This window comes from Bufo bufo, chromosome 9 (genome assembly GCF_905171765.1).
Source record: "Bufo bufo chromosome 9, aBufBuf1.1, whole genome shotgun sequence".
In the NCBI taxonomy this organism is placed as follows: Eukaryota; Metazoa; Chordata; class Amphibia; order Anura; family Bufonidae; genus Bufo; species Bufo bufo.
The window spans coordinates 1,478,666-1,622,844 of record NC_053397.1 but is presented as its reverse complement, the minus strand read 5'-3'; the positions used below and the strand labels follow the sequence as shown (position 1 = coordinate 1,622,844).

The 144,179-nt window shown below is 48.8% G+C and overlaps 2 protein-coding genes across 7 annotated transcripts; one reads left to right on the top strand and one right to left on the bottom strand.

Moving 5' to 3' along the window:
- Positions 1-52,775: 52,775 nt before the first annotated feature.
- Positions 52,776-58,036, top strand: LOC120978552. Of its 3 annotated transcripts, XR_005774116.1 has the most exons (4): positions 52,776-56,125; positions 56,266-56,433; positions 56,710-57,465; positions 57,606-58,036. XR_005774116.1 is itself a non-coding variant. In XM_040406759.1 (3 exons), the coding sequence occupies exons 1-3, from the start codon at positions 55,604-55,606 to the stop codon at positions 57,400-57,402; spliced, it is 1,383 nt and encodes a 460-aa protein (XP_040262693.1). In that variant the 5' UTR covers positions 52,776-55,603; the 3' UTR covers positions 57,403-58,036. The 3 variants fall into 3 exon arrangements, 2 of the variants coding, with proteins under 2 accessions (XP_040262693.1, XP_040262694.1); XM_040406759.1 differs by having other exon boundaries at positions 56,710-58,036; XM_040406760.1 differs by having other exon boundaries at positions 52,776-56,433; positions 56,710-58,036.
- On the bottom strand, positions 58,005-129,217 carry EMC3 (ER membrane protein complex subunit 3). 4 transcript variants are annotated; one of them, XM_040406762.1, is made up of 9 exons: positions 129,093-129,217; positions 126,371-126,551; positions 124,928-124,985; positions 124,730-124,823; positions 105,807-105,911; positions 64,357-64,438; positions 64,162-64,241; positions 58,243-58,325; positions 58,005-58,165 (listed from the first exon to the last, which is right to left on the bottom strand). In XM_040406762.1, the coding sequence occupies exons 2-9, from the start codon at positions 126,523-126,525 to the stop codon at positions 58,037-58,039; spliced, it is 786 nt and encodes a 261-aa protein (XP_040262696.1). In that variant the 5' UTR covers positions 126,526-126,551; positions 129,093-129,217; the 3' UTR covers positions 58,005-58,036. The 4 variants fall into 4 exon arrangements, with proteins under 4 accessions (XP_040262696.1, XP_040262697.1, XP_040262695.1 ...); XM_040406763.1 differs by having other exon boundaries at positions 129,106-129,216; XM_040406761.1 differs by having other exon boundaries at positions 129,112-129,173.
- Positions 129,218-144,179: the final 14,962 nt, after the last annotated feature.

The following is a 144,179-nucleotide window of genomic DNA, read 5'->3' as shown; positions in this document are numbered from 1 at the left end:
CGTACCTTGTACTCTGTATCGGGTTATAGATCTTCCCCACTCGTACCTTATACTCTGTATCGGGTTATAGATCTTCCCCGCTCGCACCTTATACTCTGTATCGGGTTATAGATCTTTCCTGCTCGTACCTTATACTCTGTATCGGGTAATAGATCTTCCCTGCTCGCACCTTATACTCTGTATCGGGTTATAGATCTTCCCCGCTCGCACCTTATACTCTGTATCGGGTAATAGATCTTCCCTGCTCGTACCTTATACTCTGTATCGGGTAATAGATTTTCTCCGCTCGTACCTTATACTCTGTATCGGATAATAGATCTTCCCCGCTCGCACCTTATACTCTGTATCGGGTAATAGATCTTCCCTGCTCGTACCTTATACTCTGTATCGGGTAATAGATTTTCTCCGCTCGCACCTTATACTCTGTATCGGGTTATAGATCTTCCCTGCTCGTACCTTATACTCTGTATCGGGTTATAGATCTTTCCTGCTCGCACCTTATACTCTGTATCGGGTTATAGATCTTCCCCGCTCGCACCTTATACTCTGTATCGGGTTATAGATCTTCCCTGCTCGTACCTTATACTCTGTATCGGGTTATAGATCTTCCCCGCTCGCAACTTATACTCTGTATCGGGTTATAGATTTTCTCCGCTCGCACCTTATACTCTGTATCGGGTTATAGATCTTCTCCGCTCGTACCTTATACTCTGTATCGGGTTATAGATCTTCCCCGCTCGTACCTTATACTCTGTATCGGGTTATAGATCTTCCCTGCTCGTACCTTATACTCTGTATCGGGTTATAGATCTTCCCCGCTCATACCTTATACTCTGTATCGGGTTATAGATCTTCCCCGCTCGTACCTTATACTCTGTATCGGGTTATAGATCTTCCCCGCTCGTACCTTATACTCTGTATCGGGTTATAGATCTTCCCCGCTCGTACCTTATACTCTGTATCGGGTTATAGATCTTCTCCGCTCGTACCTTATACTTTGTATCGGGTTATAGATCTTCTCCGCTCGTACCTTATACTCTGTATCGGGTTATAGATCTTCTCCGCTCGTACCTTATACTCTGTATCGGGTTATAGATCTTCTTCGCTCGTACCTTATACTTTGTATCGGGTTATAGATCTTCCTCGCTCGTACCTTATACTTTGCATCGAGTTATAGATCTTACCCGCTCACACCCTATACTCTGTATCGGCTTATACTTTGCATCGGTTTATAAAACTTCCCCGCTCGTAACTTATGTAATGTCCCAGAGTGCCATTACCACTCTTGCACCTTGCTACCATCTTCTATAAGCTAACTTATGTCATCAAAATGCATTTCATGTCATCTCAGAATAATGTGCATATTCTTTCCTATGTAACTGTTATATCTCATGCAATTGCCTGATCCACCAAGAGGTGGCAGCAACACTTGGCAGTGCTAGTTGCAGGGAATGGACTGGATTGTCCATTCTCTCTCTCCCTCTAGAAGGAGAAGGAGAGGAGTTTAGTGTTAGTGGGTCAGTGTCTAGTCTACCCTCCTAGGGGAGAGGTTGTGCTGGCCAGCAAAGCACTGTCTGCTCTGCTGGGCCTGCAGGCCCTGCCTGCAAAGAAGTTCTCCATGGTTGCTTGTCCCCTCCTGGGCTTGCATTGCCTTAAACTCCAAGCCAAGTAAGCTTGAAGCCAGGAAGAAGATCCTAGGATTAAAGTAAGAGACAGATTACTGAAAACTAAGTTCCAGCAGAAGAGGAGAAGTTCCTATTTAATATTGCTGACATAGCAGAGCTAAGGTTGTTCCAGAAGTGTTTGCCTGCCAAAGTTAAGCCAATACCTGCTGATGACCAAGATAAAGTCTGGAAACTGTATGGATTACCGTTTACTACAAATAAAGCAACTGTTCAAACGTTTACCAAGTCTGGACTCAACTTTTTTCTACCCCATCCAAGTTATCAACTCCTTTTGCACTGCTTCAGACGACCACGTCTGGGATCCAACCGTATTCAGGTAGGAGCACTCTGACAAAGTGCTACACAACATCTCCAGGGATATTGTGGGCTATTTACCACCACTGTGGCCTTCCTACATTTGGATACCATAATATCACTACAAAAGGGAGCCTTGTGTTTCCGCTGCTTCACGGCAGCTGGCATCACGTACACTTACTCTAACAGAGGGACATATAATTGTAGATACCTCTTGGAGGGGTAATGGATCCCCCAGACACTGGGATTGGGGCGCTGCTATCAAGTCGCATCATGATCGCGGACGTTGCACTTATACTTTGCATTGGGTATCGGGTTATAGATCTTCCCTGCTCGCACCTTATACTCTGTATCGGGTTATAGATCTTCCCTGCTCGCACCTTATACTCTGTATCGGGTTATAGATCTTCCCTGCTCGCACCTTATATTCTGTATCAGGTTATAGATCTTCCCTGCTCGCACCTTATACTCTGTATCGGGTTATAGATCTTCCCCGCTCGTACCTTATACTCTGTATCGGGTAATAGATCTTCCCCACTCGCTCCTTATACTTTGTATCGGGTTATAGATCTTCCTCGCTCGCACCTTATATTCTGTATCGGGTTATAGATCTTCCCTGCTCGCACCTTATACTCTGTATCGGGTTATAGATCTTCCCTGCTCGCACCTTATACTCTGTATCGGGTTATAGATCTTCCCTGCTCGCACCTTATACTCTGTATCGGGTTATAGATCTTCCCCGCTCATACCTTATACTTTGTATCGGGTTATAGATCTTCCTCGCTCGCACCTTATACTCTGTATCGGGTTATAGATCTTCCTCGCTCGCACCTTATACTCTGTATCGGGTTATAGATCTTCCCTGCTCGCACCTTATACTCTTTATCGGGTTATAGATCTTCCCCGCTCGTACCTTATACTCTGTATCGGGTTATAGATCTTCCCTGCTCGCACCTTATACTCTGTATCGGGTTATAGATCTTCCCTGCTCGCACCTTATACTCTGTATCGGGTTATAGATCTTCCCTGCTCGCACCTTATACTCTGTATTGGGTTATAGATCTTCCCCGCTCATACCTTATACTCTGTATCGGGTTATAGATCTTCCTCGCTCGCACCTTATACTCTGTATCGGGTTATAGATCTTCCTCGCTTGTATCTTATACTCTGTATCGGGTTATAGATCTTCCCCGCTCGTACCTTATACTCTGTATCGGGTTATAGATCTTCCCTGCTCGCACCTTATACTCTGTATCGGGTTATAGATCTTCCCTGCTCGCACCTTATACTCTGTATCGGGTTATAGATCTTTCCTGCTCGTACCTTATACTCTGTATCGGGTTATAGATCTTCCCTGCTCGCACCTTATATTCTGTATCGGGTTATAGATTTTCTCCGCTCGCACCTTATATTCTGTATCGGGTTATAGATCTTCCCTGCTCGCACCTTATATTCTGTATCGGGTTATAGATTTTCTCCGCTCGCACCTTATACTCTGTATCGGGGTATAGATCTTCCCCGCTCCTACCTTATATTCTGTATCGGGTTATAGATTTTCTCCGCTCGCACCTTATACTCTGTATCGGGTTATAGATCTTCCCCGCTCGCACCTTATACTCTGTATCGGGTTATAGATTTTCTCCGCTCGCACATTATACTCTGTATCGGGTTATAGATCTTCCCCGCTCCTACCTTATATTCTGTATCGGGTTATAGATCTTCCCCGCTCGAACCTTGTACTCTGTATCGGGTTATAGATCTTCCCCACTCGTACCTTATACTCTGTATCGGGTTATAGATCTTCCCCGCTCGCACCTTATACTCTGTATCGGGTTATAGATCTTTCCTGCTCGTACCTTATACTCTGTATCGGGTAATAGATCTTCCCTGCTCGCACCTTATACTCTGTATCGGGTTATAGATCTTCCCCGCTCGCACCTTATACTCTGTATCGGGTAATAGATCTTCCCTGCTCGTACCTTATACTCTGTATCGGGTAATAGATTTTCTCCGCTCGTACCTTATACTCTGTATCGGATAATAGATCTTCCCTGCTCGTACCTTATACTCTGTATCGGGTTATAGATCTTTCCTGCTCGTACCTTATACTCTGTATCGGGTAATAGATTTTCACCGCTCGTACCTTATACTCTGTATCGGGTTATAGATCTTCCCTGCTCGTACCTTATACTCTGTATCGGGTTATAGATCTTCCCTGCTCGCACCTTATACTCTGTATCGGGTTATAGATCTTCCCCGCTCGCACCTTATACTCTGTATCGGGTTATAGATCTTCCCTGCTCGTACCTTATACTCTGTATCGGGTTATAGATCTTCCCCGCTCGCAACTTATACTCTGTATCGGGTTATAGATTTTCTCCGCTCGCACCTTATACTCTGTATCGGGTTATAGATCTTCTCCGCTCGTACCTTATACTCTGTATCGGGTTATAGATCTTCCCCGCTCGTACCTTATACTCTGTATCGGGTTATAGATCTTCCCTGCTCGTACCTTATACTCTGTAACGGGTTATAGATCTTCCCCGCTCATACCTTATACTCTGTATCGGGTTATAGATCTTCCCCGCTCGTACCTTATACTCTGTATCGGGTTATAGATCTTCCCCGCTCGTACCTTATACTCTGTATCGGGTTATAGATCTTCCCCGCTCGTACCTTATACTCTGTATCGGGTTATAGATCTTCTCCGCTCGTACCTTATACTCTGTATCGGGTTATAGATCTTCTCCGCTCGTACCTTATACTCTGTATCGGGTTATAGATCTTCTCCGCTCGTACCTTATACTCTGTATCGGGTTATAGATCTTCTCCGCTCGTACCTTATACTTTGTATCGGGTTATAGATCTTCCTCGCTCGTACCTTATACTTTGCATCGAGTTATAGATCTTACCCGCTCACACCCTATACTCTGTATCGGCTTATACTTTGCATCGGTTTATAAAACTTCCCCGCTCGTAACTTATGTAATGTCCCAGAGTGCCATTACCACTCTTGCACCTTGCTACCATCTTCTATAAGCTAACTTATGTCATCAAAATGCATTTCATGTCATCTCAGAATAATGTGCATATTCTTTCCTATGTAACTGTTATATCTCATGCAATTGCCTGATCCACCAAGAGGTGGCAGCAACACTTGGCAGTGCTAGTCGCAGGGAATGGACTGGATTGTCCATTCTCTCTCTCCCTCTAGAAGGAGAAGGAGAGGAGTTTAGTGTTAGTGGGTCAGTGTCTAGTCTACCCTCCTAGGGGAGAGGTTGTGCTGGCCAGCAAAGCACTGTCTGCTCTGCTGGGCCTGCAGGCCCTGCCTGCAAAGAAGTTCTCCATGGTTGCTTGTCCCCTCCTGGGCTTGCATTGCCTTAAACTCCAAGCCAAGTAAGCTTGAAGCCAGGAAGAAGATCCTAGGATTAAAGTAAGAGACAGATTACTGAAAACTAAGTTCCAGCAGAAGAGGAGAAGTTCCTATTTAATATTGCTGACATAGCAGAGCTAAGGTTGTTGCAGAAGTGTTTGCCTGCCAAAGTTAAGCCAATACCTGCTGATGACCAAGATAAAGTCTGGAAACTGTATGGATTACCGTTTACTACAAATAAAGCAACTGTTCAAACGTTTACCAAGTCTGGACTCAACTTTTTTCTACCCCATCCAAGTTATCAACTCCTTTTGCACTGCTTCAGACGACCACGTCTGGGATCCAACCGTATTCAGGTAGGAGCACTCTGACAAAGTGCTACACAACATCTCCAGGGATATTGTGGGCTATTTACCACCACTGTGGCCTTCCTACATTTGGATACCATAATATCACTACAAAAGGGAGCCTTGTGTTTCCGCTGCTTCACGGCAGCTGGCATCACGTACACTTACTCTAACAGAGGGACATATAATTGTAGATACCTCTTGGAGGGGTAATGGATCCCCCAGACACTGGGATTGGGGCGCTGCTATCAAGTCGCATCATGATCGCGGACGTTGCACTTATACTTTGCATTGGGTATCGGGTTATAGATCTTCCCTGCTCGCACCTTATACTCTGTATCGGGTTATAGATCTTCCCTGCTCGCACCTTATACTCTGTATCGGGTTATAGATCTTCCCTGCTCGCACCTTATATTCTGTATCAGGTTATAGATCTTCCCCGCTCGCACCTTATACTCTGTATCGGGTTATAGATCTTCCCCGCTCGTACCTTATACTCTGTATCGGGTAATAGATCTTCCCCACTCGCTCCTTATACTTTGTATCGGGTTATAGATCTTCCTCGCTCGCACCTTATATTCTGTATCGGGTTATAGATCTTCCCTGCTCGCACCTTATACTCTGTATCGGGTTATAGATCTTCCCTGCTCGCACCTTATACTCTGTATCGGGTTATAGATCTTCCCCGCTCATACCTTATACTTTGTATCGGGTTATAGATCTTCCTCGCTCGCACCTTATACTCTGTATCGGGTTATAGATCTTCCTCGCTCGCACCTTATACTCTGTATCGGGTTATAGATCTTCCCTGCTCGCACGTTATACTCTGTATCGGGTTATAGATCTTCCCCGCTCGTACCTTATACTCTGTATCGGGTTATAGATCTTCCCTGCTCGCACCTTATACTCTGTATCGGGTTATAGATCTTCCCTGCTCGCACCTTATACTCTGTATCGGGTTATAGATCTTCCCTGCTCGCACCTTATACTCTGTATCGGGTTATAGATCTTCCCCGCTCATACCTTATACTCTGTATCGGGTTATAGATCTTCCTCGCTCGCACCTTATACTCTGTATCGGGTTATAGATCTTCCTCGCTCGTATCTTATACTCTGTATCGGGTTATAGATCTTCCCCGCTCGTACCTTATACTCTGTATCGGGTTATAGATCTTCCCTGCTCGCACCTTATACTCTGTATCGGGTTATAGATCTTCCCTGCTCGCACCTTATACTCTGTATCGGGTTATAGATCTTCCCTGCTCGCACCTTATACTCTGTATCGGGTTATAGATCTTTCCTGCTCGTACCTTATACTCTGTATCGGGTTATAGATCTTCCCTGCTCGCACCTTATATTCTGTATCGGGTTATAGATTTTCTCCGCTCGCACCTTATATTCTGTATCGGGTTATAGATCTTCCCTGCTCGCACCTTATATTCTGTATCGGGTTATAGATTTTCTCCGCTCGCACCTTATACTCTGTATCGGGTTATAGATCTTCCCCGCTCCTACCTTATATTCTGTATCGGGTTATAGATTTTCTCCGCTCGCACCTTATACTCTGTATCGGGTTATAGATCTTCCCCGCTCGCACCTTATACTCTGTATCGGGTTATAGATTTTCTCCGCTCGCACATTATACTCTGTATCGGGTTATAGATCTTCCCCGCTCCTACCTTATATTCTGTATCGGGTTATAGATCTTCCCCGCTCGTACCTTGTACTCTGTATCGGGTTATAGATCTTCCCCACTCGTACCTTATACTCTGTATCGGGTTATAGATCTTCCCCGCTCGCACCTTATACTCTGTATCGGGTTATAGATCTTCCCTGCTCGCACCTTATACTCTGTATCGGGTTATAGATCTTCCCTGCTCGCACCTTATACTCTGTATCGGGTTATAGATCTTCCCTGCTCGCACCTTATACTCTGTATCGGGTTATAGATCTTCCCCGCTCATACCTTATACTCTGTATCGGGTTATAGATCTTCCTCGCTCGCACCTTATACTCTGTATCGGGTTATAGATCTTCCTCGCTCGTATCTTATACTCTGTATCGGGTTATAGATCTTCCCCGCTCGTACCTTATACTCTGTATCGGGTTATAGATCTTCCCTGCTCGCACCTTATACTCTGTATCGGGTTATAGATCTTCCCTGCTCGCACCTTATACTCTGTATCGGGTTATAGATCTTCCCTGCTCGCACCTTATACTCTGTATCGGGTTATAGATCTTTCCTGCTCGTACCTTATACTCTGTATCGGGTTATAGATCTTCCCTGCTCGCACCTTATATTCTGTATCGGGTTATAGATTTTCTCCGCTCGCACCTTATATTCTGTATCGGGTTATAGATCTTCCCTGCTCGCACCTTATATTCTGTATCGGGTTATAGATTTTCTCCGCTCGCACCTTATACTCTGTATCGGGTTATAGATCTTCCCCGCTCCTACCTTATATTCTGTATCGGGTTATAGATTTTCTCCGCTCGCACCTTATACTCTGTATCGGGTTATAGATCTTCCCCGCTCGCACCTTATACTCTGTATCGGGTTATAGATTTTCTCCGCTCGCACATTATACTCTGTATCGGGTTATAGATCTTCCCCGCTCCTACCTTATATTCTGTATCGGGTTATAGATCTTCCCCGCTCGTACCTTGTACTCTGTATCGGGTTATAGATCTTCCCCGCTCGCACCTTATACTCTGTATCGGGTTATATATCTTTCCTGCTCGTACCTTATACTCTGTATCGGGTAATAGATCTTCCCTGCTCGCACCTTATACTCTGTATCGGGTTATAGATCTTCCCCGCTCGCACCTTATACTCTGTATCGGGTAATAGATCTTCCCTGCTCGTACCTTATACTCTGTATCGGGTAATAGATTTTCTCCGCTCGTACCTTATACTCTGTATCGGATAATAGATCTTCCCTGCTCGTACCTTATACTCTGTATCGGGTTATAGATCTTTCCTGCTCGCACCTTATACTCTGTATCGGGTTATAGATCTTCCCCGTTCGCACCTTATACTCTGTATCGGGTTATAGATCTTCCCTGCTCGTACCTTATACTCTGTATCGGGTTATAGATCTTCCCCGCTCGCAACTTATACTCTGTATCGGGTTATAGATTTTCTCCGCTCGCACCTTATACTCTGTATCGGGTTATAGATCTTCTCCGCTCGTACCTTATACTTTGTATCGGGTTATAGATCTTCCTCGCTCGTACCTTATACTCTGTATCGGGTTATATATCTTTCCTGCTCGTACCTTATACTCTGTATCGGGTAATAGATCTTCCCTGCTCGCACCTTATACTCTGTATCGGGTTATAGATCTTCCCCGCTCGCACCTTATACTCTGTATCGGGTAATAGATCTTCCCTGCTCGTACCTTATACTCTGTATCGGGTAATAGATTTTCTCCGCTCGTACCTTATACTCTGTATCGGATAATAGATCTTCCCTGCTCGTACCTTATACTCTGTATCGGGTTATAGATCTTTCCTGCTCGCACCTTATACTCTGTATCGGGTTATAGATCTTCCCCGTTCGCACCTTATACTCTGTATCGGGTTATAGATCTTCCCTGCTCGTACCTTATACTCTGTATCGGGTTATAGATCTTCCCCGCTCGCAACTTATACTCTGTATCGGGTTATAGATTTTCTCCGCTCGCACCTTATACTCTGTATCGGGTTATAGATCTTCTCCGCTCGTACCTTATTCTCTGTATCGGGTTATAGATCTTCCCCGCTCGTACCTTATACTCTGTATCGGGTTATAGATCTTCCCTGCTCGTACCTTATACTCTGTATCGGGTTATAGATCTTCCCCGCTCATACCTTATACTCTGTATCGGGTTATAGATCTTCCCCGCTCGTACCTTATACTCTGTATCGGGTTATAGATCTTCCCCGCTCGTACCTTATACTCTGTATCCGGTTATAGATCTTCCCCGCTCGTACCTTATACTCTGTATCGGGTTATAGATCTTCTCCGCTCGTACCTTATACTTTGTATCGGGTTATAGATCTTCTCCGCTCGTACCTTATACTCTGTATCGGGTTATAGATCTTCTCCGCTCGTACCTTATACTCTGTATCGGGTTATAGATCTTCTCCGCTCGTACCTTATACTTTGTATCGGGTTATAGATCTTCCTCGCTCGTACCTTATACTTTGCATCGAGTTATAGATCTTACCCGCTCACACCCTATACTCTGTATCGGCTTATACTTTGCATCGGTTTATAAAACTTCCCCGCTCGTAACTTATGTAATGTCCCAGAGTGCCATTACCACTCTTGCACCTTGCTACCATCTTCTATAAGCTAACTTATGTCATCAAAATGCATTTCATGTCATCTCAGAATAATGTGCATATTCTTTCCTATGTAACTGTTATATCTCATGCAATTGCCTGATCCACCAAGAGGTGGCAGCAACACTTGGCAGTGCTAGTTGCAGGGAATGGACTGGATTGTCCATTCTTTCTCTCCCTCTAGAAGGAGAAGGAGAGGAGTTTAGTGTTAGTGGGTCAGTGTCTAGTCTACCCTCCTAGGGGAGAGGTTGTGCTGGCCAGCAAAGCACTGTCTGCTCTGCTGGGCCTGCAGGCCCTGCCTGCAAAGAAGTTCTCCATGGTTGCTTGTCCCCTCCTGGGCTTGCATTGCCTTAAACTCCAAGCCAAGTAAGCTTGAAGCCAGGAAGAAGATCCTAGGATTAAAGTAAGAGACAGACTACTGAAAACTAAGTTCCAGCAGAAGAGGAGAAGTTCCTATTTAATATTGCTGACATAGCAGAGCTAAGGTTGTTGCAGAAGTGTTTGCCTGCCAAAGTTAAGCCAATACCTGCTGATGACCAAGATAAAGTCTGGAAACTGTATGGATTACCGTTTACTACAAATAAAGCAACTGTTCAAACGTTTACCAAGTCTGGACTCAACTTTTTTCTACCCCATCCAAGTTATCAACTCCTTTTGCACTGCTTCAGACGACCACGTCTGGGATCCAACCGTATTCAGGTAGGAGCACTCTGACAAAGTGCTACACAACATCTCCAGGGATATTGTGGGCTATTTACCACCACTGTGGCCTTCCTACATTTGGATACCATAACATCACTACAAAAGGGAGCCTTGTGTTTCCGCTGCTTCATGGCAGCTGGCATCACGTACACTTACTCTAACAGAGGGACATATAATTGTAGATACCTCTTGGAGGGGTAATGGATCCCCCAGACACTGGGATTGGGGCGCTGCTATCAAGTCGCATCATGATCGCGGACGTTGCACTTATACTTTGCATTGGGTATCGGGTTATAGATCTTCCCTGCTCGCACCTTATACTCTGTATCGGGTTATAGATCTTCCCCGCTCGTACCTTATACTCTGTATCGGGTTATAGATCTTCCCTGCTCGCACCTTATACTCTGTATCGGGTTATAGATCTTCCCCGCTCGTACCTTATACTCTGTATCGGGTTATAGATCTTCCCCGCTCGTACCTTATACTCTGTATCGGGTTATAGATCTTCCCCGCGCGTACCTTATACTTTGTATCGGGTTATAGATCTTCTCCGCTCGTACCTTATACTCTGTATCGGGTTATAGATCTTCCTCGCTCGTATCTTATACTCTGTATCGGGTTATAGATCTTCCCTGCTCGCACCTTATATTCTGTATCGGGTTATAGATCTTCCCTGCTCGTACCTTATACTTTGTATTGGGTTAGAGATCTTCCCCGCTCGCAACTTATACTCTGTATCGGGTTATAGATCTTTCCTGCTCGCTCCTTATACTCTGTATCGGGTTATAGATCTTCCCTGCTCGCACCTTATACTCTGTATCGGGTTATAGATCTTCCTCGCTCGTACCTTATACTCTTTATCGGGTTATAGATCTTTCCTGCTCGCTCCTTATACTCTGTATCGGGTTATAGATCTTCCCTGCTCGTACCTTATACTCTGTATCGGGTTATAGATCTTCCCTGCTCGTACCTTGTACTCTGTATCGGGTTATAAGTCTTCCCCGCGCGTACCTTATACTTTGTATTGGGTTATAGATCTTCCCCGCTCATACCTTATACTCTGTATCGGGTTATAGATCTTCTCCGCTCGTACCTTATACTCTGTATCGGGTTATAGATCTTCCCTGCTCGTACCTTATACTTTGTATTGGGTTATAGATCTTCCCCGCTCGTAACTTATACTTTGTATCGGGTTATAGATCTTCTCCGCTCGTAACTTATACTTTGTATCAGATTATAGATCTTCCCTGCTCATAGCTTATACTTTGTTTTGGGTTATGGATCTTCTCCGCTCGTAACTTAGTGTGCGCATCCCTAAAATATTGTGACATACAATGTAATTTTTCTGTAGACGGTGTCCTCTTCTGACAGTGACATTACCAGGGACACATCTGCAGTGTAACGTGTGCGCTTCAAAAATGTATCTGTGACATACAATGTAATTTTTACGTAGACGGTGCCCGCTTCTGACATTGACCTTACCAGGGCCACATCTGCAGTGTAACGTGTGCGATTCAAAAACGTATCTGTGACATACAGTGTACTTTGTCAGCTTTCAAACCATACTCCCCCGGGAACCCAAAGACTTTGGTTTCCCGGAAGCAACCATTGCAAATTCAGACAGAATAGTGGTGGCACTACAAATCCCAGAATTCCTGGATCTGAGACACAAATGTATTCGGGTGATCAATGAGAAACAGCAACAAGTGGTGCTCGGCCACGTAGGTAAAGATGCAAATATCCAGTGAATAAAGATGAATGGCGGCACTCACCTTACGTTGCAAAATGTCCTTTTTATTTCAGCAGAGGGGAGGGATACAAAACAGGATACAATCGCAGGTTACATGGCGATGACCGTTTCACGTTGTCCACGTTTCATCTGGCAACGTTTGACTGACTCTCAAGAGACCGAATAGATAAATTTATCTTCTAAATGTGCAAGGTATGAATTTGCGAAGGTACACGCGACGGGAGTACTCATTGCGGTACCGAAGCATTGTCTGAACCACGCATTCCCATACAAGAAGGCATTCTTGCTCAGTATCAGTCTTAGGCCATCTACAATGAAATCTCTGAAGACCTGGCTTTTGTCTGTATTTAAGAGAATTTCTGATATGGCCTGGATACCCTTTTCTTGGGGGATGCGCGTATACAGACTCTCTACATCCAGGGACACCAGGTGATACTCCTCCCGCCACTGGATAAAAGCCAGTGACTGGAGGAGATCAGTGGTGTCCCTGAGATGTGAGGGGACCTTCTGCACTAGTGGTCGGAGTAACCAATCAATGTATCGTGACAAAGGTTCAGTCGCTGACCCGACCCCCGAGACAATAGGTCTCCCAGTGGGGTGGGTCAGCGACTTGTGAACCTTGGGGAGAAAATACCATGTCGGTTTCCTAGGGTGTATTGGAAAAAGTTTCTCTACCTTACTTCTAGAGAGCATGTCTCTGATGACGTAAGTATGCAGGAAACTCCTTAACAATTTCTGGATTTTGAATGTAGGATCTCGCTGTAACTTCTCATAAGTGGAGGTATCATTTAGTTGCCTAAGTGCCTCGGAGTAATAATACTTTTTACTTAGCAAAACAATGTTTCCCCCTTATCCGCCGGCTTCACTATGATATATTTTTGGGATTGAAGCCAAACCAATGCTTTTTCTTCCTGTGGTGTAATATTTTTGCTCACCCTGGGGTAAATTAAAGCCCTGACCCCTCTAATACTTTATGTTGGAAGACATCTAGTTGACTGCCGGCGGGAAAGGAAGGGGGGGGGGGGGCAAAAGGTTGAACGGACGCCACCTGTAAACTCCTGAGGTGTAACAGTATCGCCTGTCTTCTGTATATTCATGTCAGTCAATAACTCCAAACAAGATATCTCAGAATCACTGAAGTTGGCATGGGTACTAAACCCCAACGGTCCAATGGAAGCGGGACGTTCACCCTCTTTAGTCGGGTTGTAGGCACCACTATCATGTAGATTACGGTGTATCCGCTTTAGATTTAATTTTCTAACGGCTTTGAACAAATCGATCTCAAAGTCGGTAATACTAAAGCCCTCAACCAGACTAAAGCCCAGACCACGCTGTAATAATCGTTCGCATTCAGGTGATAATTCATGGCCCGACAGATTAATGATTAAATTGTCACTATCGACATTACAGGGCTCCTCGGCTATCGCCGCCAGGACACCTGTTTGCGTTTGTATCTCTGCTTGGAATTTGTTCCTAAAGTGTTTTTTTCCCCGCCACCTCCTGGTCCTCCTGCTAAAGGGGTTGATTGACGCTATTGTCTTTCAATTCGTATAAATTGCAGGCACTCGAGCCATCTTTGGTTTCCCGGAAGCAGCTCGGCGGGTCATGGGAATAACGCCGCCGGATCGTCGGTCATAGAACAAAACATACAATGCAACAGCTCTCTGCAAACCAAATAAAGTACAAAAATGTATTATATTGCTAATGCTATGCTTATAAATTTGAGATGCTTGGCAAATACATTTTGTTCAAATCATCTGAGCCGGATCGCCGGTCGTCATCATTTATGGTCGGAACTACGACGGTATCTGAAAGTCTTCGAACCTCCGACTTTTGTTTTTGATTAATGAAAACATTCTTGGCAAATGCTTTAGCTTTGGTTCGTCTCTCGCCGGTCCAAGAATTTCACCTCTAGCGGCGCAATACGGATGTCCCCGGATGCCCCTCTTAATCACGGCCCCAGTTCCGAAAACCAACAAAAAAGAACCGGAGTTCTATTCCATTATTCCTAGCTGAAGTATTCAGGCGACCCGGCCTGCTTTGAACACTGTAAATTTTTTCAATGGTCAGCTAAGCAGCAGGCACTCTCTCATCATTTTTTAAATAGTCAGCTCAGCAGCAGGCCCTCAACCATAATGTTTTAGAGGGTCAGTTCAGCAGCAGGTCCTCAACCATAATGTTTTAGAGGGTCAGTTCAGCAGCAGGTCCTCAACCATAATGTTTTAGAGGGTGAGCTCAGCAGCAGGTCCTCAACCATAATGTTTTAGAGGGTCAGCTCAGCAGCAGGTCCTCAACCATAATGTTTTAGAGGGTGAGCTCAGCAGCAGGTCCTCAACCATAATGTTTTAGAGGGTGAGCTCAGCAGCAGGTCCTCAACCATAATGTTTTAGAGGGTGAGCTCAGCAGCAGGTCCTCAACCATAATGTTTTAGAGGGTCAGTTCAGCAGCAGACCCTCAACCATAATGTTTTAGAGGGTGAGCTCAGCAGCAGGCCCTCAACCATAATGTTTTAGAGGGTCAGTTCAGCAGCAGGCCCTCATCCATAATGTTTTAGAGAGTGAGCTCAGCAGCAGGCCCTCAACCATAATGTTTTAGAGGGTGAGCTCAGCAGCAGGTCCTCAACCATAATGTTTTAGAGGGTCAGCTCAGCAGCAGGCCCTCGCATACAATCTTTTAGAGGGTCAGCTCACCTACAGGCCCTCAGCTAATTATACCTAATAGGTAATTTGCGCGCATGCTGCCTTGCTTGGATGTGGTAGCCGTTTCTCAGGGTCCCTCTCCGGAATCGAACACTGATTCCCCCTTACCCGTGGTTGGCGCTAAAAATAACATCGAAAGTTGATAGGGTAGACATCCGAATGGATCATCGCCGTCACGGGGACGTGCTATCATCCACAGGTTATCGTCCCCGCTTGCACCTCATACTTTGCATTGGGTTATAGATCTTCTCCGCTCGTAACTTATACTTTGCATCGGGTTATAGATCTTCTCAGTTCGTACCTTATACTTTGCATCGGGTTATAGATCTTCTCAGTTCGTACCTTATACTTTGCATCGGGTTATAGATCTTCTCCGCTCGTACCTTATACTTTGCATCGGGATATAGATCTTCTCTGCTCATACCTTATACTTTGCATCGGGATATAGATCTTCTCTGCTCATACCTTATACTTTGCATCGGGTTATAGATCTTCTCCGCTCGTACCTTATACTCTGTATCGGGTTATAGATCTTCCCCGCTCGTACCTTATACTTTGCATCGGGTTATAGATCTTCTCCGCTTGTACCTCATACTTTGCATCGGGTTATAGATCTTCTCCGCTCGTAACTTATACTTTGCATCGGGTTATAGATCTTCTCAGTTCGTACCTTATACTTTGCATCGGGTTATAGATCTTCTCCGCTCGTACCTTATACTTTGCATCGGGATATAGATCTTCTCTGCTCATACCTTATACTTTGCATCGGGTTATAGATCTTCTCCGCTCGCACCTTATACTTTGCATCGGGTTATAGATCTTCTCCGCTCGTACCTTATACTCTGTATCGGGTTATAGATCTTCTCCGCTCGTACCTTATACTCTGTATCGGGTTATAGATCTTCCCCGCTCGTACCTTATACTTTGCATCGGGTTATAGATCTTCTCCGCTTGTACCTCATACTTTGCATTGGGTTATAGATCTTCTCCGCTCGTAACTTATACTTTGCATCGGGTTATAGATCTTCTCAGTTCGTACCTTATACTTTGCATCGGGTTATAGATCTTCTCTGCTCATACCTTATACTTTGCATCGGGTTATAGATCTTCTCTGCTCATACCTCATACTTTGCATCGGGTTATAGATCTTTCCCGCTCGTACCTTATACTTTGTATCGGGTTATAGATCTTCTCCGCTCGTACCTTATACTTTGCATCGGATTATAGATATTCTCCGCTCGTACCTCATACTTTGTATCGGGTTATGGATCTTCTCCGCTCGTACCTTATACTTTGCATCGCGTTATAGATCTTTCCCGCTCGTACCTTATACTTTGCATTGGATTATAGATCTTCTCCGCTCGTACCTTATACTTTGCATCGGATTATACAGGGAGTGCAGAATTATTAGGCAAATGAGTATTTTGACCACATCATCCTCTTTATGCATGTTGTCTTACTCCAAGCTGTATAGGCTCGAAAGCCTACTACCAATTAAGCATATTAGGTGATGTGCATCTCTGTAATGAGAAGGGGTGTGGTCTAATGACATCAACACCCTATATTAGGTGTGCATAATTATTAGGCAACTTCCTTTCCTTTGGCAAAATGGGTCAAAAGAAGGACTTGACAGGCTCAGAAAAGTCAAAAATAGTGAGATATCTTGCAGAGGGATGCAGCACTCTTAAAATTGCAAAGCTTCTGAAGCGTGATCATCGAACAATCAAGCGTTTCATTCAAAATAGTCAACAGGGTCGCAAGAAGCGTGTGGAAAAACCAAGGCGCAAAATAACTGCCCATGAACTGAGAAAAGTCAAGCGTGCAGCTGCCAAGATGCCACTTGCCACCAGTTTGGCCATATTTCAGAGCTGCAACATCACTGGAGTGCCCAAAAGCACAAGGTGTGCAATACTCACAGACATGGCCAAGGTAAGAAAGGCTGAAAGACGACCACCACTGAACAAGACACACAAGCTGAAACGTCAAGTCTGGGCCAAGAAATATCTCAAGACTGATTTTTCTAAGGTTTTATGGACTGATGAAATGAGAGTGAGTCTTGATGGGCCAGATGGATGGGCCCGTGGCTGGATTGGTAAAGGGCAGAGAGCTCCAGTCCGACTCAGACGCCAGCAAGGTGGAGGTGGAGGTGGAGTACTGGTTTGGGCTGGTATCATCAAAGATGAGCTTGTGGGGCCTTTTCGGGTTGAGGATGGAGTCAAGCTCAACTTCCAGTCCTACTGCCAGTTTCTGGAAGACACCTTCTTCAAGCAGTGGTACAGGAAGAAGTCTGCATCCTTCAAGAAAAACATGATTTTCATGCAGGACAATGCTCCATCACACGCGTCCAAGTACTCCACAGCGTGGCTGGCAAGAAAGGGTATAAAAGAAGAAAATCTAATGACATGGCCTCCTTGTTCACCTGATCTGAACCCCATTGAGAACCTGTGGTCCATCATCAAATGTGAGATTTACAAGGAGGGAAAACAGTACACCTCTCTGAACAGTGTCTGGGAGGCTGTGGTTGCTGCTGCATGCAATGTTGATGGTGAACAGATCAAAACACTGACAGAATCCATGGATGGCAGGCTTTTGAGTGTCCTTGCAAATAAAGGTGGCTATATTGGTCACTGATTTGTTTTTGTTTTGTTTTTGAATGTCAGAAATGTATATTTGTGAAGGTTGAGATGTTATATTGGTTTCACTGGTAAAAATAAATAATTGAAATGGGTATATATTTGTTTTTTGTTAAGTTGCCTAATAATTATGCACAGTAATAGTCACCTGCACACACAGATATCCCCCTAAAAAAGCTAAAACTAAAAACAAACTAAAAACTACTTCCAAAAATATTCAGCTTTGATATTAATGAGTTTTTTGGGTTCATTGAGAACATGGTTGTTGTTCAATAATAAAATTAATCCTCAAAAATACAACTTGCCTAATAATTCTGCACTCCCTGTATGTCCTGGTGGGGGAGTCGGTTCCTTTTGCTGTATCGAATCCCTTTTTTGACAGCATAAGATAGTATGGCCGCTACATCGAGGACTTGTTGTTTATATGGTCGGGCGATGTGGTGGCCGTACCGCTATTTGGAGAGTTTCTGATCTGCAACTCGTGTTCTCTAAGATTTACCCTCCCCCACGAGCGGCTTTCTATTCCACACTTGGAGCTATGACTGCAGGGTAGCCGGTTCACAGATCCGACTTCAGGTAACGCCACTCTCCTCGCCACTTCCTGCCATCCCTCTCATGTAGGCAGACCTGGTCGGGGCCAGACGTGACTGCCGATCTGAGGGGTTCCAGGCTTCAGCTACACTCGGTTCGGAAAGCCAGGGGTGCAATCAGTGGATAGACCCCGGGTGGTGTTTCCTAATCGGTGGAGATTTAATAAAAGGAAAAATGCTAATCCAGCATCTGAAACGATCCCCTTCACTACTGACCACAGCCGAGTATGGAGTATAGTCCGGACGCAGCCGCCAGTTCTGTACTATGAGGAGGAATGGAGCGACATAGCAGATGTTCTGCACCGAGCGCTCCAACCTTACAGCAAAAAGTTACTCCAAGCCTTTTTAGTGACAGCACAGGGGCATAACTACCATAGAGGCAGACCAGGCGACTGCTATGGGGCCCGGGGCAGGAGGGGCCCAGTCCTAGTTGGGATTACTTCCTCTTCTACTGGAGGTGAAAACTTGGTCAGGACTCTACGCTCTAAAGGGACAACTTTTAGCAAATGAAGCAGAGGAAAAATGGCCCAAGGGTCAATAATAAGGGTTTAGGCAGAAACCCTTCTATCCTCTGTGGGGGCCCGGTTTGATCCTTGCTATGGGGCCCTTACTTCTCTATGTACGCTGCTGTGACCGCACTGCCTCCGAGGCTGCACATGCACTGCGTGGGTTAAACAGCTGAGGAAATAAAGGTCATCGTTTTATTGGAATCTGGATTTATCTTTTTTTTTTTCAAATAAATAAGAGTGATGTATAGGTATGTGTGATGTATAGATATGTGTGATGTATAGATGTGTGTGATGTATAGATGTGTGTGATGTATGTAGTGATGTGTGTGATGTATGTAGTGATGTGTGTGATGTATAGATATGTGTGATGTATGTAGTGATGTGTGTGATGTATAGATATGTGTGATGTATAGATGTGTGTGATGTATGTAGTGATGTTTGTGATGTATAGATATGTGTGATGTATAGATGTGTGTGATGTATAGATGTGTGTGATGTATGTAGTGATATGTGTGATGTATAGATGTGTGTGATGTATGTAGTGATATGTGTGATGTATAGATATGTGTGATGTATAGGTATGTGTGATGTATAGATGTGTGTGATGTATGTAGTGATATGTGTGATGTATAGATGTGTGTGATGTATAGGTATGTGTGATGTATAGATGTGTGTGATGTATGTAGTGATGTTTGTGATGTATAGATATGTGTGATGTATAGATGTGTGTGATGTATAGATGTGTGTGATGTATGTAGTGATATGTGTGATGTATAGATGTGTGTGATGTATAGGTATGTGTGATGTATAGATGTGTGTGATGTATGTAGTGATGTTTGTGATGTATAGATATGTGTGATGTATAGATATGTGTGATGTATAGATGTGTGTGATGTATGTAGTGATATGTGTGATGTATAGATGTGTATGATGTATAGATATGTGTGATGTATGTAGTGATGTGTGTGATGTATAGATATGTGTGATGTATAGATGTGTGTGATGTATGTAGTGCAGTGTGTGATGTATAGATGTGTGTGATGTATAGATGTGTGTGATGTATGTAGTGATGTGTGTGATGTATAGATGTGTGTGATGTATGTAGTGATGTGTGTGATGTATAGATGTGTGTGATGTATGTAGTGATGTGTGTGATGTATAGATGTGTGTGATGTATGTAGTGATGTGTGTGATGTATAGATGTGTGTGATGTATGTAGTGATGTGTGTGATGTATAGATGTGTGTGATGTATAGATGTGTGTGATGTATGTAGTGATGTGTGTGATGTATAGATGTGTGTGATGTATGTAGTGATGTGTGTGATGTATAGATGTGTGTGATGTATAGATGTGTGTGATGTATGTAGTGATATGTGTGATGTGTAGATGTGTGTGATGTATGTAGTGATGTATGTGATGTATGTAGTGATGTGTGTGATGTATAGATATGTGTGATGTGTAGATGTGTGTGATGTATGTAGTGATGTGTGTGATGTATAGATATGTGTGATGTGTGTAGTGATATGTGTGATGTATAGATATGTGTTATGTATGTAGTGATGTGTGTGATGTATAGATATGTGTGATGTATGTAGTGATGTGTGTGATGTATAGATGTGTGTGATGTATGTAGTGATATGTGTGATGTATAGATGTGTGTGATGTATGTAGTGCAGTGTGTGATGTATAGATATGTGTTATGTATGTAGTGATGTGTGTGATGTATGTAGTGCAGTGTGTGATGTATGTAGTGATGTGTGTGATGTATGTAGTGCAGTGTGTGATGTATGTAGTGCAGTGTGTGATGTATGTAGTGATGTGTAACGGACCGTTTCAGCAGACCAGGGGTTAAAATCCGTTTAGGCAATAAGCCCCTTTCTGAGAGACAGGCTCAGCTACTGCAGGACACCAAACTCCCGAACTGGATACAAAGTAGCACTCCAAACTGGAACCTCACGAATAGCTGCTAGCAGACGAACAGGGATCAGCTTACACTTCTGGCAATCGGTCTTCTAACAGCATACAGAGGATCCCCCCAATAACGAGACAAGGCTCCGTGTTGAGGGTCAAGCAGTGGTCTGACTGTACTTCACGTACAGCCTCTTTTATTCATAAACCACAAACATAGTACTGCCCACAGGGGTTTGAAATACAACCAATCAGTAATTTACAACACATACAATGATACAACAGCAACCAATCGTTCACGCCCCCAGAGGACCAGAATGAAGACTGTGACATAGGACCAATACAACATATCCCCACAATGCATCATGGTCTCCTCCTCTCTGTCCCGGAGACAACCTGAGGAGCAATCCAATTATCTCTGAGGACAAAGGGAGATCGCCAATACACATGTGAGGACAACAGGACAGACATCACCATTTAAACACACAATGGGACAATGGCACAATAGAAACACACCCAGCATATTCCTCCCAAGCTGACAAGTTACACTTATTATAAATTGTTACAACTTTGTGAGTTTACATTGGCCATACATATAACTAACATCAATTTAAACAGTATAACTTGGGGACAAACCTATCCAAAATTCACTTGAATCGGTTCAGGGGTTTAAAAGTTAGTATATGGCCCATAATCCTGAGGCAAGAGGCCAGCAGCCAGTCCTCTCCAAAACCCAGTGGCGAGGTCGGTTTCGCCACATGATGTGTGTGATGTATAGATATGTGTGATGTATGTAGTGATGTGTGTGATGTATTGATATGTGTGATGTATGTAGTGATGTGTGTGATGTATAGATATGTGTGATGTATAGATGTGTGTGATGTATAGATGTGTGTGATGTATGTAGTGATGTGTGTGATGTATAGATGTGTGTGATGTATAGATGTGTGTGATGTATGTAGTGCAGTGTGTGATGTATGTAGTGCAGTGTGTGATGTATAGATGTGTGATGTATGTAGTGATGTGTGTGATGTATAGATGTGTGTGATGTATAGATGTGTGTGATGTATGTAGTGCAGTGTGTGATGTATGTAGTGCAGTGTGTGATGTATAGATGTGTGATGTATGTAGTGATGTGTGTGATGTATAGATATGTGTGATGTATAGATGTGTGTGATGTGTAGATGTGTGTGATGTATGTAGTGATGTGTGTGATGTATAGATATGTGTGATGTATAGATGTGTGTGATGTATAGATGTGTGTGATGTATGTAGTGATGTATGTGATGTATAGATGTGTGTGATGTATGTAGTGATGTGTGTGATGTATAGATATGTGTGATGTATAGATGTGTGTGATGTATGTAGTGCAGTGTGTGATGTATAGATGTGTGTGATGTATGTAATGCAGTGTGTGATGTATAGATATGTGTGATGTATGTAGTGATGTGTGTGATGTATAGATATGTGTGATGTATCTAGTGATGTGTGTGATGTATAGATATGTGTGATGTATAGATGTGTGTGATGTATAGATGTGTGTGATGTATGTAGTGATGTGTGTGATGTATAGATATGTGTGATGTAAAGATGTGTGTGATGTATAGATGTGTGTGATGTATAGATGTGTGTGATGTATGTAGTGATGTGTGTGATGTATAGATATGTGTGATGTATGTAGATATGTGTGATGTATAGATGTGTGTGATGTGTAGATGTGTGTGATGTATGTAGTGATGTGTGTGATGTATGTAGTGCAGTGTGTGATGTATAGATGTGTGATGTATGTAGTGATGTGTGTGATGTATAGATATGTGTGATGTGTAGATGTATGTGATGTATGTAGTGATGTGTGTGATGTATAGATGTGTGTGATGTATAGATATGTGTGATGTATAGATGTGTGTGATGTATGTAGTGCAGTGTGTGATGTATGTAGTTCAGTGTGTGTTGTATAGATATGTGTGATGTATGTAGTGATGTGTGTGATGTATGTAGTGCAGTGTGTGATGTATAGATATGTGTGATATATGTAGTGCAGTGTGTGATGTGTGTAGTGTATGTAGTGCAGTGTGTGATGTGTGTAGTGTATGTAGTGCAGTGTGTGATGTGTGTAGTGTATGTAGTGCAGTGTGTGATGTGTGTAGTGTATGTAGTGCAGTGTGTGATGTGTGTAGTGTATGTAGTGCAGTGTGTGTAGTGTATGTAGTGCAGTGTGTAGTGTATGTAGTGCAGTGTGTGATGTGTGTAGTGTATGTAGTGCAGTGTGTGATGTGTGTAGTGTATGTAGTGCAGTGTGTGTAGTGTATGTAGTGCAGTGTGTGATGTGTGTAGTGTATGTAGTGCAGTGTGTGTAGTGTATGTAGTGCAGTGTGTGATGTGTGTAGTGTATGTAGTGCAGTGTGTGATGTGTGTAGTGTATGTAGTGCAGTGTGTGATGTGTGTAGTGTATGTAGCGCAGTGTGTGATGTGTGTAGTGTATGTAGTGAAGTGTGTGATGTGTGTAGTGTATGTAGTGCAGTGTGTGATGTGTGTAGTGCAGTGTGTGATGTGTGTAGTGCAGTGTGTAGTGTGTGTAGTGCAGTGTGTGATGTATGTAGTGCAGTGTGTGATGTATGTAGTGCAGTGTGTGATGTGTGTAGTGTATGTAGTGCAGTGTGTGATGTGTGTAGTGTATGTAGTGCAGTGTGTGATGTGTGTAGTGTATGTAGTGCAGTGTGTGATGTGTGTAGTGTATGTAGTGTATGTAGTGCAGTGTGTAGTGTATGTAGTGCAGTGTGTGATGTGTGTAGTGTATGTAGTGCAGTGTGTGATGTGTGTAGTGTATGTAGTGCAGTGTGTGATGTGTGTAGTGCAGTGTGTGATGTGTGTAGTGTATGTAGTGCAGTGTGTGATGTATGTAGTGCAGTGTGTGATGTATGTAGTGCAGTGTGTGATGTGTGTAGTGTATGTAGTGCAGTGTGTGATGTGTGTAGTGTATGTAGTGCAGTGTGTGATGTGTGTAGTGTATGTAGTGCACTGTGTGATGTGTGTAGTGTATGTAGTGTGTAGTGCAGTGTGTGATGTGTGTAGTGTATGTAGTGCAGTGTGTGATGTGTGTAGTGTATGTAGTGTATGTAGTGCAGTGTGTGATGTATGTAGTGCAGTGTGTGATGTGTGTAGTGTATGTAGTGCAGTGTGTGATGTGTGTAGTGCAGTGTGTGATGTATGTAGTGCAGTGTGTGATGTGTGTAGTGTATGTAGTGCAGTGTGTGATGTGTGTAGTGTATGTAGTGCAGTGTGTGATGTGTGTATTGTATGTAGTGCAGTGTGTAATGTGTGTAGTGCAGTGTGTGATGTATGTAGTGATGTGTGTGATGTATGTAGTGATGTGTGTGATGTATAGATGTGTGTGATGTATGTAGTGATGTGTGTGATGTATGTAGTGATGTGTGTGATGTATAGATGTGTGTGATGTATGTAGTGCAGTGTGTGATGTATGTAGTGAAGTGTGTGATGTATGTAGTGCAGTGTGTGATGTGTGTAGTGTATGTAGTGCAGTGTGTGATGTGTGTAGTGTATGTAGTGCAGTGTGTGATGTGTGTAGTGTATGTAGTGCAGTGTGTGATGTGTGTAGTGTATGTAGTGCAGTGTGTGATGTGTGTAGTGTATGTAGTGCAGTGTGTGATGTGTGTAGTGTATGTAGTGCAGTGTGTGTAGTGTATGTAGTGCAGTGTGTAGTGTATGTAGTGCAGTGTGTGATGTGTGTAGTGTATGTAGTGCAGTGTGTGATGTGTGTAGTGTATGTAGTGCAGTGTGTGTAGTGTATGTAGTGCAGTGTGCGATGTGTGTAGTGTATGTAGTGCAGTGTGTAATGTGTGTAGTGTATGTAGTGCAGTATGTGATGTGTGTAGTGTATGTAGTGCAGTGTGTGTAGTGTATGTAGTGCAGTGTGTGTAGTGTATGTAGTGCAGTGTGTGATGTGTGTAGTGTATGTAGTGCAGTGTGTGATGTGTGTAGTGTATGTAGTGCAGTGTGTGATGTGTGTAGTGTATGTAGCGCAGTGTGTGATGTGTGTAGTGTATGTAGTGAAGTGTGTGATGTGTGTAGTGTATGTAGTGCAGTGTGTGATGTGTGTAGTGCAGTGTGTGATGTGTGTAGTGCAGTGTGTGATGTGTGTAGTGTGTGTAGTGCAGTGTGTGATGTATGTAGTGCAGTGTGTGATGTATGTAGTGCAGTGTGTGATGTGTGTAGTGTATGTAGTGCAGTGTGTGATGTGTGTAGTGTATGTAGTGCAGTGTGTGATGTGTGTAGTGTATGTAGTGCAGTGTGTGATGTGTGTAGTGTATGTAGTGTATGTAGTGCAGTGTGTAGTGTATGTAGTGCAGTGTGTGATGTGTGTAGTGTATGTAGTGCAGTGTGTGATGTGTGTAGTGTATGTAGTGCAGTGTGTGTAGTGCAGTGTGTGATGTGTGTAGTGCAGTGTGTGATGTGTGTAGTGTATGTAGTGCAGTGTGTGATGTATGTAGTGCAGTGTGTGATGTATGTAGTGCAGTGTGTGATGTGTGTAGTGTATGTAGTGCAGTGTGTGATGTGTGTAGTGTATGTAGTGCAGTGTGTGATGTGTGTAGTGTATGTAGTGCAGTGTGTGATGTGTGTAGTGTATGTAGTGTGTAGTGCAGTGTGTGATGTGTGTAGTGTATGTAGTGCAGTGTGTGATGTGTGTAGTGTATGTAGTGTATGTAGTGCAGTGTGTGATGTATGTAGTGCAGTGTGTGATGTGTGTAGTGTATGTAGTGCAGTGTGTGATGTTTGTAGTGCAGTGTGTGATGTATGTAGTGCAGTGTGTGATGTGTGTAGTGTATGTAGTGCAGTGTGTGATGTGTGTAGTGTATGTAGTGCAGTGTGTGATGTGTGTATTGTATGTAGTGCAGTGTGTAATGTGTGTAGTGCAGTGTGTGATGTATTTAGTGATGTGTGTGATGTATGTAGTGATGTGTGTGATGTATAGATGTGTGTGATGTATGTAGTGATGTGTGTGATGTATGTAGTGATGTGTGTGATGTATAGATGTGTGTGATGTATGTAGTGCAGTGTGTGATGTATGTAGTGAAGTGTGTGATGTATGTAGTGATGTGTAACGGACCGTTTCAGCAGACCAGGGGTTAAAATCCGTTTAGGCAATAAGCCCCTTTCTGAGAGACAGGCTCAGCTACTGCAGGACACCCAACTCCCGAACTGGATACAAAATAGCACTCCAAACTGGAACCTCACGAATAGCTGCTAGCAGACGAACAGGGATCAGCTTACACTTCTGGCAATCGGTCCTCTAACAGCATACAGAGGATCCCCCCAATAACGAGACAAGGCTCCGTGTTGAGGGTCAAGCAGTGGTCTGACTGTACTTCACGTACAGCCTCTTTTATTCATAAACCACAAACATAGTACTGCCCACAGGGGTTTGAAATACAACCAATCAGTAATTTACAACACATACAATGATACAACAGCAACCAATCGTTCACGCCCCCAGAGGACCAGAATGAAGACTGTGACATAGGACAGATACAACATATCCCCACAATGCATCATGGTTCCCTCCTCTCTATCCCGGAGACAACCTGAGGAGCAATCCAATTATCTCTGAGGACAAAGGGAGATCGCCAATACACATGTGAGGACAACAGGACAGACATCACCATTTAAACACACAATGGGACAATGGCACAATAGAAACACACCCAGCATATTCCTCCCAAGCTGACAAGTTACACTTATTATAAATTGTTACAACTTTGTGAGTTTACATTGGCCATACATATAACTTACATCAATTTAAACAGTATAACTTGGGGACGAACCTATCCAAAATTCACTTGAATCGGTTCAGGGGTTTAAAAGTTAGTATATGGCCCATAATCCTGAGGCAAGAGGCCAGCAGCCAGTCCTCTCCAAAACCCAGTGGCGAGGTCGGTTTCGCCACATGATGTGTGTGATGTATAGATATGTGTGATGTATGTAGTGATGTGTGTGATGTATAGATATGTGTGATGTATGTAGTGATGTGTGTGATGTATAGATATGTGTGATGTATAGATGTGTGTGATGTATGTAGTGATGTGTGTGATGTATAGATGTGTGTGATGTATAGATGTGTGTGATGTATGTAGTGATGTGTGTGATGTATAGATGTGTGTGATGTATAGATGTGTGTGATGTATGTAGTGATGTGTGTGATGTATAGATGTGTGTGATGTATAGATGTGTGTGATGTATAGATGTGTGTGATGTATGTAGTGCAGTGTGTGATGTATGTAGTGCAGTGTGTGATGTATGTAGTGCAGTGTGTGATGTATGTAGTGATGTGTAACGGACCGTTTCAGCAGACCAGGGGTTAAAATCCGTTTAGGCAATAAGCCCCTTTCTGAGAGACAGGCTCAGCTACTGCAGGACACCAAACTCCAGAACTGGATACAAAGTAGCACTCCAAACTGGAACCTCACGAATAGCTGCTAGCAGACGAACAGGGATCAGCTTACACTTCTGGCAATCGGTCTTCTAACAGCATACAGTGAATCCCCCCAATAACGAGACAAGGCTCCGTGTTGAGGGTCAAGCAGTGGTCTGACTGTACTTCACGTACAGCCTCTTTTATTCATAAACCACAAACATAGTACTGCCCACAGGGGTTTGAAATACAACCAATCAGTAATTTACAACACATACAATGATACAACAGCAACCAATCGTTCACGCCCCCAGAGGACCAGAATGAAGACTGTGACATAGGACCAATACAACATATCCCCACAATGCATCATGGTCTCCTCCTCTCTGTCCCGGAGACAACCTGAGGAGCAATCCAATTATCTCTGAGGACAAAGGGAGATCGCCAATATACATGTGAGGACAACAGGACAGACATCACCATTTAAACACACAATGGGACAATGGCACAATAGAAACACACCCAGCATTTCCTCCCAAGCTGACAAGTTACACTTATTATAAATTGTTACAACTTTGTGAGTTTACATTGGCCATACATATAACTTATATCAATTTAAACAGTATAACTTGGGGACGAACCTATCCAAAATTCACTTGAATCGGTTCAGGGGTTTAAAAGTTAGTATATGGCCCATAATCCTGAGGCAAGAGGCCAGCAGCCAGTCCTCTCCAAAACCCAGTGGCGAGGTCGGTTTCGCCACATGATGTGTGTGATGTATAGATATGTGTGATGTATGTAGTGATGTGTGTGATGTATAGATATGTGTGATGTATGTAGTGATGTGTGTGATGTATAGATATGTGTGATGTATAGATGTGTGTGATGTATGTAGTGATGTGTGTGATGTATAGATGTGTGTGATGTATAGATGTGTGTGATGTATGTAGTGATGTGTGTGATGTATAGATGTGTGTGATGTATAGATGTGTGTGATGTATGTAGTGATGTGTGTGATGTATAGATGTGTGTGATGTATAGATGTGTGTGATGTATGTAGTGCAGTGTGTGATGTATGTAGTGCAGTGTGTGATGTATAGATGTGTGATGTATGTAGTGATGTGTGTGATGTATAGATATGTGTGATGTGTAGATGTATGTGATGTATGTAGTGATGTGTGTTATGTATAGATGTGTGTGATGTATAGATATGTGTGATGTATAGATGTGTGTGATGTATGTAGTGATGTGTGTGATGTATAGATATGTGTGATGTATAGATGTGTGTGATGTATGTAGTGCAGTGTGTGATGTATAGATGTGTGATGTATGTAGTGATGTGTGTGATGTATAGATATGTGTGATGTGTAGATGTATTTGATGTATGTAGTGATGTGTGTGATGTATAGATGTGTGTGATGTATAGATGTGTGTGATGTATAGATATGTGTGATGTATAGATGTGTGTGATGTATGTAGTGCAGTGTGTGATGTATGTAGTTCAGTGTGTGATGTATAGATATGTGTGATGTATGTAGTGATGTGTGTGATGTATGTAGTGCAGTGTGTGATGTATAGATATGTGTGATATATGTAGTGCAGTGTGTGATGTGTGTAGTGTATGTAGTGCAGTGTGTGATGTGTGTAGTGTATGTAGTGCAGTGTGTGTAGTGTATGTAGTGCAGTGTGTAGTGTATGTAGTGCAGTGTGTGATGTGTGTAGTGTATGTAGTGCAGTGTGTGATGTGTGTAGTGTATGTAGTGCAGTGTGTGATGTGTGTAGTGTATGTAGTGCAGTGTGTGTAGTGTATGTAGTGCATTGTGTGTAGTGAATGTAGTGCAGTGTGTGATGTGTGTAGTGTATGTAGTGCAGTGTGTGATGTGTGTAGTGTATGTAGTGCAGTGTGTGATGTGTGTAGTGTATGTAGTGCAGTGTGTGTAGTGTATGTAGTGCAGTGTGTGTAGTGTATGTAGTGCAGTGTGTGATGTGTGTAGTGTATGTAGTGCAGTGTGTGATGTGTGTAGTGTATGTAGTGCAGTGTGTGATGTGTGTAGTGTATGTAGTGCAGTGTGTGATGTGTGTAGTGTATGTAGAGCAGTGTGTGATGTGTGTAGTGTATGTAGTGCAGTGTGTGATGTGTGTAGTGTATGTAGTGCAGTGTGTGATGTGTGTAGTGCAGTGTGTGATGTGTGTAGTGCAGTGTGTGATGTGTGTAGTGTATGTAGTGCAGTGTGTGATGTATGTAGTGCAGTGTGTGATGTATGTAGTGCAGTGTGTGATGTGTGTAGTGTATGTAGTGCAGTGTGTGATGTGTGTAGTGTATGTAGTGCAGTGTGTGATGTGTGTAGTGTATGTAGTGTATGTAGTGCAGTGTGTAGTGTATGTAGTGCAGTGTGTGATGTGTGTAGTGTATGTAGTGCAGTGTGTGATGTGTGTAGTGTATGTAGTGCAGTGTGTGATGTGTGTAGTGCAGTGTGTGATGTGTGTAGTGCAGTGTGTGATGTGTGTAGTGTATGTAGTGCAGTGTGTGATGTATGTAGTGCAGTGTGTGATGTATGTAGTGCAGTGTGTGATGTGTGTAGTGTATGTAGTGCAGTGTGTGATGTGTGTAGTGTATGTAGTGCAGTGTGTGATGTGTGTAGTGTATGTAGTGCAGTGTGTGATGTGTGTAGTGTATGTAGTGCAGTGTGTGATGTGTGTAGTGTATGTAGTGCAGTGTGTGATGTGTGTAGTGTATGTAGTGTATGTAGTGCAGTGTGTAGTGTATGTAGTGCAGTGTGTGATGTGTGTAGTGTATGTAGTGCAGTGTGTGATGTGTGTAGTGTATGTAGTGCAGTGTGTGATGTGTGTAGTGCAGTGTGTGATGTGTGTAGTGCGGTGTGTGATGTGTGTAGTGTATGTAGTGCAGTGTGTGATGTATGTAGTGCAGTGTGTGATGTATGTAGTGCAGTGTGTGATGTGTGTAGTGTATGTAGTGCAGTGTGTGATGTGTGTAGTGTATGTAGTGCAGTGTGTGATGTGTGTAGTGTATGTAGTGCAGTGTGTGATGTGTGTAGTGTATGTAGTGTATGTAGTGCAGTGTGTGTAGTGTATGTAGTGCAGTGTGTGATGTGTGTAGTGTATGTAGTGCAGTGTGTGATGTGTGTAGTGTATGTAGTGTATGTAGTGCAGTGTGTGATGTATGTAGTGCAGTGTGTGATGTGTGTAGTGTATGTAGTGCAGTGTGTGATGTGTGTAGTGCAGTGTGTGATGTATGTAGTGCAGTGTGTGATGTGTGTAGTGTATGTAGTGCAGTGTGTGATGTGTGTAGTGTATGTAGTGCAGTGTGTGATGTGTGTAGTGTATGTAGTGCAGTGTGTGATGTGTGTAGTGTATGTAGTGCAGTGTGTGATGTGTGTAGTGCAGTGTGTGATGTATGTAGTGATGTGTGTGATGTATGTAGTGATGTGTGTGATGTATAGATGTGTGTGATGTGTGTAGTGATGTGTGTGATGTATAGATGTGTGTGATGTATGTAGTGATGTGTGTGATGTATGTAGTGATGTGTGTGATGTATAGATGTGTGTGATGTATGTAGTGCAGTGTGTGATGTATGTAGTGCAGTGTGTGATGTATGTAGTGATGTGTAACGGACCGTTTCAGCAGACCAGGGGTTAAAATCCGTTTAGGCGATAAGCCCCTTTTCTGAGAGACAGGCACAGCTACTGCAGAACACCCAACTCCCGAACTGGATACAAAATAGCACTCCAAACTGGAACCTCACGAATAGCTGCTAGCAGACGAACAGGAATCAGCTTACACTTCTGGCAATCAGTCTCTAACAGCATACAGTGAATCCCCCCAATAACGAGACAAGGCTCCGTGTTGAGGGTCAAGCAGTGGTCTGACTGTACTTCAAGTACAGCCTCTTTTATTCATAAACCACAAACATAGTACTGCCCACAGGGGTTTGAAATACAACCAATCAGTAATTTACAACACATACAATGTAACTACAGCAACCAATCGTTCACGCCCCCAGAGGACCAGAATGAAGACTGTGACATAGGCCAACATATCCCCACAATGCATCATGGTTTCCTCCTCTCTGTCCAGACAACCTGAGGAGCAATCCAATTATCTCTGAGGACAAAGGGAGATCACCAATACACATGTGAGGACAACAGGACAGACATCACCATTTAAACACACAATGGGACAATGGCACAATAGAAACACACCCAGCATTTCCTCCCAAGCTGACAAGTTACACTTATTATAAATTGCCACAACTTTGTGAGTTTACATTGGCCATGCATATAACTTACATCAATTTAAACAGTATAACTTGGGGACGAACCTATCCAAAATTCACTTGAATAGGTTCAGGGGTTTAAAAGTTAGTATATGGCCCATAATCCTGAGGCAAGAGGCCAGCAGCCAGTCCTCTCCAAAACCCAGTGGCGAGGTCGGTTTCGCCACATGATGTGTGTGATGTATAGATATGTGTGATGTATGTAGTGATGTGTGTGATGTATAGATATGTGTGATGTATGTAGTGATGTGTGTGATGTATAGATATGTGTGATGTTTGTAGTGATGTGTGTGATGTATAGATATGTGTGATGTATAGATGTGTGTGATGTATAGATGTGTGTGATGTATGTAGTGATGTGTGTGATGTATAGATGTGTGTGATGTATAGATGTGTGTGATGTATGTAGTGCAGTGTGTGATGTATAGATATGTGTGTGATGTATAGATATGTGTGATGTATAGATATGTGTGATGTATAGATGTGTGTGATGTATGTAGTGCAGTGTGTGATGTATGTAGTGCAGTGTGTGATGTATAGATGTGTGTGATGTATGTAATGCAGTGTGTGATGTATAGATATGTGTTATGTATGTAGTGATGTGTGTGATGTATAGATGTGTGTGATGTATAGATGTGTGTGATGTATAGATATGTGTGATGTATAGATGTGTAGGATGTATGTAGTGCAGTGTGTGATGTATGTAGTGCAGTGTGTGATGTATAGATATGTGTGATGTATGTAGTGATGTGTGTGATGTATAGATATGTGTGATGTGTGTAGTGATGTGTGTGATGTATAGATGTCTGTGATGTATAGATATGTGTGATGTATAGATATGTGTGATGTATAGATGTGTGTGATGTATGTAGTGCAGTGTGTGATGTATGTAGTGCAGTGTGTGATGTATGTAGTGTATGTAGTGCAGTGTGTGATGTGTGTAGTGTATGTAGTGCAGTGTGTGATGTGTGTAGTGTGTGTAGTGCAGTGTGTGATGTGTGTAGTGTATGTAGTGCAGTGTGTGATGTATGTAGTGCAGTGTGTGATGTGTGTAGTGTATGTAGTGCAGTGTGTGATGTGTGTAGTGTATGTAGTGCAGTGTGTGATGTGTGTAGTGTATGTAGTGCAGTGTGTGATGTGTGTAGTGCAGTGTGTGATGTATGTAGTGCAGTGTGTGATGTGTGTAGTGTATGTAGTGCAGTGTGTGATGTGTGTAGTGTATGTAGTGCAGTGTGTGATGTGTGTAGTGTATGTAGTGCAGTGTGTGATGTGTGTAGTGCAGTGTGTGATGTATGTAGTGCAGTGTGTAGTGTATGTAGTGCAGTGTGTGATGTGTGTAGTGTATGTAGTGCAGTGTGTGATGTGTGTAGTGTATGTAGTGCAGTGTGTGATGTGTGTAGTGCAGTGTGTGATGTATGTAGTGCAGTGTGTAGTGTATGTAGTGCAGTGTGTGATGTGTGTAGTGTATGTAGTGCAGTGTGTAGTGTATGTAGTGCAGTGTGTGTAGTGTATGTAGTGCAGTGTGTGATGTGTGTAGTTTATGTAGTGCAGTGTGTGATGTGTGTAGTGTATGTAGTGCAGTGTGTGATGTGTGTAGTGTATGTAGTGTATGTAGTGCAGTGTGTAGTGTATGTAGTGCAGTGTGTGATGTGTGTAGTGTGTGTAGTGCAGTGTGTGATGTGTGTAGTGTATGTAGTGCAGTGTGTGATGTATGTAGTGCAGTGTGTGATGTGTGTAGTGTACGTAGTGCAGTGTGTGATGTGTGTAGTGTACGTAGTGCAGTGTGTGATGTGTGTAGTGTACGTAGTGCAGTGTGTGATGTATGTAGTGCAGTGTGTGATGTGTGTAGTGTATGTAGTGCAGTGTGTGATGTGTGTAGTGTGTGTAGTGCAGTGTGTGATGTATGTAGTGCAGTGTGTGATGTATGTAGTGCAGTGTGTGATGTATGTAGTGCAGTGTGTGATGTGTGTAGTGTATGTAGTGCAGTGTGTGATGTGTGTAGTGTATGTAGTGCAGTGTGTGATGTATGTAGTGCAGTGTGTAGTGTATGTAGTGCAGTGTGTGATGTGTGTAGTGTATGTAGTGCAGTGTGTGATGTGTGTAGTGTATGTAGTGCAGTGTGTGATGTGTGTAGTGTATGTAGTGCAGTGTGTGATGTATGTAGTGCAGTGTGTGATGTGTGTAGTGTATGTAGTGCAGTGTGTGATGTGTGTAGTGTATGTAGTGCAGTGTGTGATGTGTGTAGTGTACATGTGCTCACTGGCTCTGGTACTTTGCTGTAAGTGGATGTTGCTGGTCTGCCTCAGCCGTATTACGATGTAGATGGAGTTCTGAGCTGTCACTACAGACCTATATTTTTCGGTGGTATTTGGCCATTTTTGTGGTGACCTCTTCTGCATTTGCACTTTATCTTCTTTTGGTTGCTGTATGTTCCTATATGTACATATTTATTGGAACTATTACACACCCATATGTTGCGGTGCAGTCTGTGACCATTTATTGCTGTGGTGTTGTATTATATGCACTTCAGTATGTTTGGCGGTCCTTAGTGATTGTGGTCCCGGACCTGCACGCACTGTTTGGGCCGGCATTGTACCCCCCCCGTTCCTCCTCCGTCCCTTCCCCTGCGCTGATTTGCCTCCTCAGATGTTGTATCACGTTCTCGTTTATGTTATTTATTCAATAAAGGATTTATTTTTGACGATCCACCCGTTCAATCTCAGTTCATTTTCGGTGTTTGGAGCACATACATGACACCTTCTTCTGCAGGTCCATCTTGATGCTCCTCCGCTGCCATGTTCCCGGGGTCCCTGCGCAGCGCTGCCGTCTCTCCTTCCTACAGACAGGTCCCCTCCTCCTCCCAGCTCCCCGCGCTGCAGGACACTGTACCGCTCCGGCGCCCGCTCAAAGCTCACTGATTGGAGGAGCATTGCTCCTGGTTAATGCAGGCACAGGCGGCAGCGCATCCTGCAGCGTTCACAGCGCGCCCTGCACTGAAGAATATCAGGGGATAGGGCAAGGAGTATAGGGACACCGTAAAATGTCCTGAACAGACGTCTGACTTCTCCAGCGTCACTGCCTCCGCGTCTGCGGATCGTAAAGAACCTGGACAATGTTCTGTGGACGGATGAGACGGGAATAGAACTTTCTGGTGTGAAAGCGTTTTGTCTGGAGAAAGGAGAACCCTGCATCTAGCATAAAGACCCCCCCGTGGCACACGGAGCCGGTAGGATCGTCATCACTGATGGAGCAATGAATTCTGCATTATACCAGCAAAGTCCATGAGCTGAATCTCAGGAGAACGTGGGTCATAAGGGAGGGAAAGTTCTGGAACATCTGAGTCACAGTCCGGAACATAATCCTGTAAGGAGCTGAAGATCATGGAGGAAACCACCAACATAGCAGAGCTGAAGATCATGGAGGAAACCACCAACATAGCAGAGCTGAAGATCATGGAGGAAACCACCAACATAGCAGAGCTGAAGATCATGGAGGAAACCACCAACATAGCAGAGCTGAGGATCATGGAGGAAACCACCAACATAGCAGAGCTGAGGATCATGGAGGAAACCACCAACATAGCAGAGCTGAAGATCATGGAGGAAACCACCAACATAGCAGAGCTGAAGCTGTTCTGTCTGGAGAAAAGGGCCAAAATCCCTCCCAGCCGATGTGCGGGACTCCAGAGACAAGGGGGTACTGGAAGCAGGGGTTCACATACTTTTACAGCAAACAGCATTTTCCTCCAGGTCTGATATTTGTGACGCATTTATTTGATTCAGTTCTTTTCTACTTTAGTTAAAACCTGATGGAGTTTTTGGTCAAATTTATGCAGAAATACAAAAAATTCTCAAGGGTTCACAAACTTTCAAGCAGCGCTGTATCCGACCTAAATGATCATTACTTTGCTCAGCCTGTAGTGATCTTGAGTTATATCCTGTGTCGTACTTCAGAGCTGCACTCGGAGCTGGAGTTTTTCAGGACAGGTTTATTTCTGCTCCTTAAGGAAGCGAGAAAAGTGTTTTGACCACACAGAGGATGCTGGGAGTGATAGTGAGCGCTGCAGCTGAATGAGGAACAAGCTGCGTCCCTGCACCCAGAATAGAAGGTCCCCCCGGTGCCTGGGTGGGTTGTCATGGCGACATCACAATTTCACTTCTGTTCAAATGATGGTTAAAATAAAACACAAGCAGAATATACAGAAAAGTAATAAATACCTCAGCGTTTACATCCTCTACGGCCTCCTCATCGCTTCCCCCCAAATACGGGGCTCTGACTGTTCTGTGGTCCAGCTCCCCGGCAGACTGTTCCCTGATCCACCACTGCACCCCGCAGACTGTTCCCTGATCCACCACTGCACCCCGCAGACTGTTCCCTGATCCATCACTGCACCCCGCAGACTGTTCCCTGATCCACCACTGCACCCCGCAGACTGTTCCCTGATCCACCACTGCACCCTGCAGACTGTTCCCTGATCCACCACTGCACCCCGCAGACTGTTCCCTGATCCACCACTGTACCCCGCAGACTGTTCCCTGATTCACCACCGGACCCCGCAGACTGTTCCCTGATCCACCACTGCACCCCGCAGACTGCTCCCTGATCCACCACTGCACCCCGCAGACTGTTCCCTGATCCACCACTGCACCCTGCAGACTGTTCCCTGATCCACCACTGCACCCCGCAGACTGTTCCCTGATCCACCACTGTACCCCGCAGACTGTTCCCTGATTCACCACCGGACCCCGCAGACTGTTCCCTGATCCACCACTGCACCCCGCAGACTGCTCCCTGATCCACCACTGCACCCCGCAGACTGTTCCCTGATCCAACACTGCACCCCGCAGACTGTTCCCTGATCCACCACTGCACTCCGCAGACTGTTCCCTGATCCACCACTGCACCCCGCAGACTGTTCCCTGATCCACCACTGCACCCCGCAGACTGTTCCCTGATCCATCACTGCACCCCGCAGACTGTTCCCTGATCCACCACTGCACCCCGCAGACTGTTCCCTGATCCACCACTGCACCCTGCAGACTGTTCCCTGATCCACCACTGCACCCCGCAGACTGTTCCCTGATCCACCACTGTACCCCGCAGACTGTTCCCTGATTCACCACCGGACCCCGCAGACTGTTCCCTGATCCACCACTGCACCCCGCAGACTGCTCCCTGATCCACCACTGCACCCCGCAGACTGTTCCCTGATCCAACACTGCACCCCGCAGACTGTTCCCTGATCCACCACTGCACTCCGCAGACTGTTCCCTGATCCACCACTGCACCCCGCAGACTGTTCCCTGATTCACCACCGCACCCTGTTCCCTGATCCACCATTGCACCCTGTAGACTGTTCCCTGATCCACCACTGCACCCCGCAGACTGTTCCCTGATCCACCACTGCACCCCGCAGACTGTTCCCTGATCCAACACTGCACCCCGCAGACTGTTCCCTTATCCACCACTGCACCCCGCAGACTGTTCCCTGATCCACCACTGCACCCCGCAGACTGTTCCCTGATCCACCACTGCACCCCGCAGACTGTTCTCTGATCCACCATCGCACCCCGCAGACTGTTCCCTGATCCACCATCGCACCCCGCAGACTGTTCCCTGATCCACCACCGCACCCCGCAGACTGTTCCCTGATCCATCACTGTACCCCGCAGACTGTTCCCTGATCCACCACTGCACCCCGCAGACTGTTCCCTGAACCACCATCACACCCGCAGACTGCTCCCTGATCCACCACTGCACCCCGCAGACTGTTCCCTGATCCACCATCGCACCCCGCAGACTGTTCCCTGATCCCCATCGCACCCCCACAGACTGTTACCTGATCCACCACTGCACTCGCGCAGACTGTTCCCTGAATCACCCCCGCAAACTGTTCCCTGATCCACCCCCGCAGACTGTTCCCTGATCCACCCCCGCAGACTGTTCCCTGATCCACCCCCGCAGACTGTTCCGTGATCCACACCCGCAGATTGTTCCCTGATCCACCCCCGCAGACTGTTCCCTGATCCAATACCACCCCCCCGCAGACTGTTCCCAGATCCACCACTGCACCCCACAGACTGTTCCAGATCCACCACCGCAGACTGTTCCCTGATCCACCATCGCACCTCTACAGACTGTTCCCTGATCCACCATCGCACCTCTACAGACTGTTCCCTGATCAACCACACCCCCGTAGACTGTTCCCTGATCCACCACCGCAGACTGTTCCCTGATCCATCATCGCACCTCTACAGACTGTTCCCAGATCCACCACCGCACCCCCAAAGACTGTTCCGTTATCCACCACCGCACCCCGCTGACTGTTCCCTGATCCATCACTGCACCCCACAGACTGTTCCCTGATCCACCACTGCACCCCACAGACTGTTTCCTGATCCACCACCATACCCCCGCAGACTGTTCCCTGATCCATCACTGCACCCCGCAGACTGTTCCCTGATCCATCACTGCACCCTACAGACTGTTCCCTGATCCACCATCACACCCCCACAAACTGTTCCCTGATCCCCCATTGCACCCCCACAGACTGTTACCTGATCCACCGCCGCACCCCGGCATTCTGTTCCCTGATCCACCACCGCACCCTTGCAGACTGTTCCCTGATCAACCACGCACCCCGCAGACTTTTCCCTGATCCACCACCGCACCCCGCAGACTTTTCCCTGATCCACCACCGCACCTCTACAGATTGTTCTCTGATCCACCATCGCACCCCCGCAGACTTTTCCCTGATTCACCACCGCACCCCGGCAGACTGTTCTCTGATCCACCACCACAGACTGCTCTCTGATCCACCACGCACCCCCGCAGACTGTTCTCTGATCCACCACCGCACCTCTAGATTGTTCACTGATCCACCACAACACCACCGCAAACTGTTCTCTGATCCACCACCGCACCTCTACAGATTGTTCCGTGATCCACCACCGCACCTCTACAGATTGTTCCCTGATCCACCACCACATCCCAGCAGACTGTTCTCTGGTTGTTCCCTGAACCACCACCACACCCCTGCAGACTGTTCCCAGATCCACCACCACATCCCAGCAGACTGTTCTCTGATCCACCACCGCAGACTGTTCCCTGATCTACAACCGCACCTCTACAGATTGTCCCCTGATCCACCCCCGCACTGTTCCCTGATCCACCACCGCACCCCTACAGAATGTGCTCTGATCCACCACCGCACTCCCGCAGACTGTTCTCTGATCCACCACCACAGACTGTTCTCTGATCCACCACGCACCCCCGCAGACTGTTCTCTGATCCACCACCGCACCCCCGCAGACTGTTCCCTTATCCACCACCGCACCTCTAGATTGTTCACTGATCCACCACAACACCACCGCAAACTGTTCTCTGATCCACCACCGCAGACTGTTCTCTGATCCACCACTGCACCTCTACAGATTGTTCACTGATCCACCACGGCAAACTTTTCTCTGATCCACCACCACATCCCAGCAGACTGTTCTCTGGTTGTTCCCTGATCCACCACCACACCCCTGCAGACTGTTCCCAGATCCACCACCACATCCCAGCAGACTGTTCTCTGATCCACCACCGCAGACTGTTCCCTGATCCACCACCGCACCTCTACAGATTGTCCCTGTGACAACCTGCCATTTGCCACTGGGCATTGTAGAAAACTTATGGCTAGCCTCCTGCCCTACGAATATGGCCCTGGGACATATTACCCTTCAAGAACAGTGTAACAGAACTATGCCGCATGTCTGGACTGTTAATAGGACCGAACGTGGTTGGAATTTGTTACAGACCCATCCGTATGGACTAAAAAAATGGCACCCAGATAGCTAATTTTATTGTATTTGTGTACTCTGAGCGGCCTTCACCTAATGATATGCCCTCAGACTTGAGCTATCTGGGAATATGTTAAATGTCTGTGTTTGCTGTGAGGGTGTGACATTGTGTGGTTGGGTGGGGATTCCTGTCCTGTTGTTCCCACATGTGTATTGGTGATTTCCCTTTGTCCTGAGAGATAATTGAATTGCTCTTCGGGTGTCTCCAGGGCAGAGAGGAGGAAACCATGATGCATTGTGGGGATGTGTTGTGTCTGTGTGACCTGGGTGCTGCGTGTCTGTCCTGTGTCGCAGTACTCCTTCTGGTCCCCTAGGGGCGTGTACACCAGATGGGGACCTGCATAAATACGGGCGGGTGCCCTCAATAAAGGGTTCAGTTCTTCTTGATCCCTCAAAAAGTAGCCTTGTCTCGTTATTGGAGGGAATTGCTGTATCACGCTGGGGATTGCTATGCTCTGCATATTCCCTGGAGCTTTAAGCTCTTTCTTCTTGTCCCTGATACCCTCTCCTGGAGGAGAGATCTTTCCCACACGGTCCTGAATGCTGGAGGTTCATTCAGGGTGGAAGGAAGACGGCGCGGCTCCAGTTAAGCTATGGCGGTTGGGGAGTCTGCGGTGGTTGTGGTGTCCAGTGCGGTGCTTGTGGTCCTCGGCGCAAGCTAGGAAGCGTCCATTAACGGAAGGTGATCCGTTACATTGGTGGCAGCAGTGGGATGGCTTTCCTAGTGCGAGGAGCAGCATCCTGGGAACACCAAGCAAAACTGGAATATTGGTATAGTCACGTACGGTTTGACGCTATACTGAAGAGGCGGTTGGCTATCTACGGGTCCCACCTAACAGAGGAACTTGTACCGAAAGTGAAGAGAGAACTGGCGGAGTATCTGCAGAAGGAATAAAGAGATAAGATGTCGCACTAAGAACACCTAAACGACACCAGGTGCTCCTGTTAATTGAGACCACTCACTCAATACAAAAGAGCATAAAATATATAGTAAACAGGGCACTCAAGGAAACCGTGACCATGTATTAGAAGCAATTATGAGCTTTATTAATAAAATATAGTTAATAAATAATGAATCACAATTAGAAATGCAATACAATAAACTACAGATAAAATATAATCGATTGGCCAAACCAGTATATAATCGATAATTCGATCCAATATATCTTCGGTCCAATGCTTATGGACATCCGAAAAAACTTATTATCGATAAGTCTGCTCGTTTTTTTATCGAGACCACAGTCATATGTCTTACAATTATCTTGGCGGCGTCCCGCCGAAGCAACGTAGGTAGCGGCACTCGCTACTGAATAGCTTGCAAGCGAATATAATCCATTACCTTTGAGTCGACCAAATATTCGTCCGATATTATCACAATAGTCTTCAGATGTACTCACTCCCAAGATATGCCTTTTGATGTTTGTAGCAATATTCAATCAGGAGGTTAGCGACGACTCTCTGTTCGGTTATGGTCGATTCGTTGGTAAGGTAGGTCTCTCAGTATAAAGATGGGGTGTAGCACCAGACGCGTTTCGGGGTCCAACCCCTTCCTCAGTGGTATTCATTATTTATTAACTATATTTTATTAATAAAGCTCATAATTGCTTCTAATACATGGTCACTGTAACGGTCCGTTTCAGCAGACAAGGGGTTAAAATCCGTTTAGGCGATAAGCCCCTTTTCTGAGAGACAGGCACAGCTACTTGCAGAATACCAAACGACCGAACTGGATACAAAATAGCACTCCAAACTGGAACCTCACGAATAGCTGCTAGCAGACGAACAGGGATTAGCTTACACTTCTGGCAATCGGTCTTCTAACAGCATACAGTGAATCCCCCCAATAACGAGACAAGGCTCCGTGTTGAGGGTCAAGCAGTGGACTGACTGTACTTCACGTACAGCCTCTTTTATTCATAAACCACAAACATAGTACTGCCCACAGGGGTTTGAAATATAACCAATCAGTAATTTACAACACATACAATGATACAACAGCAACCAATCGTTCACGCCCCCAGAGGACAAGAATGAAGACTGTGACATAGGACAACATATCCCCACAATGCATCATGGTCTCCTCCTCTCTGTCCCGGAGACAACCTGAGGAGCAATCCAATTATCTCTGAGGACAAAGGGAGATCGCCAATACACATGTGAGGACAACAGAACAGACATCACCATTTAAACACACAATGGGACAATGGCACAATAGAAACACACCCAGCATTTTCCTCCCAAGCTGACAAGTTAGACTTATTATAAATTGTTACAACTTTGTGAGTTTACATTGGCCATACATATAACTTACATCAATTTAAACAGTATAACTTGGGGACAAACCTATCCAAAATTCACTTGAATAGGTTCAGGGGTTTAAAAGTTAGTATATGGCCCATAATACAGGGGCAAGAGGCCAGCAGCCAGTCCTCTCCAAAACCCAGTGGCGAGGTTGGTTTCGCCACAGTCACGGTTTCCTTGAGTGCCCTGTTTACTATATATATTATCTGCAGAAGGAAGCAGAATATCGGGCAGAGATAGCGAAGTATTCCGTCCCTGCGCCCCAGCAAAAGCGTGAGTTACAGGGGGCCGAAGGTGTCGTCTTTCCCCCCAGCGGCAGTGTGAACCCCAGGGAGCTGAAGGTGTCGTCCTTCCTCCCCAGCGGCAGTGTGTTTTACAGGGAGCTGAAGGTGCCCTCCTTCCTCCCCAGCGGCAGTGTGTACCCCAGGGGGCCGAAGGTGTCGTCCTCCCCCCCAGCAGCAGTGTGAACCCCAGGGAGCTGACGGTATCATCCTTCCTCCCCAGCGGCAGTGTGTGTTACAGGGAGCTGAAGGTGCCCTCCTGCCTCCCCAGCGGCAGTGTGTACCCCAGGGGGCCGAAGGTGTCGTCCTTCCCCCCCAGCGGCAGTGTGAACCCCAGGGAGCTGAAGGTGTCGTCCTTCCTCCCAGCGGCAGTGTGTGTTACAGGGAGCTGAAGGTGCCCTCCTTCCCTCCCCAGCGGCAGTGTGTACCCCAGGGAGCTGAAGGTGTCGTCCTTCCTCCCCAGCGGCAGCCTGTGTTTCAGGGAGAGGAGCGCAGCACCCTCTCTCCCCAGCGGCAGCTTACCATAACAAGGGGAGACACCAATCGCCCAGACGGCACAGATGGGACCGTGGTCTCTGCGCCTGACCTACCGGGATGCTGGACAGCCTATCCAGATCCCCCACTACCCTCACCAGGACAACAGGAGGAGGGGGTAAGTACAAATTCCCCTCCCCAGTTAACTCCTAACATGGCCTCAGGGTTAACAGAGGCGATGTTAACCCCTACTGACTCCCATGTTCCTCTGGCTACTGAGCCGGACTAGGGTCTCAGCACCCCAGCAGAAGAGCTGGCAGCTGGGCAGAGTGCAGTCGGCCTCTGCCCTCTCTCAAATCCCCACAGCAAAATACCCAGGTGCAGTAACTGTTTCTTGTGGGTGGGTCACCCTTGTACCTGTTTGTTGTGGGTGGGCTACTCGGGCATTTGGTTACTGTGGGTTGGTGGATCGACTAACGGAGGCACTGACCGACAGAAGGTCAGGTGCCTGGTTAGTCTTCCCCCCAAAGGGGAGATAGAAACATAGAAACATAGAATGTGTCGGCAGATAAGAACCATTTGGCCCATCCAGTCTGCCCAATATACTAAATACTATGGATAGCCCCTGGCCCTATCTTATATGAAGGATGGCCTTATGCCTATCCCATGCATGCTTAAACTCCTCCACTGTATTTGCAGCTACCACTTCTGCAGGAAGGCTATTCCATGCATCCACTACTCTCTCAGTAAAGTAATACTTCCTGATATTACTTTTAAACCTTTGCCCCTCTAATTTAAAACTATGTCCTCTTGTAGCAGTTTTTCTTCTTTTAAATATTCTCTCCTCTTTTACTTTGTTGATTCCCTTTATGTATTTAAAAGTTTCTATCATATCCCCTCTGTCTCGTCTTTCTTCCAAGCTATACATGTTAAGTTCCTTTAATCTTTCCTGGTAAGTTTTATCCTGCAATCCATGTACCAGTTTAGTAGCTCTTCTCTGAACTCTCTCCAAAGTATCAATATCCTTCTGGAGATATGGTCTCCAGTACTGAGCACAATACTCCAAATGAGGTCTCACTAGTGCTCTGTAGAGCGGCATGAGCACCTCCCTCTTTCTACTAGTAATGCCTCTCCCTATACACCCAAGCATTCTGCTAGCATTTCCTGCTGCTCTATGACATTGTCTGCCTGCCATTGTGTGACAAACTGCCATTTGCCACTGGGCATTGTAGAAAACTTATGGCTAGCCTCCTGCCCTACGACTATGGCCCCGGGACATATTACCCTTCAAGAACAGTGTAACAGAACTATGCCGCATGTCTGGTCTGTTAATAGGACCGAACGCGGTTGGAATTTGTGACAGACCCATCCGTATGGACTAAAAAAATGGCACCCAGATAGCTAATTTTATTGTATTTGTGTACTCTGAGCGGCATTCACCTAATGATATGCCCTCAGACTTGAGCTATCTGGGAATATGTTAAATGTCTGTGTTTGCTGTGAGGGTGTGACATTGTGTGTTTGGGTGGGGATTCCTGTCCTGTTGTTCCCACATGTGTATTGGTGATTTCCCTTTGTCCTGAGAGATAATTGAATTGCTCTTCGGGTGTCTCCAGGGCAGAGAGGAGGAAACCATGATGCATTGTGGGGATGTGTTGTGTCTGTGTGTCCTGGGTGCTGCGTGTCTGTCCTGTGTCGCAGTCCTCCTTCTGGTCCCCTAGGGGCGTGTACACCAGATGGGGACCTGCATAAATACGGGCGGGTGCCCTCAATAAAGGGTTTAGTTCTTCTTGATCCCTCAAAACGTAGCCTTGTCTCGTTATTGGAGGGAATTGCTGTATCACACTGGGGATTGCTATGCTCTGCATATTCCCTGGAGGAGAGATCTTTCCCACACGGTCCTGAATGCTGGAGGTTCATTCAGGGTGGAAGGAAGACGGCGCGGCTCCAGTTAAGCTACGGCGGTTGTGGAGTCTGCGGTGGTTGTGGTGTCCAGTGCGGTGCTTGTGGACCTCGGCGCAAGCTAGGAAGCGTCCATTAACGGAAGGTGATCCGTTACAGTCCCCTGATCCACCCCTGCACTAATCCCTGATCCACCACCGCACCCCTACAGACTGTTCCCTGATCTACCTCGCAGACTGTTCCCAGATCCACCACCGCACCCCCAAAGACTGTTCCGTTATCCACCACCGCACCCCGCAGACTGTTCCCTGATCCATCACTGCACCCCGCAGACTGTTCCCTGATCCATCACTGCACCCTGCAGACTGTTCCCTGATCCACCATCACACCCCCACAGACTGTTCCCTGATCCCCCATTGCACCCCCACAGACTGTTTCCTGATCCACCACCGCACCCCGGCATTCTGTTCCCTGATCCACCACCGCACCCTTGCAGACTGTTCCCTGATCCACCACCGCACCCCGCAGACTTTTCCCTGATCCACCACCGCACCCCGCAGACTTTTCCCTGATCCACCACCGCACCTCTACAGATTGTTCTCTGATCCACCACCGCACCCCCGCAGACTGTTCTCTGATCCACCACCGCAGACTGTTCTCTGATCCACCACCGCACCCCCGCAGACTGTTTCCTGATCCACCACCGCACCTCTAGATTGTTCACTGATCCACAACACCCCCGCAAACTGTTCTCTGATCCACCACCGCACCTCTACAGATTGTCCCCTGATCCACCCCCGCAGACTGTTCCCTGATCCACCACCGCACCCCTACAGAATGTTCTCTGATCCACCACCGCACTCCCGCAGACTGATCCCACCACTGCACCTCTACAGATTGTTCACTGATCCACCACAACACCACCGCAAACTGTTCTCTCATCCACCACCGCAGACTGTTCATTGATCCACCACCGCACCTCTACAGATTGTTCCCTGATCCATCACTACACCCCGCAGACTGTTCCCTGATCCATCACTGCACCCTGCAGACTGTTACCTGATCCACCACCGCACCCCGGCATTCTGTTCCCTGATCCACCACCGCACCCTCGCAGACTGTTCCCTGATCCACCACCGCACCCTGTTCCCTGATCCACCACCGCACCCCGCAGACTTTTCCCTGATCCACCACCGCACCCTGCAGACTTTTCCCTGATCCACCACCGCACCTCTACAGATTGTTCTCTGATCCACCACCGCATCCTTTTCCCTGATTCACCACCGCACCCCGGCAGACTGTTCTCTGATCCACCACCGCAGACTGTTCTCTGATCCACCACCGCACCCCCGCAGACTGTTCTCTGATCCACCACCGCACCCCCGCAGACTGTTCTCTGATCCACCACCGCAGACTGTTCCCTGATCCACCACCGCACCTCTAGATTGTTCACTGATCCACCACAACACCACCGCAAACTGTTCTCTGATCCACCATCGCACCTCTACAGATTGTTCCCAGATCCACCACCACATCCCAGCAGACTGTTCCCTGATCCACCCCCGCAGACTGTTCCCTGATCCACCACCGCACCCCTACAGAATGTTCTCTGATCCACCACTGAACTCCCGCAGACTGTTCCCTGATCCACCACCGCACCTCTACAGATTGTTCCCAGATCCACCACCACATCCCAGCAGACTGTTCTCTGATCCACCACCGCACCTCTACAGATTGTCCCCTGATCCACCCCCGCACTGTTCCCTGATCCACCACCGCACCCCTACAGAATATGCTCTGATCCACCACCGCACTCCCGCAGACTGTTCCCTGATCCACCACAGCACTCCCGCAGACTGTTCCCTGATCCACCACCGCACCTCTACAGATTGTTCACTGATCCACCACAACACCACGGCAAACTGTTCTCTGATCCACCACCGCAGACTGTTTCTTGATCCACCACCACATCCCAGCAGACTGTTCTCTGGTTGTTCCCTGATACACCACCACACCCCTGCAGACTGTTCCCTGATCCACCACCGCACCTCTACAGATTGTTCCCTGATCCACCACGCACCTCTACAGATTGTTCACTGATCCACCACAACACCACCGCAAACTGTTCCCAGATCCACCACCACATCCCAGCAGACTGTTCTCTGGTTGTTCCCTGATCCACCACCACACCCCTACAGACTGTTCCCAGATCCACCACCACATCTCAGCAGACTGTTCTCTGATCCACCACCGCAGACTGTTCCCTGATCCAACACTGCACCTCTACAGATTGTCCCCTGATCCACCACCGCAGACTGTTCCCTGATCCACCACCACATCCCAGCAGACTGTTCTCTGGTTGTTCCCTGATCCACCACCACACCCCTACAGACTGTTCCCAGATCCACCACCACATCTCAGCAGACTGTTCTCTGATCCACCACCGCAGACTGTTCCCTGATCCAACACTGCACCTCTACAGATTGTCCCCTGATCCACCACCGCAGACTGTTCCCTGATCCACCACCACATCCCAGCAGACTGTTCTCTGGTTGTTCCCTGATACACCACCACACCCCTGCAGACTGTTCCCAGATCCACCACCACATCCCAGCAGACTGTTCTCTGATCCACCACCGCAGACTGTTCCCTGATCCACCACCGCACCGCTACAGATTGTCCCCTGATCCACCCCCGCAGACTGTTCCCTGATCCACCACCGCATCTCTACAGAATGTTCTCTGATCCACCACCGCACTCCCGCAGACTGTTCCCTGATCCACCACCGCACCGCTACAGATTGTTCACTGATCCACCACCGCAAACTGTTCTCTGATCCACCACCGCACCTCTACAGATTGTTCACTGATCCACCACCACACTCCTGCAGACTGTTCCCAGATCCACCACCACACCCCTGCAGACTGTTCTCTGATCCACCACCGCAGACTGTTCCCTGATCCACCACGCACCTCTACAGATTGTTCACTGATCCACCACAACACCACCGCAAACTGTTCCCAGATCCACCACCACATCCCAGCAGACTGTTCTCTGGTTGTTCCCTGATCCACCACCACACCCCTACAGACTGTTCCCAGATCCACCACCACATCCCAGCAGACTGTTCTCTGATCCACCACCGCAGACTGTTCCCTGATCCAACACTGCACCTCTACAGATTGTCCCCTGATCCACCACCGCAGACTGTTCCCTGATCCACCACCACATCCCAGCAGACTGTTCTCTGGTTGTTCCCTGATACACCACCACACCCCTGCAGACTGTTCCCTGATCCACCACCACATCCCAGCAGACTGTTCTCTGATCCACCACCGCAGACTGTTCCCTGATCCACCACCGCACCTCTACAGATTGTCCCCTGAACCACCCCCGCAGACTGTTCCCTGATCCACCACCGCATCTCTACAGAATGTTCTCTGATCCACCACCGCACTCCCGCAGACTGTTCCCTGATCCACCACCGCACCTCTACAGATTGTTCACTGATCCACCACCGCAAACTGTTCTCTGATCCACCACCGCACCTCTACAGATTGTTCCCTGATCCACCACCACACCCCTGCAGACTGTTCCCAGATCCACCACCACACCCCTGCAGACTGTTCTCTGATCCACCACCGCAGACTGTTCCCTGATCCACCACGCACCTCTACAGATTGTTCACTGATCCACCACAACACCACCGCAAACTGTTCCCAGATCCACCACCACATCCCAGCAGAATGTTCTCTGGTTGTTCCCTGATCCGCCACCACACCCCTACAGACTGTTCCCAGATCCACCACCACATCCCAGCAGACTGTTCTCTGATCCACCATCGCAGACTGTTCCCTGATCCAACACCGCACCTCTACAGATTGTCCCCTGATCCACCCCCGAAGACTGTTCCCTGATCCACCACCGCACCCCTACAGAATGTTCTCTGATCCACCACCGCACTCCCGCAGACTGTTTCCTGATCCACCACTACTCCTTCACATGATCCACCACTACTCCCCTGCAGACTGTTCCCTGATCCACCATCAGCCCCTGCAAAGTGTTCTCTGGTCCACTACTGCTTCCACACAGACTATTCCCTGATCCACCACTGTTCTCTCTACAGACTGTTCCCTGATCCACCACGGCTCCCTCACAGACTTTCCCAACTCACCAGTGTTCCCTTCGCAGACTGTTCCCTAATCCACCACCGCTCCCTCAGACTGTTCCCTGATCCACCACCGCACCCATACAGACTGTTCCCTGATCCACCACCGCCTCCCCGCAGATTGTTTCTTCATCCTGTTGTTGAATGTCATTCTGCAGTGTGACACTGGCCAGATTGCTGAGGCCTACTACTCCACCTCTTCCAATCACTTGCCAGATTGCTGAGGCCTACTACTCTGCCTCATTCAATCACTTGCCAGATTGCTGAGGCCTACTACTCTGCCTCATTCAATCACTGGCCAGATTGCTGAGGCCTACTACTCCTCCTCTTCCAATCACTTGCCAGAGTGCTGAGGCCTACTACTCTGCCTTATTCAATCACTGGCCAGAGTGCTGAGGCCTACTACTCTGCCTCATTCAATCACTGGCCAGAGTGCTGAGGCCTACTACTCTGCCTCATTCAATCACTGGCCAGATTGCTGAGGCCTACTACTCCTCCTCTTCCAATCACTTGCCAGATTGCTGAGGCCTACTACTCTGCCTCATTCAATCACTGGCCAGAGTGCTGAGGCCTACTACTCTGCCTCATTCAATCACTGGCCAGATTGCTAAGGCCTACTACTCTGCCTCATTCAATCACTGGCCAGAGTGCTGAGGCCTACTACTCTGCCTCATTCAATCACTGGCCAGATTGCTAAGGCCTACTACTCTGCCTCATTCAATCACTGGCCAGAGTGCTGAGGCCTACTACTCTGCCTCATTCAATCACTGGCCAGAGTGCTGAGGCCTACTACTCTGCCTCATTCAATCACTGGCCAGAGTGCTGAGGCCTACTACTCTGCCTCATTCAATCACTGGCCAGATTGCTGAGGCCTACTACTCCTCCTCTTCCAATCACTTGCCAGAGTGCTGAGGCCTACTACTCTGCCTTATTCAATCACTGGCCAGAGTGCTGAGGCCTACTACTCTGCCTCATTCAATCACTGGCCAGAGTGCTGAGGCCTACTACTCTGCCTCATTCAATCACTGGCCAGATTGCTAAGGCCTACTACTCTGCCTCCTTCAATCACTGGCCAGAGTGCTGAGGCCTACTACTCTGCCTCATTCAATCACTGGCCAGAGTGCTGAGGCCTACTACTCTGCCTCTTCCAATCACTTGCCAGATTGCTGAGGCCTACTACTCTGCCTCATTCAATCACTGGCCAGAGTGCTGAGGCCTACTACTCTGCCTCATTCAATCACTGGCCAGATTGCTAAGGCCTACTACTCTGCCTCATTCAATCACTGGCCAGAGTGCTGAGGCCTACTACTCTGCCTCCTTCAATCACTGGCCAGAGTGCTGAGGCCTACTACTCTGCCTCATTCAATCACTGGCCAGAGTGCTGAGGCCTACTACTCTGCCTCATTCAATCACTGGCCAGAGTGCTGAGGCCTACTACTCTGCCTCATTCAATCACTGGCCAGAGTGCTGAGGCCTACTACTCTGCCTCATTCAATCACTGGCCAGAGTGCTGAGGCCTACTACTCTGCCTCATTCAATCACTGGCCAGATTGCTAAGGCCTACTACTCTGCCTCATTCCATCACTGGCCAGAGTGCTGAGGCCTACTACTCTGCCTCATTCAATCACTGGCCAGAGTGCTGAGGCCTACTACTCTGCCTCATTCAATCACTGGCCAGAGTGCTGAGGCCTACTACTCTGCCTCATTCAATCACTGGCCAGATTGCTGAGGCCTACTACTCCTCCTCTTCCAATCACTTGCCAGAGTGCTGAGGCCTACTACTCTGCCTTATTCAATCACTGGCCAGAGTGCTGAGGCCTACTACTCTGCCTCATTCAATCACTGGCCAGAGTGCTGAGGCCTACTACTCTGCCTCATTCAATCACTGGCCAGATTGCTAAGGCCTACTACTCTGCCTCCTTCAATCACTGGCCAGAGTGCTGAGGCCTACTACTCTGCCTCATTCAATCACTGGCCAGAGTGCTGAGGCCTACTACTCTGCCTCTTCCAATCACTTGCCAGATTGCTGAGGCCTACTACTCTGCCTCATTCAATCACTGGCCAGAGTGCTAAGGCCTACTACTCTGCCTCATTCAATCACTGGCCAGAGTGCTGAGGCCTACTACTCTGCCTCATTCAATCACTGGCCAGAGTGCTGAGGCCTACTACTCTGCCTCTTCTAATCACTTGCCAGATTGCTGAGGCCTACTACTCTGCCTCATTCAATCACTGGCCAGAGTGCTAAGGCCTACTACTCTGCCTCATTCAATCACTGGCCAGAGTGCTGAGGCCTACTACTCTGCCTCTTCCAATCACTTGCCAGATTGCTGAGGCCTACTACTCTGCCTCATTCAATCACTGGCCAGAGTGCTAAGGCCTACTACTCTGCCTCATTCAATCACTGGCCAGAGTGCTGAGGCCTACTACTCTGCCTCATTCAATCACTGGCCAGAGTGCTGAGGCCTACTACTCTGCCTCCTTCAATCACTGGCCAAAGTGCTGAGGCCTACTACTCTGCCTCATTCAATCACTGGCCAGAGTGCTGAGGCCTACTACTCTGCCTCATTCAATCACTGGCCAGAGTGCTGAGGCCTACTACTCTGCCTCCTTCAATCACTGGCCAGAGTGCTGAGGCCTACTACTCTGCCTCTTCCAATCACTTGCCAGATTGCTGAGGCCTACTACTCTGCCTCTTTCAATCACTGGCCAGAGTGCTAAGGCCTACTACTCTGCCTCTTCCAATCACTTGCCAGATTGCTGAGGCCTACTACTCTGCCTCATTCAATCACTGGCCAGAGTGCTGAGGCCTACTACTCTGCCTCATTCAATCACTGGCCAGAGTGCTGAGGCCTACTACTCTGCCTCCTTCAATCACTGGCCAGAGTGCTGAGGCCTACTACTCTGCCTCATTCAATCACTGGCCAGAGTGCTGAGGCCTACTACTCTGCCTCCTTCAATCACTGGCCAGAGTGCTGAGGCCTACTACTCTGCCTCCTTCAATCACTGGCCAGAGTGCTGAGGCCTACTACTCTGCCTCATTCAATCACTGGCCAGATTGCTGAGGCCTACTACTCTGCCTCATTCAATCACTGGCCAGATTGCTGAGGCCTACTACTCTGCCTCCTTCAATCACTGGCCAGAGTGCTGAGGCCTACTACTCTGCCTCTTCCAATCACTTGCCAGATTGCTGAGGCCTACTACTCTGCCTCATTCAATCACTGGCCAGAGTGCTAAGGCCTACTACTCTGCCTCATTCAATCACTGGCCAGAGTGCTGAGGCCTACTACTCTGCCTCATTCAATCACTGGCCAGAGTGCTGAGGCCTACTACTCTGCCTCCTTCAATCACTGGCCAGAGTGCTGAGGCCTACTACTCTGCCTCCTTCAATCACTGGCCAGAGTGCTGAGGCCTACTACTCTGCCTCATTCAATCACTGGCCAGATTGCTGAGGCCTACTACTCTGCCTCATTCAATCACTGGCCAGATTGCTGAGGCCTACTACTCCTCCTCTTCCAATCACTTGCCAGAGTGCTGAGGCCTACTACTCTGCCTCATTCAATCACTGGCCAGAGTGCTGAGGCCTACTACTCTGCGGAGGAGGATCGAGGTTTATTCATCTACAGCTCATTTATCTCTGAAAAGGCCTTTGCGACCTGAAATCAGACTCCAAGCCGCTAATTATATCACATGACGAGGCGGAGGCTGCTAATTATATAACATGACGAGGCGGAGGCTGCTAATTATATAACATGACAAGGTGGAGGCCGCTAATTATACAACATGACGAGGCGAAGGCCGCTAATTATATAACATGACAAGGTGGAGGCCGCTAATTATACAACATGACGAGGCGAAGGCCGCTAATTATATCACAAGACGAGGCGGAGGCTGCTAATTGTATCACATGACGAGGCGAAGGCCGCTAATTATATCACAAGACGAGGCGGAGGCTGCTAATTGTATCACATGACGAGGCGGAGGCCACTAATTGTATCACATGACGAGGCGGAGGCCGCTAATTATATCACATGACGAGGCGGAGGCCACTAATTGTATCACATGACGAGGCGGAGGCCACTAATTGTATCACAAGACGAGGCGGAGGCTGCTAATTGTATCACATGACGAGGCGGAGGCCACTAATTGTATCACATGACGAGGCGGAGGCCGCTAATTGTATCACATGACGAGGCGGAGGCCACTAATTGTATCACATGACGAGGCGGAGGCCGCTAATTGTATCACATGACGAGGCGGAAGCTAATTATAAAACATTTAATAAGGTTAAAGAGATAAATAATGTAACAAAAACTGGAGATAAACATCGGGTGAAGAGCACCAGCAAGAGACTACAGAGGGCGACACGTCCCTGCAGACCGGACGTTCGCGCCACCACCCGGGTACATGGGACTAAAAGCACGGTCAGCAGCCAGAGGCCGAGTAACAAACCAGCAATGGATGTGGCCCCAGCCAAGGCTGGGGATGTGGACAGGGACGCAGTCTCATCATCTCGCTCCAGGCCCTGGATGTGATCAGTGGAGACTTTCAGCTTCAATTCCAGAGCTTCTAAAGCAAATCTCGCAACAACCGTTTAGGATTTCCAGCAATTTTTCACATCATCCACTTACCCCATAACAAGCAGAAGACGGGTCCAGAGCGGTCAATAAGCAGGCCACAGACGAGTCAATGCAAGTCAACTGGAAAGTGTAAACCTCCCAAGAGACCACAGAAACCTTTGAAGCCAAATCGGGTACAAGATAAGGAGGCTCCGCAACACTAGAGGTCACAGAGGAGCGGACTGCAGGCTTCTGTCCTTGGAATGATCTCCCCAAGCCACGGAGAGGTCGGGGTGTCACCAACTACAATCCAGAGGCCTTTGCCCATGTAAATCCAGAGCTTTCTCTGTAGATACAAACTATCAATAGGGTCTGCCAACCTGCACTCTCTCATATTCCCAATAAACATGCACGCTCAGCCAAGCATGTATGTGTCCAGATCGGGCAGAAGAAAGCTGCTACCAGATCCACACACATGCACGCTCAGCCAAGCATGTATGCGTCCAGATCGGGCAGAAGAAAGCTGCTACCAGATCCACACACATGCACGCTCAGCCAAACATGTATGTGTCCAGATCGGGCAGAAGAAAGCTTCTACCAGATCCACACACATGCACGCTCAGCCAAGCATGTATGTGTCCAGATCGGGCAGAAGAAAGCTGCTACCAGATCCACACACATGCACACTCAGCCAAGCATGTATGTGTCCAGATCGGGCAGAAGAAAGCTGCTACCAGATCCACACACATGCACGCTCAGCCAAGCATGTATGTGTCCAGATCGGGCAGAAGAAAGCTGCTACCAGATCCACACACATGCACGCTCAGCCAAGCATGTATGCGTCCAGATCGGGCAGAAGAAAGCTTCTACCAGATCCACACACATGCACGCTCAGCCAACAATGTATGTGTCCAGATCGGGCAGATGAAAGCTGCTACCAGATCCACACACATGCACGCTCAGCCAAGCATGTATGTGTCCAGATCGGGCAGATGAAAGCTTCTACCAGATCCACACACATGCACGCTCAGCCAACAATGTATGTGTCCAGATCGGGCAGATGAAAGCTGCTACCAGATCCACACACATGCATGCTCAGCCAAGCATGTATGTGTCCAGATCGGGCAGATGAAAGCTGCTACCAGATCCACACACATGCACGCTCAGCCAAGCATGTATGTGTCCAGATCGGGCAGATGAAAGCTGCTACCAGATCCACACACATGCACACTCAGCCAAGCATGTATGCGTCCAGATCGGGCAGAAGAAAGCTGCTACCAGATCCACACACATGCACGCTCAGCCAAACATGTATGTGTCCAGATCGGGCAGAAGAAAGCTGCTACCAGATCCCCACACATGCACGCTCAGCCAACAATGTATGTGTCCAGATCGGGCAGATAAAAGCTGCTACCAGATCCACACACATACACGCTCAGCCAAGCATGTATGTGTCCAGATCGGGCAGATGAAAGCTGCTACCAGATCCACACACATGCACACTCAGCCAAGCATGTATGTGTCCAGATCGGGCAGATGAAAGCTGCTACCAGATCCACACACATGCACGCTCAGCCAAGCATGTATGCGTCCAGATCGGGCAGATGAAAGCTGCTACCAGATCCACACACATGCACACTCAGCCAAGCATGTATGTGTCCAGATCGAGCAGATGAAAGCTGCTACCAGATCCACACACATGCACGCTCAGCCAAGCATGTATGCGTCCAGATCGGGCAGAAGAAAGCTGCTACCAGATCCACACACATGCACGCTCAGCCAAACATGTATGTGTCCAGATCGGGCAGATGAAAGCTGCTACCAGATCCACACACATGCACACTCAGCCAAGCATGTATGTGTCCAGATCGAGCAGATGAAAGCTGCTACCAGATCCACACACATGCACGCTCAGCCAAGCATGTATGCGTCCAGATCGAGCAGATGAAAGCTGCTACCAGATCCACACACATGCACGCTCAGCCAAGCATGTATGTGTCCAGATCGGGCAGATGAAAGCTGCTACCAGATCCACACACATGCACGCTCAGCCAAGCATGTATGTGTCCAGAACGGGCAGAAGAAAGCTTCTACCAGATCCACACACATGCACGCTCAGCCAAGCATGTATGTGTCCAGAACGGGCAGAAGAAAGCTTCTACCAGATCCACACACATGCACCCTCAGCCAAGCATGTATGCGTCCAGATCGGGCAGAAGAAAGCTGCTACCAGATCCACACACATGCACACTCAGCCAAGCATGTATGTGTCCAGATCGGGCAGAAGAAAGCTGCTACCAGATACACACACATGCACGCTCAGCCAAGCATGTATGTGTCCAGATCGAGCAGATGAAAGCTGCTACCAGATCCACACACATGCACGCTCAGCCAAGCATGTATGCGTCCAGATCGGGCAGAAGAAAGCTGCTACCAGATCCACACACATGCACGCTCAGCCAAACATGTATGTGTCCAGATCGGGCAGATGAAAGCTGCTACCAGATCCACACACATGCACGCTCAGCCAAGCATGTATGTGTCCAGATCGGGCAGAAGAAAGCTTCTACCAGATCCACACACATGCACGCTCAGCCAAGCATGTATGTGTCCAGAACGGGCAGAAGAAAGCTGCTACCAGATCCACACACATGCACGCTCAGCCAAGCATGTATGTGTCCAGAACGGGCAGTAGAAAGCTGCTACCAGATCCACACACATGCACGCTCAGCCAAGCATGTATGTGTCCAGATCGAGCAGATGAAAGCTGCTACCAGATCCACACACATGCACGCTCAGCCAAGCATGTATGTGTCCAGATCGGGCAGAAGAAAGCTGCTACCAGATCCACACACATGCACGCTCAGCCAAACATGTATGTGTCCAGATCGGGCAGTAGAAAGCTTCTACCAGATCCACACACATGCACGCTCAGCCAACAATGTATGTGTCCAGATCGGGCAGAAGAAAGCTGCTACCAGATCCACACACATGCACGCTCAGCCAAGCATGTATGTGTCCAGATCGGGCAGAAGAAAGCTGCTACCAGATCCACACACATGCACGCTCAGCCAAGCATGTATGTGTCCAGAACGGGCAGAAGGAAGAAAGCTGCTACCAGATCCACACACATGCACCCTCAGCCAAGCATGTATGCGTCCAGATCGGGCAGAAGAAAGCTTCTACCAGATCCACACACATGCACGCTCAGCCAAGCATGTATGTGTCCAGATCGGGCAGAAGAAAGCTGCTACCAGATCCACACACATGCACACTCAGCCAAGCATGTATGTGTCCAGATCGGGCAGAAGAAAGCTGCTACCAGATCCACACACATGCACGCTCAGCCAAGCATGTATGTGTCCAGATCGAGCAGATGAAAGCTGCTACCAGATCCACACACATGCACGCTCAGCCAAGCATGTATGCGTCCAGATCGGGCAGTAGAAAGCTTCTACCAGATCCACACACATGCACGCTCAGCCAACAATGTATGTGTCCAGATCGGGCAGAAGAAAGCTGCTACCAGATCCACACACATGCACGCTCAGCCAAGCATGTATGTGTCCAGAACGGGCAGAAGGAAGAAAGCTGCTACCAGATCCACACACATGCACCCTCAGCCAAGCATGTATGCGTCCAGATCGGGCAGAAGAAAGCTTCTACCAGATCCACACACATGCACGCTCAGCCAAGCATGTATGTGTCCAGATCGGGCAGAAGAAAGCTGCTACCAGATCCACACACATGCACGCTCAGCCAAGCATGTATGTGTCCAGATCGAGCAGATGAAAGCTGCTACCAGATCCACACACATGCACGCTCAGCCAAGCATGTATGCGTCCAGATCGGGCAGAAGAAAGCTGCTACCAGATCCACACACATGCACGCTCAGCCAAGCATGTATGCGTCCAGATCGGGCAGAAGAAAGCTGCTACCAGATCCACACACATGCACGCTCAGCCAAACATGTATGTGTCCAGATCGGGCAGATGAAAGCTGCTACCAGATCCACACACATGCACGCTCAGCCAAGCATGTATGTGTCCAGATCGAGCAGATGAAAGCTGCTACCAGATCCACACACATGCACGCTCAGCCAAGCATGTATGTGTCCAGATCGGGCAGAAGAAAGCTTCTACCAGATCCACACACATGCACGCTCAGCCAAGCATGTATGTGTCCAGATCGAGCAGATGAAAGCTGCTACCAGATCCACACACATGCACGCTCAGCCAAGCATGTATGTGTCCAGATCGAGCAGATGAAAGCTGCTACCAGATCCACACACATGCACGCTCAGCCAAGCATGTATGTGTCCAGATCGGGCAGATGAAAGCTGCTACCAGATCCACACACATGCACGCTCAGCCAAACATGTATGTGTCCAGATCGGGCAGTAGAAAGCTTCTACCAGATCCACACACATGCACGCTCAGCCAACAATGTATGTGTCCAGATCGGGCAGAAGAAAGCTGCTACCAGATCCACACACATGCACGCTCAGCCAAGCATGTATGTGTCCAGATCGGGCAGAAGGAAGAAAGCTGCTGGCCGACCATTCTGCTCCCTCCAGACTTACACAAGCAGCAAATGAAGGAGGCATCTGAGATGTCCTCACTGTCCGCTGACTACAAGCTTCCTGCATCTAGGAATCATTCATCTTATCCTGTGCAGGGACAATATGTAAAATGGCTGGAATTCCTAAAGGGTTAACGCACGGTTTCTGAAAACCCCACAAATGAAAGTCCCCGCTTCAGTCACATCTTGATGCCTTCGGTCTCGGTCCAAACACTCCTGGATCCAAATGTATGACATACTCGGAAGGGTGACACTACAGTGAAGGGTTACACAGCAGACGAAGGGTTAATCTGGCCCACATTGTAAACAGTAGTGAGGTGAGGAATGGCCGACCTACAGGGTCCTGTGTGTAACCAGAGAGGCCGCGCACCAGTGAGGACACCAGCGGCTCAGAACATGGCGGTCTGCAGCTCTCTCTTAAACATTCCCTCGAAGTTCAGGTCGGTCCCCAGGAGCTCGTCCTCCAGGTCGTCCAGTGCCCACTGGTGGTCGGTGAGCTCCAGCGCTTCCCACTCCGTCTGAGAATGCAGAGAAAACAATGAGGGTCCTCTCTCCGCTGCATCATTGTGAGGCCCACGGCAATGGCGCCACTCACCTTGAATGCCTTGTTGGGGTCAGCGGGCATCGCCATCGCCGCGCCCGTCATCTGCTCCTGCATGACGCGCGACTGGTCTGCAGCTGGGACAAGAAAGACACTGGTCACTAAACCAGTACTGGACATGTGCTGCGTCTAGTCATACTGCATCTGCTGTGCCCCACGTGTCGACCAGACCGAGGATGAGGGGTCCGCGGACATGAGCTCGGAAGATACCGGAGGAGCGGACATGCTGCATCTGCGGGGGGAGGGGTCCGCGGACATGAGCTCAGGAAGATACCGGAGGAGCGGACATGCTGCATCTGCGGGGGGAGGGGTCTGCGGACATGAGCTCAGGAAGATACCGGAGGAGCGGACATGCTGCATCTGCGGGGGAGGGGTCCGCAGACATGAGATCAGGAAGATACCGGAGGAGCGGACATGCTGCATCTGCGGGGGAGGGGTCCGCGGACATGAGATCAGGAAGATACCGGAGGAGCGGACATGCTGCATCTGCGGGGGAGGGGTCCGCGGACATGAGATCAGGAAGATACCGGAGGAGCGGACATGCTGCATCTGCGGGGGAGGGGTCCGCGGACATGAGATCAGGAAGATACCGGAGGAGCGGACATGCTGCATCTGCGGGGGAGAGGTCCGCGGACATGAGCTCAGGAAGATACCGGAGGAGCGGACATGCTGCATCTGCGGGGGAGAGGTCCGCGGACATGAGCTCAGGAAGATACCGGAGGAGCGGACATGCTGCATCTGCGGGGGAGGGGTCCGCGGACATGAGCTCAGGAAGATACCGGAGGAGCGGACATGCTGCATCTGCGGCGGAGGGGTCCGCAGACATGAGCTCAGGAAGATACCGGAGGAGCGGACATGCTGCATCTGCGGGGGAGGGGTCCGCGGACATGAGCTCAGGAAGATACCGGAGGAGCGGACATGCTGCATCTGCGGGGGAGGGGTCCGCGGACATGAGCTCCGGAAGATACCGGAGGAGCGGACATGCTGCATCTGCGGGGGGAGGGGTCCGCGGACATGAGCTCCGGAAGATACCGGAGGAGCGGACATGCTGCATCTGCGGGGGGAGGGGTCCGCGGACATGAGCTCCGGAAGATACCGGAGGAGCGGACATGCTGCATCTGCGGGGGAGGGGTCCGCGGACATGAGCTCCGGAAGATACCGGAGGAGCGGACATGCTGCATCTGCGGGGGGAGGGGTCCGCGGACATGAGCTCGGAAGATACCGGAGGAGCGGACATGCTGCATCTGCGGGGGGAGGGGTCCGCGGACATGAGCTCCGGAAGATACCGGAGGAGCGGACATGCTGCATCTGCGGGGGAGGGGTCCGCGGACATGAGCTCCGGAAGATACCGGAGGAGCGGACATGCTGCATCTGCGGGGGAGGGGTCCGCGGACATGAGTTCAGGAAGATACCGGAGGAGCGGACATGCTGCATCTGCGGGGGGAGGGGTCCGCGGACATGAGCTCCGGAAGATACCGGAGGAGCGGACATGCTGCATCTGCGGGGGAGGGGTCCGCGGACATGAGCTCCGGAAGATACCGGAGGAGCGGACATGCTGCATCTGCGGGGGGAGGGGTCCGCGGACATGAGCTCAGGAAGATACCGGAGGAGCGGACATGCTGCATCTGCGGGGGAGGGGTCCGCGGACATGAGATCAGGAAGATACCGGAGGAGCGGACATGCTGCATCTGCGGGGGGAGGGGTCCGCGGACATGAGCTCAGGAAGATACCGGAGGAGCGGACATGCTGCATCTGCGGGGGAGGGGTCCGCGGACATGAGCTCAGGAAGATACCGGAGGAGCGGACATGCTGCATCTGCGGGGGAGGGGTCCGCGGACATGAGCTCAGGAAGATACCGGAGGAGCGGACATGCTGCATCTGCGGGGGAGGGGTCCGCGGACATGAGCTCAGGAAGATACCAGAGGAGCGGACATGCTGCATCTGCGGGGGAGGGGTCCGCGGACATGAGCTCAGGAAGATACCGGAGGAGCGGACATGCTGCATCTGCGGGGGAGGGGTCCGCGGACATGAGCTCCGGAAGATACCGGAGGAGCGGACATGCTGCATCTGCGGGGGAGGGGTCCGCGGACATGAGCTCAGGAAGATACCGGAGGAGCGGACATGCTGCATCTGCGGGGGGAGGGGTCCGCGGACATGAGATCAGGAAGATACCGGAGGAGCGGACATGCTGCATCTGCGGGGGAGGGGTCCGCGGACATGAGCTCAGGAAGATACCGGAGGAGCGGACATGCTGCATCTGCGGGGGAGGGGTCCGCAGACATGAGCTCAGGAAGATACCGGAGGAGCGGACATGCTGCATCTGCGGGGGAGGGGTCCGCGGACATGAGCTCAGGAAGATACCGGAGGAGCGGACATGCTGCATCTGCGGGGGAGGGGTCCGCGGACATGAGATCAGGAAGATACCGGAGGAGCGGACATGCTGCATCTGCGGGGGAGGGGTCCGCGGACATGAGATCAGGAAGATACCGGAGGAGCGGACATGCTGCATCTGCGGGGGAGGGGTCCGCGGACATGAGCTCCGGAAGATACCGGAGGAGCGGACATGCTGCATCTGCGGGGGAGGGGTCCGCAGACATGAGCTCAGGAAGATACCGGAGGAGCGGACATGCTGCATCTGCGGGGGAGGGGTCCGCGGACATGAGCTCAGGAAGATACCGGAGGGGCGGACATGCTGCATCTGCGGGGGAGGGGTCCGCGGACATGAGATCAGGAAGATACCGGAGGAGCGGACATGCTGCATCTGCGGGGGAGGGGTCCGCGGACATGAGCTCCGGAAGATACCGGAGGAGCGGACATGCTGCATCTGCGGGGGGAGGGGTCCGCGGACATGAGCTCAGGAAGATACCGGAGGAGCGGACATGCTGCATCTGCGGGGGAGGGGTCCGCGGACATGAGATCAGGAAGATACCGGAGGAGCGGACATGCTGCATCTGCGGGGGAGGGGTCCGCGGACATGAGATCAGGAAGATACCGGAGGAGCGGACATGCTGCATCTGCGGGGGAGGGGTCCGCGGACATGAGATCAGGAAGATACCGGAGGAGGGGACATGCTGCATCTGCGGGGGAGGGGTCCGCGGACATGAGATCAGGAAGATACCGGAGGAGCGGACATGCTGCATCTGCGGGGGAGGGGTCCGCGGACATGAGCTCAGGAAGATACCGGAGGAGCGGACATGCTGCATCTGCGGGGGAGGGGTCCGCAGACATGAGCTCCGGAAGATACCGGAGGAGCGGACATGCTGCATCTGCGGGGGAGGGGTCCGCGGACATGAGCTCAGGAAGATACCGGAGGAGCGGACATGCTGCATCTGCGGGGGAGGGGTCCGCGGACATGAGATCAGGAAGATACCGGAGGAGCGGACATGCTGCATCTGCGGGGGAGGGGTCCGCGGACATGAGCTCAGGAAGATACCGGAGGAGCGGACATGCTGCATCTGCGGGGGGAGGGGTCCGCGGACATGAGATCAGGAAGATACCGGAGGAGCGGACATGCTGCATCTGCGGGGGGAGGGGTCCGCGGACATGAGATCAGGAAGATACCGGAGGAGCGGACATGCTGCATCTGCGGGGGAGGGGTCCGCGGACATGAGCTCAGGAAGATACCGGAGGAGCGGACATGCTGCATCTGCGGGGGAGGGGTCCGCAGACATGAGCTCAGGAAGATACCGGAGGAGCGGACATGCTGCATCTGCGGGGGAGGGGTCCACAGACATGAGCTCCGGAAGATACCGGAGGAGCGGACATGCTGCATCTGCGGGGGGAGGGGTCCGCGGACATGAGATCAGGAAGATACCAGAGGAGCGGACATGCTGCATCTGCGGGGGGAGGGGTCCGCGGACATGAGCTCAGGAAGATACCGGAGGAGCGGACATGCTGCATCTGCGGGGGGAGGGGTCCGCGGACATGAGATCAGGAAGATACCGGAGGAGCGGACATGCTGCATATGCGGGGGGAGGGGTCCGCGGACATGAGATCAGGAAGATACCGGAGGAGCGGACATGCTGCATCTGCGGGGGGAGGGGTCCGCGGACATGAGCTCAGGAAGATACCGGAGGAGCGGACATGCTGCATCTGCGGGGGGAGGGGTCCGCGGACATGAGATCAGGAAGATACCGGAGGAGCGGACATGCTGCATCTGCGGGGGAGGGGTCCGCGGACATGAGATCAGGAAGATACCGGAGGAGCGGACATGCTGCATCTGCGGGGGAGGGGTCCGCGGACATGAGATCAGGAAGATACCGGAGGAGCGGACATGCTGCATCTGCGGGGGAGGGGTCCGCGGACATGAGCTCAGGAAGATACCGGAGGAGCGGACATGCTGCATCTGCGGGGGAGGGGTCCGCGGACATGAGATCAGGAAGATACCGGAGGAGCGGACATGCTGCATCTGCGGGGGAGGGGTCCGCGGACATGAGCTCAGGAAGATACCGGAGGAGCGGACATGCTGCATCTGCGGGGGAGGGGTCCGCGGACATGAGATCAGGAAGATACCAGAGGAGCGGACATGCTGCATCTGCGGAGGAGGGGTCCGCGGACATGAGCTCAGGAAGATACCGGAGGAGCGGACATGCTGCATCTGCGGGGGAGGGGTCCGCAGACATGAGATCAGGAAGATACCGGAGGAGCGGACATGCTGCATCTGCGGGGGAGGGGTCCGCGGACATGAGCTCAGGAAGATACCGGAGGAGCGGACATGCTGCATCTGCGGGGGAGGGGTCCGCGGACATGAGCTCAGGAAGATACCGGAGGAGCGGACATGCTGCATCTGCGGGGGAGGGGTCCGCGGACATGAGCTCAGGAAGATACCGGAGGAGCGGACATGCTGCATCTGCGGGGGAGGGGTCCGCGGACATGAGCTCCGGAAGATACCGGAGGAGCGGACATGCTGCATCTGCGGGGGAGGGGTCCGCGGACATGAGCTCCGGAAGATACCGGAGGAGCGGACATGCTGCATCTGCGGGGGAGGGGTCCGCGGACATGAGCTCAGGAAGATACCGGAGGAGCGGACATGCTGCATCTGCGGGGGAGGGGTCCGCGGACATGAGATCAGGAAGATACCGGAGGAGCGGACATGCTGCATCTGCGGGGGAGGGGTCCGCGGACATGAGCTCAGGAAGATACCGGAGGAGCGGACATGCTGCATCTGCGGGGGAGGGGTCCGCAGACATGAGATCAGGAAGATACCGGAGGAGCGGACATGCTGCATCTGCGGGGGAGGGGTCCGCGGACATGAGCTCCGGAAGATACCGGAGGAGCGGACATGCTGCATCTGCGGGGGAGGGGTCCGTGGACATGAGCTCAGGAAGATACCGGAGGAGCGGACATGCTGCATCTGCGGGGGAGGGGTCCGCGGACATGAGATCAGGAAGATACCGGAGGAGCGGACATGCTGCATCTGCGGGGGAGGGGTCCGCGGACATGAGCTCAGGAAGATACCGGAGGAGCGGACATGCTGCATCTGCGGGGGAGGGGTCCGCAGACATGAGCTCAGGAAGATACCGGAGGAGCGGACATGCTGCATCTGCGGGGGAGGGGTCCGCGGACATGAGATCAGGAAGATACCGGAGGAGCGGACATGCTGCATCTGCGGGGGGAGGGGTCCGCGGACATGAGCTCAGGAAGATACCGGAGGAGCGGACATGCTGCATCTGCGGGGGGAGGGGTCCGCGGACATGAGCTCAGGAAGATACCGGAGGAGCGGACATGCTGCATCTGCGGGGGAGGGGTCCGCGGACAAGAAAGGACCAGTTTAAGCTTTAAATATTGGGGTCTAGGGTCCTGAATATAACGTAACGCCTCCGTTTATTTCAGGCCATTCTGAGCCGCCATGGGGAGCGGATTTCGACGAGACAATCAGACGGATAAGCGAGGGGACAGGTAGGTGCTACTTACCATTGTCCTGCCCCAGGATCAGAGAGTAGATGCTCCTCAGGCCAAACACATTGAGGAAGTACCAGGAGGCTGAGCTGACCCTGCAGAGAGAGGAGAGCGCTGAGCAGCAGGAAATCGCCCGCCAAGGCGGCATCACCTGGCGGGAGGAGCACTCCGAATTTATGGAATTCCCTGCACTGTTCCCAAGTCTCTTACCAGGAGGCGTCCAACGAGAGCAGCTCAATCCCCTGCTGTAACATGGGCTTGAAGCGAAGCGTCAGGGGGAAGGGAACTTTAGCTGAAAGACACAGAGAACGAGCCAATCACACTACAGTGATAGCAAGCCATCATCCAATCACAGCTCATGATGGTGACCGGTCTGAAGGCATCAGCAGCAACCACTGTAAAACTAATCACACGGCGCCAAACATTCCCCAGAGGCTTACAGTCTATGAGGAGCAAGGACCTGATCACAGGAGCTTACAATCTATGAGGAGACATAAGAGCTTACAGTCTATGAGGAGACACAAGAGCTTACAATCTATGAGGAGATGAGAAGACACAAGAGCTTACAATCTATGAGGAGACGGAGGAGACACAAGAGCTTACAATCTATGAGGAGCAAGGACCTGATCACAGGAGCTTACAATCTATGAGGAGCAAGGACCTGATCACAGGAGCTTACAATCTATGAGGAGATAGGGGTGACACAAGAGCTTACAATCTATGAGGAGATGGAGGAGACACAAGAGCTTACAATCTATGAGGAGATGGAGGTGACACAAGAGCTTACAATCTATGAGGAGATGGAGGAGACACAAGAGCTTACAATCTATGAGGAGATGAAGGAGACACAAGAGCTTACAATTTATGAGGAGATGGAGGAGACACAAGAGCTTACAATCTATGAGGAGATGAAGGAGACACAAGAGCTTACAGTCTATGAGGAGACGGAGGAGACACAAGAGCTTACAGTCTATGAGGAGATAGGGGTGACACAAGAGCTTACAATCTATGAGGAGATGAAGGAGACACAAGAGCTTACAATCTATGAGGAGATGGAGGAGACACAAGAGCTTACAATCTATGAGGAGACGGAGGTGACACAAGAGCTTACAATCTATGAGGAGATGGAGGTGACACAAGAGCTTACAGTCTATGAGGAGATGAGGAGACACAAGAGCTTACAGTCTATGAGGAGATGAGGAGACACAAGAGCTTACAATCTATGAGGAGATGGAGGAGACACAAGAGCTTACAATCTATGAGGAGATGGTGGAGACACAAGAGCTTACAATCTATGAGGAGATGGTGGAGACACAAGAGCTTACAATCTATGAGGAGATGAGAAGACACAAGAGCTTACAATCTATGAGGAGATGAGAAGACACAAGAGCTTACAATCTATGAGGAGATAGGGGTGACACAAGAGCTTACAATCTATGAGGAGATAGGGAGACACAAGAGCTTACAATCTATGAGGAGATAGAGGTGACACAAGAGCTTACAATCTATGAGGAGATGGAGGTGACACAAGAGCTTACAATCTATGAGGAGATGAGGAGACACAAGAGCTTACAATCTATGAGGAGACGGAGGTGACACAAGAGCTTACAATCTATGAGGAGATGGAGGAGACACAAGAGCTTACAGTCTATGAGGAGATGGTGGAGACACAAGAGCTTACAATCTATGAGGAGATGGTGGAGACACAAGAGCTTACAATCTATGAGGAGATGGTGGAGACACAAGAGCTTACAATCTATGAGGAGATGAGAAGACACAAGAGCTTACAATCTATGAGGAGATGAGAAGACACAAGAGCTTACAATCTATGAGGAGATAGGGGTGACACAAGAGCTTACAATCTATGAGGAGATAGGGAGACACAAGAGCTTACAATCTATGAGGAGATAGAGGTGACACAAGAGCTTACAATCTATGAGGAGATGGAGGAGACACAAGAGCTTACAGTCTATGAGGAGATGAGAAGACACAAGAGCTTACAATCTATGAGGAGATGGAGGAGACACAAGAGCTTACAGTCTATGAGGAGATGGAGGTGACACAAGAGCTTACAATCTATGAGGAGATGGGGAGACACAAGAGCTTACAATCTATGAGGAGATGGAGGTGACACAAGAGCTTACAATCTATGAGGAGATGAGAAGACACAAGAGCTTACAATCTATGAGGAGATGGAGGAGACACAAGAGCTTACAATCTATGAGGAGATGAAGGAGACACAAGAGCTTACAATCTATGAGGAGATGGAGGAGACACAAGAGCTTACAATCTATGAGGAGATGGAGGAGACACAAGAGCTTACAATCTATGAGGAGATGAAGGAGACACAAGAGCTTACAGTCTATGAGGAGACGGAGGAGACACAAGAGCTTACAATCTATGAGGAGATGAAGGAGACACAAGAGCTTACAATCTATGAGGAGATGGAGGAGACACAAGAGCTTACAATCTATGAGGAGACGGAGGTGACACAAGAGCTTACAATCTATGAGGAGATGGAGGTGACACAAGAGCTTACAGTCTATGAGGAGATGAGGAGACACAAGAGCTTACAATCTATGAGGAGATGGAGGAGACACAAGAGCTTACAATCTATGAGGAGATGGTGGAGACACAAGAGCTTACAATCTATGAGGAGATGAGAAGACACAAGAGCTTACAATCTATGAGGAGATGAGAAGACACAAGAGCTTACAATCTATGAGGAGATAGGGGTGACACAAGAGCTTACAATCTATGAGGAGATGAGGAGACACAAGAGCTTACAGTCTATGAGGAGATAGGGGTGACACAAGAGCTTACAATCTATGAGGAGACGGAGGAGACACAAGAGCTTACAATCTATGAGGAGATGAGGAGACACAAGAGCTTACAATCTATGAGGAGATAGAGGTGACACAAGAGCTTACAATCTATGAGGAGATGGAGGTGACACAAGAGCTTACAATCTATGAGGAGATGGAGGAGACACAAGAGCTTACAGTCTATGAGGAGATGAGAAGACACAAGAGCTTACAATCTATGAGGAGATGAGAAGACACAAGAGCTTACAATCTATGAGGAGATGGAGGTGACACAAGAGCTTACAATCTATGAGGAGATGGGGAGACACAAGAGCTTACAATCTATGAGGAGATGGAGGTGACACAAGAGCTTACAATCTATGAGGAGATGAGAAGACACAAGAGCTTACAATCTATGAGGAGATGGAGGAGACACAAGAGCTTACAATCTATGAGGAGATGAGAAGACACAAGAGCTTACAATCTATGAGGAGATGGAGGAGACACAAGAGCTTACAATCTATGAGGAGATGGAGGAGACACAAGAGCTTACAATCTATGAGGAGATGGAGGAGACACAAGAGCTTACAGTCTATGAGGAGATGAGAAGACACAAGAGCTTACAATCTATGAGGAGATGAGAAGACACCAGAGCTTACAATCTATGAGGAGACACAAGAGCTTACAATCTATGAGGAGATGGAGGAGACACAAGAGCTTACAATCTATGAGGAGACGGAGGAGACACAAGAGCTTACAATCTATGAGGAGATGAGAAGACACAAGAGCTTACAATCTATGAGGAGATGGAGGAGACACAAGAGCTTACAATCTATGAGGAGATGGAGGTGACACAAGAGCTTACAATCTATGAGGAGATGGGGAGACACAAGAGCTTACAATCTATGAGGAGATGGAGGAGACACAAGAGCTTACAATCTATGAGGAGATGGAGGAGACACAAGAGCTTACAATCTATGAGGAGATAGGGGTGACACAAGAGCTTACAATCTATGAGGAGATGGAGGAGACACAAGAGCTTACAATCTATGAGGAGATGAAGGAGACACAAGAGCTTACAGTCTATGAGGAGACGGAGGAGACACAAGAGCTTACAATCTATGAGGAGATGAAGGAGACACAAGAGCTTACAGTCTATGAGGAGACGGAGGAGACACAAGAGCTTACAGTCTATGAGGAGATAGGGGTGACACAAGAGCTTACAATCTATGAGGAGACGGAGGAGACACAAGAGCTTACAATCTATGAGGAGATGGAGGAGACACAAGAGCTTACAATCTATGAGGAGATGGAGGAGACACAAGAGCTTACAATCTATGAGGAGATGGTGGAGACACAAGAGCTTACAATCTATGAGGAGATGGAGGAGACACAAGAGCTTACAATCTATGAGGAGACGGAGGAGACACAAGAGCTTACAGTCTATGAGGAGATAGAGGTGACACAAGAGCTTACAATCTATGAGGAGTGAGGACCTGGTCACAAGAGCTTACAATCTATGAGGAGACACAAGAGCTTACAGTCTATGAGGAGATAGGGGTGACACAAGAGCTTACAATCTATGAGGAGATGGAGGAGACACAAGAGCTTACAATCTATGAGGAGATGAAGGAGACACAAGAGCTTACAATCTATGAGGAGATGGAGGAGACACAAGAGCTTACAATCTATGAGGAGATGGAGGAGACACAAGAGCTTACAATCTATGAGGAGATGAAGGAGACACAAGAGCTTACAGTCTATGAGGAGACGGAGGAGACACAAGAGCTTACAATCTATGAGGAGATGAAGGAGACACAAGAGCTTACAATCTATGAGGAGATGGAGGAGACACAAGAGCTTACAATCTATGAGGAGACGGAGGTGACACAAGAGCTTACAATCTATGAGGAGATGGAGGTGACACAAGAGCTTACAGTCTATGAGGAGATGAGGAGACACAAGAGCTTACAATCTATGAGGAGATGGAGGAGACACAAGAGCTTACAATCTATGAGGAGATGGTGGAGACACAAGAGCTTACAATCTATGAGGAGATGAGAAGACACAAGAGCTTACAATCTATGAGGAGATGAGAAGACACAAGAGCTTACAATCTATGAGGAGATAGAGGTGACACAAGAGCTTACAATCTATGAGGAGACGGAGGAGACACAAGAGCTTACAATCTATGAGGAGATGAGGAGACACAAGAGCTTACAATCTATGAGGAGATGAAGGAGACACAAGAGCTTACAGTCTATGAGGAGACGGAGGAGACACAAGAGCTTACAATCTATGAGGAGATGAAGGAGACACAAGAGCTTACAATCTATGAGGAGATGGAGGAGACACAAGAGCTTACAATCTATGAGGAGACGGAGGTGACACAAGAGCTTACAATCTATGAGGAGATGGAGGTGACACAAGAGCTTACAGTCTATGAGGAGATGAGGAGACACAAGAGCTTACAATCTATGAGGAGATGGAGGAGACACAAGAGCTTACAATCTATGAGGAGATGGTGGAGACACAAGAGCTTACAATCTATGAGGAGATGAGAAGACACAAGAGCTTACAATCTATGAGGAGATGAGAAGACACAAGAGCTTACAATCTATGAGGAGATAGAGGTGACACAAGAGCTTACAATCTATGAGGAGACGGAGGAGACACAAGAGCTTACAATCTATGAGGAGATGAGGAGACACAAGAGCTTACAATCTATGAGGAGATAGAGGTGACACAAGAGCTTACAATCTATGAGGAGATGGAGGTGACACAAGAGCTTACAATCTATGAGGAGATGGAGGAGACACAAGAGCTTACAATCTATGAGGAGATGAGAAGACACAAGAGCTTACAATCTATGAGGAGATGAGAAGACACAAGAGCTTACAATCTATGAGGAGATGGAGGTGACACAAGAGCTTACAATCTATGAGGAGATGGGGAGACACAAGAGCTTACAATCTATGAGGAGATGGAGGTGACACAAGAGCTTACAATCTATGAGGAGATGAGAAGACACAAGAGCTTACAATCTATGAGGAGATGGAGGAGACACAAGAGCTTACAATCTATGAGGAGATGAGAAGACACAAGAGCTTACAATCTATGAGGAGATGGAGGAGACACAAGAGCTTACAATCTATGAGGAGATGGAGGAGACACAAGAGCTTACAATCTATGAGGAGATGAGAAGACACAAGAGCTTACAATCTATGAGGAGATGAGAAGACACCAGAGCTTACAATCTATGAGGAGACACAAGAGCTTACAATCTATGAGGAGATGGAGGAGACACAAGAGCTTACAATCTATGAGGAGATGGAGGTTACACAAGAGCTTACAATCTATGAGGAGATGGTGGAGACACAAGAGCTTACAATCTATGAGGAGATGGAGGAGACACAAGAGCTTACAATCTATGAGGAGATGGAGGTGACACAAGAGCTTACAATCTATGAGGAGATGGGGAGACACAAGAGCTTACAATCGATGAGGAGATAGAGGAGACACAAGAGCTTACAATCTATGAGGAGATAGGGGTGACACAAGAGCTTACAATCTATGAGGAGATGGAGGAGACACAAGAGCTTACAATCTATGAGGAGATGAGGAGACACAAGAGCTTACAATCTATGAGGAGATGGAGGTGACACAAGAGCTTACAATCTATGAGGAGATAGGGGTGACACAAGAGCTTACAATCTATGAGGAGATGGAGGAGACACAAGAGCTTACAATCTATGAGGAGATAGGGGTGACACAAGAGCTTACAATCTATGAGGAGATGGAGGAGACACAAGAGCTTACAATCTATGAGGAGATGAAGGAGACACAAGAGCTTACAGTCTATGAGGAGACGGAGGAGACACAAGAGCTTACAATCTATGAGGAGATGAAGGAGACACAAGAGCTTACAGTCTATGAGGAGACGGAGGAGACACAAGAGCTTACAATCTATGAGGAGATAGGGGTGACACAAGAGCTTACAATCTATGAGGAGATGAGGAGACACAAGAGCTTACAATCTATGAGGAGATAGGGGTGACACAAGAGCTTACAATCTATGAGGAGACGGAGGAGACACAAGAGCTTACAATCTATGAGGAGACACAAGAGCTTACAGTCTATGAGGAGATAGGGGTGACACAAGAGCTTACAATCTATGAGGAGATGGAGGAGACACAAGAGCTTACAATCTATGAGGAGATGGAGGAGACACAAGAGCTTACAATCTATGAGGAGACGGAGGAGACACAAGAGCTTACAGTCTATGAGGAGATAGAGGTGACACAAGAGCTTACAATCTATGAGGAGTGAGGACCTGGTCACAAGAGCTTACAATCTATGAGGAGATGGAGGAGACACAAGAGCTTACAATCTATGAGGAGATGGAGGAGACACAAGAGCTTACAGTCTATGAGGAGACGGAGGAGACACAAGAGCTTACAATCTATGAGGAGATGGAGGTGACACAAGAGCTTACAATCTATGAGGAGATGGAGGAGACACAAGAGCTTACAATCTATGAGGAGATAGGGGTGACACAAGAGCTTACAATCTATGAGGAGACGGAGGAGACACAAGAGCTTACAATCTATGAGGAGATGAGGAGACACAAGAGCTTACAATCTATGAGGAGATGGAGGAGACACAAGAGCTTACAATCTATGAGGAGATGGAGGAGACACAAGAGCTTACAATCTATGAGGAGATGGTGGAGACACAAGAGCTTACAATCTATGAGGAGACGGAGGAGACACAAGAGCTTACAGTCTATGAGGAGATAGAGGTGACACAAGAGCTTACAATCTATGAGGAGTGAGGACCTGGTCACAAGAGCTTACAATCTATGAGGAGACACAAGAGCTTACAATCTATGAGGAGATAGGGGTGACACAAGAGCTTACAATCTATGAGGAGATGGAGGAGACACAAGAGCTTACAATCTATGAGGAGATGGAGGAGACACAAGAGCTTACAATCTATGAGGAGACGGAGGAGACACAAGAGCTTACAATCTATGAGGAGATGGAGGTGACACAAGAGCTTACAATCTATGAGGAGATGGGGAGACACAAGAGCTTACAATCTATGAGGAGATGGAGGAGACACAAGAGCTTACAATCTATGAGGAGATGAGAAGACACAAGAGCTTACAATCTATGAGGAGATGGAGGAGACACAAGAGCTTACAATCTATGAGGAGATGAGAAGACACAAGAGCTTACAATCTATGAGGAGATGGAGGAGACACAAGAGCTTACAATCTATGAGGAGATGGAGGAGACACAAGAGCTTACAGTCTATGAGGAGATGAGAAGACACAAAAGCTTACAATCTATGAGGAGATGAGAAGACACCAGAGCTTACAATCTATGAGGAGACACAAGAGCTTACAATCTATGAGGAGATGGAGGAGACACAAGAGCTTACAATCTATGAGGAGATGTAGGTTACACAAGAGCTTACAATCTATGAGGAGATGGTGGAGACACAAGAGCTTACAATCTATGAGGAGATGGAGGAGACACAAGAGCTTACAATCTATGAGGAGATGGAGGTGACACAAGAGCTTACAATCTATGAGGAGAGAGGACCTGGTCACAAGAGCTTACAATCTATGAGGAGACACAAGAGCTTACAATCTATGAGGAGATAGGGGTGACACAAGAGTTTACAATCTATGAGGAGATAGGGGTGACACAAGAGCTTACAATCTATGAGGAGATGGAGGAGACACAAGAGCTTACAATCTATGAGGAGATGGAGGAGACACAAGAGCTTACAATCTATGAGGAGATGGAGGAGACACAAGAGCTTACAATCTATGAGGAGATAGGGGTGACACAAGAGCTTACAATCTATGAGGAGATGGAGGAGACACAAGAGCTTACAATCTATGAGGAGATGAAGGAGACACAAGAGCTTACAGTCTATGAGGAGACGGAGGAGACACAAGAGCTTACAATCTATGAGGAGATGAAGGAGACACAAGAGCTTACAGTCTATGAGGAGACGGAGGAGACACAAGAGCTTACAATCTATGAGGAGACGGAGGAGACACAAGAGCTTACAATCTATGAGGAGATGGAGGAGACACAAGAGCTTACAATCTATGAGGAGATGGAGGAGACACAAGAGCTTACAATCTATGAGGAGATGGTGGAGACACAAGAGCTTACAATCTATGAGGAGACGGAGGAGACACAAGAGCTTACAGTCTATGAGGAGATAGGGGTGACACAAGAGCTTACAATCTATGAGGAGACGGAGGAGACACAAGAGCTTACAATCTATGAGGAGATGGAGGAGACACAAGAGCTTACAATCTATGAGGAGATAGGGGTGACACAAGAGCTTACAATCTATGAGGAGATGGTGGAGACACAAGAGCTTACAATCTATGAGGAGATAGGGGTGACACAAGAGCTTACAATCTATGAGGAGACGGAGGAGACACAAGAGCTTACAGTCTATGAGGAGATAGAGGTGACACAAGAGCTTACAATCTATGAGGAGTGAGGACCTGGTCACAAGAGCTTACAATCTATGAGGAGATAGAGGAGACACAAGAGCTTACAATCTATGAGGAGATAGGGGAGACACAAGAGCTTACAGTCTATGAGGAGACACAAGAGCTTACAATCTATGAGGAGATAGGGGTGACACAAGAGCTTACAATCTATGAGGAGATGGAGGAGACACAAGAGCTTACAATCTATGAGGAGATGGAGGAGACACAAGAGCTTACAATCTATGAGGAGACGGGGGAGACACAAGAGCTTACAATCTATGAGGAGACGGAGGAGACACAAGAGCTTACAATCTATGAGGAGATGGAGGTGACACAAGAGCTTACAATCTATGAGGAGATAGGGGTGACACAAGAGCTTACAATCTATGAGGAGACGGAGGAGACACAAGAGCTTACAATCTATGAGGAGATGGAGGTGACACAAGAGCTTACAATCTATGAGGAGTGAGGACCTGGTCACAAGAGCTTACAATCTATGAGGAGACACAAGAGCTTACAATCTATGAGGAGTGAGGACCTGGTCACAAGAGCTTACAATCTATGAGGAGACACAAGAGCTTACAGTCTATGAGGAGACGGAGGAGACACAAGAGCTTACAATTTATGAGGAGATGGAGGAGACACAAGAGCTTACAATCTATGAGGAGATGGAGGAGACACAAGAGCTTACAATCTATGAGGAGATGAGAAGACACAAGAGCTTACAATCTATGAGGAGATGGAGGAGACACAAGAGCTTACAGTCTATGAGGAGATGAGGAGACACAAGAGCTTACAATCTATGAGGAGATGGAGGAGACACAAGAGCTTACAATCTATGAGGAGATGAAGGAGACACAAGAGCTTACAATCTATGAGGAGACGGAGGAGACACAAGAGCTTACAATCTATGAGGAGACGGAGGAGACACAAGAGCTTACAATCTATGAGGAGACGGAGGTGACACAAGAGCTTACAATCTATGAGGAGACGGAGGTGACACAAGAGCTTACAATCTATGAGGAGATGAGGAGACACAAGAGCTTACAATCTATGAGGAGATGGAGGTGACACAAGAGCTTACAATCTATGAGGAGATGAGAAGACACAAGAGCTTACAATCTATGAGGAGATGGAGGTGACACAAGAGCTTACAATCTATGAGGAGATGGAGGAGACACAAGAGCTTACAATCTATGAGGAGACGGAGGTGACACAAGAGCTTACAATCTATGAGGAGATAGGGGTGACACAAGAGCTTACAATCTATGAGGAGATAGGGGTGACACAAGAGCTTACAATCTATGAGGAGATAGGGGTGACACAAGAGCTTACAATCTATGAGGAGATGGAGGTGACACAAGAGCTTACAATCTATGAGGAGATGGAGGTGACACAAGAGCTTACAATCTATGAGGAGATAGGGGTGACACAAGAGCTTACAATCTATGAGGAGATGGAGGTGACACAAGAGCTTACAATCTATGAGGAGATAGGGGTGACACAAGAGCTTACAATCTATGAGGAGATGGTGGAGACACAAGAGCTTACAATCTATGAGGAGATGGTGGAGACACAAGAGCTTACAATCTATGAGGAGATGGTGGAGACACAAGAGCTTACAATCTATGAGGAGATGGAGGAGACACAAGAGCTTACAATCTATGAGGAGACGGAGGTGACACAAGAGCTTACAATCTATGAGGAGATGGAGGAGACACAAGAGCTTACAATCTATGAGGAGACGGAGGAGACACAAGAGCTTACAATCTATGAGGAGATAGGGGTGACACAAGAGCTTACAATCTATGAGGAGATGGTGGAGACACAAGAGCTTACAATCTATGAGGAGATGGAGGTGACACAAGAGCTTACAATCTATGAGGAGATGGAGGTGACACAAGAGCTTACAATCTATGAGGAGATAGGGGTGACACAAGAGCTTACAATCTATGAGGAGATAGGGGTGACACAAGAGCTTACAATCTATGAGGAGATAGGGGTGACACAAGAGCTTACAGTCTATGAGGAGATGGGGGAGACACAAGAGCTTACAATCTATGAGGAGACACCAGAGCTTACAATCTATGAGGAGACACAAGAGCTTACAATCTATGAGGAGATGGAGGAGACACAAGAGCTTACAATCTATGAGGAGATGGAGGAGACACAAGAGCTTACAATCTATGAGGAGATGGAGGAGACACAAGAGCTTACAATCTATGAGGAGACGGAGGTGACACAAGAGCTTACAATCTATGAGGAGATGGAGGTGACACAAGAGCTTACAATCTATGAGGAGATGGAGGAGACACAAGAGCTTACAATCTATGAGGAGATGAGGAGACACAAGAGCTTACAATCTATGAGGAGAGAGGACCTGGTCACAAGAGCTTACAATCTATGAGGAGACACAAGAGCTTACAATCTATGAGGAGATAGGGGTGACACAAGAGCTTACAATCTATGAGGAGATGGAGGTGACACAAGAGCTTACAATCTATGAGGAGATGGTGGAGACACAAGAGCTTACAATCTATGAGGAGATGGAGGAGACACAAGAGCTTACAATCTATGAGGAGATGGAGGTGACACAAGAGCTTACAATCTATGAGGAGATGGTGGAGACACAAGAGCTTACAATCTATGAGGAGACACAAGAGCTTACAATCTATGAGGAGATGGAGGAGACACAAGAGCTTACAATCTATGAGGAGATGGGGGAGACACAAGAGCTTACAGTCTATGAGGAGATGGAGGTGACACAAGAGCTTACAATCTATGAGGAGATGGAGGAGACACAAGAGCTTACAGTCTATGAGGAGATGGAGGAGACACAAGAGCTTACAATCTATGAGGAGATGGAGGAGACACAAGAGCTTACAATCTATGAGGAGATGAGGAGACACAAGAGCTTACAATCTATGAGGAGATGGGGGAGACACAAGAGCTTACAGTCTATGAGGAGATGGAGGTGACACAAGAGCTTACAATCTATGAGGAGATGGAGGAGACACAAGAGCTTACAATCTATGAGGAGATGAGGAGACACAAGAGCTTACAATCTATGAGGAGATGAGGAGACACAAGAGCTTACAATCTATGAGGAGATGGAGGTTACACAAGAGCTTACAATCTATGAGGAGATGGAGGTGACACAAGAGCTTACAGTCTATGAGGAGATGGAGGAGACACAAGAGCTTACAATCTATGAGGAGATAGGGGTGACACAAGAGCTTACAATCTATGAGGAGATGAGGAGACACAAGAGCTTACAATCTATGAGGAGATGGAGGAGACACAAGAGCTTACAATCTATGAGGAGATGGAGGTGACACAAGAGCTTACAATCTATGAGGAGATGAGGAGACACAAGAGCTTACAATCTATGAGGAGAGAGGACCTGGTCACAAGAGCTTACAATCTATGAGGAGACACAAGAGCTTACAATCTATGAGGAGATAGGGGTGACACAAGAGCTTACAATCTATGAGGAGATGAGGAGACACAAGAGCTTACAATCTATGAGGAGAGAGGACCTGGTCACAAGAGCTTACAATCTATGAGGAGACACAAGAGCTTACAATCTATGAGGAGATAGGGGTGACACAAGAGTTTACAATCTATGAGGAGATGGAGGAGACACAAGAGCTTACAATCTATGAGGAGATGGAGGAGACACAAGAGCTTACAATCTATGAGGAGACGGGGGAGACACAAGAGCTTACAATCTATGAGGAGATGGGGGTGACACAAGAGCTTACAATCTATGAGGAGATGGAGGTTACACAAGAGCTTACAATCTATGAGGAGATGGAGGAGACACAAGAGCTTACAATCTATGAGGAGATGGAGGAGACACAAGAGCTTACAATCTATGAGGAGATGGAGGAGACACAAGAGCTTACAATCTATGAGGAGATGAGGAGACACAAGAGCTTACAATCTATGAGGAGAGAGGACCTGGTCACAAGAGCTTACAATCTATGAGGAGACACAAGAGCTTACAATCTATGAGGAGATAGGGGTGACACAAGAGCTTACAATCTATGAGGAGATGGAGGTGACACAAGAGCTTACAATCTATGAGGAGATGGAGGAGACACAAGAGCTTACAATCTATGAGGAGATGGAGGTGACACAAGAGCTTACAATCTATGAGGAGATGGTGGAGACACAAGAGCTTACAATCTATGAGGAGACACAAGAGCTTACAATCTATGAGGAGATGGAGGAGACACAAGAGCTTACAATCTATGAGGAGATGGGGGAGACACAAGAGCTTACAGTCTATGAGGAGATGGAGGTGACACAAGAGCTTACAATCTATGAGGAGATGGAGGAGACACAAGAGCTTACAGTCTATGAGGAGATGGAGGAGACACAAGAGCTTACAATCTATGAGGAGATGGAGGAGACACAAGAGCTTACAATCTATGAGGAGATGAGGAGACACAAGAGCTTACAATCTATGAGGAGATGGGGGAGACACAAGAGCTTACAGTCTATGAGGAGATGGAGGTGACACAAGAGCTTACAATCTATGAGGAGATGGAGGAGACACAAGAGCTTACAATCTATGAGGAGATGAGGAGACACAAGAGCTTACAATCTATGAGGAGATGAGGAGACACAAGAGCTTACAATCTATGAGGAGATGGAGGTTACACAAGAGCTTACAATCTATGAGGAGATGGAGGTGACACAAGAGCTTACAGTCTATGAGGAGATGGAGGAGACACAAGAGCTTACAATCTATGAGGAGATAGGGGTGACACAAGAGCTTACAATCTATGAGGAGATGAGGAGACACAAGAGCTTACAATCTATGAGGAGATGGAGGAGACACAAGAGCTTACAATCTATGAGGAGATGGAGGTGACACAAGAGCTTACAATCTATGAGGAGATGAGGAGACACAAGAGCTTACAATCTATGAGGAGAGAGGACCTGGTCACAAGAGCTTACAATCTATGAGGAGACACAAGAGCTTACAATCTATGAGGAGATAGGGGTGACACAAGAGCTTACAATCTATGAGGAGATGAGGAGACACAAGAGCTTACAATCTATGAGGAGAGAGGACCTGGTCACAAGAGCTTACAATCTATGAGGAGACACAAGAGCTTACAATCTATGAGGAGATAGGGGTGACACAAGAGTTTACAATCTATGAGGAGATGGAGGAGACACAAGAGCTTACAATCTATGAGGAGATGGAGGTGACACAAGAGCTTACAATTTATGAGGAGATGGAGGTGACACAAGAGCTTACAATCTATGAGGAGATGGAGGAGACACAAGAGCTTACAATCTATGAGGAGATGGAGGAGACACAAGAGCTTACAATCTATGAGGAGATGGGGGTGACACAAGAGCTTACAATCTATGAGGAGATGGAGGTTACACAAGAGCTTACAATCTATGAGGAGATGGAGGAGACACAAGAGCTTACAATCTATGAGGAGATAGGGGTGACACAAGAGCTTACAATCTATGAGGAGATGAGGAGACACAAGAGCTTACAATCTATGAGGAGATGGAGGTTACACAAGAGCTTACAATCTATGAGGAGATGGAGGTGACACAAGAGCTTACAATCTATGAGGAGATGAGGAGACACAAGAGCTTACAATCTATGAGGAGATGAGGAGACACAAGAGCTTACAATCTATGAGGAGATGGAGGTGACACAAGAGCTTACAATCTATGAGGAGATGAGGAGACACAAGAGCTTACAATCTATGAGGAGATGGAGGAGACACAAGAGCTTACAATCTATGAGGAGATAGGGGTGACACAAGAGCTTACAATCTATGAGGAGATGAGGAGACACAAGAGCTTACAGTCTATGAGGAGATGGAGGAGACACAAGAGCTTACAATCTATGAGGAGATGAAGGAGACACAAGAGCTTACAATCTATGAGGAGATGGAGGTTACACAAGAGCTTACAATCTATGAGGAGATGGAGGTGACACAAGAGCTTACAGTCTATGAGGAGATGAGGAGACACAAGAGCTTACAATCTATGAGGAGATGAGAAGACACAAGAGCTTACAATCTATGAGGAGATGGAGGAGACACAAGAGCTTACAATCTATGAGGAGATGAAGGAGACACAAGAGCTTACAATCTATGAGGAGATGGAGGTTACACAAGAGCTTACAATCTATGAGGAGATGGAGGTGACACAAGAGCTTACAGTCTATGAGGAGATGAGGAGACACAAGAGCTTACAATCTATGAGGAGATGGAGGTGACACAAGAGCTTACAGTCTATGAGGAGATGAGGAGACACAAGAGCTTACAATCTATGAGGAGATAGGGGTGACACAAGAGCTTACAATCTATGAGGAGATGAGAAGACACAAGAGCTTACAATCTATGAGGAGATGGAGGAGACACAAGAGCTTACAATCTATGAGGAGATGGAGGTGACACAAGAGCTTACAATCTATGAGGAGATGGAGGAGACACAAGAGCTTACAATCTATGAGGAGATGAGAAGACACAAGAGCTTACAATCTATGAGGAGATGGAGGTGACACAAGAGCTTACAATCTATGAGGAGATGAGAAGACACAAGAGCTTACAATCTATGAGGAGATGGAGGTGACACAAGAGCGCACATGTCTGGGGAGGGGATGGTGCCCCTCATTTACTCCTCCTCTCAGTCTCTATGGGGTCGTCAGGGTGGTCTGCAGGGTCTGCAGTTTGAGCTTGTAGAGGTGACCTTCCATATAGGATTTTTTTGCAGCTTCTCATATGGAATATTAAAGGGATTCTCCGGACATTATGGGTAACACAAGCGTTCCTGAGACCTGTGGAAGATGGGAGACTTGGCTAATCCTTAACCTTCTCTGCTAGAACGGTTTCTTTCACTTACTACCCGGCAGCGGATGAGGAAGAGATGCGCACAAGTGCGGTGGATGAGTGTACGGTGCAGCATGAGCAGTTCTGATAGCGCCATGCATGGAAATATCCGGATCAGGATGGAAAGTGGAGAGGATGTGATGTCACAGGAAGAGGGAGGCAGCCGCGGACATTTCAGCTGAGGGAACCTGTCCACGGTTCGGAACCAAATTGATCCTATCCAAACGGGAGGAAGGGGGGGTTCCAGGAACTAGTCATCTGCAGATGTGACTGGTGTCTATATACCAGTGGCTTCACTGTCACGGCTGCCATGTCATTGGACGGCACAACACACCCTTTTAGACTGTTATGTTTACCGCCAGGGGCCACCTGTAGCGCCCGATGCTTTTACTCTTGTGGCCTTACAGCATCTCCTTCATGAGAACGTAGATGTAAATGCAGTCCCTACACCTGCTCGGTGCTGTACGGCTGCAGACAACAACCCTAGACCCATCAATCAGCATTCGGTATCGGTTCCTCAGCACCTGGTTCACTTAGCCGGTGTCTCGTCAATCAGCATTCCGGACCGGTTCCTCAGCACCTGGTTCACAGAGCTGATGTCCCATCAATCAGCATTCCGGACCGATTCCTCAGCACCTGGTTCACACAGCTGATGTCCCATCAATCAGCATTCCGGACCGGTTCCTCAGCACCTGGTTCACACAGCTGATGTCCCATCAATCAGCATTCCAGACCGGTTCCTCAGCACCTGGTTCACACAGCTGATGTCCCATCAATCAGCATTCTGGACCGGTTCCTCAGCACCTGGTTCACACAGCTGATGTCCCATCAATCAGCATTCTGGACCGGTTCTTCAGCACCTTGTTCCTTTAGCCGGTGTCCCATCAATCAGCATTCCGGACCTGTTCTTCAGCACCTGGTTCACAGAGCTGATGTCCCATCAATCACAATTATGGACCGGTTCCTCAGAACCTTGTTCCTTTAGCCGGTGTCCCATCAATCAGCATTCCGGACCTGTTCTTCAGCGCCTAGTTCACTCAGCCGGTGTCCCATCAATCAGCATTCCGGACCGGTTCCTCAGCACCTGGTTCATTCAGCTGATGTCCCATCAATCAGCATTCCGGACCGGTTCCTCAGCACCTGGTTCACAGAGCTGATGTCCCATCAATCAGCATTCCGGACCGGTTCCTCAGCACCTGGTTCACACAGCTGATGTCCCATCAATCAGCATTCCGGACCGGTTCCTCAGCACCTGGTTCACACAGCTGATGTCCCATCAATCAGCATTCTGGACCGGTTCTTCAGTACCTTGTTCCTTTAGCCGGTGTCCCATCAATCAGCATTCCGGACCTGTTCTTCAGCACCTGGTTCACAGAGCTGATGTCCCATCAATCACAATTATGGACCGGTTCCTCAGCACCTTGTTCCTTTAGCCGGTGTCCCATCAATCAGCATTCCGGACCGGTTCCTCAGCGCCTGGTTCTTTCAGCTGATGTCCCATCAATCAGCATTCCGGACCTGTTCTTCAGCACCTGGTTCACAGAGCTGATGTCCCATCAATCACAATTATGGACCGGTTCTTCAGCACCTTGTTCCTTTAGCCGGTGTCCCATCAATCAGCATTCCGGACCGGTTCCTCAGCGCCTGGTTCTTTCAGCTGATGTCCCATCAATCAGCATTCCGGACCGGTTCTTCAGCACCTTGTTCCTTTAGCCGGTGTCCCATCAATCAGCATTCCGGACCTGTTCTTCAGCACCTGGTTCACAGAGCTGATGTCCTATCAATCACAATTATGGACCGGTTCCTCAGCACCTTGTTCATTCAGCCGATGTCCCATCAATCAGCATTCCGGATCGGTTCCTCAGCGCCTGGTTCTTTCAGCTGATGTCCCATCAATCAGCATTCCGGACCTGTTCTTCAGCACCTGGTTCACAGAGCTGATGTCCCATCAATCAGCATTCCGGACCGGTTCTTCAGCACCTTGTTCCTTTAGCCGGTGTCCCATCAATCAGCATTCCGGACCTGTTCTTCAGCACCTGGTTCACAGAGCTGATGTCCCATCAATCACAATTATGGACCGGTTCCTCAGTACCTTGTTCCTTTAGCTGGTGTCCCATCAATCAGCATTCCGGACCGGTTCCTCAGCACCTAGTTCCCTCAGCCGGTGTCCCATCAATCAGCATTCCGGACTGGTTCCTCAGCACCTGGTTCATTCAGCCGATGTCCCATCAATCAGCATTCCGGACCGGTTCATTCAGCCGGTGTCCCATCAATCAGCATTCCGGACCGGTTCATTCAGCCGGTGTCCTATCAATCAGCATTCTGGACTGGTTCCTCAGCACCTTGTTCATTCAGCCGATGTCCCATCAATCAGCATTCCGGACCGGTTCATTCAGCCGGTGTCCCATCAATCAGCATTCTGGACCGGTTCTTCAGCACCTGGTTCATTCAGCCGATGTCCCATCAATCAGCATTCCGGACTGGTTCCTCAGCACCTTGTTCATTCAGCCGGTGTCCCATCAATCAGCATTCCGGACTGGTTCATTCAGCCGGTGTCCCATCAATCAGCATTCCGGACTGGTTCATTCAGCCGATGTCCCATCAATCAGCATTCTGGACCGGTTCATTCAGCCGGTGTCCCATCAATCAGCATTCTGGACCGGTTCATTCAGCCGATGTCCCATCAATCAGCATTCTGGACCGGTTCTTCAGCACCTGGTTCATTTAGCCGATGTCCCATCAATCAGCATTCCGGACCGGTTCATTCAGCCGGTGTCCTATCAATCAGCATTCTGGACCGGTTCTTCAGCACCTGGTTCATTTAGCCGATGTCCCATCAATCAGCATTCCGGACCGGTTCATTCAGCCGGTGTCCTATCAATCAGCATTCTGGACCGGTTCTTCAGCACCTGGTTCATTCAGCCAATGTCCCATCAATCAGCATTCCGGACCGGTTCATTCAGCCGGTGTCCTATCAATCAGCATTCTGGACCGGTTCTTCAGCACCTGGTTCATTCAGCCGGTGTCCCATCAATCAGCATTCCGGACCGGTTCATTCAGCCGGTGTCCTATCAATCAGCATTCTGGACCGGTTCTTCAGCACCTGGTTCATTCAGCCGGTGTCCCATCAATCAGCATTCTGGACTGGTTCCTCAGCACCTTGTTCATTCAGCCGATGTCCCATCAATCAGCATTCCGGACCGGTTCCTCAGCACCTTGTTCATTCAGCCGGTGTCCCATCAATCAGCATTCCGGACCGGTTCATTCAGCCGGTGTCCTATCAATCAGCATTCTGGACCGGTTCCTCAGCACCTCTTTCCTTTAGCCGGTGTCCCATCAATCAGCATTCCGGACCGGTTCTTCAGCACCTGGTTCATTCAGCCGGTGTCCCATCAATCAGCATTCCGGACCGGTTCATTCAGCCGGTGTCCTATCAATCAGCATTCTGGACCGGTTCTTCAGCACCTGGTTCATTCAGCCGGTGTCCCATCAATCAGCATTCTGGACTGGTTCCTCAGCACCTTGTTCATTCAGCCGATGTCCCATCAATCAGCATTCCGGACCGGTTCCTCAGCACCTGGTTCATTCAGCCGATGTCCCATCAATCAGCATTCCGGACCGGTTCATTCAGCCGGTGTCCTATCAATCAGCATTCTGGACCGGTTCTTCAGCACCTGGTTCATTCAGCCGGTGTCCCATCAATCAGCATTCCGGACCGGTTCATTCAGCCGGTGTCCTATCAATCAGCATTCTGGACCGGTTCTTCAGCACCTGGTTCATTCAGCCGGTGTCCCATCAATCAGCATTCTGGACTGGTTCCTCAGCACCTTGTTCATTCAGCCGATGTCCCATCAATCAGCATTCTGGACCGGTTCTTCAGCACCTGGTTCATTCAGCCGGTGTCCCATCAATCAGCATTCCGGACCGGTTCCTCAGCACCTTGTTCATTCAGCCGGTGTCCCATCAATCAGCATTCCGGACCGGTTCATTCAGCCGGTGTCCTATCAATCAGCATTCTGGACCGGTTCCTCAGCACCTCTTTCCTTTAGCCGGTGTCCCATCAATCAGCATTCCGGACCGGTTCCTCAGCACCTTGTTCATTCAGCCGGTGTCCCATCAATCAGCATTCCGGACCGGTTCATTCAGCCGGTGTCCTATCAATCAGCATTCTGGACCGGTTCCTCAGCACCTCTTTCCTTTAGCCGGTGTCCCATCAATCAGCATTCCGGACCGGATCTTCAGCACCTGGTTCACACAGCTGATGTCCCATCAATCACAATTATGGACCGGTTCTTCAGCACCTGGTTCATTCAGCCGGTGTCCTATCAATCAGCATTCCGGACCTGTTCCTCAGCACCTGGTTCATTCAGCCGATGTCCCATCAATCAGCATTCCGGACCGGTTCCTCAGCACCTGGTTCATTGAGCTGATGTCCCATCAATCAGCATTCTGGACCGGTTCATTCAGCCGGTGTCCCATCAATCAGCATTCTGGACCGGTTCTTCAGCACCTTGTTCCTTTAGCCAGTGTCCCATCAATCAGCATTCCGGACTGGTTCCTCAGCACCTGGTTCATTCAGCCGGTGTCCCATCAATCAGCATTCCGGACCTGTTCCTCAGCACCTGGTTCATTCAGCCGGCGCAGCCACCTTACAAGGACTGATACCATTGGCTGTGCTGATGCTGCTCGGATATGTTGCTTGCAGACTATTCTTTTGGGGAGTATAGAAGCTTTGCAAAAGAAAGACGCGTAAAATAAGGCTGTGATGTCATCTGCAGGACGCTCAGGGGGAATCAGGTGAAGAGGCCAGAGGAGTCCTGGATGTGTGATTAGCACAGGTTTATGTACTGCCCGAGCAATGCCTGAAAATACTCAAAGGGGGGGGGGGGCTATATGAGAGACTCTATCTTGTCAGGGAATCCATCTAGTCTTTAACTTCATTATATCTTCTATGGATCAGACATTCTGCACGGCTGTCAGGTGGGAGTAGTAGTGGTGGTAGTAAACAGTGGTAGTAGTAGGTGTGGTGGGACTAGTAGTAGTGGTGATAGGGTTAGTGGGAGTAGTAGTGGGAGTAGCAGTGGTAGTATATAGTAGTAGTAATAGTGGTAGAAGTAATAGTAATGGTGGTAGTAGTAATAGTAGTGGTGGTGGTAGTGTGTCACGGTAACACGGGAAAACAAACAGAATAAACGACTAGGCCCAAAATCTAGAGAGAAAAGGGTCACCTCCTAGCGATCCCTAAACTGCTGTTCCCATGTGTATACCCTAAGGGTGGATATGCACATGCCCTCGTGCCTAAACACCCTGGGCAAACCCTAAGCAGCAGGGAAAAGGGAAGAGGCAACCTGCTTCTTCAAACCAGGAGGAAGCAAGCGTCTCCCTAGAGGCCTAGAGAACACACAAAGGGAAATGACGGAGAGGACTTATCTGAGCAGACGATCCAACACACATCAAGAGCTCCCAGGAAAGAACTATAACCCGCACAGGGCACTGGGGGAAGGAGGAATAAATAGCCTCACTAATAATCAACCCAGTACACCTGAGGGAAGGTGGATCCAGCTCAAACCCAAAGCAAAACAAAGAGAAGAATCAGACATGTGCAGCCAGCCTGGCAGATAAGAGTAGTGGTGATAGTAGTAGTAGTGGTAGAATTAGTAGTGGTGGTAATAATAGTAGTAGTAGTAGTAGTAGTAGTAGTAGTAGTAGTAGAGGTGGTGGTAGTAGTGGTAGAAGAATTAGTGGTGGTAGTAGTGGTAGAATTAGTAGTGGTGGTAGTAGTAATAGTAGTGGTGGTGGTAGTAGAAGTAGTAGTAGTAGTGGTGGTGGTAGTAGAAGTAGTGGTGGTGGTAGTAGAAGTAGTAGTAGTAGCGGTAGTAGTGGTATTAGTAGAAGTAGTAGTGGTGGTGGTAGTAGCAGTAGATCTAGTAGTGGTGTTAGTAGTAATAGTGGTGGAGTGGTGGTGGTAGGAGTAGTAGTAGTAGTGGTGGTAGTTAGGAGTAGTGGTGGTGGTAAGAGTAGTAGTAGTGGTAGTAGTAGTAGTAGTAGAGGTGGAAGAAGTAGTGGTGGTAATAGTAGTAGAATTAGTAGTGGTGGTAGTAGTAATGGTAGTAGAAGTAGTAGTGGTGGTGGTAGTAGTGGTAGAAGAAGTAGTGGTGTTAGTAGTAATAGTGGTGGTGGTAGGAGAAGCAGTAGTAGTTAGGAGTAGTGGTGGTGGTAAGAGTAGTAGTAGTGGTAGAATTAGTAGTGGTGGTAGGTAATAATAGTAGTGGTTGTAGTAGTAGTGGGTAGTAGAGGTGGTGGTAGAAGTAATAGTAGTGGTGGTGGTAGTAGAAGTAGTAGTAGTAGTGGTGGTGGTAGCAGTGGTAGAATTAGTAGTGGTGTTAGTAGTAATAGTGGTGGTGGTAGGAGTAGTAGTAGTAGTTAGGAGTAGTGGTGGTGGTAAGAGTAGTAGTAGTGGTAGAATTAGTAGTGGTGGTAATAATAGTAGTGGTGGTAGTAGTAGTGGGTAGTAGAGGTGGTGGTAGAAGTAATAGTAGTGGTGGTGGTAGTAGTAGTGGTAGTAGTGGTGGTGGTAGCAGTGGTAGAATTAGTAGTGGTGTTAGTAGTAATAGTGGTGGTAGTAGGAGTAGTAGTGGTAGTTAGGAGTAGTGGTGGTGGTAAGAGTAGTAGTAGTGGTAGAATTAGTAGTGGTGGTAATAATAGTAGTGGTGGTAGTAGTAGTAGTGGGTAGTAGTGGTGGTGGTAGAAGTAATAGTAGTGGTGGTGGTAGTGGTGGTGGTAGCAGTGGTAGAAAAAGTAGTGGTGGTAGTAGTGGTAGAATTAGTAGTGGTAGTAGAAGTAGTAGTAGTGGTGGTGGTAGTAGTGGTGTTAGTAATAATAGTGGTGGTGGTAGTGGTAGAATTAGTAGTGGTAGTAGAAGTAGTAGTAGTGGTGGTAGTGGTATAATTAGTAGTGGTAGTAGAAGTAGTAGTAGTGGTGGTGGTAGTAGTGGTGTTAGTAGTAATAGTGGTGGTGGTAGTGGTAGAATTAGTAGTGGTAGTAGAAGTAGTAGTAGTGGTGGTGGTAGGAGTAGTAGTAGTGGTGGTAGTTAGGAGTAGTGGTGGTGGTAAGAGTAGTGGTAGTAGTAGTAGTAATGGTGGTAGTAGTAGTGGTGGTGGTAGTAGTGGTAGAATTACTAGTGGTAGTAGAAGTAGTAGTAGTGGTAGAATTAGTAGTGGTGTTAGTAGTAATAGTGGTGGTGGTAGGAGCAGGAGTAGTAGTAGTGGTGGTAGTAGTAGTAGTAATGGTGGTAGTAGTAGTGGTAGTAGTAGTAGTAGTAATGGTGGTAGTAGTAGTGGTAGTTAGGAGTAGTGGTGGTGGTAAGAGTAGTGGTAGTAGTAGTAGTAGAGGTGGAAGAAGTAGTGGTGGTAATAGTAGTAGAATTAGTAGTGGTGGTAGTAGTAATGGTAGTAGAAGTAGTAGTGGTGGTGGTAGTAGTGGTAGAAGAAGTAGTGGTGTTAGTAGTAATAGTGGTGGTGGTAGGAGTAGTAGTAGTAGTTAGGAGTAGTGGTGGTGGTAAGAGTAGTAGTAGTGGTAGAATTAGTAGTGGTGGTAATAATAGTAGTGGTGGTAGTAGAGGTGGTGGTAGAAGTAATAGTAGTGGTGGTGGTAGTAGAAGTAGTAGTAGTAGTGGTGGTGGTAGCAGTGGTAGAATTAGTAGTGGTGTTAGTAGTAATAGTGGTGGTGGTAGGAGTAGTAGTAGTAGTAGTTAGGAGTAGTGGTGGTGGTAAGAGTAGTGGTAGTAGTAGTAGTAGTAGTAATGGTGGTAGTAGTAGTGGTGGTGGTAGTAGTGGTAGAATTACTAGTGGTAGTAGAAGTAGTAGTAGTGGTAGAATTAGTAGTGGTGTTAGTAGTAATAGTGGTGGTGGTAGGAGCAGGAGTAGTAGTAGTGGTGGTAGTAGTAGTAGTAGAAGTAGTAGTAGTGGTGGTAGTAGTAGTAGAAGTAGTAGTAGTGGTGGTAGTAGTAGTAGAAGTAGTAGTAGTAATGGTGGTAGTAGTAGTGGTAGTAGTAGTAATGGTGGTAGTAGTAGTGGTAGTTAGGAGTAGTGGTGGTGGTAAGAGTAGTAGTAGTGGTAGTAGTAGTAGTAGAGGTGGAAGAAGTAGTGGTGGTAATAGTAGTAGAATTAGTAGTGGTGGTAGTAGAGGTGGTGGTAGAAGTAATAGTAGTGGTGGTGGTAGTAGAAGTAGTAGTAGTAGTGGTGGTGGTAGTAGAAGTAGTAGTAGTAGTGGTGGTGGTAGCAGTGGTAGAATTAGTAGTGGTGTTAGTAGTAATAGTGGTGGTGGTAGGAGTAGTAGTAGTAGTTAGGAGTAGTGGTGGTGGTAAGAGTAGTAGTAGTAGTTAGGAGTAGTGGTGGTGGTAAGAGTAGTAGTAGTGGTAGAATTAGTAGTGGTGGTAATAATAGTAGTGGTGGTGGTAGTAGTGGGTAGTAGAGGTGGTGGTAGAAGTAATAGTAGTGGTGGTAGCAGTGGTAGAATTAGTAGTGGTGTTAGTAGTAATAGTGGTGGTAGTAGGAGAAGCAGTAGTAGTTAGGAGTAGTGGTGGTGGTAAGAGTAGTAGTAGTGGTAGAATTAGTAGTGATGGTAATAATAGTAGTGGTGGTAGTAGTAGTGGGTAGTAGAGGTGGTGGTAGAAGTAATAGTAGTGGTGGTGGTAGTAGTAGTGGTAGTAGTAGTGGTGGTGGTAGCAGTGGTAGAAAAAGTAGTGGTGGTAGTAGTGGTAGTGGTAGTAGAAGTAGTAGTGGTGGTAGTGGTAGAATTAGTAGTGGTAGTAGAAGTAGTAGTAGTGGTGGTGGTAGTAGTGGTGTTAGTAGTAATAGTGGTGGTGGTAGTGGTAGAATTAGTAGTGGTAGTAGTAGTAGTAGTGGTGGTGGTAGTAGTGGTGTTAGTAGTAATAGTGGTGGTGGTAGGAGTAGTAGTAGTAGAAGTAGTAGTAATGGTGGTAGTTGTAGTGGTGGTGGTAGTAGTGGTAGAATTACTAGTGGTAGTAGAAGTAGTAGTAGTGGTAGAATTAGTAGTGGTGTTAGTAGTAATAGTGGTGGTGGTAGGAGCAGGAGTAGTAGTAGTGGTGGTAGTAGTAGTAGAAGTAATAGTAGTAATGGTGGTAGTAGTAGTAATGGTGGTAGTAGTAGTGGTAGTTAGGAGTAGTGGTGGTGGTAAGAGTAGTGGTAGTAGTAGAAGTAATGGTGGTAGTAGTAGTAGTTAGGAGTAGTGGTTGTGGTAAGAGTAGTGGTAGTAGTAGTAGAAGTAATGGTGGTAGTAGTAGTAATGGTGGTAGTAGTAGTGGTAGTTAGGAGTAGTGGTGGTGGTAAGAGTAGTGGTAGTAGAAGTAATGGTGGTAGTAGTAATGGTGGTATTAGTATGGTAGTTAGGAGTAATAGTGGTGGTAGGAATAGTAGTGGTAGTAGTAGCGGCAGCAGAAGCAGCATAGCATGGAACATAGAAGGCAGTAGATCAGCTGTCCATGGATGGTAGCAGTAGCAACAGTAGTAGTAGTAGTAATAGTAGTGGTAGTAGTAGCGGCATAGCATGGAACATACACTGCTCAAAAAAATAAAGGGAACACTTAAACAACACGATGTAACTCCAAGTCAATCGCACTTCTGTGACATCAAACTGTCCACTTAGGAAGCAGCACTGAGTGACAATCAATTTCACATGGGATAGACAACAGGTGGAAATTATAGGCAATTAGCAAGACACCCCCAATAAAGGAGTGGTTCTGCAGGTGGTGACCACAGACCACTTCTCAGTTCCTATGCTTCCTGGCTGATGTTTTGGTCACTTTTGAATGCTGGCGGTGCTTTCACTCTAGTGGTAGCATGAGACGGAGTCTACAACCCACACAAGTGGCTCAGGTAGTGCAGCTTATCCAGGATGGCACATCAATGCGAGCTGTGGCAAGAAGGTTTGCTGTGTCTGTCAGCGTAGTGTCCAGAGCATGGAGGCGCTACCAGGAGACAGGCCAGTACATCAGGAGACGTGGAGGAGGCCGTAGGAGGGCAACAACCCAGCAGCAGGACCGCTACCTCCGCCTTTGTGCAAGGAGGAACAGGAGGAGCACTGCCAGAGCCCTGCAAAATGACCTCCAGCAGGCCACAAATGTGCATGTGTCTGCTCAAACGGTCAGAAACAGACTCCATGAGGGTGATATGAGGGCCCGACGTCCACAGGTGGGGGTTGTGCTTACAGCCCAACACCGTGCAGGACGTTTGGCATTTGCCAGAGAACACCAATATTGGCAAATTCGCCACTGGCGCCCTGTGCTCTTCACAGATGAAAGCAGGTTCACACTGAGCACATGTGACAGACGTGACAGAGTCTGGAGACGCCGTGGAGAACGTTCTGCTGCCTGCAACATCCTCCAGCATGACCGGTTTGGCATTGGGTCAGTAATGGTGTGGGGTGGCATTTCTTTGGAGGGCCGCACAGCCCTCCATGTGCTCGCCAGAGGTAGCCTGACTGCCATTAGGTACCGAGATGAGATCCTCAGACCCCTTGTGAGACCATATGCTGGTGCGGTTGGCCCTGGGTTCCTCCTAATGCAAGACAATGCTAGACCTCATGTGGCTGGAGTGTGTCAGCAGTTCCTGCAAGACGAAGGCATTGATGCTATGGACTGGCCCGCCCGTTCCCCAGACCTGAATCCAATTGAGCACATCTGGGACATCATGTCTCGCTCTATCCACCAACGTCACGTTGCACCACAGACTGTCCAGGAGTTGGCAGATGCTTTAGTCCAGGTCTGGGAGGAGATCCCTCAGGAGACCGTCCGCCACCTCATCAGGAGCATGCACAGGCGTTGTAGGGAGGTCCTACAGGCACGTGGAGGCCACACACATTACTGAGCCTCATTTTGACTTGTTTTAAGGACATTACATCAAAGTTGGATCAGCCTGTAGTGGGTTTTTCCACTTTAATTTTGAGGGTGACTCCAAATCCAGACCTCCATGGGTTGAAAAATTTGATTTCCATTTTTTAATTTTTGTGTGATTTTGTTGTCAGCACATTCAGCTATGTAAAGAACAAAGGATTTCAGAAGAATATTTAATTAACTCCGATCTAGGATGTGTTATTCTTGTGTTCCCTTTATTTTTTTGAGCAGTGTACAATGCAGTAGATCAGCTGTCCATGGCTGGTAGCAGTAGGAACAGTAGTAGTAGTAGTAATAGTGGTGGTATTAATAGTAGTGGTAGTAGTAGCGGCATAGCATGGAACATAGAAGGCAGTAGATCAGCTGTCCATGGCTGGTAGCAGTAGGAACAGTAGTAGTAGTAGTAATAGTGGTGGTAGTAATAGTAGTGGTAGTAGTAGCGGCATAGCATGGAACATAGAAGGCAGTAGATCAGCTGTCCATGGCTAGTAGCAGTAGGAACAGTAGTAGTAGTAGTAATAGTGGTGGTATTAATAGTAGTGGTAGTAGTAGCGGCATAGCATGGAACATAGAAGGCAGTAGATCAGCTGTCCATGGCTGGTAGCAGTAGGAACAGTAGTAGTAGTAGTAGTAATAGTGGTGGTAGTAATAGTAGTGGTAGTAGTAGTGGCATTGCATGGAACATAGAAGGCAGTAGATCAGCTGTCCATGGCTGGTAGCAGTAGGAACAGTAGTAGTAGTAGTAATAGTGGTGGTAGTAATAGTAGTGGTAGTAGTAGTGGCATAGCATGGAACATAGAAGGCAGTAGATCAGCTGTCCATGGCTAGTAGCAGTAGGAACAGTAGTAGTAGTAATAGTGGTGGTATTAATAGTAGTGGTAGTAGTAGTAGCGGCATAGCATGGAACATAGAAGGCAGTAGATCAGCTGTCCATGGCTAGTAGCAGTAGGAACAGTAGTAGTAGTAGTAATAGTGGTGGTATTAATAGTAGTGGTAGTAGTAGCGGCATAGCATGGAACATAGAAGGCAGTAGATCAGCTGTCCATGGCTGGTAGCAGTAGGAACAGTAGTAGTAGTAGTAGTAATAGTGGTGGTAGTAATAGTAGTGGTAGTAGTAGTGGCATTGCATGGAACATAGAAGGCAGTAGATCAGCTGTCCATGGCTAGTAGCAGTAGGAACAGTAGTAGTATTAGTGGTGGTATTAATAGTAGTGGTAGTAGTAGCGGCATAGCATGGAACATAGAAGGCGGTAGATCATCTGTCCATGGCTGGTAGCAGTAGGAACAGTAGTAGTAGTAGTAATAGTGGTGGTAGTAATAGTAGTGGTAGTAGTAGCGGCATAGCATGGAACATAGAAGGCAGTAGATCATCTGTCCATGGCTGGTAGCAGTAGGAACAGTAGTAGTAATAGTGGTGGTAGTATTAGTAGTGGTAGTAGTAGCGGCATAGCATGGAACATAGAAGGCAGTAGATCAGCTGTCCATGGCTAGTAGCAGTAGGAACAGTAGTAGTAGTAGTAATAGTGGTGGTATTAATAGTAGTGGTAGTAGTAGCGGCATAGCATGGAACATAGAAGGCAGTAGATCAGCTGTCCATGGCTGGTAGCAGTAGGAACAGTAGTAGTAGTAGTAGTAATAGTGGTGGTAGTAATAGTAGTGGTAGTAGTAGCGGCATTGCATGGAACATAGAAGGCAGTAGATCAGCTGTCCATGGCTAGTAGCAGTAGGAACAGTAGTAGTATTAGTGGTGGTATTAATAGTAGTGGTAGTAGTAGCGGCATAGCATGGAACATAGAAGGCGGTAGATCATCTGTCCATGGCTGGTAGCAGTAGGAACAGTAGTAGTAGTAGTAATAGTGGTGGTAGTAATAGTAGAGGTAGTAGTAGCGGCATAGCATGGAACATAGAAGGCAGTAGATCATCTGTCCATGGCTGGTAGCAGTAGGAACAGTAGTAGTAATAGTGGTGGTAGTATTAGTAGTGGTAGTAGTAGCGGCATAGCATGGAACATAGAAGGCAGTAGATCAGCTGTCCATGGCTAGTAGCAGTAGGAACAGTAGTAGTAATAGTGGTGGTAGTAATAGTAGTGGTAGTAGTAGCGGCATAGCATGGAACATAGAAGACAGTAGATCAGCTGTCCATGGCTAGTAGCAGTAGGAACAGTAGTAGTAGTAGTAATAGTGGTGGTAGTAATAGTAGTGGTAGTAGTAGCGGCATAGCATGGAACATAGAAGGCAGTAGATCAGCTGTCCATGGCTAGTAGCAGTAGGAACAGTAGTAGTAATAGTGGTGGTAGTAATAGTAGTGGTAGTAGTAGCGGCATAGCATGGAACATAGAAGACAGTAGATCAGCTGTCCATGGCTAGTAGCAGTAGGAACAGTAGTAGTAGTAATAGTGGTGGTAGTAATAGTAGTGGTAGTAGTAGCGGCATAGCATGGAACATAGAAGGCAGTAGATCAGCTGTCCATGGCTGGTGGCAGTAGGAACAGTAGTAGTAGTAGTAATAGTGGTGGTAGTAATAGTAGTGGTAGTAGTAGCGGCATAGCATGGAACATAGAAGGCAGTAGATCATCTGTCCATGGCTGGTAGCAGTAGGAACAGTAGTAGTAGTAGTAATAGTGGTGGTAGTATTAGTAGTGGTAGTAGTAGCGGCATAGCATGGAACATAGAAGGCAGTAGATCAGCTGTCCATGGCTAGTAGCAGTAGGAACAGTAGTAGTAATAGTGGTGGTAGTAATAGTAGTGGTAGTAGTAGCGGCATAGCATGGAACATAGAAGACAGTAGATCAGCTGTCCATGGCTAGTAGCAGTAGGAACAGTAGTAGTAATAGTGGTGGTAGTAATAGTAGTGGTAGTAGTAGCGGCATAGCATGGAACATAGAAGGCAGTAGATCAGCTGTCCATGGCTGGTAGCAGTAGGAACAGTAGTAGTAGTAGTAGTAATAGTGGTGGTAGTAATAGTAGTGGTAGTAGTAGCGGCATAGCATGGAACATAGAAGACAGTAGATCAGCTGTCCATGGCTAGTAGCAGTAGGAACAGTAGTAGTAATAGTGGTGGTAGTAATAGTAGTGGTAGTAGTAGCGGCATAGCATGGAACATAGAAGACAGTAGATCATCTGTCCATGGCTGGTAGCAGTAGGAACAGTAGTAGTAATAGTGGTGGTAGTAATAGTAGTGGTAGTAGTAGCGGCATAGCATGGAACATAGAAGGCAGTAGATCAGCTGTCCATGGCTAGTAGCAGTAGGAACAGTAGTAGTAATAGTGGTGGTAGTAATAGTAGTGGTAGTAGTAGCGGCATAGCATGGAACATAGAAGGCAGTAGATCAGCTGTCCATGGCTAGTAGCAGTAGGAACAGTAGTAGTAATAGTGGTGGTATTAATAGTAGTGGTAGTAGTAGCGGCATAGCATGGAACATAGAAGACAGTAGATCATCTGTCCATGGCTGGTAGCAGTAGGAACAGTAGTAGTAGTAGTAGTAATAGTGGTGGTATTAATAGTAGTGGTAGTAGTAGCGGCATTGCATGGAACATAGAAGGCAGTAGATCATCTGTCCATGGCTGGTAGCAGTAGGAACAGTAGTAGTAGTAGTAGTAATAGTGGTGGTAGTAATAGTAGTGGTAGTAGTAGTGGCATAGCATGGAACATAGAAGGCAGTAGATCATCTGTCCATGGCTGGTAGCAGTAGGAACAGTAGTAGTAATAGTGGTGGTAGTAATAGTAGTGGTAGTAGTAGCGGCATAGCATGGAACATAGAAGGCGGTAGATCATCTGTCCATGGCTGGTAGCAGTAGGAACAGTAGTAGTAATAGTGGTGGTAGTAATAGTAGTGGTAGTAGTAGCGGCATAGCATGGAACATAGAAGGCAGTAGATCAGCTGTCCATGGCTAGTAGCAGTAGGAACAGTAGTAGTAATAGTGGTGGTATTAATAGTAGTGGTAGTAGTAGCGGCATAGCATGGAACATAGAAGGCAGTAGATCAGCTGTCCATGGCTGGTGGCAGTAGGAACAGTAGTAGTAGTAGTAATAGTGGTGGTAGTAATAGTAGTGGTAGTAGTAGCGGCATAGCATGGAACATAGAAGGCAGTAGATCATCTGTCCATGGCTGGTAGCAGTAGGAACAGTAGTAGTAGTAGTAATAGTGGTGGTAGTAATAGTAGTGGTAGTAGTAGCGGCATAGCATGGAACATAGAAGGCAGTAGATCAGCTGTCCATGGCTAGTAGCAGTAGGAACAGTAGTAGTAATAGTGGTGGTAGTAATAGTAGTGGTAGTAGTAGCGGCATAGCATGGAACATAGAAGACAGTAGATCAGCTGTCCATGGCTAGTAGCAGTAGGAACAGTAGTAGTAATAGTGGTGGTAGTAATAGTAGTGGTAGTAGTAGCGGCATAGCATGGAACATAGAAGACAGTAGATCAGCTGTCCATGGCTAGTAGCAGTAGGAACAGTAGTAGTAGTAATAGTGGTGGTAGTAATAGTAGTGGTAGTAGTAGAGGCATAGCATGGAACATAGAAGACAGTAGATCAGCTGTCCATGGCTAGTAGCAGTAGGAACAGTAGTAGTAATAGTGGTGGTAGTAATAGTAGTGGTAGTAGTAGCGGCATAGCATGGAACATAGAAGACAGTAGATCATCTGTCCATGGCTGGTAGCAGTAGGAACAGTAGTAGTAGTAGTAGTAATAGTGGTGGTAGTAATAGTAGTGGTAGTAGTAGCGGCATTGCATGGAACATAGAAGGCAGTAGATCATCTGTCCATGGCTGGTAGCAGTAGGAACAGTAGTAGTAGTAGTAGTAATAGTGGTGGTAGTAATAGTAGTGGTAGTAGTAGCGGCATAGCATGGAACATAGAAGGCAGTAGATCAGCTGTCCATGGCTGGTAGCAGTAGGAACAGTAGTAGTAGTAGTAGTAATAGTGGTGGTAGTAATAGTAGTGGTAGTAGTAGTGGCATAGCATGGAACATAGAAGGCAGTAGATCATCTGTCCATGGCTGGTAGCAGTAGGAACAGTAGTAGTAATAGTGGTGGTAGTAATAGTAGTGGTAGTAGTAGCGGCATAGCATGGAACATAGAAGGCGGTAGATCATCTGTCCATGGCTGGTAGCAGTAGGAACAGTAGTAGTAATAGTGGTGGTAGTAATAGTAGTGGTAGTAGTAGTGGCATAGCATGGAACATAGAAGGCAGTAGATCATCTGTCCATGGCTGGTAGCAGTAGGAACAGTAGTAGTAATAGTGGTGGTAGTAATAGTAGTGGTAGTAGTAGCGGCATAGCATGGAACATAGAAGGCAGTAGATCAGCTGTCCATGGCTAGTAGCAGTAGGAACAGTAGTAGTAATAGTGGTGGTAGTAATAGTAGTGGTAGTAGTAGCGGCATAGCATGGAACATAGAAGGCAGTAGATCAGCTGTCCATGGCTAGTAGCAGTAGGAACAGTAGTAGTAATAGTGGTGGTATTAATAGTAGTGGTAGTAGTAGCGGCATAGCATGGAACATAGAAGGCAGTAGATCAGCTGTCCATGGCTAGTAGCAGTAGGAACAGTAGTAGTAATAGTGGTGGTAGTAATAGTAGTGGTAGTAGTAGCGGCATAGCATGGAACATAGAAGGCGGTGGTCGTAGTAGAAAAGGCTTTGCATTCATACTGGTGGCAGTAGGAACAGTAGTAGTAGTAGTAGTAATAGTAGTGGTAGTAGTAGCGGCATAGCATGGAACATAGAAGGCGGTGGTCGTAGTAGAAAAGGCTTTGCATTCATACTGGTGGCAGTAGGAACAGTAGTAGTAGTAATAGTGGTGGTAGTAATAGTAGTGGTAGTAGTAGCGGCATAGCATGGAACATAGAAGGCAGTAGATCAGCTGTCCATGGCTGGTAGCAGTAGGAACAGTAGTAGTAGTAGTAGTAGTAGTAATAGTAGTGGTAGTAGTAGCGGCATAGCATGGAACATAGAAGGCGGTGGTCGTAGTAGAAAAGGCTTTGCATTCATACTGGTGGCAGTAGGAACAGTAGTAGTAGTAGTAGTAGTAATAGTAGTGGTAGTAGTAGCGGCATAGCATGGAACATAGAAGGCGGTGGTCGTAGTAGAAAAGGCTTTGCATTCATACTGGTGGCAGTAGGAACAGTAGTAGTAGTAATAGTGGTGGTAGTAATAGTAGTGGTAGTAGTAGCGGCATAGCATGGAACATAGAAGGCAGTAGATCAGCTGTCCATGGCTAGTAGCAGTAGGAACAGTAGTAGTAGTAGTAGTAGTAGTAATAGTAGTAATAGTAGTGGTAGTAGTAGCGGCATAGCATGGAACATAGAAGGCGGTGGTCGTAGTAGAAAAGGCTTTGCGTTCATACTGGTGGCAGAAGGAACAGTAGTAGTAGTAGTAATAGTGGTGGTAGTAATAGTAGTGGTAGTAGTAGCGGCATAGCATGGAACATAGAAGGCAGTAGATCATCTGTCCATGGCTGGTAGCAGTAGGAACAGTAGTAGTAGTAGTAGTAATAGTGGTGGTAGTAATAGTAGTGGTAGTAGTAGCGGCATAGCATGGAACATAGAAGGCAGTAGATCAGCTGTCCATGGCTGGTAGCAGTAGGAACAGTAGTAGTAGTAATAGTAGTGGTAGTAGTGGTAGTAGTAGCGGCATAGCATGGAACATAGAAGGCGGTGGTCGTAGTAGAAAAGGCTTTGCGTTCATACTGGTGGCAGTAGGAACAGTAGTAGTAGTAGTAATAGTGGTGGTAGTAATAGTAGTGGTAGTAGTAGCGGCATAGCATGGAACATAGAAGGCAGTAGATCAGCTGTCCATGGCTGGTAGCAGTAGGAACAGTAGTAGTAGTAGTAATAGTGGTGGTATTAATAGTAGTGGTAGTAGTAGCGGCATAGCATGGAACATAGAAGGCGGTGGTCGTAGTAGAAAAGGCTTTGCGTTCATACTGGTGGCAGTAGGAACAGTAGTAGTAGTAGTAATAGTGGTGGTAGTAATAGTAGTGGTAGTAGTAGCGGCATAGCATGGAACATAGAAGGCAGTAGATCAGCTGTCCATGGCTGGTAGCAGTAGGAACAGTAGTAGTAGTAGTAGTACTAGTAGTGGTAGTAGTGGTAGTAGTAGCGGCATAGCATGGAACATAGAAGGCGGTGGTCGTAGTAGAAAAGGCTTTGCGTTCATACTGGTGGCAGTAGGAACAGTAGTAGTAGTAGTAGTAATAGTGGTGGTAGTAATAGTAGTGGTAGTAGTAGCGGCATAGCATGGAACATAGAAGGCAGTAGATCAGCTGTCCATGGCTGGTAACAGTAGGAACAGTAGTAGTAGTAGTAGTAATAGTAGTGGTAGTAGTGGTAGTAGTAGCGGCATAGCATGGAACATAGAAGGCGGTGGTCGTAGTGGAAAAGGCTTTGCGTTCATACTGGTGGCAGTAGGGGATTAGCAGCGACCAGCACATGTTGGCAGCTGCCTTACAGAAGATGATGGTAGGCAGTCTGAAGCAGTGGCATGATGGGCAGGACAGCAGGCAGACAGCCACAGGGACAAGATGGGAAACCGTCAGCAAGGCCAGATCTATGCATTGGAATCAGCTGGAGGAGTGTGAAGATCCTACTGAATTCAGGCTTGGTTCATTTTGACAAAAGTGACGTTTTGGACACTGGCAGCGGACAACTCGGTCTGTTTGGGTGTCACCACGTTCCCCGCAGCAATGAAACCCTCTATCTACAGGATGATACTGGGGGCTGGGCAAGAAAGAAGCCTGGGGCCACTGTTCCAGTCTGCCTGCCCAGAAATCCATGGGGTCAGGGAACAGGGTATGCACCAGACACTGGCCAGATTGTAGGTAGGCCTGAACCTGGGCGCTGCGCCTGGAAAAGCTGCTCCATTACACTGAGGAGACTGAAATGGCTGCTGCTGCTTGTGGCGGTGGGAGAGGGGTGACTCTGCGGGGGAGGAGAGGGGCCTCCCTTTCAGACACGCTGGCAACCGGCGTCTGCTCGCCCTAAGCTGCGCACACAGTGTTTCCTGGTAATAACGGAATTTGTCCCCCATTTTGCACTGGTAGCGGGGGTCTAGAACAGGGGTCAGCAACCTCCGGCACTCCAGCTGCTGTGAAACTACAATTCCCAGCATTCACACAGGCACAGCTGCTCTTGCAACTCCTATAGAAGTGAATGGAGCATTCTGGGAGTTGTAGTTTCAGAACAGCTGGAGTTCCGAAGGTTGCTGATCCCTGGTCTAGAAGCATGGCTATTCCGTAATCATCAGCCTGCTTGAAGTCACCAATATGCTTGTCACTGCGTAACGAAGCGTGCATACAGGTCGCCATTCTGGCCAGCGTGCCCGAGGAGCCACTTCTTTTCAGCTGAGCAACCGACTGAAAGGACTGGATGTCTTGACTGGTGTCAACTTCATCATCCTCTGACTCCTCCACATCCTTATCTTCATCATCCTCTGACTCCTCCTCATCCTTATCTTCATCATCCTCTGACTCCTCCTCATCCTTATCTTCATCATCCTCTGACTCCTCCTCATCCTTATCTTCATCATCCTCTGACTCCTCCTCATCCGTATCTTCATCATCCTCTGACTCCTCCTCATCCTTATCTTCATCATCCTCCTCCTCCTCCTCCATGGCAGATTCCCTTTGTGTGTCCCCAACAGCTATAGGGTGGACAGCAGGATGCGTCAGACGCTCTTCTAATGCTATGGTCCCTGCTGCGTGAGCGTCGGTTCTAAGATAAATATGAAAGGGAGGACCTCGTTCAGGCTGCAGTTGTCCCTGCTAATAAACTTTGTGGCCTCTTGGAAGAGCCTCAGCACCTGACAGGCGTCTCGGATGAGCTGCCACTGCCCGACCTCGAAGTAACACATGCTGCCTGCTGAGGTGGTCTGCTGCATGACACAATCGTTCACGGCTTCCTGCTGCTCATACAGACGCTACAGCATGTGCAATGTGGAATTCCAGCGAGTTGGAACGTCGCGGATTAAGCGGTGAATCGGCAGGCTGTTCTGTCGTTGTAGGTCCAGGAGAGCGTTCCTCGCCACGTAAGAGTGGCTGAAATGCTTGTGTACTTATTACGAAACCGTGGCACCACTAGGTTGATAACGTGCGCCATGCGTGTTATTTGGCCCAGGTTCAGAGCGGCAGGATCTTGCCCCATTGGAGTCGGCGGGGTGACAGCCAGTGGGATGTCTGCTGCTTAATGTACTTTAGTAACTGCTCGCCGGTGTGGCTACTCCCTCCCAGGCCGATTGGCTCCAACACGGAGTGGCAGCGCTTGGCCCGACACATGTGATAGGAAGGAGGGGTAGTGCCAGCGACGAGAACGGGTCCATGGAGGAGGAGGCAGGTAAGTGCCTGGTGTGGGAGCCAGGCTGACACAATCGTGGGGGGTCAAAAGAACCTGGCCGTGAAAGACATGTCCTGTCCCTGCTCCAGGGGTTCACCGTGGAGTGCTGCACTGTGAGAATCGCAGAGAGTGGCCCACATTGTCCACCACATGAAGAAATAATGCCAGCAAGGCTGAGCGCACACCATTAACCCACTAAAGGCAGCAGATTTGACTAAATGGTATGGTAGCAACTGCACCGCCAGCAGCTTGGCCAGGTGGGAATTAAGTTTATGCGCCAGAGGATTGCTGGGCGCATAGAGATGTTTCCTGGCCACACATTCAGTTATCAATGGCTGACGATGGAGAAGCAGAAAGGGATGACGACCATGTGAAAGACACCGTACTGCCGTACTACTGGGTTGGGTTGTCCACGGCTTACTGTGCCTACAGGTCGCATTAATACCCCCACCATCAACACAGCTATACATAGGGTTTCCTGAACCTCCCCCCCAGGGAAGCCCAAACGCTGACAGTGTCACGCATTCTCATAAGTGTCCAGTCTTATCTGAAGATATCATAGTTTACATGTCAGACTGAACCAGAGTCTAATATCTTTCTATAGGCCGAGATGAGGTGAAGCGGAGTTCAGTTTGGGTAACATGTTTGTAACGGACATAGAATGTATTGTGAGCAGATGTGGTCTATCTGTTAATACTATAATGGGTCCTACAGACATGTATCTGTGAGAGAGAACCATTAAATAGCAATGTATTGTTTTACTTCCTTACAAAGTCATTTAGGAAGTAATTACCTTGGGGGAAACATTTGGTGTGTGAAGGTCCCATTCATGTCTGCATGATTATGTTCTATATATTTCTGTGTGGTATATTTAGATTTGCAACATATCTTAAACAATGATTTATATAATATGTCATCTATGTGTAACAGTGTGACGATATACGTACAGTACAGACCAAAAGTGTGGACACACCTTCTCATTCAAAGAGTTTTCTTTATTTTCAGGACTATGAAGGCATCAAAACTATGAATTAACACATGTGGAATTATATACATAACAAACAAGTGTGAAACAACTGAAAATATGTCATATTCTAGGTTCTTCAAAGTAGCCACCTTTTGCTTTGATTACTGCTTTGCACACTCTTGGCATTCTCTTGATGAGCTTCAAGAGGTAGTCCCCTGAATGGTCTTCCAACAGTCTTGAAGGAGTTCCCAGAGATGCTTAGCACTTGTTGGCCCTTTTGCCTTCACTCTGCGGTCCAGCTCACCCCAAACCATCTTGATTGGGTTCAGGTCCGGTGACTGTGGAGGCCAGGTCATCTGGCGCAGCACCCCATCACTCTCCTTCATGGTCAAATAGCCCTTACTTTCAAAGTTTTCCCAATTTTTCGGCTGACTGACTGACCTTCATTTCTTAAAGTAATGATGGCCACTCGTTTTTCTTTACTTAGCTGCTTTTTTCTTGCCATAATACAAATTCTAACAGTCTATTCAGTAGGACTATCAGCTGTGTATCCACCTGACTTCTCCTCAACGCCACTGATGGTCCCAACCCCATTTATAAGGCAAGAAATCCCACTTATTAAACCTGACAGGGCACACCTGTGAAGTGAAAACCATTTCAGGGGACTACCTCTTGAAGCTCATCAAGAGAATGCCAAGAGTGTGCAAAGCAGTAATCAAAGCAAAAGGTGGCTACTTTGAAGAACCTAGAATATGACATATTTTCAGTTGTTTCACACTTGTTTGTTATGTATATAATTCCACATGTGTTAATTCATAGTTTTGATGCCTTCATAGTCATGAAAATAAAGAAAACTCTTTGAATGAGAAGGTGTGTCCAAACTTTTGGTCTGTACTGTATATATATATATCATTTAGAATATATATTTTATGCCATATATATTTCACTGACTGGATATAACCTTAGAAGGTTTAGAAAGTATTGAAGTTATCTTCCTACTAATTGGGTTTCATGAGGAGAGCTGAATATTATTACTCATCAATGTGGACGAGTTAAATATGTGAACCTGGATGCCAAGTAAAAGGCCCATTGTCCCTAAAGGACAGTAGAGGATAGTGACTCCAACATGTCTAGATTATGGATAAGTTAAATGTCATGAAGAAATCCTTAATACTGATGTATATTGGAGAGGTTAAAAGGGTCATGTGAACGTATTATTAGTTATTTAGAATTAATGTTGAAATTGTTATGTGGTACAACAGTGCCATCTAGAGGTGGATGGATAATAGCATGTCATTTTCACCAGTATTTCGGAGGTTAAAATGACATCATTATCATCTGCATACGAATACACGCATCTTGTCTGATTGGAGATCCCTAATCTAGAAGGGGGTGAGTTCTTAGATAACGTGGGGTATAAAGTATGTATGTAAAAGGTTAGACGGGATCTACACTCTTCAACTGAAACAACTGCAACTAACAACTTACTTCAACAACAAAAAGAAACTTGGATTCATTTTTGTTCACTGGAAGAGTTTTAAGAACTGATCACACCCAAAACCCTGTTCATCCTTGACCCGGTAACGTATATTTGTATTTACAGATTGTGGTATTAATAAGATATTCCTCTCGGCATATAGTCAAGAGTCCCCATACTGAGGGAACATATAGTGTTAAACACCTCCCTAATGCTAGTTGTCCTCTTACAAAGATGCATATTGCTAATGGGAGATTGGACATTATCCGAGTAGAGGAAAAACTCTGGGAAATTATATTTCCATAGTCTGATTGCTGAGTGGGGTATAATATCATATTAATATCATATATATATATTTGATTGGTCATAAGGAGACAGTGGATCAGTTATGCTTCCAGTATTAATCCGTGTTTATCCTTATTATATTCAATTGTGTATGATATATATTTCATTGGTCTTCGGATAATTTTATGCTGGTGAGAAAGCAATAGTGGGCTACACCGCCCTCTAGTGGTGGTTTGTTGGTACTGCGTACATTTGTCTATCCATTTATCTTATGTCTGTTTTATATTGGATTTTTACTCATTTATAAATAAATTTTATATTTTTGCATAATTGATTGCCCCTTTGTTTTCATTAATTGCTTAAATAAAATTTAGAGTCTCAAGATAAAAGAAAAGGCGTTTTTATGTCCGCCTAGTGGATTTCCTGACTGATTTCAATATTTTATTGACATTTTATCTCTTATATAAAATATTTATATTTTATATAAAAGATATAGTTTTGACAACAGGGAGACTCTCTTGACTGTTTGCTGTAGGGCGTGATGGGGTTTTCTTGGCGCTTGTTAGAAAAAAGGAAGGCGCCCCTCTAAGAAGTGGCAGTGAAGACCGAGAGGACTCCACTGAAAGCCTTCTCTGGGGCTGCAAGGAGGAGCAGGAGGAATGCTGTGACCTCTGACTCCACGGCACGGTGTCATCCTGCTGCGACTGAGAGGAGAGTGAGCCATCCTATCCACAATCTCATCCTCTTGCGTCTTCCAAAGCCAGGGACTTACCACTACCACCACCATCACTACTACTACTTCTGGCTGGATAGATGGTGCTGCAACTACCCACATTCTGGCTCTGGGAGGATGAGACCTGGGTCCTTTGTTTTCAACTCTTCTGGATTCGAGATTTTATTGTGAGGCCTAATATAAGCTTACAATTGAAAAGTCCCAGATTTGGTACAAATCATGGGATAATGATTGTAAACCTGCAAGTGTGTTTTCTGTACAACAGAGGCGCCATTAAACCTCCTTCCTCTTCTATAAACACACTGAACACTGCTATTGGCTTTGGAAATAGTGAAGTCTTGGTGCCAGGAAGATTTCTGCCTAATGTGTTAATTGTGTTTCTGAAACCTTTCCCTACTGTAAAACTCATATTGCAAATGTGTAATGCTATTACCCTTCCCCCCACCAACAATATAACGATGCAGAAAAGACTAATATTTCTGCGTAAAGTGTAATTTGCGTTTAATTTTACTGGTCTAAAAAAGGCAATACTACTGTAAAATGGTTTCGTTATAATGCAACGTGATGAATAAGACCAGACAGATACAACGGACTGAAAAAAAACTGCTTAGTAGCAGAATGCTATTGGACTGCTCTGCTGGCAATAATAATAATAGGTAGAATATTGTCTATGCTAAAATGAGAAAAAAGACCCAGCATTCCAGGAAGGAGATCTGTCACTAGTGTCTGCTGCCCTTAGATAGGACACCATAAAACTGGGGACGGATTACCTATAAAGAGGCTCTACCAGCAGGATCAGCCCTATTAAACCAGGCATAATGCTGGCTTATTGATACTTTTCTTTTCTCTGCACTAAAAAGTTGCAGAGATATCTGCGTTTTTATTCATATGCAAATTAGCAAGTTGGAGCACCAGGAGGTGGGGCTAAATCCTTGGAGCACCAGGAGGTGGGGCTGAATCCTTGGAGCACCAGGAGGTGGGGCTGAATCCTTGGAGCACTGCCTTGTAACACCTCCTGCACTCTCTCACTCCCCCCATGCTATGGGCAGGACTGTGCCCTAGCATGTACATACCATACACTCTATGCACTATAGCCTTACCACGTTGAGAAGAGTGGAGTTCTAGGATTAGAAAGGTGATCTACAGATCACTGCTTTATTTACAAGTATGATTATACAGACACCAGTAATCATCATCATCATCATCATAGTCATTAATAATCATCCTCATCATCTTTAAAGAGGACCTCTCCCCGCTCCTGCCTGTGGTAATAGCTCCATGCATGCCCCACGTACTAACAATCCTGGAGCCTCTATTCTTCTGTCTGTATGTTGTGCCGTACCTTAATTATTTCTACCAGAAGTTATGAATGGATTTCTAGCAGTCTGCAGTAAGGTACAGAGGGGGGTAACCAGTTGGGGGGGGGGGGGGGGTGGTACCTGCACAGACTGAAAATGGCAGCACTGATTGGATAGAGTCAGACTGTGCAGGTACAACCCCCAACTGGTTACCCCCCTCTGTACCCTTACTGCAGCCTGCTGACAATCCATTCATAACTTCTAGTGCAAATAATAAAGGTCCGGCACAACATACAGAGAGAAGAATAGAGGCTCCAGGATTGTTAGTACGTGGGGCATGCATGGAGCTATTACCACAGGCAGGAGCGGGGAGAGGTCCTCTTTAACCACTATCCTCACAGTCATTAACCATCATCCTCATCATCTTTAACCATCATCCTCATTATTCATCGCTGCCATCACTCACTTGTCACAAACCCGGAGAAGGTCATGTTGATCCAGCCTCCGATGAGGATCATGGGCAGCACGTTGGTCACATTTCCCTTCATCATGTCTGTCAGCATCGTGGGATCTGATGAAAAGGGGAAGAAAACGATAACATGAGCAGGCGGAGTGCTCCCATATATACAGTGTACCCCACATACCGCTCCCATATATACAGTGTACCCCACATACCGCTCCCATATATACAGTGTACCCCACATACCGCTCCCATATATACAGTGTACCCCACATACCGCTCCCATATATACAGTGTACCCCACATACCGCTCCCATATATACAGTGTACCCCACATACCGCTCCCATATATACAGTGTACCCCACATACCGCTCCCATATATACAGTGTACCCCACATACCGCTCCCATATATACAGTGTACCCCCACATACCGCTCCCATATATACAGTGTACCCCCACATACCGCACACAGCGCTCCCATATATACAGTGTACCCCACATACCGCTCCCATATATACAGTGTACCCCAACATACCGCTCCCATATATACAGTGTACCCCACATACCGCACACAGCGCTCCCATATATACAGTGTACCCCACATACCGCTCCCATATATACAGTGTACCCCACATACCGCTCCCATATATACAGTGTACCCCACATACCGCACACAGCGCTCCCATATATACAGTGTACCCCAACATACCACTCCCATATATACAGTGTACCCCAACATACCGCTCCCATATATACAGTGTACCCCCACATACCGCTCCCATATATACAGTGTACCCCACATACCGCTCCCATATATACAGTGTACCCCCACATACCGCACAGAGCGCTCCCATATATACAGTGTACCCCCACATACCGCTCCCATATATACAGTGTACCCCCACATACCGCTCCCATATATACAGTGTACCCCCACATACCGCTCCCATATATACAGAGTACCCCCACATACCTTTCCCATATATACAGTGTACCCCCACATACCGCTCCCATATATACAGTGTACCCCCACATACCGCTCCCATATATACAGTGTACCCCCACATACCGCTCCCATATATACAGTGTACCCCCACATACCACTCCCATATACAGTGTACCCCCACATACCGCTCCCATATATACAGTGTACCCCCACATACCGCACACAGCGCTCCCATATATACAGTGTACCCCACATACCGCTCCCATATATACAGTGTACCCCAACATACCGCTCCCATATATACAGTGTACCCCACATACCGCTCCCATATATACAGTGTACCCCACATACCGCACACAGCGCTCCCATATATACAGTGTACCCCAACATACCACTCCCATATATACAGTGTACCCCAACATACCGCTCCCATATATACAGTGTACCCCCACATACCGCTCCCATATATACAGTGTACCCCACATACCGCTCCCATATATACAGTGTACCCCCACATACCGCACAGAGCGCTCCCATATATACAGTGTACCCCCACATACCGCTCCCATATATACAGTGTACCCCCACATACCGCTCCCATATATACAGTGTACCCCCACATACCGCTCCCATATATACAGAGTACCCCCACATACCTTTCCCATATATACAGTGTACCCCCACATACCGCTCCCATATATACAGTGTACCCCCACATACCGCTCCCATATATACAGTGTACCCCCACATACCGCTCCCATATATACAGTGTACCCCCACATACCACTCCCATATATAGTGTACCCCCACATACCGCTCCCATATATACAGTGTACCTCCACATACCGCACAGAGCGCTCCCATATATACAGTGTACCTCCACATACCGCACAGAGCGCTCCCATATATACAGTGTACCCCCACATACCGCTCCCATATATACAGTGTACCCCCACATACCGCTCCCATATATACAGTGTACCCCTACATACCGCACAGAGTGCTCCCATATATACAGTGTGTAGTGCCCTGGAGCAGGGCTACTGGGAAGTCTGGACATTTGTGGACATTTATTTCTCACGAAAGGGTTAACATGCACTGTTTATTACTGTGTTACTGCATTTTATATATTGTGATATATATCCAGTTCATTATCACTGTATTTGTGATGCTCTGTGGAAATGGTTAATGAATACTGAGAGACTTTTGGGACTTTGAATTAGAAGCTGGTAATTTTCACAGCTGCCAAAGGGTTTAACACTTTCACTACCAGCGCCGTACATGTACGGTGCTGGAGCTATAGACAAACATGGCAAAACAACAGAGACCTGAAGAATGAAGGGCATGGGTCAGTTTTGCTGCAAATTGAATGCCATGCGAACAAAACCTGTAAAGCGGGTTTTGTTCCCACTTTACTACATTGCATGCCCTAATTAATGGTGGAATTAGAAAGTACAACTTGTCCCTCACAAAATAAGCCCTCATACAGCTATGTGAATGGAAATAAAAGAAAGTTATGGCTCAAGGAAGATAGGGAAGAAAAATTAAAAAGCAAAAACCTCTGGTATCCTAAGGGTTAAAGAAGAGCATGTTTTTGAGGGGAAAAAACAGACGTTGTTTAGCGACAAACTCAGACAGACGGACCTTGTGACTGTCTGGTTTCACTCTGCTGTTATGTCTGGAAACTTGTTTTTGTCTGGAAAACCTGCTGTGTCATTGTCATTGAGTATCATTGAAGCTGTAATGTAATTCCATGACAGACGGAAAGTGTTACATTGTATCTGTTTGTGCTGAGCTTCTCCTCCCCTCCCACTAGAAGGTTCTAGTCTAGCAAAAACGGTATATAAGGAGAGCAGTCAGGGCGCCCAGTGTGCTGTAGTTAGGGACCAGTGCTTGGAAGAGGAGACTCTGCCAGTCTACTGAGTGACCAGAAGAAGACACTGAGATGTGGACGCTGAGCCGCAGATCATGAGTCACTACTCCTGTGACCAAGGAGCCACCCGGACTACTGAGCTACAGACTGTGGACCTTTGGCCAGCCTTCTGAGAGAGAGAGTATGACAGCTAGCTCAGGCCTTTCCTCAGCATTAAACCCTTCTTCTGCCAGGGAGGAGACTGGAGAAGCCAGCCCTATGCCTCGTCTCAGGGAGGAGAGTGGAGAAGCCAGCCCTATGCCTCGTCTCAGGGAGGAGACTAGAGAAGCCAGCCCTATGCCTCGTCTCAGGGAGGAGACTGGAGAAGCCAGCCCTATACCTCGTCTCAGGGAGGAGAGTGGAGAAGCCAGCCCTATACCTCGTCTCAGGGAGGAGACTGGAGAAGCCAGCCCTATACCTCGTCTCAGGGAGGAGAGTGGAGAAGCCAGCCCTATACCTCGTCTCAGGGAGAAGAGTGGAGAAGCCAGCCCTATACCTCGTCTCAGGGAGGAGACTGGAGTAGCCAGCCCTATGCCTCGTCTCAGGGAGGACACTGGAGAAGCCAGCCCTATGCCTCGTCTCAGGGAGGAGAGTGGAGAAGCCAGCCCTATGCCTCGTCTCAGGGAGGAGACTAGCGAAGCCAGCCCTATACCTCGTCTCAGGGAGGAGACTGGAGAAGCCAGCCCTATGCCTCGTCTCAGGGAGGAGAGTGGAGAAGCCAGCCCTATACCTCGTCTCAGGGAGGAGAGTGGAGAAGCCAGCCCTATGCCTCGTCTCAGGGAGGAGAGTGGAGAAGCCAGCCCTATGCCTCGTCTCAGGGAGGAGAGTGGAGAAGCCAGCCCTATGCCTCGTCTCAGGGAGAAGAGTGGAGAAGCCAGCCCTATGCCTCGTCTCATGGAGGAGAGTGGAGAAGCCAGCCCTATACCTCGTCTCAGGGAGGAGAGTGGAGAAGCCAGCCCTATACCTCGTCTCAGGGAGGAGACTAGAGAAGCCAGCCCTATGCCTCGTCTCAGGGCGGAGACTGGAGAAGCCAGCCCTATGCCTCGTCTCAGGGAGGAGAGTGGAGAAGCCAGCCCTATACCTCGTCTCAGGGAGGAGAGTGGAGAAGCCAGCCCTATACCTCGTCTCAGGGAGGAGAGTGGAGAAGCCAGCCCCCAAACCCGGACACTGCACACTTAGCGATAGTAAAGAATCAAATATCAACAAAAGACGCATTTTAAAAGCATAGATGCTAATAACTATTTTGATTTTAAGATCATCAAAAATAGAAGAAAAATATCCCAGACCGTCAGATAAAAAGAATTAGGTAAAAGTTCCAGGTTGAAAGAGAAAGGCCCCTAAGAAAGTAACAGAGGATTCAGTTGAAAGAATCACAGCCGAGAACCAAAAGGAAGGCCCGAAATCTGCCCCACAAAAGACACCAAGAAAAATTGAAAAAGAAAACGCCCAGAATTTCAACTTAATAACACGTTACAATTCTAAACATCTTAACGAAACATTAATACAAAAAGACCCCATTTTAGGTAAGAATGTCCTAAAAAAGCCACTCTAACCTTTCGTACAGCAAGGACCCTTAAGAACACGCTAGAGCCATCTTGTCCAAAAATTACCCCCAATATTCAAACAGTTGAAACGGCTTTTATGACAAAAGAACAGAGGTTCCTATAAAACTCCCATGGAGCTAACAATCTACTACACCTCCCATGGAGCACAGGAGCTAACAATCTACTACACCTCCCATGGAGATCAGGAGCTAACAATCTACTACACCTCCCATAGAGATCAGGAGCTAACAATCTACTACACCTCCCATGGAGATCAGGAGCTAACAATCTACTACACCTCCCATGGAGATCAGGAGCTAACAATCTACTACACCTCCCATAGAGATCAGGAGCTAACAATCTACTATACCTCCCATAGAGATCAGGAGCTAACAATCTACTACACCTCCCATGGAGATCAGGAGCTAACAATCTACTACACCTCCCATGGAGATCAGGAGCTAACAATCTACTACACCTCCCATGGAGATCAGGAGCTAACCATCTACTACACCTCCCATGGAGCGCAGGAGCTAACAATCTACTACACCTCCCATGGAGATCAGGAGCTAACCATCTACTACACCTCCCATGGAGATCAGGAGCTAACAATCTACTACACCTCCCATGGAGATCAGGAGCTAACCATCTACTACACCTCCCATGGAGCACAGGAGCTAACAATCTACTACACCTCCCATGGAGCGCAGGAGCTAACAATCTACTACACCTCCCATGTGAAAAAAAGAGACAATGCAGCAGCACTCTGCAAATCAGACAAAGCACAACAATTTTTGTAAGCATTGCTGTACTTTGTCTGATTTGCAGAATGCTGCTGCATTGTCTCTTTTTTTCCTCTAGGTCTTTGCCATGGCGGCGTGCACCTGGGAGGTGCTGACTAACCCCCTTTTCTTGCAGATTTACAATGCTGGAGATGTGGCGCTCCGGCGAGTCGTGCGATCCTGATCAGCCTGTCTGCCCCATAGGCTGATTTTAATTACTTTCAGTATAAAGCTGTAGCTGCTCTCACTACATTCATTGGAAGCTGTCTAGCACCAGGAAGGGTATGGAGTGGGCTCAGCATGCATGTTGGTACCTGCATCCCTTGTAATGGAGGCCATTTTGGCACAAAAAATGGTAAAAGGCAGAGTGGGTCCAATACTCCCTGAATTTTATGGCGGTCATTATGGCGCATAACAGGTAGTATTTAGTGTTAGGACCCGTCTAACAGAGCTAACCATCTACTACACCTCCCATGGAGCACAGGAGCTAACCATCTACTATACCTCCCATGGAGCGCAGGAGCTAACCATCTACTATACCTCCCATGGAGCGCAGGAGCTAACAATCTACTACACGTCCCATGGAGATCAGGAGCTAACAATCTACTACACCTCCCATGGAGCGCAGGAGCTAACAATCTACTACACCTCCCATGGAGATCAGGAGCTAACAATCTACTACACCTCCCATGGAGATCAGGAGCTAACCATCTACTACACCTCCCATGGAGATCAGGAGCTAACCATCTACTACACCTCCCATGGAGATCAGGAGCTAACCATCTACTACACCTCCCATGGAGATCAGGAGCTAACCATCTACTACACCTCCCATGGAGCACAGGAGCTAACAATCTACTACACCTCCCATGGAGCACAGGATTTAACAATCTACAACACCTCCCATGGAGCGCAGGAGCTAACAATCTACTACACCTCCCATGGAGCACAGGAGCTAACAATCTACTACACCTCCCATGGAGCACAGGAGCTAACAATCTACTACACCTCCCATGGAGCACAGGAGCTAACAATCTACTACACCTCCCATGGAGCACAGGAGCTAACCATCTACTACAACTCCCATGGAGCGCAGGAGCTAACAATCTACTATACCTCCCATGGAGATCAGGAGCTAACAATCTACTACACCTCCCATGGAGCTAACCCTCTACTACACCTCCCATGGAGATCAGGAGCTAACAATCTACTACACCTCCCATGGAGATCAGGAGCTAACAATCTACTACACCTCCCATGGAGCGCAGGAGCTAACAATCTACTACACCTCCCATGGAGATCAGGAGCTAACAATCTACTACACCTCCCATGGAGCACAGGAGCTAACAATCTACTACACCTCCCATGGAGATCAGGAGCTAACAATCTACTACACCTCCCATGGAGATCAGGAGCTAACAATCTACTACACCTCCCATGGAGCACAGGAGCTAACCATCTACTACACCTCCCATAGAGATCAGGAGCTAACAATCTACTACACCTCCCATGGAGATCAGGAACTAACAATCTACTACACCTCCCATGGAGATCAGGAGCTAACAATCTACTACACCTTCCATGGAGCGCAGGAGCTAACAATCTACTACACCTCCCATGGAGCGCAGGAGCTAACAATCTACTACACCTCCCATGGAGATCAGGAGCTAACAATCTACTACACCTCCCATGGAGATCAGGAGCTAACAATCTACTACACCTCCCATGGAGATCAGGAGCTAACCATCTACTACACCTCCCATGGAGCACAGGAGCTAACCATCTACTACACCTCCCATGGAGATCAGGAGCTAACAATCTACTACACCTCCCATGGAGCACAGGAGCTAACAATCTACTACACCTCCCATGGAGCGCAGGAGCTAACCATCTACTACACCTCCCATGGAGATCAGGAGCTAACAATCTACTACACCTCCCATGGAGCACAGGGGCTAACCATCTACTACACCTCCCATGGAGATCAGGAGCTAACAATCTACTACACCTCCCATGGAGATCAGGAGCTAACAATCTACTACACCTCCCATGGAGCGCAGGAGCTAACCATCTACTACACCTCCCATGGAGCACAGGAGCTAACAATCTACTACACCTCCCATGGAGATCAGGAGCTAACCATCTACTACACCTCCCAGGGAGCGCAGGAGCTAACCATCTACTACACCTCCCATGGAGATCAGGAGCTAAAAATCTACTACACCTCCCATGGAGATCAGGAGCTAACAATCTACTACACCTCCCATGGAGATCAGGAGCTAACCATCTACTACAAATCCCATGGAGATCAGGAGCTAACCATCTACTACACCTCCCATGGAGCACAGGAGCTAACAATCTACTACACCTCCCATGGAGATCAGGAGCTAACCATCTACTACACCTCCCATGGAGCGCAGGAGCTAACAATCTACTACACCTCCCATAAAGATCAGGAGCTAACAATCTACTACACCTCCCATGGAGCACAGGAGCTAACAATCTACTACACCTCCCATGGAGATCAGGAGCTAACAATCTACTACACCTCTCATGGAGCACAGGAGCTAACAATCTACTACACCTCCCATGGAGCACAGGAGCTAACCATCTACTACACCTCCCATGGAGATCAGGAGCTAACAATCTACTACACCTCTCATGGAGATCAGGAGCTAACAATCTACTACACCTCTCATGGAGCACAGGAGCTAACAATCTACTACACCTCCCATGGAGATCAGGAGCTAACAATCTACTACACCTCCCATGGAGCGCAGGAGCTAACAATCTACTACACCTCTCATGGAGCACAGGAGCTAACAATCTACTACACCTCCCATGGAGCACAGGAGCTAATAATCTACTACACCTCCCATGGAGCACAGGAGCTAACCATCTACTACACCTCCCATGGAGATCAGGAGCTAACCATCTACTACACCTCCCATGGAGATCAGGAGCTAACAATCTACTACACCTCCCATGGAGATCAGGAGCTAACAATCTACTACACCTCCCATGGAGATCAGGAGCTTACCATCTACTACACCTCCCATGGAGATCAGGAGCTAACAATCTACTACACCTCCCATGGAGATCAGGAGCTAACCATCTACTACACCTCCCATGGGAAAAAAAGAGACAATGCAGCAGCACTCTGCAAATCAGACAAAGCACAACAATTTTTGTAAGCATTGCTGTACTTTGTCTGATTTGCAGAGTGCTGCTGCATTGTCTCTTTTTTCCCTCTAGGTCTTTGCCATGGCGGCGTGCACCTGGGAGGTGCTGACTAACCCCCTTTTCTTGCAGATTTACAATGCTGGAGATGTGGCGCTCCGGCGAGTCGTGCGCTCCTAATCAGCCTGTCTGCCCCATAGGGTGATTTTAATTACTTTCAGTATAAAGCTGTAGCTGCTCTCACTACATTCATTGGAAGCTGTCTAGCACCAGGAAGGGTATGGAGTGGGCTTAGCATGCATGTGGGTACCTGCATCCCTTGTAATGGAGGCCATTTTGGCACAAAAAATGGAAAAAGGCAGAGTGGGTCCAATATCCAATCATTATGGCGCATAACAGGTAGTATTTAGTGTTAGGACTTGTCTAACAGAGCTAACCATCTACTACACCTCCCATGGAGCACAGGAGCTAACCATCTACTACACCTCCCATGGAGCGCAGGAGCTAACAATCTACTACACCTCCCATGGAGCACAGGAGCTAACCATCTACTACACCTCCCATGGAGCGCAGGAGCTAACAATCTACTACACCTCCCATGGAGCACAGGAGCTAACAATCTACTACACCTCCCATGGAGCACAGGAGCTAACCATCTACTACACCTCCCATGGAGATCAGGGGCTAACCATCTACTACACCTCCCATGGAGATCAGGAGCTAACCATCTACTACACCTCTCATGGAGATCAGGAGCTAACCATCTACTACACCTCCCATGGAGCTAACCATCTACTACACCTCCCATGGAGATCAGGAGCTAACAATCTACTACACCTCCCATGGAGATCAGGAGCTAACAATCTACTACACCTCCCATGGAGATCAGGAGCTAACAATCTACTATACCTCCCATGGAGATCAGGAGCTAACCATCTACTACACCTCTCATGGAGATCAGGAGCTAACCATCTACTACACCTCCCATGGAGCGCAGGAGCTAACAATCTACTACACCTCCCATGGAGCACAGGAGCTAACAATCTACTACACCTCCCAGGGAGCACAGGAGCTAACCATCTACTACACCTCCCATGGAGATCAGGAGCTAACAATCTACTACACCTCCCATGGAGATCAGGAGCTAACAATCTACTACACCTCCCATGGAGCGCAGGAGCTAACAATCTACTACACCTCCCATGGAGCGCAGGAGCTAACAATCTACTACACCTCCCATGGAGATCAGGAGCTAACAATCTACTACACCTCCCATGGAGATCAGAAGCGAACAATCTACTACACCTCCCATGGAGATCAGGAGCTAACCATCTACTACACCTCCCATGGAGCACAGGAGCTAACCATCTACTACACCTCCCATAGAAATCAGGAGCTAACAATCTACTACACCTCCCATGGAGCTAACCATCTACTACACCTCCCATGGAGATCAGGAGCTAACAATCTACTACACCTCCCATGGAGATCAGGAGCTAACAATCTACTACACCTCCCATGGAGCGCAGGAGCTAACAATCTACTACACCTCCCATGGAGATCAGAAGCTAACAATCTACTACACCTCCCATGGAGATCAGGAGCTAACAATCTACTACACATCCCATGGAGCACAGGAGCTAACAATCTACTACACCTCTCATGGAGATCAGGAGCTAACAATCTACTACACCTCCCATGGAGCACAGGAGCTAACAATCTACTACACCTCCCATGGAGCACAGGAGCTAACAATCTACTACACCTCCCATGGAGATCAGGAGCTAACAATCTACTACACCTCCCATGGAGATCAGGAGCTAACAATCTACTACACCTCCCATGGAGCACAGGAGCCAACAATCTACTACACCTCCCATGTAGATCAGGAGCGAACAATCTACTACACCTCCCATGGAGCGCAGGAGCTAACCATCTACTACACCTCCCATGGAGATCAGGAGCTAACCATCTACTACACCTCCCATGGAGATCAGGAGCTTACAATCTACTACACCTCCCATGGAGCACAGGAGCTAACAATCTATTACACCTCCCATGGAGATCAGGAGCTAACAATCTACTACACCTCCCATGGAGCGCAGGAGCTAACAATCTACTACACCTCCCATGGAGCGCAGGAGCTAACAATCTACTACACCTCCCATGGAGATCAGGATCTAACAATCTACTACACCTCCCATGGAGATCAGGAGCTAACAATCTACTACACCTCCCATGGAGATCAGGAGCTAACCATCTACTACACCTCCCATGGAGCACAGGAGCTAACCATCTACTACACCTCCCATAGAGATCAGGAGCTAACAATCTACTACACCTCCCATGGAGCTAACCATCTACTACACCTCCCATGGAGATCAGGAGCTAACAATCTACTACACCTCCCATGGAGATCAGGAGCTAACAATCTACTACACCTCCCATGGAGCGCAGGAGCTAACAATCTACTACACCTCCCATGGAGATCAGGAGCTAACAATCTACTACACCTCCCATGGAGCACAGGAGCTAACCATCTACTACACCCCCCATGGAGATCAGGAGCTAACAATCTACTACACCTCCCATGGAGATCAGGAGCTAACAATCTACTACACCTCCCATGGAGCGCAGGAGCTAACAATCTACTACACCTCCCATGGAGATCAGGAGCTAACAATCTACTACACCTCCCATGGAGATCAGGAGCTAACAATCTACTACACCTCCCATGGAGATCAGGAGCTAACCATCTACTACACCTCCCATGGAGCACAGGAGCTAACCATCTACTACACCTCCCATAGAGATCAGGAGCTAACAATCTACTACACCTCCCATGGAGCTAACCATCTACTACACCTCCCATGGAGATCATGAGCTAACAATCTACTACACCTCCCATGGAGATCAGGAGCTAACAATCTACTACACCTCCCATGGAGCGCAGGAGCTAACAATCTACTACACCTCCCATGGAGATCAGGAGCTAACAATCTACTACACCTCCCATGGAGATCAGGAGCTAACAATCTACTACACCTCCCATGGAGATCAGGAGCTAACAATCTACTACACCTCCCATGGAGCACAAGAGCTAACAATCTACTACACCTCCCATGGAGATCAGGAGCTAACAATCTACTACACCTCCCATGGAGCACAGGAGCTAACAATCTACTACACCTCCCATGGAGATCAGGAGCTAACAATCTACTACACCTCCCATGGAGATCAGGAGCTAACCATCTACTACACCTCCCATGGAGATCAGGAGCTAACAATCTACTACACCTCCCATGGAGATCAGGAGCTAACAATCTACTACACCTCCCATGAAGCGCAGGAGCTAACAATCTACTACACCTCCCATGGAGATCAGGAGCTAACAATCTACTACACCTCCCATGTAGATCAGGAGCGAACAATCTACTACACCTCCCATGGAGCGCAGGAGCTAACCATCTACTACACCTCCCATGGAGATCAGGAGCTAACCATCTACTACACCTCCCATGGAGATCAGGAGCTTACAATCTACTACACCTCCCATGGAGCACAGGAGCTAACAATCTACTACACCTCCCATGGAGATCAGGAGCTAACAATCTACTACACCTCCCATGGAGCGCAGGAGCTAACAATCTACTACACCTCCCATGGAGCGCAGGAGCTAACAATCTACTACACCTCCCATGGAGATCAGGAGCTAACAATCTACTACACCTCCCATGGAGATCAGGAGCTAACCATCTACTACACCTCCCATGGAGATCAGGAGCTTACAATCTACTACACCTCCCATGGAGCGCAGGAGCTAACAATCTACTACACGTCCCATGGAGATCAGGAGCTAACAATCTACTACACCTCCCATAGAGATCAGGAGCTAACAATCTACTACACCTCCCATGGAGATCAGGAGCTAACCATCTACTACACCTCCCATGGAGCACAGGGGCTAACCATCTACTACACCTCCCATGGAGATCAGGAGCTAACAATCTACTACACCTCCCATGGAGATCAGGAGCTAACAATCTACTACACCTCCCATGGAGCGCAGGAGCTAACCATCTACTACACCTCCCATGGAGCACAGGAGCTAACAATCTACTACACCTCCCATGGAGATCAGGAGCTAACCATCTACTACACCTCCCAGGTAGCGCAGGAGCTAACAATCTACTACACCTCCCATGGAGATCAGGAGCTAACAATCTACTACACCTCCCATGGAGATCAGGAGCTAACAATCTACTACACCTCCCATGGAGATCAGGAGCTAACCATCTACTACACCTCCCATGGAGCACAGGAGTTAACAATCTACTACACCTCCCATGGAGATCAGGAGCTAACCATCTACTACACCTCCCATGGAGCGCAGGAGCTAACAATCTACTACACCTCCCATAAAGATCAGGAGCTAACAATCTACTACACCTCCCATGGAGCGCAGGAGCTAACAATCTACTACACCTCCCATGGAGATCAGGAGCTAACAATCTACTACACCTCCCATGGAGCTAACCATCTACTACACCTCCCATGGAGATCAGGAGCTAACCATCTACTACACCTCCCATGGAGATCAGGAGCTAACAATCTACTACACCTCCCATGGAGATCAGGAGCTAACAATCTACTATACCTCCCATGGAGATCAGGAGCTAACCATCTACTACACCTCTCATGGAGATCAGGAGCTAACAATCTACTACACCTCCCATGGAGCACAGGAGCTAACAATCTACTACACCTCCCATGGAGATCAGGAGCTAACAATCTAGGCACACCTGTCATGGAGGAGGGGGAGGCGCACCTGTCATGGGGGAGGGGGGCAGTGAGGGGGAGGCACACCTGTCATGGGGGAGGGGGGCAATGAGGGGGGAGGAACACCTGTCATGGAGGAGGGGGGCAGTGAGGGGGGAGGAACACCTGTCATGGGGGAGGGGTAGGCACACCTGTCATGGGGGAGGGGGGCAGTGAGGGGGAGGAACACCTGTCATGGAGGAGGGGGGCAGTGAGGGGGACGTACACCTGTCATGGGGGAGGGGGGCAGTGAGGGGGAGGTACACCTGTCATGGGGAGGGGGGCAGTGAGGGGAGGCGCACCTGTCATGGGGGAGGGGCAGGCACACCTGTCATGGGGAGGGGGGCAGTGAGGGGAGGCACACCTGTCATGGGGGAGGGGGGCAGTGAGGGGGAGGCACACCTGTCATGGGGAGGGGGGCAGTGAGGGGAGGCGCACCTGTCATGGGGGAGGGGGAGGCACACCTGTCATTGGGGAGGGGGGCAGTGAGGGGGGAGGCACACCTGTCATGGGGGAGGGGGCAGTGAGGGGGAGGCACACCTGTCATGGAGGAGGGGGCAGTGAGGGGGAGGCACACCTGTCATGGAGGAGGGGGCAGTGAGGGGGAGGCACACCTGTCATGGAGGAGGGGGCAGTGAGCGGGGAGGCACACCTGTCATGGGGGAGGGGGGCAGTGAGGGGGAGGCACACCTGTCATGGGGGAGGCACACCTGTCATGGGGGAGGGGGGCAGTGAGGGGGAGGCACACCTGCCATCGGGGAGGGGGCAGTGAGGGGGAGGCACACCTGTCATGGGGGAGGGGGCAGTAAGGGGAGGCGCACCTGTCATGGGGGAGGGGGAGGCGCACCTGTCATGGGGGAGGGGGGCAGTGAGGGGGAGGAACACCTGTCATTGGGGAGGGGGGCAGTGAGGGGGAGGAACACCTGTCATTGGGGAGGGGGGCAGTGAGGGGGAGGCACACCTGTCATGGGGAGGGGGGCAGTGAGGGGAGGCGCACCTGTCATGGGGGAGGGGGAGGCACACCTGTCATTGGGGAGGGGGGCAGTGAGGGGGGAGGCGCACCTGTCATTGGGGAGGGGGAGGCGCACCTGTCATTGGGGAGGGGGAGACGCACCTGTCATGGGGGAGGGGGGCAGTGAGGGGAGGCACACCTGTCATGGGGGAGGGGGGCAGTGAGGGGAGGCACACCTGTCATGGGGGAGGGGGGCAGTGAGGGGGAGGCACACCTGTCATGGGGGAGGGGGCAGTGAGGGGGGAGGAACACCTGTCATTGAGGAGGGGGAGGAACACCTGTCATGGGGGAGGGGGGCAGTGAGGGGGAGGCACACCTGTCATGGGGGAGGGGGGCAGTGAGGGGAGGCACACCTGTCATGGGGGAGGGGGGCAGTGAGGGGGAGGCGCACCTGTCATGGGGAGGGGGGCAGTGAGGGGAGGCACACCTGTCATGGGGAGGGGGGCAGTGAGGGGGGAGGCACACCTGTCATGGGGGAGGGGGGCAGTGAGGGGGAGGCGCACCTGTCATGGGGGAGGGGGAGGCACACCTGTCATGGGGGAGGGGGAGGCACACCTGTCATGTAGGAGGGGGGCAGTGAGGGGAGGCGCACCTGTCATGGGGGAGGGGGGCAGTGAGGGGGGAGGCACACCTGTCATGGGGGAGGGGGAGGCGCACCTGTCATGGGGAGGGGGGCAGTGAGGGGGAGGAACACCTGTCATGGGGGAGGGGGAGGCGCACCTGTCATGGGGGAGGGGGGCAGTGAGGGGGAGGAACACCTGTCATTGGGGAGGGGGCAGTGAGGGGGGAGGCACACCTGTCATGGGGGAGCGGGAGGCACACCTGTCATGGGGGAGGGGGAGGCACACCTGTCATGGGGGAGGGGGGCAGTGAGGGGGAGGCACACCTGTCATTGGGGAGGGGGGCAGTGAGGGGAGGCGCACCTGTCATGGGGGAGGGGGAGGCACACCTGTCATGGGGGAGGGGGAGGCACACCTGTCATGGGGGAGGGGGGCAGTGAGGGGGAGGCACACCTGTCATTGGGGAGGGGGGCAGTGAGGGGAGGCGCACCTGTCATGGGGGAGGGGGAGGCACACCTGTCATGGGGGAGGGGGGCAGTGAGGGGGAGGCGCACCTGTCATGGGGGAGGGGGGCAGTGAGGGGGAGGCACACCTGTCATGGGGGAGGGGGGCAGTGAGGGGGAGGCACACCTGTCATGGGGAGGGGGGCAGTGAGGGGGGAGGCACACCTGTCATGGGGGAGGGGGGCAGTGAGGGGGGAGGCACACCTGTCATGGGGGAGGGGGAGGGGGAGGCGCACCTGTCATGGGGAGGGGGGCAGTGAGGGGGAGGCACACCTGTCATGGGGGAGGGGGCAGTGAGGGGGGAGGCACACCTGTCATGGGGGAGCGGGAGGCACACCTGTCATGGGGGAGGGGGAGGCACACCTGTCATTGGGGAGGGGGGCAGTGAGGGGAGGCGCACCTGTCATGGGGGAGGGGGAGGCACACCTGTCATGGGGGAGGGGGGCAGTGAGGGGGAGGAACACCTGTCATGGGGAGGGGGGCAGTGAGGGGGAGGCGCACCTGTCATGGGGGAGGGGGAGGCACACCTGTCATGGGGGAGGGGGGCAGTGAGGGGGAGGAACACCTGTCATGGGGAGGGGAGCAGTGAGGGGGAGGCGCACCTGTCATGGGGGAGGGGGAGGCAAACCTGTCATGGGGGAGGGGGGCAGTGAGGGGGAGGCACACCTGTCATGGGGAGGGGGGCAGTGAGGGGAGGCGCACCTGTCATGGGGGAGGGGGAGGCACACCTGTCATGGGGGAGGGGGAGGCACACCTGTCATGGGGGAGGGGGAGGCACACCTGTCATGGGGGAGGGGGGCAGTGAGGGGGAGGCACACCTGTCATTGGGGAGGGGGGCAGTGAGGGGAGGCGCACCTGTCATGGGGGAGGGGGAGGCACACCTGTCATGGGGGAGGGGGGCAGTGAGGGGGAGGAACACCTGTCATGGGGAGGGGGGCAGTGAGGGGGAGGCGCACCTGTCATGGGGGAGGGGGAGGCAAACCTGTCATGGGGGAGGGGGGCAGTGAGGGGAGGCGCACCTGTCATGGGGGAGGGGGCAGTGAGGGGGGACGCACACCTGTCATGGGGGAGGGGGGCAGTGAGGGGAGGCACACCTGTCATTGGGGAGGGGGGCATTGAGGGGGGAGGCACACCTGTCATGGGGAGGGGGGCAGTGAGGGGGAGGCACACCTGTCATGGGGGAGGGGGCAGTGAGGGGGAGGCACACCTGTCATGGGGGAGGGGGAGGCGCACCTGTCATGGGGGAGGGGGGCTGTGAGGGGGGAGGCACACCTGTCATGGGGGAGGGGGGCAGTGAGGGGGAGGAACACCTGTCATGGGGGAGGGGGAGGCACACCTGTCATGGAGGAGGGGGCAGTGAGGGGGAGGCACACCTGTCATTGGGGAGGGGGGCAGTGAGGGGGAGGCACACCTGTCATTGGGGAGGGGGGCAGTGAGGGGGAGGCACACCTGTCATGGGGGAGGGGGGCAGTGAGGGGGAGGCACACCTGTCATGGGGGAGGGGGGCAGTGAGGGGGAGGCACACCTGTCATGGGGGAGGAGGGCAGTGAGGGGGAGGCACACCTGTCATGGGGGAGGGGGGCAGTGAGGGGGAGGCACACCTGTCAAGGGGGAGGGGGGCAGTGAGGGGGAGGCACACCTGTCATGGGGGAGGGGGGCAGTGAGGGGGAGGCACACCTGTCATGGGGGAGGGGGGCAGTGAGGGGGAGGCACACCTGTCATGGGGAAGGGGGGCAGTGAGGGGGAGGAACACCTGTCATGGGGGAGGGGGGCAGTGAGGGGGAGGCACACCTGTCATTGGGGAGGGGGGCATTGAGGGGGGAGGCACACCTGTCATGGGGAGGGGGGCAGTGAGGGGGAGGCACACCTGTCATGGGGGAGGGGGGCAGTGAGGGGGAGGCACACCTGTCATGGGGGAGGGGGCAGTGAGGGGGAGGCACACCTGTCATGGGGGAGGGGGGCAGTGAGGGGGAGGCACACCTGTCATGGGGGAGGGGGAGGCGCACCTGTCATGGGGGAGGGGGGCAGTGAGGGGGGACGCACACCTGTCATGGGGGAGGGGGGCAGTGAGGGGAGGCACACCTGTCATGGGGGAGGGGGGCAGTGAGGGGGAGGCACACCTGTCATGGGGGAGGGGGCAGTGAGGGGGAGGCACACCTGTCATGGGGGAGGGGGGCAGTGAGGGGGAGGCACACCTGTCATGGGGGAGGGGGAGGCGCACCTGTCATGGGGGAGGGGGGCATTGAGGGGGGAGGCACACCTGTCATGGGGAGGGGGGCAGTGAGGGGGAGGCACACCTGTCATGGGGGAGGGGGGCAGTGAGGGGGAGGCACACCTGTCATGGGGGAGGGGGCAGTGAGGGGGAGGCACACCTGTCATGGGGGAGGGGGGCAGTGAGGGGGAGGCACACCTGTCATGGGGGAGGGGGAGGCGCACCTGTCATGGGGGAGGGGGGCTGTGAGGGGGGAGGCACACCTGTCATGGGGGAGGGGGGCAGTGAGGGGGAGGAACACCTGTCATGGGGGAGGGGGAGGCACACCTGTCATGGGGGAGGGGGGCAGTGAGGGGGAGGCACACCTGTCATGGGGGAGGGGGGCAGTGAGGGGGAGGCACACCTGTCATGGGGGAGGGGGGCAGTGAGGGGGAGGCACACCTGTCATGGGGGAGGGGGGCAGTGAGGGGGAGGCACACCTGTCATGGGGGAGGGGGGCAGTGAGGGGGAGGAACACCTGTCATGGGGGAGGGGGGCAGTGAGGGGGAGGCACACCTGTCATGGGGGAGGGGGGCAGTGAGGGGGAGGAACACCTGTCATGGGGGAGGGGGGCATTGAGGGGGAGGCACACCTGTCATGGGGGAGGGGGGCAGTGAGGGGGAGGCACACCTGTCATGGGGGAGGGGGGCAGTGAGGGGGAGGCACACCTGTCATGGGGGAGGGGGGCAGTGAGGGGAGGCACACCTGTCATGGGGGAGGGGGGCAGTGAGGGGAGGCACACCTGTCATGGGGGAGGGGGGCAGTAAGGGGGAGGCACACCTGTCATGGGGGAGGGGGGCAGTGAGGGGGAGGCACACCTGTCATGGGGGAGGGGGGCAGTGAGGGGGAGGCACACCTGTCATGGGGGAGGGGGGCAGTGAGGGGAGGCACACCTGTCATGGGGGAGGGGGGCAGTGAGGGGGAGGCACACCTGTCATGGGGGAGGGGGGCAGTGAGGGGGAGGCACACCTGTCATGGGGGAGGGGGGCAGTGAGGGGGAGGAACACCTGTCATGGGGGAGGGGGGCAGTGAGGGGGAGGAACACCTGTCATGGGGGAGGGGGGCAGTGAGGGGAGGCACACCTGTCATGGGGGAGGGGGGCAGTGAGGGGGAGGCACACCTGTCATGGGGGAGGGGGGCAGTGAGGGGGAGGCACACCTGTCATGGGGGAGGGGGGCAGTGAGGGGGAGGAACACCTGTCATGGGGGAGGGGGGCAGTAAGGGAGGTACACCTGTCATGGGGGAGGGGGGCAGTGAGGGGAGGCACACCTGTCATGGGGGAGGGGGGCAGTGAGGGGAGGCACACCTGTCATGGGGGAGGGGGGCAGTGAGGGGAGGCACACCTGTCATGGGGGAGGGGGGCAGTGAGGGGGAGGCACACCTGTCATGGGGGAGGGGGGCAGTGAGGGGGAGGCACACCTGTCATGGGGGAGGGGGGCACCACCTTCCTCTTCGTCTTCTTGAAGAATCCGTCTTCCGCGTTGTTGAAGTAGAATTTCCTTATCAGAAAAGACTGGAAGAGAAAAGGAGGCGTAAGGGGCGTGGCCCGGACATCACTGAAGTATGTGAACCCTGCGTGTCGTCCACTGGGAACTACCACGGCACACGGACACTTACCTGCTTGGAAATGTATTTGCCATTTTCTCTGAGAATTCTGCTTCGAATCAGCACCTGACTGAAAGAGAGACGGCGAGGGGGTCACAAACTTATCACGAGGCCGCAAAGATAACACCTGCTCATAGGGGCGGAGCTCTGAGAAACTCATGTCATAGGCAGGGCCAGCGCTCACCCATCAGCGTGAGGGTGGGGCCAGCGCTCACCCGTCAGCGAGAGGGTGGGGCCAGCGCTCACCCGTCAGTGAGAGGGTGGGGCCAGCGCTCATCTGTCAGCGAGAGGGTGGGGCCAGCGCTCACCCGTCAGCGAGAGGGTGGAGCCAGCGCTCACCCGTCAGCGAGAGGGTGGGGCCAGCGCTCACCCGTCAGCGAGAGGGTGGGGCCAGCGCTCACCCGTCAGCGAGAGGGTGGGGCCAGCGCTCATCTGTCAGCGAGAGGGTGGGGCCAGCGCTCATCTGTCAGCGAGAGGGTGGGGCCAGCGCTCACCTGTCAGCGAGAGGGTGGGGCCAGAGCTCACCTGTCAGCGAGAGGGTGGGGCCAGAGCTCACCTGTCAGCGAGAGGGTGGGGCCAGCGCTCACCCGTCAGCGAGAGGGTGGGGCCAGCGCTCACCCGTCAGCGAGAGGGTGGGGCCAGCGCTCACCCGTCAGCGAGAGGGTGGGGCCAGCGCTCACCTGTCAGCGAGAGGGTGGGGCCAGCGCTCACCTGTCAGCGAGAGGGTGGGGCCAGAGCTCACCTGTCAGCGAGGGGGTGGGGCCAGCGCTCACCTGTCAGCGAGGGGATGGGGCTAGCGCTCACCTGTCAGCGAGGGGGTGGGGCCAGCGCTCACCTGTCAGCGAGAGGGTGGGGCCAGCGCTCACCTGTCAGCGAGAGGGTGGGGCCAGCGCTCATCTGTCAGCGAGAGGGTGGGGCCAGCGCTCACCTGTCAGCGAGAGGGTGGGGCCAGCGCTCACCCGTCAGTGAGAGGGTGGGGCCAGCGCTCATCCGTCAGCGAGAGGGTGGGGCCAGCGCTCACCCGTCAGCGAGAGGGTGGGGCCAGAGCTCACCCGTCAGCGAGAGGGTGGGGCCAGCGCTCACCCGTCAGCGAGAGGGTGGGGCCAGCGCTCACCCGTCAGCGAGAGGGTGGGGCCAGCGCTCATCCGTCAGCGAGAGGGTGGGGCCAGCGCTCACCTGTCAGCGAGAGGGTGGGGCCAGAGCTCACCTGTCAGCGAGGGGGTGGGGCCAGAGCTCACCTGTCAGCGAGGGGGTGGGGCCAGCGCTCACCTGTCAGCGAGAGGGTGGGGCCAGTGCTCACCTGTCAGCGAGAGGGTGGGGCCAGCGCTCACCTGTCAGCGAGAGGGTGGGGCCAGCGCTCACCCGTCAGTGAGGGGGTGGGGCCAGCGCTCACCTGTCAGCGAGGGGGTGGGGCCAGCACTCACCTGTCAGCGAGGGGGTGGGGCCAGCACTCACCTGTCAGCCACCTGCTCCTGTGTCAGCTTCTTGTCACTCTGCAGCAGGATGGAGACATAATGGCGGATCATGCCGACAAAGAAGGTGATGAAGACGATGGGCAGCACCACCCACAGGCGGATGGTGGAGTCCAGGAGCAGCTCGGGGCCCGACATGGCAACTGCGATTCCAAGACAAGGGTCTGGAAGGAAGAAGACACGGAGCGTTACTGGTGCCAGCAAGTCACCATGTCAGAAAAAGGGTTCAGGATAGTCCACCAGTATGTGATTGGGGGGTCTGACGCCCGGGACCCCCGCCCATCAGCTGTCAGTGGTGCAGCTCACCCTATAGAAGAGAAGGGGGCCGAGTGCGATACCAAGCACGGCCACTACACAATGGACGGCGCTGTGCTTGGTGAGCAGACAGAAGGCTGATGGGCGGGGGTCCCGGGTGTCGGACCCTCACTGATCACATACTGGTGACCTATCCTGAGAGATGAAAGAGGGTTTGAGGGTTAATCGGATCTAGTGGAAATGAGTCCAGAAGACCCGTCAGAGGATGGTGGGAGTAAGTGTAGTGTAGAGGCTGATAGAAGGAGATGGGAGGGTTAATGGTAGATGCCACCCAAATCCGCCTATTCCTGAAAACCCGAAGCGAGCGCCAATACCTGTAGATAGTGTATGTGTAATAGTAGAAGAAATGCTTGGTGTCCAGGGGCCGTCCTCCGTGGAGCCGATATACAGCAGGTAAATATAATATATATATATAGAGCATAAACGTAAGAGTGAGTATAAAGATACCTGTATCACATCAAATACAGAAGTATCGGAGACTGGTACTCCACGAGGGGGCGGGACAACACACCTGTAACCCCACCCCCCCAGCCTGTTACAAGATGAAGGCAGCCAATCACAAGGGGCTTCTGCTCAGTTGTCTTTATTGTAGTATAAAAATCAACGCGTTTCGGGAGAGGCACGTCCCTTCATCAGGAGCATATTGCATAGAATCTGCATGTGTGGGGTATTTATACCCCGAGGGTAATGACAAAAAGACCGCCAAAAGTATGTGGGAGGATCCTTCTGCCGAGTTCCCGGCCGTCCGGAGGCTGAAGCGCTGGGTTGTGGTGGTGCGCATGACCGGAAGGATGCGCGATGCTGTGTATGACCGGAGCTGATGCGTGTCAGTCTGGAACACATCTCTATCTCGTGCGCAGGTCCATCCTGAGGGCAGGTCCATCCTGAGGGCAGGTCCATCCTGAGGGCAGGTCCATCCTGAGGGCAGGTCCATCCTGAGCGCAGGTCCATCCTGAGCGCAGGTCCATCCTGGGGGCAGGTCCATCCTGGGGGCAGGTCCATCCTGGGGGCAGGTCCATCCTGGGGGCAGGTCCATCCTGAGCGCAGGTCCATCCTGAGCGCAGGTCCATCCTGAGCGCAGGTCCATCCTGAGCGCAGGTCCATCCTGAGCGCAGGTCCATCCTGAGCGCAGGTCCATCCTGAGGGCAGGTCCATCCTGAGGGCAGGTCCATCCTGAGGGCAGGTCCATCCTGAGCGCAGGTCCATCCTGAGCGCAGGTCCATCCTGAGCGCAGGTCCATCCTGAGCGCAGGTCCATCCTGAGCGCAGGTCCATCCTGAGCGCAGGTCCATCCTGAGGGCAGGTCCATCCTGAGGGCAGGTCCATCCTGAGGGCAGGTCCATCCTGAGGGCAGGTCCATCCTGAGCGCAGGTCCATCCTGAGCGCAGGTCCATCCTGAGGGCAGGTCCATCCTGAGGGCAGGTCCATCCTGAGCGCAGGTCCATCCTGAGGGCAGGTCCATCCTGAGGGCAGGTCCATCCTGAAGGCAGGTCCATCCTGAGCGCAGGTCCATCCTGAGCGCAGGTCCATCCTGAGGGCAGGTCCATCCTGAGGGCAGGTCCATCCTGAGGGCCGGTCCATCCTGAGGGCAGGTCCATCCTGAGGGCAGGTCCATCCTGAAGGCAGGTCCATCCTGAGCGCAGGTCCATCCTGAGGGCAGGTCCATCCTGAGGGCAGGTCCATCCTGAGGGCAGGTCCATCCTGAGGGCAGGTCCATCCTGAGGGCAGGTCCATCCTGAGCTCAGGTCCATCCTGAGGGCAGGTCCATCCTGAGGGCAGGTCCATCCTGAGGGCCGGTCCATCCTGAGGGCCGGTCCATCCTGAGCTCGGGTCCTTCCTGAGCTCGGGTCCATCCAGAGGGCGGGTCCATCCAGAGGGCGGGTCCATCCTGAGGGCGGGTCCATCCTGAGGGCGGGTCCATCCTGAAGGGCAGGTCCATCCTGAGGGCCGGTCCATCCTGAGGAGAGATCATCAGTAAAAAAAATACCAGAAGACCCCTTTAACTAACAGAGCGGCTCCTCCACAAACATCTCAGACAAGTCTGCAGGACACAAAATGGCCCGGTCCTCGGAGACAACAGGGTGTGAATACTACTCTACAGCCCTGTATGACGACGGATAAGACCTCACCCCGGGTGTGAATACTTCTCTACAGCCCTGTATGACGATGGATAAGACCTCACCCCCGGGTGTGAATACTTCTCTACAGCCCTGTATGATGACGGATAAGACCTCACCCCCGGGTGTGAATACTACTCTACAGCCCTGTATGATGACGGATAAGACCTCACCCCCGGGTGTGAATACTTCTCTACAGCCCTGTATGATGTAATAATGGTGATGGAATACGGGACATTCTATGACCTCACAATCCCGGGGTGTGAATACTTTCCGGGGAGACGCACTATTACCGCACACACGATCCTCCGCTCGCCGGCCGCCGGAGGAGACGCTTCGCTGCCACCCAAACCTGCACCCGATTGGCTGCTCAGCACGCACACCTGCACGCTGATTGGTTCGTCCGCCTGTCAATTATTCACTGGCTTAGCATGACTCGTACTCTGATCAATCACATTGTACGTGAGGCGGAAGAGGGCGGGGCTCAGGTTATGGACTCTCCGGGCATCCGTCCGTAGCCATGGTAATAAAGAAACAGACCCTGCCCGCCGCCGCCATTGTTTCCTTTCATCGGGCCGCATTTGATTATGGGATCTGGTCACATGACCCCTCCCCCAAACTCCTCTACCTCCCCCACGCCAGACTGCTATGCCCCCCCCCCCCCAGACCCCTCCGTCCGCCCCCCCCCCACACACCCAGACTCCTCTGTCCCCCCTCACCTCCCCCCCAAGACTCCTCTGTCCCCTCCTCACCTCCCACCAAGACTCCTCTGTCCCCCCCTCACCTCCCCCCCAAGACTCCTCTGTCCCCCCTCCACCCACCCCCAAGACTCCTCTGTCCCACCCACCCCCCCAAGACTCCTCTGTCCCCCCCTCCACCCACCCCCCAGACTCCTGAACCACCACACCCACCCCAAAGACTCCTCTGTCCCCCCCTCACCACCCCCAAGACTCCTCTGTCCCCTCCTCACCTCCCACCAAGACTCCTCTGTCCCCCCCTCACCACCCCCCAAGACTCCTCTGTCCCCCCTCCACCCACCCCCAAGACTCCTCTGTCCCACCCACCCCCCCAAGACTCCTCTGTCCCCCCCTCCACCCACCCCCCAGACTCCTGAACCACCACACCCACCCCAAAGACTCCTCTGTCCCCCCCTCCACCCACCCCCAAGACTCCTCTGTCCCCCCCTCCACCCACCCCCAAGACTCCTCTGTCCACACCCACCCCCCAGACTCCTCTTACCCCCCCCCCCCCCCCCCCCCCCCCCACAGACTCCTCTGTCCCCCCCCACCCCACCCAGACTCCTCTGTTCCCCCCACCCAGACTCCTCTGTTCCCCCCCACCCCACCCAGACTCCTCTGTCCCCCCCCACCCAGACTCCTCTGTTCCCCCCCACCCCACCCAGACTCCTCTGTTCCCCCCCACCCCACCCAGACTCCTCTGTTCCCCCCACCCAGACTCCTCTGTTCCCCCCCACCCCACCCCGACTCCTCTGTCCCCCCCAGACTCCTCTGTCCCCCCCAGACTCCTCTGTCCCCCCCAGACTCCTCTGTCCCCCCCAGCCTCCTCTGTTCCCCCCCAGACTTCTCTGTTCCCCCCCAGATTCCTCTGTTCCCCCCCCCCCCCCGACTACTATATCCCCCCTTCCCTTCCCCCAGACTCCTCTGTCCCCCTTCCCTTCCCCCAGACTCCTCTGTCCCCCCTCCCTTCCCCCAGACTCCTCTGTCCCCCCTCCCTTCCCCCAGACTCCTCTGTCCCCCCTCCCTTCCCCCAGACTCCTCTGTCCCCCCTCCCTTCCCCCAGACTCCTCTGTCCCCCCCTCCCTTCCCCCAGACTCCTCTGTCCCCCCTCCCTTCCCCCAGACTCCTCTGTCCCCCCTCCCTTCCCCCAGACTCCTCTGTCCCCCCTCCCTTCCCCCAGACTCCTCTGTCCCCCCTCCCTTCCCCCAGACTCCTCTTTCCCCCCTCCCTTCCCCCAGACTCCTCTGTCCCCCCTCCCTTCCCCCAGACTCCTCTGTCCCCCCTCCCTTCCCCCAGACTCCTCTGTCCCCCCTCCCTTCCCCCAGACTCCTCTGTCCCCCCCTCCCTTCCCCCAAGACTCCTCAGCCCCACCCCTCACCTCCCCCCCCCTGACTCCTCTGCCCCCTCCCCTCCCAGTCCATAGTCTCTCTGCTCTTACAGTAAAGAGTCCATAGTCTCACTGCTCTTACAGTACAGAGTCCATAGTCTCACTGCTCTTACAGTATAGAGTCCATAGTCTCACTGCTCTTACAGTAAAGAGTCCATAGTCTCACTGCTCTTACAGTAAAGAGTCCATAGTCTCACTGCTCTTACAGTAAAGAGTCCATAGTCTCACTGCTCTTACAGTAAAGAGTCCATAGTCTCACTGCCCTTACAGTAAAGAGTCCATAGTCTCACTGCTCTTACAGTAAAGAGTCCATAGTCTCACTGCTCTTACAGTAAAGAGTCCATAGTCTCACTGCTCTTACAGTAAAGAGTCCATAGTCTCACTGCTCTTACAGTAAAGAGTCCATAGTCTCACTGCTCTTACAGTAAAGAGTCCATAGTCTCACCGCTCTTACAGTAAAGAGTCCATAGTCTCACCGCTCTTACAGTAAAGAGTCCATAGTCTCACTGCTCTTACAGTAAAGAGTCCATAGTCTCACTGCTCTTACAGTAAAGAGTCCATAGTCTCACCGCTCTTACAGTAAAGAGTCCATAGTCTCACCGCTCTTACAGTATAGAGTCCATAGTCTCACTGCTCTTACAGTAAAGAGTCCATAGTCTCACTGCTCTTACAGTATAGAGTCCATAGTCTCACTGCTCTTACAGTAAAGAGTCCATAGACTCACTGCTCTTACAGTATAGAGTCCATAGTCTCACTGCTCTTACAGTATAGAGTCCATAGTCTCACTGCTCTTACAGTAAAGAGTCCATAGTCTCACTGCTCTTACAGTATAGAGTCCATAGTCTCACTGCTCTTACAGTAAAGAGTCCATAGTCTCACTGCTCTTACAGTAAAGAGTCCATAGTCTCACTGCTCTTACAGTAGAGTCCATAGTCTCACTGCTCTTACAGTAAAGAGTCCATAGTCTCACTGCTCTTACAGTATAGAGTCCATAGTCTCACTGCTCTTACAGTATATAGTCCATAGTCTCACTGCTCTTACAGTAGAGTCCATAGTCTCACTGCTCTTACAGTAAAGAGTCCATAGTCTCACTGCTCTTACCGTACAGAGTCCATAGTCTCACTGCTCTTACAGTAAAGAGTCCATAGTCTCACTGCTCTTACAGTAAAGAGTCCATAGTCTCACTGCTCTTACAGTAGAGTCCATAGTCTCACTGCTCTTACAGTAAAGTCCATAGTCTCACTGCTCTTACAGTAAAGAGTCCATAGTCTCACTGCTCTTACAGTATAGAGTCCATAGTCTCACTGCTCTTACAGTAGAGTCCATAGTCTCACTGCTCTTACAGTAAAGAGTCCATAGTCTCACTGCACTTAGAGTATTATTTTTACGTTAGTTATACTTTATCTTCTTCATTTTGTATATTTTTATATTTTTTAACCTCTTGGTGTACTGTTTGAATAATTGCTTCTGCGTTTCCATTATTTAGGTGCCTTCCATTTGGGAGCTATTTATACCAGAAGGTGTTAGGTTCTTCTACGAGACTCCATCCAATTCCATTAATGGTCATTGACGGTATGAGTGGCTATTTTTATAAAATTGTTAAAGACTTTTTTATTTGGTATATTAGTATATTTTATATATTTTAGTACTTTGTTCTACATATTTCAAGTCAGATTATTAGATCTAGGATTAGAGCCAGCAGGGTCAGGATGTCTCCTATGTGAATCTGAATACATATCTATATCTGGACTCTACGGTACGAGCAGTAGGTTGTCACCGCCCCTTATAGAGTTGTCGGTACTTAGCCAATTAAATCCTTTGAATTGTGATTGATGCGTCCAATAGTGGAACGCATAAAACCGGAACTACGCAATACCACCAGCGCGTTCCCGGAGGTCGCAGATCACGTGACTTCACCTTCGGCCCCACACTGATACACACTTGTTTTTGGCGGTATTCAGGCTTATATATATGTTCAGGTAGATATGTTTGTTTGTGGTGTGATTTATGTATTGCTCCTGATGAAGGGGGTCTTCCCATACCCCAAAACGCGTTGAGCAGATTCTCCAATAAAAGAATTGATTGGAAGCCATCTCACACTGGGCTGCCATCACTATCTTCTACCCTACAAGCAATTCTGGCGAGTGGGGTACAAGGATCCATAGGTGTCTTGAGGTTATCCTATGGACCACCCTCCAGTGAAGTGAGTCAATACTTTTTACTTTTTTAAGTATTTTTTATTTTATTACCTTTTTTACCTATATTTTAAATATTTATTTGTATAAACACACGTCTTGTTTAACAATTGGACACGAGAACAGACTATAATCCCTATCCTTCTAAGGTGATTTGTGTGACCAGGTGATGTCATCTCTTTGGTGATTTGAGATACCGATTATGTTATTATCTGGACACCACTCAAATAATATCTTACACAAGCTCTTTAGTCACAATATCACTTGTTAAGGGTTTTGGCGCTATTTATGGGGGTCAATTGGGTACAGTCATTTCCTAACGAACCCACTATTTACCGTTCTTCAGCCGTCTACTGCTCTTACAGTAAACTGCTCATAGTTAAGGATGAGCAAATTTCATATTTTGAAATTCGTTTTTGGTTCAGTTTGTGGTATATTGTGAATTGCGTTATGGATTCTGTTACCACGTAGCATAACGCAGTTCTATGACTGAATGCATAACGGAATGCCTTTAGAGGACTCCAGGATAACGTAAACCGTCCGGATCCGTTATGCAGGCCATAGACTTCTGTTATGAAGGAATGAATAACGGAATGCCTCTAAAGGGATTCCGTTATGCATTCCCTCTTAGAATTGCATTGTGGTCCGTGTAAACAGAATACATAACGCAATTCAGTAAATACCACAACTAGAGATGAGCGAATTTTAAAAAAATTCAATTCGGCCGGTTTGGCAAATTTTTGGGAAATATTCGGTTTGATCTGAATGTATTTTCGGCGGATTACGTTAAAAACTGCTATTTCCTGGTTGTAGAGAGCCTGTATAGCGGTGTAGAACACTGTGCCTGTATAGTGGTGTAGAGCACTGTGCCTGTATAGCGGTGTAGAACACTGTGCCTGTATAGCGGTGTAGAACACTGTGCCTGTATAGTGGTGTAGAACACTGTGCCTGTATAGCGGTGTAGAACACTGTGCCTGTATAGCGGTGTAGAACACTGTACCTGTATAGTGGTGTAGAACACTGTGCCTGTATATCGGTGTAGAACACTGTGCCTGTATAGCGGTGTAGAACACTGTGCCTGTATAGCGGTGTAGAACACTGTGCCTGTATAGGGGTGTAGAACACTGTGCCTGTATAGGGGTGTATAACACTGTGCCTGTATAGGGGTGTAGAACACTGTGCCTGTATAGGAGTGTAGAACACTGTGCCTGTATAGGGGTGTAGAACACTGTGCCTGTATAGTGGTGTAGAACACTGTGCCTGTATAGCGGTGTAGAACACTGTGCCTGTATAGTAGTGTAGAACACTGTGCCTGTATAGTGGTGTAGAACACTGTGCCTGTATAGCGGTGTAGAGCACTGTGCCTGTATAATGGTGTAGAACACTGTGCCTGTATAGCGGTGTAGAACACTGAGCCTGTATAGCGGTGTAGAACACTGTGCCTGTATAGCGGTGTAGAACACTGTGCCTGTATAGCGGTGTAGAACACTGTGCCTGTATAGCGGTGTAGAACACTGTGCCTGTATAGCGGTGTAGAACACTGTGCCTGTATAGCGGTGTAGAACACTGTGCCTGTATAGCGGTGTAGAACACTGTGCCTGTATAGCGGTGTAGAACACTGTGCCTGTATAGCGGTGTAGAACACTGTGCCTGTATAGCGGTGTAGAACACTGTGCCTGTATAGCGGTGTAGAACACTGTGCCTGTATAGCGGTGTAGAACACTGTGCCTGTATAGCGGTGTAGAACACTGTGCCTGTATAGCGGTGTAGAACACTGAGCCTGTATAGTGGTGTAGAACACTGTGCCTGTATAGCGGTGTAGAACTCTGTGCCTGTATAGCGGTGTAGAACACTGAGCCTGTATAGTGGTGTAGATCACTGTGCCTGTATAGTGGTGTAGAACACTGTGCCTGTATAGCGGTGTAGAACACTGTGCCTGTATAGTGGTGTAGAACAGTGTGCCTGTATAATGGTGTAGAACACTGTGCCTGTATAGTGGTGTAGAACACTGTGCCTGTATAGCGGTGTAGAACACTGTGCCTGTATAGTGGTGTAGAACACTGTGCCTGTATAGCGGTGTAGAACACTGTGCCTGTATAGCGGTGTAGAACACTGTGCCTGTATAGTGGTGTAGAGCACTGTGCCTGTATAGCGGTGTAGAACACTGTGCCTGTATAGCGGTGTAGAACACTGTGCCTGTATAGTGGTGTAGAACACTGTGCCTGTATAGCGGTGTAGAACACTGTGCCTGTATAGCGGTGTAGAACACTGTGCCTGTATAGCGGTGTAGAACACTGTGCCTGTATAGCGGTGTAGAACACTGTGCCTGTATAGTGGTGTAGAGCACTGTGCCTGTATAGCGGTGTAGAACACTGAGCCTGTATAGCGGTGTAGAACACTGTGCCTGTATAGGGGTGTAGAACACTGAGCCTGTATAGCGGTGTAGAACACTGAGCCTGTATAGCGGTGTAGAACACTGCGCCTGTATAGCGGTGTAGAACACTGCGCCTGTATAGCGGTGTAGAACACTGTGCCTGTATAGCGGTGTAGAACACTGTGCCTGTATAGTGGTGTAGAACACTGAGCCTGTATAGCGGTGTAGAACACTGTGCCTGTATAGCGGTGTAGAACACTGTGCCTGTATAGCGGTGTAGAACACTGTGCCTGTATAGCGGTGTAGAACACTGTGCCTGTATAGCGGTGTAGAACACTGTGCCTGTATAGCGGTGTAGAACACTGTGCCTGTATAGCGGTGTAGAACACTGTGCCTGTATAGCGGTGTAGAACACTGTGCCTGTATAGCGGTGTAGAACACTGTGCCTGTATAGTGGTGTAGAACACTGTGCCTGTATAGTGGTGTAGAACCCTGTGCCTGTATAGTGGTGTAGAACACTGTGCCTGTTTATCGGTGTAGAACTCTGTGCCTGTATAGCGGTGTAGAACACTGCGCCTGTATAGCGGTGTAGAACACTGCGCCTGTATAGCGGTGTAGAACACTGCGCCTGTATAGCGGTGTAGAACACTGCGCCTGTATAGCGGTGTAGAACACTGCGCCTGTATAGCGGTGTAGAACACTGTGCCTGTATAGCGGTGTAGAACACTGTGCCTGTATAGCGGTGTAGAACACTGTGCCTGTATAGCGGTGTAGAACACTGTGCCTGTATAGCGGTGTAGAACACTGTGCCTGTATAGCGGTGTAGAACACTGTGCCTGTATAGTGGTGTAGAACACTGTGCCTGTATAGCGGTGTAGAAAACTGTGCCTGTATAGCGGTGTAGAACACTGTGCCTGTTTATCGGTGTAGAACTCTGTGCCTGTATAGCGGTGTAGAACACTGAGCCTGTATAGTGGTGTAGATCACTGTGCCTGTATAGTGGTGTAGAACACTGTGCCTGTATAGTGGTGTAGAACACGGTGCCTGTATAGTGGTGTAGAACACTGTGCCTGTATATCGGTGTAGAACACTGTGCCTGTATATCGGTGTAGAACTCTGTGCCTGTATAGCGGTGTAGAACACTGTGCCTGTATAGTGGTGTAGAACACTGTGCCTGTATAGAGGTGTAGAACACTGTGCCTGTATAGTGGTGTAGAACACGGTGCCTGTATAGCGGTGTAGAGCACTGTGCCTGTATATCGGTGTAGAACACTGTGCCTTGCAGTAACACACATAGGGAGTCTGCTGTGGCAGTGTAATAATACTGTGAGTCCGTATGACATGCAGATGACAGGCGTCGCTCCTACAATCACTGCACACTTCACTTATTAGGGCAGTCACGGGACCAAAACTGATAAAATAACTCCAGTGTGAACTCAGCCTTACAGGTCGATGTTAGTGCCAAGAAGAAGTGCACTCCTTATACACCGCCGTCAGCTGATTCCACATAGATGTCTACAGAACCTGTTCTATTAAACGCTGAGACAAGTAGAGCCCCCGACAGAGTGGAGAGGGGGTCAGCAGTAAGGTTGTGGTGACGTCACTGATTATTTTGCCCTTCCTCTGATCCGTCAGAACAATAACCCCCAAAAAATGGATCCTGTCTGTGGAGCATCCACCTTCACTCGGTCAGCATTTGGTCAGTAATCCATCAGTATTGCTAATGCCCAAAAAAAAACACAGACAGGATCCGTTGTGTGTCTCATTTTTCCTTCCTTCTGACAGATCAGAAGTGTCAAATAAATGGTGATGTCAGCCAGGCCGAAAGGCAAAATAGTGGCCCAGTCATAAAGTAAGGAGGGTGGGAACAGCATGATAAGTCCACAGAGTGGCCCTATGACATAGTGGTAAGGTAGAAGCAGCATAAGGAGGCCACAGAGTGGCACAATGACAGAGTCTGGAGGTGGCAGAAGCATGAGGAAGACACAGAGTGGCACAATGACAGAGTCTGGAGGTGGCAGAAGCATGAGGAAGACACAGAGTGGCACAATGACAGAGTCTGGAGGTGGCAGAAGCATGAGGAAGACACAGAGTGGCACAATGACAGAGTCTGGAGGTGGCAGAAGCATGAGGAAGACACAGAGTGGCACAATGACAGAGTGTGGAGATGGCAGCAGCATGAGTAGGCCACAGAGTTGTCGGGAATATAAAGCAAATGCTTTATATTAAAAAAAATAACTAATAGATCAAAAGAAAAAATATGCAAATAATATTGATCCGCGAGGTCGACATACAGTTGCAAGAAAAAGTATGTGAACTCTTTGGAATTATGCATTTTCACTGAATGCCGCCGACACTGATGTATTACTAACACTATACTTCCGCAATAAACGGGGTTTGGCTAAGTATCAAGCCAATTAATTTATATCCATACTACATAAAACAAAAATATACGTTACCTTACCCAAGGGTCAAGTGATGTGCAGAGTCTCGGGGAAGTCAGCTCTCAAGAGTTTTTCTGATAATCCAAATCTTTCTCCCAAGAGCTCCCTTTCTTCCTTTGTCTTTCCCTCCCTCTTTGTGGACCCCCCTCTTTTTGGGATCTGGTTTCTTAACCAAAACTTATCAGATGAGCACACCTTCCTAGTTTGGAACTTTCCAATCATTGTCGGATAGGCGTGTACATTGATAAGGAATGTGACATAATAACACTAGCCAGAATGCACTTTTGCTACTGGTGTAGTGTTACCTACTCATACCTAGGTGTCACTGTTGTATAAGCTATAAGCATCATACCATTAAGGGTTAACTCATATATGCCTGACATCTTCAATACTACTCCCTGTCAAACGTCTTCCACGTGGAACGCCATCTTCATTGTCCCGACCACTTTACCATTTAGCGATACTTTGAAAATGGTCTGTTGGACCAAAACATCTCCCCCAGTCATCGCAATTTAGAGTGCTTTACAAAGATTACAAACAGGGATTTGATGTTTTTTTTTTTTTTTTTCATTTTGATAATTTTTTCTCCTCTTTTTTTGAATTTTGACATATATACCTAGTTTAGTATAAAGGAGCACTACATTAAACCTTCCCTTGCATATCAATTTTGAGAGTGTGTGGTTTAATTGATCTTATCTTCAATACTACACACCTCTGACATCTGGAGGCCTTGTCTCAGAGCTGAGGGACAAACTTTGATACATGAATATATACTTTAAGGAACATCTAGACAATTCTCACACTGTGGAATTCATGTTCAGATAAGAAATACAATGAAGCCTATACTTCTGCAGCTGTTGTGTATCTTCTAACTGTCTAAATGTATAATAGATTGTTACAATAACACTAGTTCCTTTGAACTACGCAGTAATCTTCCCATGGACTTACTTCGGCCGACATTAAAAATCCATACAAAATAGTGAATATGAACCAACATTGCTCTTAAAGGCAATGAATATCCATTATAACTAGAATAAGTAAATATAACTGTTTACACTTCTGAAAAGGCATAACAAATCCCTCTTCATTACAATGTAATCCAAGAAAGAAGTTGGACTACATTGAAATGTCAAAAAGGGCTTTTCATTCGGATTCCTCAAGAACCGGGGCGCGCAGACTCGGTTTGTAATGTTCCAACCAGAGCTTTGCTAAAGTCTTTCTGAAAAACTTTATCCAACGCACCACATGGATGGTCAGGAAACTCAACCATCCCAGAATGATGACAGTCAGCACACCCCATATATAATCCTTCCCCCCATGTCCAAACGGAGGGATTTAATATATCATTGTCCGACCAAGAATACTGTAACGTGTCCACAGAATATAAGTCAGATAAATGTTGCTTCTGATTTTCCATCTCTGCATGAATAGTCATCAGGTTATTTTTCAGTGAACCGATCTCAAGTTCCAATGTCTTAATAGAGATGGCATTAACAGCTGATACACTGGTGGCAATAACAGTGCCCACTACGCCAAAGATTATGGCGACTACAACCACAGAAATTAACCGCTTTGGTCGTCAACTTGTTGAAAATTGTTCTCTGGTCATGGTTTCCCTTGTCTGTTTCAGGATCTGTGTAATCCTTTCTTGGGAATAGCCGATGTGCATTTGATACCACATCTTTATCTCCGGAGACAAAATCTCGGAAACGTTAAACTTTCTTTCGACGAAGACGCGTGGATCCAAACTGACGTACAGTACAGACCAAAAGTTTGGACACACCTTCTCCTTCAAAGAGTTTTCTTTATTTTGATGACTATGAAGACATCAAAACTATGAATTAACACATGTGGAATTATATACATAACAAACAAGTGTGAAACAACTGAAAATATGTCCTATTCTAGGTTCTTCAAAGTAGCCACCTTTTGCTTTGATTACTGCTTTGCACACTCTTGGCATTCTCTTGATGAGCTTCAAGAGGTAGTCCCCTGAAATGGTCTTCCAACAGTCTTGAAGGAGTTCCCAGAGATGCTTAGCACTTGTTGGCCCTTTTGCTCTCACTCTGCGGTCCAGCTCACCCCAAACCATCTCGATTGGGTTCAGGTCCAGTGACTGTGGAGGCCAGGTCATCTGGAGCAGCACCCCATCACTCTCCTTCATGGTCAAATAGCCCTTACTTTCAAAGTTTTCCCAATTTTTCGGCTGACTGACCTTCATTCCTTAAAGTAATGATGGCCACTCGTTTTTCTTTACTTAGCTGCTTTTTTCTTGCCATAATACAAATTCTAACAGTCTATTCAGTAGGACTATCAGCTGTGTATCCACCTGATTTCTCCTCAAGGCAACTGATGGTCCCAACCCCATTTATAAGGCAAGAAATCCCACTTATTAAACCTGACAGGGCACACCTGTGAAGTGAAAAACATTTCAGGGGACTACCTCTTGGAGCTCATCAAGAGAATGCCAAGAGTGTGCAAAGCAGTAATCAAAGCAAAAGGTGGCTACTTTGAAGAACCTAGAATATGACATATTTTCAGTTGTTTCACACTTGTTTGTTATGTATATAATTCCACATGTGTTAGTTCATAGTTTTGATGCCTTCAGTGTGAATCTACAATTTTCATAGTCATGAAAATATAGAAAACTCTTTGAATGAGAAGGTGTGTCCAAACTTTTGGTCTGTATTGTATAAACACCTCCAAGGGTTCGATCGAGAACCTAATTATTTTGTGCAATCAGTAAAAACAGGGTACAAGCGTCTATGGAAAAATATAAATGATTTATTATACAATAATTTAGTATACAATCAAAAATTAACCAATCTAAATTTCAATAATATACAATGATATGCAGTACCCAAAATTCGCCACTAGATGGTGCAAACAGAACACTACAGGGAGTGCAGAATTATTAGGCAAGTTGTATTTTTGAGGATTAATTTTATTATTGAACAACAACCATGTTCCCAATGAACCCAAAAAACTCATTAATATCAAAGCTGAATATTTTTGGAAGTAGTTTTTAGTTTGTTTTTAGTTTTAGCTATTTTAGGGGGATATCTGTGTGTGCAGGTGACTATTACTGTGCATAATTATTAGGCAACTTAACAAAAAACAAATATATACCCATTTCAATTATTTATTTTTACCAGTAAAACCAATATAACATCTCAACATTCACAAATATACATTTCTGACATTCAAAAACAAAACAAAAACAAATCAGTGACCAATATAGCCACCTTTCTTTGCAAGGACACTCAAAAGCCTGCCATCCATGGATTCTGTCAGTGTTTTGATCTGTTCACCATCAACATTGCGTGCAGCAGCAACCACAGCCTCCCAGACACTGTTCAGAGAGGTGTACTGTTTTCCCTCCTTGTAAATCTCACATTTGATGATGGACCACAGGTTCTCAATGGGGTTCAGATCAGGTGAACAAGGAGGCCATGTCATTAGATTTTCTTCTTTAATACCCTTTCTTGCCAGCCACGCTGTGGAGTACTTGGACGCGTGTGATGGAGCATTGTCCTGCATGAAAATCATGTTTTTCTTGAAGGATGCAGACTTCTTCCTGTACCACTGCTTGAAGAAGGTGTCTTCCAGAAACTGGCAGTAGGACTGGGAGTTGAGCTTGACTCCATCCTCAACCCGAAAAGGCCCCACAAGCTCATCTTTGATGATACCAGCCCAAACCAGTACTCCACCTCCACCTTGCTGGCGTCTGAGTCGGACTGGAGCTCTCTGCCCTTTACCAATCCAGCCACAGGCCCATCCATCTGGCCCATCAAGACTCACTCTCATTTCATCAGTCCATAAAACCTTAGAAAAATCAGTCTTGAGATATTTCTTGGCCCAGTCTTGACGTTTCAGCTTGTGTGTCTTGTTCAGTGGTGGTCGTCTTTCAGCCTTTCTTACCTTGGCCGTGTCTCTGAGTATTGCACACCTTGTGCTTTTGGGCACTCCAGTGATGTTGCAGCTCTGAAATATGGCCAAACTGGTGGCAAGTGGCATCTTGGCAGCTGCACGCTTGACTTTTCTCAGTTCATGGGCAGTTATTTTGCGCCTTGGTTTTTCCACACGCTTTTTGCGACCCTGTTGACTATTTTGAATGAAACGCTTGTTTGTTCGATGATCACGCTTCAGAAGCTTTGCAATTTTAAGAGTGCTGCATCCCTCTGCAAGATATCTCACTATTTTTGACTTTTCTGAGCCTGTCAAGTCCTTCTTTTGACCCTTTTTGCCAAAGGAAAGGAAGTTGCCTAATAATTATGCACACCTAATATAGGGTGTTGATGTCATTAGACCACACCCCTTCTCATTACAGAGATGCACATCACCTAATATGCTTAATTGGTAGTAGGCTTTCGAGCCTATACAGTTTGGAGTAAGACAACATGCATAAAGAGGATGATGTGGTCCAAATACTCATTTGCCTAATAATTCTGCACGCAGTGTATTCAATCAACACAAGAACATTATGCAATTCTGCTTAAAATTATGAAAGATATAAAATCAATTGATTATGCACAGAAACTCAATCTAGAAAATGACAGATACGAGCCCTTGCTCTGCCCAAAACGATGACCAATCTCGGATAATGGTAGTATTGCAAGAAAACTTATACATTGTCGGCTTGATATCAAACTAGGGAATATAAAGATTCCCAACAGAGAAGCTCTTGTTATCAATATCAGATCTTGTATTCAGTGATATGCATTTTCACTGAATGCCGCCGACACTGATGTAGTACTAACACTATACGTCCGCAATAAACGAGGTTTGGCTAAGTATCAAGCCAATTAATTTATATTAATACAACATAAAACAAAAATATACGTTACCTTACCCAAGGGTCAAGTGATGTGCAGAGTCTCGGGGAAGTCAGCTCTTTCTGATAATCCAAATCTTTCTCCCAAGATCTCCCTTTCTTCCTTTGTCTTTCCCTCCCTCTTTGTGGACCCCCCTCTTTTTGGGATCTGGTTTCTTAACCAAAACTTATCAGATGAGCACACTTTCCTAGTTTGGAACTTTCCAATTATTGTCAGATAGGCGTGTACATTGATAAGGAATGTGACATAATAACACTACCCAGAATGCACTTTTGCTACTGGTGTAGTGTTACCTACTCATACCTAGGTGTCACTGTTGTATAAGCTATAAGCATCATACCATTAAGGGTTAACTCATACATGCGTGACATCTTCAATACTACACACCTCTGACATCTGGAGGCCTTGTCTCAGAGCTGAGGGACAAACTTTGATACATGAATATTTCCTTTGAGAAACATCTAGACAATTCTCACACTGTGGAATTCATGTTCAGATAAGAAATACAATGAAGCCTCTACTTCTGCAGGTGTGTATCTTCTAACTGTCTAAATGTATAATAGATTATTACAATAACACTAGTTCCTTTAAACGATGCAGTAGTCTTCCCATGGACTTACTTCGGCCTACATTAAAAATCCATACAAAATAGTGAATATAAACCAGCATTGCTCTTAAAGGCAATGAATATCCATTATAACTAGAATAAGTAAATATAACTGTTTACACTTCTGAAAAGGCATAACAGAGTGGCACAATGACCGAGTCTGGAGGTGGCAGCAGCATGAGGAAGCCACAGACTGCCACAATGAACGAGTCTGGAGGTGACAGCAGCAGCAGCATCAGGAGGAGGGCACAGAGTGGCACAATGACAGAGTCTGGAGGTGGCAGCAGCATCAGAAAGAAGTCACAGAGTGGCTCAATGACAGTCTGGAGGTGGCAGCATCATCAGGAGGAAGCCACAGAGTGGAACAATTACAGAGTCTGGAGGGTGGCGGCAGCAGCATCAGGAGAAGGCCACCGAGTGGCACAACAACAGAGTATGGAGTTGGCAGCATGAGGAGACCACAGACTGCCGGAATGACAGAGTGTGGCGGTGGCGGCAGCAGCATCAGGAGGAGGCCACAGACTGCCACAATGACAGAGCCTGGAGGTGGCGGCAGCAGCAGTGGTATCAGGAGAAGGCCACCGAGTGGCACAACAACAGAGTATGGAGTTGGCAGCAGTATCAGGAGACCACAGACTGGCACAATGACAGAGTGTGGAGGTGGCGGCAGCAGAAACATCAGGATAAGGCCACCGAGTGGCACAATGACAGAGTATGGAGGTGGTGGCAGCAGAATCAGGAGGAGGCCACAGAGTGGCACAATGACAGAGTGTGGAGGTGGC

What these genes read in the sequence shown, in the direction of transcription:
- LOC120978552 (XM_040406759.1), top strand. Translation starts at nt 55,604, where the DNA reads ATGTGTCCAGATCGGGCAGAAGAAAGCTTCTACCAGATCCACACACAT. An exon ending in CTGCTACCAGATCCACACAC is followed by an intron (nt 56,126 to 56,265) that starts ATGCACGCTCAG and finishes AGATCCACACAC; the next exon opens with ATGCACGCTCAGCCAAGCAT. An exon ending in CCAAGCATGTATGTGTCCAG is followed by an intron (nt 56,434 to 56,709) that starts ATCGAGCAGATG and finishes GTATGCGTCCAG; the next exon opens with ATCGGGCAGAAGAAAGCTTC.
- EMC3 (XM_040406762.1), bottom strand. Translation starts at nt 126,525, where the DNA reads ATGTCGGGCCCCGAGCTGCTCCTGGACTCCACCATCCGCCTGTGGGTG. An exon ending in GCCCCCCTCCCCCATGACAG is followed by an intron (nt 105,912 to 124,729) that starts GTGTGCCTCCCC and finishes CCTTTTCATCAG; the next exon opens with ATCCCACGATGCTGACAGAC. An exon ending in ACCCCAACAAGGCATTCAAG is followed by an intron (nt 58,166 to 58,242) that starts GTGAGTGGCGCC and finishes CTGCATTCTCAG; the next exon opens with ACGGAGTGGGAAGCGCTGGA.